At 36.7% G+C, this 142,368-nt stretch overlaps 2 protein-coding genes across 10 annotated transcripts; one reads left to right on the forward strand and one right to left on the reverse strand.

The window, feature by feature from the left end:
* The first annotated feature begins 17,762 nt into the window (after positions 1 to 17,762).
* LNPK (lunapark, ER junction formation factor) lies at positions 17,763 to 117,206 on the forward strand. Of its 9 annotated transcripts, none has more exons than XR_009739926.1 (14): positions 19,250 to 19,391; positions 24,581 to 24,669; positions 26,261 to 26,302; positions 27,008 to 27,195; positions 45,456 to 45,514; positions 49,603 to 49,643; positions 60,746 to 60,829; positions 60,909 to 60,960; positions 89,666 to 89,878; positions 97,646 to 97,751; positions 99,323 to 99,393; positions 100,163 to 100,333; positions 100,969 to 101,184; positions 101,874 to 101,947. XR_009739926.1 is itself a non-coding variant. In XM_061434760.1 (14 exons), exons 2-14 carry the CDS (start codon positions 24,643 to 24,645, stop codon positions 107,863 to 107,865), a joined length of 1,146 nt encoding a protein of 381 aa, XP_061290744.1. In that variant the 5' UTR covers positions 19,250 to 19,391; positions 24,581 to 24,642; the 3' UTR covers positions 107,866 to 117,206. The 9 variants fall into 9 exon arrangements, 8 of the variants coding, with proteins under 8 accessions (XP_061290728.1, XP_061290744.1, XP_061290739.1 ...); XM_061434760.1 differs by lacking the exon at positions 100,969 to 101,184 and adding an exon at positions 107,857 to 117,206 and having other exon boundaries at positions 101,874 to 101,956; XM_061434755.1 differs by lacking the exon at positions 100,969 to 101,184 and adding an exon at positions 102,663 to 107,926 and having other exon boundaries at positions 101,874 to 101,956.
* Positions 117,207 to 136,914: 19,708 nt separating this feature from the next.
* Positions 136,915 to 138,155, reverse strand: LOC133258320 (high mobility group protein B3-like). The gene has a single exon (XM_061434795.1). It carries the CDS (start codon positions 138,071 to 138,073, stop codon positions 137,465 to 137,467), a length of 609 nt encoding a protein of 202 aa, XP_061290779.1. The 5' UTR covers positions 138,074 to 138,155; the 3' UTR covers positions 136,915 to 137,464.
* Positions 138,156 to 142,368: the final 4,213 nt, after the last annotated feature.

Raw genomic sequence — 142,368 nt, forward strand, 5'->3', positions numbered from 1 at the left:
TAACCTATATGGGAAAGGAATCTAAAAAAGAGTGGATATATGTATAACTGATTCACTTTGCTGTATAACAGAAACTAAGACAGCATTATAAATCAACTACATTCTAATGAAAAGTTTTAAAAATTAAAAAGGATAGTGGTTTAATACCAACAGTGAAATGACATAGAATAGAGAAAAATGTTACTATTGACATTCCTTTATATTTATTTACATTGTTTTGCAACATTAGCAACAATGTAAAAATGCTATTTATGATATTGCATTGAATTTAAACTGTACTTATGTCACTCATCAATAATAATGTTAGAAGTTCCCTAAAGACAAGCTTTCATTAGAAGAGGGAATTTCTAAGTCTCAGAAGTTGACTTTTTTATTACTGAATAATATCACGGCTACAAAAGCAATTCAATAATCTTAGTGAAATTTCACATTTTTGCTACAATCCAAAGATATACTTTTGAATTCTTCCAGAAAAGGTGGGAAACCCCTTTAAATTCTAAGGTGTTTTAGTGTTTGTTTATTTATTTGTTTCTATGTATTTATTCATTTATTTTAATGGTAGCTGTTGTAAAGTTACAACTCAGTAGGAGTCTTTTCTTCATTAAAAGTAAAAAATCTAGTCATATTTGGAAAGAAATATTGACTGCTCTTAATGTAATGAGTTTTGAAAGTATGTGTTGCTCTTAAATACATAAAGTGATAATCTGCTGCTGCTGCTAAGTCGCTTCAGACGTGTCCGACTCTGTGCGACCCCATAGACGGCAGCCCACCAGGCTTCCCATCCCTGGGATTCTCCGGGCAAGAACACTGGAGTGGGTCGCCATTTCCTTACCTCCCTCATAGTTAGAAAACTACAAAATTACAATGAGAAACCATTTTAAAAAATTTAAGTATAGTTGACTTACAGTGTTATGAGATACCATTTTTATCACACACTGTGTTGGCCAGGTTTGGGGAGAAAGACATTTCTGGTGGGAATGTAACTTAGTACAACCTCAATGGAGGATAATTTGGCAATATCTATTGAAAGTATAGTTGTCTAGACCCTTTAGCCCAGCAGTTCTACTTCTAAATATTCTTTCTTACAGATGTACATGACATAGAAAGAAATGGCGCATGTAAACGATTATGGGCTTTTTTGTATTGCTTGTAACTGTTAAAAGATCAGAAGCAACCTAAATATTGATGATGAAGAATGCTACATCCTTTTAATTGAATATAACACAGCTATTAAAAAGACTGCCATTCTTAAGATATATGCTTAATAGTGTATAGGATGAACTAATCTTTGTGCCAAAAAAAAAAAAAAGAGTGAGTGAAATATATCCATATATTCACAAAAGATATCTGAACTAAGAACTGGCAATAGTGTTTGTTTCTAGGGAAGGGACCTGTAAGTGCTGAGAACAGGATAGGAGACAATTTTCACCTTATGCCCTTTTGCAACTTTTTTTTTTTAATTTAATTTTATTTTTAAACTTTACAATATTGTATTAGTTTTGCCAAATATTGAAATGAATCCGCCACAGGTATACCTGTGTTCCCCATCCTGAACCCTCCTCCCTCCTCCCTCCCCATACCCTCCCTCTGGGTCGTCCCAGTGTACCAGCCCCAAGCATCCAGTATCGTGCATCTTTTAATTTTGTATCATATGTGTGTGCTACCTATTCAAAAAATAAACAAAATTATTAAAAAAGAAAAATATTGTGAATAATTCATTTATTCTGAGTTTGAGGATTTGTTTACATTAACACAGAATTATCTTTAATTTCAAAGTGTAGAATTATGGCAATATCAAACTTTTTTAGACTCTGCTTGTACTTTCTATGTGGGCTATATTTATGGGTTATAATTACTATTTATAATATGAAAACCCACTTTGAAACAGTTTTAATATATTGCCATATATAAAGACCAACATTATTCATTTTTCCTTCATCCTTAAAGTATGAGGTCCTTGAAGCCAAGGATCTTGTACTCTTTCACCTAGAAAGATAAAACAAGACAAAATTACTTTGTAAAAAATTATTATTTTAATTATAAAAGTAAGATATGCCAGGCATATTTCAAATTTGGTGGTTATTTTAAAACTGACCTGAGCAAGGGCCGATTTACACGTTCACCCACAGTGTATGACAGTACACATCACAGAACTTATCTCAGGTAGACTATTTGACACGTTTCACTCCATCACCTCAGCACCCGAGTGCGAGCTCGGTCGCTTCAGTCTGCGACCCCATGGACCACTGCCTGCCAGGTTCCTCTGTTCATGGAATTCTCTAGGCAAGGATATTGGAGTGGGCTGTCATGCCCTTCTCCAATCACCTCAGAGAAATAAGGACAAATAAATAAATTTGGCTAAATAATTTAGATGGAAAATAAGAACAACTTACTGGTATAAAATAGAATTCCTAAAGGAAGCATAAGATCTCTGAAATACTCTGAAATGAGCCATTTTGCAAAAGGTTGAGAGTGAAATTTAAATAGCTTCAGTGTAGGAAAAAAATGGAGTAGATAATTCTAGAGTGAATTTATCTCTAATAGAAATTGATTTCCAAAACAGTAACCTACTTTTCAATAACACAAACGATATTTCTAGGATAAAAAAAAGATAATTTGCTCATAATTTGTTATGGAGGGTCAAAGTTTAATGCCAGAGAAATTAGTACTGGAGGTGTTGAAAGATGGCATGTGCAAAAACAGCTGAATATAAAAACAATAATTTAAATTTGCTATGAATTGTTATAAAAAAGTAATATTCTAAATTCTTTCATCAAGATTTGATCACCACTACCAATGCTAATCATATTGGAGCCTAAGGCACAGGAATAATATACAATATTTATTCCATTAAATTTTTTTTGACATTTTATTAATTACAGATTTTTTTTTTTTGCATTGATCTTAACAAGTATAAAGTTTATGTTGATTACTGAGTTTTTTGACACCTCCCTATAGTTTGGACTTGATGCAAATGCCTCATTCACTTCATCTAGTTCTTTTGATCACTCAAATAATAAAATAGTGTTAAAAGAAGAGAAAAAAATAATTTAAAGCCTCTCTTATGTACCATTTCCTCAATGTTCCCAATATTCTATGGAGAGATATTAAAATGAGAAAAAATAGAATTGATGAAATCCTAAATTTAAAAAATTTTTACAAGTGAGCAAGATATGTATATTTTCTCCATATTTTATATATGAAGAAATTGAGGCTCAAAGATGTTAGTACTTTGCTTTGGGCATACAAAAAAACATGTGGCTCAGCTAAGATTGAAACCGTTTTTCTGTCATTTACCAGAGCCCGAATTCTTTCCAATACACTGAGTTCTTTCTCAGGGAATTATTGACATTTGAATTAAGCCTCAAAAGAAGAGTAGGGATTTGCTAGGAGTAGAAAAAGAGACAAGACATTGCAGGCAGTTGGGAAAATTGTGGAGAAAGCCTGGAAGTAATGTCCAGAGGCAGATTTACCAAGAAACTAAGGAGGTTGATATGTCAAGACTCCTTGGAATAAAATGTTAATAAAGCTTCTTGATAGGAACTTTAGTGATGGTGCTCTCAAAATTACATATTTTTGCAAAATTTGCCCAAGTAAGATATTTTAACTCCAACCAGTGAAGATTGCAGTGTCTTTCCTTCTGACTTTCCTCCATTCAGTTCGGTTAAGCTGCTCAGTCGTGTCCAACTCTTTGCAACTCTGTGGACTGCCAGCATGCCAGGCTTCCCTGTCCATCACCAACTCCCTGAGCTTGCTCAAATTCATGTCCACTGAGTCAGTGATGGCTTCCAGCCATCTCATCCTATGTCATCCCCCTTTCCTCCTGCCTTCAATCCTTCCTAGCATCCAGGTCTTTTCTAATGAGTCAGCCCTTCATATCAGGTGGCCAAAGTATTGGAGCTTCAGCTTCAGCATCAGTCCTTCCAATGAGTATTCAGGATTGATTTCCTTTAGGGTTGACTGGCTGGATCTCCTTGAAGTGCAACAGACTCTCAAGAGTCTTCTCCAACACCACAGTTCAAAAGCATCAATTCTTTGGCACTCAGCATTCTTTAAGGTCCAACTCTCCCATCTATACATAACTATTGGAGAAACCAGAGCTTTGACTAGACAGACCTTTGTCAGTAATGTCTCTGCTTTTTAGTATGCTGTCTAGGTTGGTCATAACTTTTCTTCCAAGGAACAAGTGTCTTTTAATTTCATGGCTGCAGTCACCATCTGCAGTGATTTTGGAGGCCCCCCCCCCAATAAAGTCTGTCACTGTTTCCATTGTTTCCCCGTCTATTTGCCACAAAATGATCAGATAGGATGCCATGATCTTCATTTGTTGAATGTTGAGTTTTAAGCCAACTTTTTCACTCTTCTCTTTCACTTTCATCAAGATGCTCTTTAGTTTCTCTTTGTTTTCTGCCTAAGGGTCGTGTCATCTGCATATCTGAGGTTATTGATATTTCCCTCTGCTATCTTGATTCCAGCTTGTGCTTCATCCAGTCCAGCATTTCACATGATGTACTTTGTGTATAAGTTAAATAAGCAAGGTGACAATATTCAGCCTTGACATACTCCTTTCCCAATATGGAACTAGTTCGTTGTTCCATGTCCTGTTCTAACTGTTGCTTCTTGACTTGCATACAGGTTGCTAAGGAGGCAGGTCAGGTGGTCTGGTATTCCCATCTCTTAAAAATTTTTCCACAGTTTTTTTGTGATCCACATTGTCAAAGAATTTAGGGTAGTCAATGAAGCTGAAGTAGATGTTTTTCTGGAATTCTCTTGCTTTTTCTATGATCCATTGGATGTTGGCAATTTGATCTTTGGTTTCTCTGCCTTTCCTAAATCCAGCTTGAACATCTGGAACTTCACAGTTCACATACTGTTGAAGCCTGGCTTGGAGAATTTTGAGCATTACTTTGCTAACGTGTGAGATGACTGCAGTTGTCTGGTACTTTGAACATTCTTTGGCATTGCCTTGCTTTGGGATAGGATTGGAATGAAAACTGACTTTTTCCAGTCCTGTGGCCACTGCTGAGTTTTCCAAGTTTGCTGGCATATTGAGAGCAGCACTTTAACAGCATCATCTTTTAGGATTTGAAATAGTCCAATTGGAATTCCATCACCTCCACTAACTTTGTTCATGGTGATGCTTTCTAAGGCCCACCTGACTTCCCAGGATGTCTGGCCCTAGGTGAGTGATCACACCATCGTGGTTATCTGGGTCATGAAGATTTTTTTTGTATAGTTCTTCTGTGTTTTCTGTTTGTGGGATATATTTACATGTTTCACAGCCACTCCTGTGCTTATTGCTAACCATCTCAGGGTAAGAATAACCTCTCAGCATACTTCAGTTGCCCTTTCTGCCAACTCACTTGACCTGGTGATACGAAGGTGCAAAGGCCAGGGGCTTCTGCCAGATGAATGGTATCTGGATGATGGGAATGGCTTGTTAGGGGAGGAGAAACAAGGTTTGAAATGTATGGACTAGAAGACAGTTTGTGGAAAATTCTTTCAATCATCAGATGAGTAAAATTATGAGTTGAAAGTTGAATTTTCATTAAGAAAGTGTCCTTTTTAGAAGCCAAAAATTTAAACTGAAGACTCACAAAAGCGTCAAAATACCAAAAGATTTCTTATTATCTTGGAATACATGCTAAAAATGCCAAAATCATAAAGAAAAGGATGGATTCATTAGAGGCAAGAAAATATAGTGACAGTGGAAGAGATAAAGATTATGAGACTCAGGGCACTCCCAAAGAGGAAATGAAAAATCTGGAGAAACAGAAAATAATCAAGCAAAATACAATTTGTATAGTCAGCAAATGTTGGCAGCAGCTTCATGTTTATGACTTTATTGACTTTAATAAGAACTGTGGTTTTTTTTATTATGGCCCTATCGCTAAAATGTAATAATGTCACTCAGTATTTTAATTAAAGACAAATTCTCCTTCAAAATTGTGAGTCCAATAATATTTATATAGAATCAAACAGAACATAAAATGAGCAAGAGAGATGTTTCTCAAAAAGATAGTTTGAAAAAAGTTCTGAAGAGTCACACTCTTATGAGATTCTGGCTAGTTTATCCCAAGGCAAAAAGAGATGATAAATATTGTTTCATTTGTAAATTATTTTCAACAAGACAGACATTACTTACACTGGATGGTTTTTCAGACTAAATGAATTTATTGATAGCCCTCAAAAGCTGTGACTATTCTATGGAGCACAAGACAACTATCTTTTCTTAGATTACCCATAAATCAAAAACCAGCTGAGTAAGAACATTCCAAATTATTTTGAAGTGCTGAAACAGAAGTAGTTGAGGGTATTGCATTTTTAAGGGGACTTTCAGAGGTCATGATGAAATATAATCATTCATATAACAGAAATTTAATGGGAATCCTAGAAATAACTATTAAATTTAATTCATCTTTGCATGAGAACTTGGAAAAATGCCCAAAATTGGGGGGGGGAGTAACAGTTTACGAAGAATGAATAGAAGTAATGGGAAAATATATAATAGAAGGGTTAACAGATAAATAAACCAGAAACCAAATGTTACTCCATTTTTGTAGATTCTAGGCCAGATGTGTCTGACACTGATTAGTTGGCCATTGTTGTGCTCTACTGCTGTGATTGAAAATTCTATATATGGTTTTGACATTTTTCACCAACTGAAAACCAGCCTTTGGCTTTATTCAACAATGTGAAATAACTTTTGGAAATAGTAACCTGTGGTTGAAAACATTCATGGAGTATTGTCCGTCTAGACATAGGTGAGGAAAAGGGCTCCCAGCACTCTTTAAAGATATTAATAAGTATGCAGGATGTATACCACGTGCAGTTTATTCCTTTAATCTATAAGAGAAAAAGCTGCTTCCACAGTTGTTAACCATGTTGGCATTTTACAACAGCCATTTTCATTTCAGTTTCCTCTCATAAATGGAGTATTTTACATAAACATATCAACTTGGATTTAAAAAAAAGTCTAAGGGTAATACAATGGGTTATCCACTGTAAAGTTGCTCAAGCTTTGCAACACGGGTCAAGGAAATTTTATAGGCCCTAAAATACTTTTTTCAAAGATTTGGAAGGAAACCCCCACTACAAAAGTAAACCAAAAAGTTTATTCAAAAAATTGACACCCAGCAAATATATCACTATAACTGTAATGTAGAAAGACACTTTAAAATGTTTCTATAAGATATTTAAGAAATTGCAGTCACTATCTTTGAATTATATAAAGGGGACCATCTTTCTTCATCCTTAAATCTATTTATAAAAAACTGAGAAAAAATTCAGATAAAAATTAATGGAATATGAAACAAAAGTGGAAAAGGTAAGCAATTAAGCCAATAGAAATTATTCTGACATCAAGAAGTATTTGTAACAACAACAAAAAAGATTTGAAATCATCACCAAAGGCAGGAATTAACCAATGGAAGAGATATATTTCAAATAGAACTGATGAATAGGCTCTTGTATAGTTTGATCATGCACTTAATGAGAGGAAAGAATCATATGAACACAATAGAAAAGGATTTATAACTCTTTGATTTGACACAGAATGACTACATTGCAAAAAGTAATATAAAACTCGTAATATGCTATTGCAACAAAGACATCAAGAATGAGTAATAACTGTTATTGATTCAAAGACTATTTTTAATTAATTACTGCACAAAGAAATGTGAAAACTCTGACATTTTATGGTGTCTAGATGAAAAAAACTAGCAATCTGGTAGCACTTTTCCCACACTTGATAGCCATTCTTAAAATTTACATATTAACAGAAAGCTGAAATGTTTTCCTAAACAATCAATAATGCAAACCATTTAAATCAACAAAAGACTGGATTATCTTTCCACTCTTTATAGAAAATGATATTATAAAATTATTGTCACATAAAGAGTCAATGAGAAACTAGCAGGCTGAACTGATATGGTCAAATTATAAGCCTACTAAAGCCTATCTTTCTGCTGATTACATCTAAAAACACTAGATGAAATGCAAAAAAGCAGCTCTATGAGAACTTTGGAAAGTAAAGAAAAGCAGGCAGATTGGGGAAAGAAGTCAAAACCTGGGGAAGTGAGCTGTATGGCAGTGAATTTCCCATATTTTTGCCTTTTTCTTGCTCATGGTCTTAAGTGTAGGGTCCTGGTACAGCTGGCACATCAGTACTACAGACAGCTAAAACTCAGAGAAATCCTATCTTTCTGTCCATAAGACCAGAAAAGGGGATCCCTGTGGGCCAGAGAGTATGGGGGTAGCACTCTTTTCTCTCTCTTATTTTACTTCCTTTTTCGTTTGTGTCTTACAGAGGGCTGACCTATAGTGGAGTTGAAGCAGTGGGTTTCCTGTCTTTCTGTCCAGAAGAGTTGAGAAAGGGGAGCTGAGGGCCAGAGAAGGTAGGGAGCATTTCCATTTTTTTAAAACCTTTTTCCCCGCCCCCCAATGCCTTGCCCAGTGGGTCGCCCCAGTTGTGGGAAACTGGCAGCAAAATGGACATCTAGAAATCCAAGAGAAATCCCACCTTTCTGGCCAGAAGATCAGGAAACAAAGCTTCAGAGGGCTGGAGAATGGGAGGGAAATCCTGGAAGGGAGAAACTTAGGGAAGATGATTCCCCCAAATCTGTGATAAACCAGCATAATGCCAGCCAACATCACTGAATTGCACACGTTTGGGTGAGATGTATTATTACTCACAATACATCTGACACCAAATACGTGGTTTTCTTCCTTTCAAATGAACCAATTTTCCCACTCTCTGGACATCAACTGAGTGTCCTACCATTCAATTCAATTCTGACACTAATCATCAGAAATTAGCATCAGATGCCACAGGGTTAAGGGCTAGGTCCTGGAAGATTGGACTTCCACAATGACTCAGTGGTGAAGAAGCTGCCTGCAATGTAAGAGCCATGGGAAATGTGGGTTTGGAGGAGAGCATGGCAACCCACTCCAGTATTCTTGCCTGGAGACTCCCATAGAGAGAGGAGCCTGGCAGGCTACAGTCCATAGGGTCACAAGGAGCTGAACACAAGTGAAGCAACTTAGCATGCATGCACACCTGGATGATTGCCCTCCCTTCAGACCAGTCACAAAACTATTGGGTCCCCAGGATACCCATGCTTCTATCTGACAGCTACAAATCAGGGTTCCTACAACCTCCCTCCCTCAGGTTTAATAATTTGCTCAATCAACTCGTAGAACTAAGGAAAATATTTCACTCACTTGTACTAGTTTATTTCTGCTTTATGGCAGAAAGTGAAGAGGAACTAAAGAGCCTCTGGATGAAAGTGAAAGAGGAGAGTGAAAAAGCTGGCTTAAAATTCAACATTCAAAAAGCAAAGATCATGGCATCCGGTCCCATCACTTCATGGCAAATAGATGGGAAAACAGTGGAAACAGTGACAGGCTTTATTTTCTTGGGCTTCAAATCACTGCAGATGGTGACTGCAGCCATGAAATTAAAAGATGCTTGCTCCTTGGAAGAAAGGATATGACAAACCTAGACAGCATATTAAAAAGCAGAGACATTGCTTTGCCAACAAAGTTCTGTATAGTCAAAGCTATGGTTTTCCAGTAGTCATGTATGGATAGGAGAGTTGGACCATAAAAAAGGCTGAGTGCCAAAGAATTGATGCTTTTGAACTGTGGTGTTGGAGAAGACTCTTGAGTCTGCAAGGAGTCTCCAAGGACTCTTGGACTGCAAGGAGATCCAACCAGTCAATCCTAAAGGAAATCAATCCTGAATACTCATTGCAAGGACTGATGCTGAAGCTGAAACTACAATACTTTGGCCACCTGATGTGAAGGGTTGACTCATCAGAAAAGACTGATGCTGGGAAGGACTGAAGGCAGGAGGAGAAGGGGATGACAGAAGATGAGATGGCTGGATGCCATCACTGACTCAATGGACATGAGTTTGAGCAAGCTCCTGGAGATGGTGAAGGACAGGGAAACCTGGCGTGCTGCAGTCCATGGAGTCTCAAAAGAGTCAGACGTGACTGAATGACTGAACAACAACAACTGGTTTATTATAAAGGGATAGCCAAATGAGAGAAACGCATATAAGGCAAGGTATGGGAAAGGTGGGTGGTTTGGAGCTCCCACACCCTCTCCAGGTGTGCCCTCTTCCTAGTACCTCAATATGTTTACCAATCTGGAAGATCTCTCAACTCATAGGTCAGAGATTTTTATGAAGGTTTCATTATGTAAGCATGATTGATTAAACCTTGGCCATTGGTGATTAATTCAATCTCCAGCCATTATCCCTTCCCTGGAAATCGGGAGATGGGTCTGAAAGTTCTAAGCTTCTAATCAAGGTTTGTCTTTCTGGTGATCTGCTCCCATTCTGAAATTATCTAGGAGCCCCTCAGCCAAGAATCAGCTCATCAACATATCAAATGCATTCTTATTATATATGAGATTCCAAGGTTTTAGGAGTTCTATGACAAGAACCTGGAACAAAGCCCAAATGTATATTTTATATTTTACCATAGTGGGACCATATATTTACCATATATTTACCAAGTTATATAGCTAAGTCTTTGTAAATGGATCTACAAATCTCAAATCTCACACTAACTTTTAAGTGGTACATGAGAAAATAGAAAATAGCCTACAAATAAATTAAAAAAATTAATCAATCAATCAAAAGACCCCCCCAAACTAATATTGGGACCATGACCTACAGACAGTGAAGACAGAAGAAGAGATGAAACTTGTGTTCTTGAATGTAAATATGTTGATTGTATGCTACCTAGAGTTGGTCAAACTGTGAAATTTGAGGGTTCAGTGCTCTAGACTTCTGACACCAATCTATATTCACATTCAATAATTCACTCAAAGCATTCAGAACTCATTGACGATTATTATGCCTGTGGTTACAACTTATTATAGGATTCAAGATTTGAAAATCAATATCATTCATCATATTGACTCACTAAAGAAGAAAAACTATGTGATCATCTCAATAGATGCAGAAAAAGCATTTGACAAAATTCAACATTCAATCATACATTGAATATCAAACTATATTATCCCATCTATAACATTTGTATATATAAATAAAATTCCATACAAAAATGGAATTCCTACAAAAAATAAAGGATTGATTTGATTGGTAAACCTCTGAAATTAGGCAACTGGAAATCCTAACTATATAAACATTCAACAGCATGATAAATACTTTCTGCAAACGAAGAAGGGACTTCCTTAATATAATAAAAAGATTTACAAAATACTTACATCTAATATACTAAAATTGAAAGACTGAATGTTTCCCCTTAAGATTAGGAACAAAGCAAGGATGTCTGCTTTCACTACTTCTATTCAATATTGTACCATAGTACAAGAAAGCAAGAGAAACAAATGAAAAAAGCAGATTAGAAAGGAAGAAAAAAAAAACTCTGTCAAAACTGTGTGATTCTTCTACATAGAAAATACCAAGAAATTTATAAAAACCTCCTAGTACTAATAAACCATTTTAGAGAAGTCACAGGATAAAAGGTCAAAATATAAAAATCTTTTATTTCTACATATTGCCAACAAACATTTGGGAATCAAATTTTAAAACACAGTATCATTTAAAATAGTACCAAAGCCATAAAATACTTAGATATAAATCTAACAAAAATATGCAGGACATGTATGCTGAAAACTATAAAATAATGATGAAAGAAATCAAAGAATATCCAAATACAAAGAAATACTCTGTCTTTGGATTGGAAGACTCAGTATTGTTAATATGCCACTTTTCCTCAAGCTATTCTATGTATTCAATGCAATCCCAATAAAAACCAGAGCAAAGTTTTTCCTAGAAATTGATACATTTACTTAAAACTTTATATAGAACTAGGATAGCCAAAACGATTTTTAAAAAGAGCAAAGTTGGAGGACTCACACCACCTCATTTGTTTACTGTAAAGGTATGCGAAAAAAGTGAAAGTGTTAGTTGCTCAATGTGCTGGACTCTTTGGGACCCCATGGACTTTAGCCCGCCAGGCTCCTCTGTCCATGGAATTCTCCAGGCAAGAATACTGGAGTGGTAGCCATTCCCTTCTCCGGGAGATCTTTCCGAGGCAGGGATCAAACCCAGGTCTCCAGCATTGCAGGCAGATTCTTTACCACCAAGCCACTGTAAAGGTATAGTAAACTCATTAATAAAAAGACAAATAATGCCATTTAAAAATTGGCAAATGTTTTGAACAGATAATTTCCTGAGTATGACCTATTTGGATAATAAACAGAAAACTATAGAGCTGCTGTATCTATAAAGGTAGCACAGGGAGGTGGTTTGTGCTCTGCATACACTACACAGTCGCCTTTATCTTGGAGAGAAATATTGGGTCTGATATTAGTATTGCCATAGCATTCGGACTTTTCTAGAACATATGTATATGTTAAGAAAACTAGTGCTTTTGAATATATAGTCTAACACGAAGTTTCTTGTGCATTATAGCTCAAAAATATTAATAAGTTTTGAAGTTGTTCACAATTCAGCTGCACATAGAGTTGTATGGACTTTTATTTATATATACAAATGTTACAGATGGAATAATATGGTTTGAGCAAGAAGTCTGGTTTAGTGTCTACTGTTTGGGAAATTTAGCTCTTAACCTTTCTAAGAAATGAATTGTATAGTTAGGATTTCCAGTTGTCTGTTTTCAGAGTTCTGCCAAGCAAATCAATCCTACATTTTTTTCTCATGTATTTGCTCATGCCTCACAGCAGCAAGTCTTTTCTTCTATTTTTATCTTCAGTTTTTTCCCCTTCCTCATTTCTTAGAACTTTGTCTTTAATTTCTCACATCTTTTATTCTTCCTTCAAGCTTTTTTTTTTCAAATCCCTGGCATGTCCCAATTCTCTGTTTTTATAAGACATGTTTTTTTTTTCTTAAATGTATCCAGTCTCCCATTGGTGATCACTTGTAAATCATCATGACTCAGTATTTATCCTGTTAGCTACCACCTACACGTGTTTTACTAAGCTCAAGGCAGAAAATTTGTCTTCCATATTTTATGCTTTGTAAAACCCCATGTACTCTTATGACTCCTATTAAAAATAAATCTCAGTGTGAATTAGCTAAAGCTATATCTTCCTTGTTTTATGTGTAAGCTTTACATGCATACAAGAGAAGACTCAAGTTTCACCAGATCCCTGATTTGCCATGTGTACCCTCATTTTTCAGGAAGCATTAGAATGCCATCTTTTTTGGACTTACTGGACAGAAAGCCAATAATTTATTTTACCTTAGTTTATATATATTTTCCAGAACAAGCAAAGTTGTTTTTTTTTTTTTTCTTTTCAAGAAGGAAATGTTCCTTTTACAATAATTAGTTTAGACTTACATGGAATTATCTACATGCCAGGATACTTTGTATTCTAATTTTAAATTATGCCTTTCAGACACAATTGGTCTCTGGAATTATGCATTACTTATGATAATAGGAATCTTTAGCATTAGACTTGATGTCAATATTTATTTTCAGTTATTTCACAGCGATCTAGACTTTCTGTCGCCTCTCTTTTATTGAAACACGGGAAGCACATTTAGTGCTCATTTGCTTCTGGAGTGTGGGCTGGACTCATCTGAACGTAATATGAGCAAACACGCTGAGGAGCTGTGGTGCTCCTTTTGCGGCACCCTAAGCGCTTGGCTTTTGGTGCTGTGCTTTCCCTGACTTGCCGTCCCTTTCCTCCCAAGTACTGTCTATCTATCAAACATAGCTTCAGAGGCAGGTGTAAATACAGGTGCATTTTTAGTCTGAATTCTAAATGGTGAAGCAATCTCAGCTGCAGGTCTTGAGTAGTGTGACCTCTGTGGTTATCGTCCTACTTCAAGTGAAGGCTAACTTGATAAGCCACCAAGATTTCTGCTCAATAAGAAAGGTGCATATTAATTTTCTTTTGCTGCTGTAACACATTACCACAATGTTAGCATCTTGAAATAATACTCATTTATTATCTCACAGTTCTGTAGGTCAGGAATCCAGGCACGCTGCAGCTATTGTGCAGTAACAGCATGTGGTTAGCCTGGTGCAGGGCCCAGGCATGGCAGTATCTGCCACCTGTGTCCACCAAGGATGCACAGAACAGCCTCAGGCTAGTTTTAGAGTGGAGCCTGCTCACCTCCTGGTCCACACATGGGCCCTCCAACCCAAACACACCCTTCAAGGTGTAGTCCCTGGAGCCTGGATTCTCTGCTGCTGCTGCTGCTGCTGCTGCTGCTAAGTCGCTTCAGTTGTGTTCGACTCTGTGCGACCCCATAGACGGCAGCCCACTAGGCTCCCCCGTCCCTGGGATTCTCCAGGCAAGAACACTGGAGTGGGTAGCCATTTCCTTCTCCAATGCAGGAAAGTGAAAAGTGACAGTGAAGTGGCTCAGTCGTGTCCGACTCTTAGCGACCCCGTGGACTGCAGCCTTCCAGGCTCCTCCGTCCATGGGATTTTCCAGGCAAGAGTACTGGAGTGGGATGCCATTGCCTTCTCCACTGGATTCTCTAGAGCTCAGAGTACCTCTTTTACATCTGCAGAAGTCCTTCATAGCAGTACCTAGACTATCGTTTTATTGATTGATTGATCAGGGGATGGGAATCTCGGAGGGCCATCTTTAGAATTCTACCTACTATAAAGGTATGAAATTCATGTGATGAAAATGAAAAAATTTTTTGGAAAACACATGAGAATACCTGAACAAATGTGGAGTCATACCATAAGCCAGAAAGGGGAGGCTCATGTTGAAGGATATTATTCTCCCTGAAATTAATACCCACAATTAAAGAAATGTGAATAAAAACCTACAGCCACATGGATGAATCTTAAAGACGTAACTTTGGGTAAAAGAAATAAAGACATGAAAAAAAATTTATGATTCAATTTACATTGAGTTAAAAACCAGGCATGAAATATACTGTTTGAGTAATTAAGCAATAAAACTATAAAGAAAAGCAAGGAAGTCAATATTTTAATAATCATGATACTGTTTGTTAACTCTAGGTACTTGGGGGTTATAAAGGAAGGGGCACTTTGGGGCCTTTGGGGTGTTGGTAACATTCTACTTTTTGACTCAGTGTGGGTTACATGAGTGTTTTGGGTTATAGTCTTTAAGTAGTATACATCTGTTTGCTATATTACCCATTAAAAAAATAATTCTAATCTCTTTCCCCCCCTTACTTTCTGATTCTTCCTCTACATCTACAGTGCTTCATAGAGAAAAAGAGATGTTACAGTGAGACTACACAGAGAACAAGCAATTCAGTCTTTAAAAAACAAGATGCTTACAATGTATGTTCTTGAGAATTTGTTGAGAGTGAAACATAACATTCGAACCTATTTCCCTCTTAACCCTGGCCAGATTAGCTAAAAGAAACCTCTGAATTGGTAGGAGTATATGGAGCATAACACCCATAACACCTTCCCCAGTGAGGGAAGGACAGGGTTTGATGCGAGTGGTAGAAAAAGAGAGCACTGGAGTAGGCTGAGCACCATTTCAGTGGACAGGACAGGAGGCCTGGGCTAGGAGCCAGGGAAGCTGTTACAGCAGCCTGTCAGGGCTGCCTGCTGCCTACATTTGCATCATTCAACAAAGGACACCAGCTTTCCTCTAAACTGCCTGATGGAGCACGTAGGACACTTCTGTAAAGGATGGAGGGTGAAATCTTGGACTACCTGGTACTGCATCATCTTCCTTTCTCCCATCCTCCCATCCCTAGAGGGATGTGCTTTTAATAAGCACTTAGGGTAACTCTCATGCAGGTGGCTTCTGGCACTGGAGTACCACTTTCCAGAGAAACTCCCTGAGAGGAAGACTCACTGGTGGCACTTGTTAAAATTCAAAATTTGATGCCTCATACTAGAGAACTTTTTTTTTTAAATGAAGGCCCCAGGTAATTTGAAAGGAAGTTTGGCAAACAGCTTTAGAGACTTTTACTTTTTGTTTTCCCACAATACTTATATTTGCATTTTGAAAAAATAAGTACTTTGTGGAAAAGAACATATTACAAACCCGAACACTTTTTCTCTAACTCAGACTTCTCAGTGCTGCAGACCCATAGATCTGTTTATGTGACATCTCTCCTTGCAGTCATGAAAATATCTGAGACTCAGCCTGTTGAAATCAATTGAAATCACCATCTCCCCCCAAATCTGACTCTTTCAGTGTTCTCCACACCTCAGTGAACATTGCTTTCCATCCACTGTGCCTGCCAGATATCCTGTCATGACTCCTTCCTCTCCTTCAATCCCCATCCGTTCCTCTACTTTACCTAAATCCATTCTCTAGACCTATTTCACCTCCTAAATTGTTCCATTTTCCCCACTTTTCTCCATCTCCTTGTGCCCATCCCAATCCACTTGAACTACTTTGGTCCAAGACTGACCTTGTTCATATCTCCACACTGCAGCGGGAATAATCTTTTCCAAACACGGATCTGATCAGGTTAAATCCCTACCCCATTTTGTTCTCAGTATGGCCAAGCAAGTCCTGCTTAGTCTGGTCTCCCTGCACAGGGCTCTAGTCACAATGACTTCCTTTCAGACCCTTGGGCTTGCACTGTTCATTCCTGACAAAAGGCTGTACATATATTGTTCCCTCTGTTTTCTTTTCTCCTTTCTTCAGTTTCTCATCCTTCAGATCTGTATTCCAGGCGACCTCCTCAAGCATGCCTTACCTAACTTTTCTGACCAGATCAGTGACTGACTCTAAGCTCTCAGAGCACCTATCTCTTGCAACTTTCATTTATCTATCTAAATAAACGTGGCTCGCTTATTTGTTGAATTAGATCTTTACAAATTCCTTTGCCTAGAACAGTTTGTTTCCTTGCTCATCGTCTCTTTGCTTTTCACTTCCTTAGTATCTATTGCAGGACAATTTTTAGTATTAGTATTTACAGCTAAAACACACCTCTGGCTGTTCTTGCCTTAGCATTTTCCGATCTTTTGAACATTTGCCTCTACCACAACACTTATTTACCTTATATTGTGTTTTTTTTGTTGTTGTTATTGTTTTCTCAAAGGTTTCTCTCTCTAGTGTCAGTGGCTTTGCTGTTGCTGCTGCTAAGTCGCTTCAGTCGTGTCCGACTCTGTGCAACCCTATAGACAGCAGCCCACCAGGCTCCCCCATCCCTGGAATTCTCCAGGCAAGAGTACTGGAGTGGGGTGCCATTGCCTTCTCCGGTCAGTGGCTTTAGGGCAGCTATTTTACTTATCTCTGTATTCTCAGCACTTAACACATGGTCTTGTCTTCAATAAATATTTGTAATGACTGTTGGAGCCTTAGTTCAGCCATATAGTGCATATGCTGATCTTTCTGCTTCTAATATCTTCTCTCACTTTGCCTACAAACTCTTTACCACTTGATACAGAGGAGGCAGTGATATAGAGGAGGATAGCATTACTTTCAACAATATATCTATAATTTTTATTCAGTTCCTTTCTCTTTTCAGTTTCATTTGAAAACTGATAATTACCTTAAAAGGTTATTGGAAAGGTTAAAAAAGTTAATGATCTAATTAGTACTCCTCTGTCTCTGCCTGTCAGGTCAAATTTCTCCTGTTCTATATCAACTACCTAAGGTATTTTGTCTCAGGATTAGGTTTTTGGAATTTCTTGTACCCAGTTAGCTCTTTTGTTTTCCCCCACCTGTTTTTGTCCTCTTTTCAGTAAGTCTTGATGGATCAATTAAAACTAGAAAACAAATCATTAGCAAATAGAAAGTATCTCTTCCTTGTTCTCTTAGAGAGATTGTCCTGAGGTGAGGAGCTGTATTTGCAAAACTGCACAGGCCTTTCATTTATTTACTTTAAATACATACACATATCCAAATTCTTTTCCCATTTAGGTTGTTATATAATATTGAGCAGAGTTCCCTGTGCTATACATAGGTCCTTTTTGGTTATATATTTTAAATATAGCAGTGTGTACATGTCAGTCCCACACTGCCTAACCGTCTCTCCCCACTACCCTTCCCCTGTGGTAACCAAAAGTTCATTCTCTAAGTTGCCTTTTTTTTAAACTTTAAAATAAGAAAGGATGAAAAACAAAATGTTTAAATTTCCATACCAAAATAAGTGAAATGTTTCATTTTCTTTTAGATATGTAATGTGTCTTACCCAGAGCATAAGAAGAAACTTTGGTTTCCTTCCCTTCACATTTACAAATCTGTAACTAAACATTTTAGCAGTTAAGCAACTCTACAGTGAACTATCTGGTAGCTTCCAGTATAATAAATTATTCTTACCAACCAAATACTTTGCTTTCTTTTCATAATTTACCTGTTTGGTTGTCAAAGTTTAAACATAGCATAATACAACGATTATACTCTTTAAAATACCATGGGCACTTAAAATGTGTATATAACTGAACAAAATAGAAGTTCCATGAAAAATGTTTGAACACAGGCGTAAATCGTGACAAGAGCTTATGCTGAAGTTTCTCTATGCTTCTCCAACATTACCTTGTGTGATTCAAGTACTATTTGTTACTGAGACTTGTCACTCTCAGTTGACTAGTAAATTTAATGTGCTTTAGCCAACGTTTAAAATCTGAGGCAAATAAAACCTAGGTGATTTATTCGTGGGCCTAGTACCAAGACCTGCCAAGGAAGTGTTCTTAAGCGTTTTAAGATAGAAAACTCAGTTTATGTTGTTAAGCCACCGGTTTGAAAGCAACATCCTCGGGCAGTTGACGTTTACCACATAATGGTGAGGTAAGCGGCCCAGTCATCAAAGGACCCTTTTTCAAGTCCATGAGTCATAAGTCTCAAGCACTCCTGGAGTCCAGGCTGAATTTCTTCACTAGCTTGGTTGGGAACCCGTCTCTCCTAAGCTGTGTAGTTAACTGGCTCCGTTGCCGGCTGGATGACAGCTGATCCCGCACTCTTCAGGGCGGGCTCGTGTCCAGGTGCACCTATCTCCACCGTCAAACCCACTCCTCTCTCTCGCGGCGGTCTAGGGCCATCCGGACCAATTTCGGGGGTTTTCTTTAGCCAGTGAGACTTTGCAGAACAGGTTCCAAAAGAAAAGCAGGAGGCAGAGGAGGAGTAAGAAGTAATTATTGGTAAGAGTCAAAACAAATGACTCTCCACCTGTGAGACGCGACGACGAGCACCCCATTTGGCTGCAGAAGCCACAGGGATGCACAGACCGCCTCCCGCCAACCGTCTGCCTCTTCCCCCAACTGCCCACCCTCGTCACGGTCACGTGATGAGGGAGCGGCGCGCGCCGGCCACGGCGCTGATTGGCCGGCGGAGGGAGCGCGGGGTTTGATGGGAAGGAGTTGGCCGGGCCCATATCTCTGTCACTGGCTGGTGCTGTCCGCTCTGGAGGCGGACTGCGGGGTGGTGGCTGAAACTGGCAGAGGTGGACGCCAGCGCCGGGCTTTGCCCGTTTCTACTTGAAGGTAGAGGGTTCAAAATGAGGGTCATTGGGAAGGTTCGGCAGAAGGGAGGCGCGCTGAGCTTTTCCCTGGGAAATACGCTGCCGATTATCTCGCTTGCCTCTCCCAGGCGCCTCCGCCTTATGCCGAGTGGCCTACCAGTTCCGCGGCGGCGGCTAGTCGAGCTCCTGCCCGGCTGGGTGCTGACCCCTTCTCACCGCCTGATCCCCTTGGTTTCCCGGTCCAGTGGCTGGGATGGCTCTGGAGTGTTGGAGACCCCTTTTTGTCCCCGGAGGGGAGTTGGTTCCCCAGCCTTTTTTCAGAGATTCGAGGCGGGGGTGGTGGTGCGGTGGCTGGGTTGAGCGGCGCACCATCCCTTTGGCCCACCTCTCTGTCCGAGCGAAGGGTCAGAAGGTCCTACAGTAAGCCATCGCTCTGCGTGGGTTCTACCCTTGTCATCTTTTGCTGAGTTGTGCAGAGGCGTCGCGAGTGGGAGAGATCGGGAGGGACCGAAAACTGTCAGTGTCATACTGCTCGGCCCAGGCTTGTGGGCGTGGATTATGTGCTGCTTAGAGAAGCCTCTCTTCTGCCGTTGTACTTATTTGAGAGATGGTGGGGTGAAGGGAAGGGCGAGATTGCGTGGGTGTCATAGGCCTGGCAGAAGAAGAGCAACTCTAAACCGCATCAATAGTTTTAATTCCTGAATATTGTGTATGGGGATTAAGAGAAAGTTGGGATTGGTGCTCTCAGTTTTGCTGATGGTGCTCTCGCTGTACTAAGTAAAATCTATGACTCACTGAATTTTCCATTTTCCGTTTTTCCCAGTAGGCTTCTGGTTTGTGGTGCCCATTGTCGACTGTTTTCTCCTTTCTCTGTGGCCTGGGTGTCACTGTTGACAAAATTGTCACCACACAAAATTCAACAGCAGTTTGTGTGGTTGTGAGTAAGCTTCGTTTCAGGGATATGTTCAAACTGGCAAGGAATGCTAATTTCTTGTCCTCAGCAGCCCCCGTAGTTTAGTTTTAGGAGAATCAAGTTGATTTTGAACACATTTTTAAACGAGTGATGCATTTACAATTAGAATTTCAGTTTTTCTGTCATCTACTGGGATGAGCCCAATACTGTTAAAAACCTTGGTGTTCATATATTATTAACTTGAAAGAATATAAGGAAGATATGGCTTACAACAGGTATGATTTGTTATAGAAATCTTTCCAATCAAATAGTCATTTTTTTGAGTAGTATTTAGTTTAGAATGACTATTGACTTACCGTGAAGACTAGAACTTAATCATTAAATAATAAAAGTACACTTTTAGAAGTGTACTTCTTTTCAGTAATTTTATTTTTGAGCAATAAATGTGGTTTGGGATATTTCAGAATTGTCCTTTCAGTTAGGATATTTGGAAGTTAGAGTTCTAGAACAAACCCTTTTAATCTCAAGTTGAATAGTCCAGTGTGTTATAGAGGTTTCTATTGATGGTGACTGAATAGTTTTTACTTAAGTTTGGAACTTGATAAAACTAAACTTCCTTTGCTGTTAAAGGCCCTATAGGGTTATTTTAATGGAAGAGTTGTTAGAGTATTTTGCTTTATTTTTTATATTGGAGGAAACGAGAGCAATACACTTTCAGTTTAAAATGCAAACTAATTTTGTTTTCCAATTTTAAAATTATGAAACAGTTTCTTTATAAGAAAGTAGAAAGAAATGTGTTCCATATGAGAAGTACTGCTGTACTACATGTGTTTTCTGGTAATAGTAGTAATAAGTTCTATAGTTTATTATACACTTCATTATTTGTTGAACACTGTGCCAAATAATGTATGATTTCATTTAACTTATGCAACAATTATGTGAAGTGTATTTTCACGGCTAAACAAATGCTGAACTGAGGCTTAGAGAGTTTAGTTTATCCAAGATCACATAGCTAGTGTGTGGTTGAGTCATATTTTGAATCCAGACCTTTTTTATTGCCTTATTTCAATATGACTTGAAGTAAGCTGAAAATTTAAGAATAACATGTCTCAAGATTTTAAATTCTGACACCTAAACCTGAGTGTGAATAGCAGTTAGTAGAAAGCATTCGAATAATATGGTGGGCATTGTTATTTATTGAAAAACACATTAGATGCACCCAGCTCTTATGGTCATGTCAGGTCCCATTATATCAAAGTGGAAGGAGACTCTTTGTACATGTTCATAGAAGAGTTCTTAGAATAGGCCAGTTGAGATTGAACCATCTGTCCACTCAAGGGCAAGCAAATCGATTTATGCTTCAGAAAAAAATGCTAGTAGTTTGATTCTCATGTATTTTCCCTGTGTTGAAAGGAAGCAGAGATGGACTGGAGAAAGGCAACACCCACAGCAGTAAAAAAACAATTTGTGTTGAGAAATTAGGATGTGTCAGACACTGTTGTAAATCCTTTAGAATGCTTTTTAACATTTGAGAGGATTCTTATCTATCACTGTTTTGCAGATGAAGATAATGAGTAACTGAGAGGTTAAGTACTTCATTTGCCCAAGGTTTCATAGTAATGTTAATGTTTCATTAATACCAAAACAATTCTCAAGCAAATAATTGATGTGAAAGTTGGTATTAATTGTAGTATTATGCATATATTTCATATGACATGTATTTTAAAAGTGATATGCAGTAAACAAGTAGAAGTAGTACTGAAGACTTCTTGTACCAGTTCTGCCCCTGCCTGGAGGTACATGATTTTGGCACATCATTTAGCTTCTCTTCCGTATAGACTTAAGCATTCAAATTTAATCAAATAAAGGAATTGGGCTACATGATACACTGTACCAATCCTGGATCTTGTGTTTATAACTTTCCACTGCAGTAAGCCTGTTTACCAGATGTTTGAGAATGTCTGAGGTGCTTTTACGTACAAATAATTCAGTGTAATCTACAGAAAGATTTTATTTCTGATTTTGAGTTATTGGAAATAACTTGTTTATTTTTTTGGCCTTTTTTATTGAACTATAGATGATTTACAATATCATATAAATTGCAGGTATGTAACTTAGTGATTTACAATTTTTAAAGATTATTTTCGATTTATAGTTATAAAATGTTGGCTATATTCCCTTGCTGTACAATATATCCTTGTAACTTATTTGTTTTATACATAGTAGTTTGTACTTCTTAATCCCCTACCCCTAACTTGTTGCTTTTTAAAAAATCAAAAGTAAAATACTGTGTCTGGGTCTTCTATTAGTACTTACTGTCTTTGGGAAGTTAGTAAATTATTTCACTTCTGTAGCCTCAGTTTCCTCATTTGTAAAACAGATTGATAATAGTATCTAAATGACAAAATTTATGAAAAACATTTGTTTTATGGCTTGCTAGAAGATTGAGTACTAAGCGTTTAAGTATTATTGTCATTAATTTCAAATGTTAAAAAATCTAGTTTATGGTAGCTATAAACTTGGAGGCACATCACTCTTTCAAACCAGAATGTGTAGGTCAGTTGTATACAAATCACTGTCCTATACACTATGCATAGGTGGGATAATGTATACTTTGAAAGTATACAAGTTAAGTGGTTCATCTGAATCTTCCCTCCCCAGTCACGTGTCTTGGTGATTTTTAGCATATATGGTTTTAAGATCTATTTAATGTCTTAGCTTAGAAATTTTTAGTTTTATTCATTAAAGTTCCTGCGTTTCCTACAACCACATTTTAGAAATTTGAATACTGAGTTACTATTGAAAGATTAATAATAATATTTAGATTGCAACTTAAATGTGACTTTATAGCATTGATTACATTTATAAACTGCAGAAATTTTTAGGATAGATGATAGATATTTCTGTCCATAAAAGTCACTTTGTATGTTTTATAATTAGATTTTTTGTTACTTCTGTAACCAAGAAAGTTCAAGGTAGGCATGCCTTATGCTAATTCCAACCTAAAAATAGTATTTCAGAGTGTATGTACTTCCTTGGTACTGGCATTATTTTGTGATTACATTTATGGGTTTAAAAAAATGTAAGAATTATGGCCTAACTTTTTTGCATGGAAATGAAGCAGTTTTATATTGGTAGAATATAACTGTAACCTTGTAAAAATATGTAAGTTTGAAAATATAATTCAACTATTTGAATTTAAAAGAATTAAAAATTATATAATTATTGACTGGTAAATTGATTTAGGTTATAATATTGCTGATACATTTTTTAAATGTATGGTAATATTTAATATAGCTTCCCTTGTGGCTTAGTGATAATCTACCAGCAATTCAAGAGACCGCCTGCAACACAGGAGATGCCAGTTTGATCCCTGGGTTGGGAAGATCCTCTGGAGAAGGAAATGGCAACCTACTCCAGTATTCTTGCCTGGAGAATTGCATACATTTGAGACTCATAGAAAAACAACCAAAAGATGGGGATAGGAGATACAACTGCCTGACATGACACTTTAACTAACTTGAGGGACTCAAACAGAGTTTCAGAGAGAAATGCTTATTTGGGTGTTGACTGGTTCTGGACAGATCAGAAGTCTGAAGATAGAGTTCCTTTGGGTAATGTTTCTTCTGAGTTATTGGACAAATGACTTGATTTCTTTCTACTTAATTTTCTTATCTGTAAAATGGTAGTAATGAAGATTATCCTGTGAAAAGTGATACTACTATTAACTTTAATGTACAGAAAAGAAAATTATGGCTCAGAAACATTAAATGATATGCTCATTGTCACAGGTAGCCTTGTAACCCTTATTTTCTTACTCAGAATCCAGTTGACTTTCTATTATTGTAAAGTGATGTTATTTCTGAACATTGTAGAGCACCCCTAACTCCAAATAACTAGTTTAGTTGGGAGACAGCTAAATGATAGATACGGCTGTATTTAAGAATGTAGAATAAAAGTATAGCAGAACTTTTCTTGTAAGAACAACATAGAGGACCTACTTTAAGGAACAGAAAATTGCAAAGTGGTATAAATATACACTTTTAAAATGCCTTGCTACTTAAAAAGTCCTTCCAGCATTATTTTCACTTTTAAATATGTTCTGCCTTGAAAGAAAGATTTTTTAAAAGGTGGACTATCTGCAAGTCTATCTGAATTAAAATCTCACATAAGTGAAATCCAAGGAAATTAATATTTTATAGTATTTTATTTATTTTATAGTATTGCAGCATTTAAATTTTATAGTGAGTATGCTGTATATTTAACTTAAACTTTAAAAATAATTTCTTTATTTCTAGCTGTGAATTCCTTTGGACAACTGATGATATTTATTATTGTGCCCAGTTTTTACAAATGAAAAATGGGTGGATTATTTTCTCGATGGAGGGTAAGTTAGTTTTCTTTACAACAGTTCCTAGTCTAATGTAAAAGTGTCCCATCAAGTTATTTGTAAAGATCTTTGTGGTGTAAACTTGAGTAGTAGTTTAATATTATCCCTAACTCTATTTAATTTTTTTTTTCCTTCTTGTGAATTTGTTTTTTATTTGGACTTTAATGGTTATACTTGCTTTATAGGTGCCTCATGTCTCTGTTTAACAGGATTATTTCACTTTGACTTACGAATTATTTTTATTTCTCTCTTTATACCTTCATGTACAAATGATTATTTTTTATTGTTTTCATAGCACCTAAATTTCAGTCTTACTTGAAAGATAGTTGAAATTATTCTATGCAGTACTTAATGTTTTTATAGGTTGTATCTTTTTGCTTAAAGCTTATCACAAATATTTACTGAAGTGATACTAGATGTACTTTTAGGAATTACTAGGTTAAACACAATTAAAAATAGAGTTTTATTTTATTGGCTAAGTCTTTAAATTTAGGGTTATAAAATATATTGGTAAATGCTCTTCTTTAAAATAAGGGAAGGTGATGTAGTCTAGGACAAACTGCTTATTTTTTTTACTCCTTTTTACCGTAGTAACGGAATCTAGCAGTACTTGATATACAGTTTAGTTTTTGAACTATTGCTGGAACTGCTTTGCTTTGGATTGACGTTTTATTGATACTGTCCACCCCACCCCCCTTTAAAATCTGATAATTGAATTTATCTGTTCTTCCTTTATCTTTCTTGTTAGGTTGAACCATATGAAATTACCAGTCTTCAACAGTTCTGACTCCATAAACAGCAATTTCATATGGTTTAATCTAATATTAACAATTCCTGTGGGTGCTGCAATGAATTGATTATCATTACCCTGTTAGATGGTTGAGTATATAATTAGTAATTATTTTTTCAAGTGTTATGTGAGCCATTTTGGCTGATTTTTATTCTAGGTGATATAAAAAATGTCTCTGAAAAACAAGCTCTGTTGTAATGAAGTATTCTTAGATGCCCTTTAAAAATCTGATCTTCAGAAAAGTACTTTAGGAATTCAGAATGAAGGTAGCTTATTGATTTTTGACCCCCAGCATCCTAAGTGAACTTATAGCAATAGTAGATCAGAACATCTTTAGTTTTGAATTTTTAAATAGAATTTATAGTTATAATAATTTAATATAATTATTTAGAATTAATAATTTATAATAATAATATAATTCTTTTGAATAATCATATCTAAGAAAATTTTCCTTAAAGGAAAATTTAAAAGAATTATCTCTCAATAATTTCTAAGTATGTTTGATTGGGGTTAACGAGAGTAAAAATTGAGCTACAGAGTTGAAAGTACTTTTGGGCCTAAAAATAAGTTAAATAGGAGCATCTTATTTCTTTAGTCTTGTGTAACTTTGTTTATACTTATAATTTTTATTTAAATCTAAATCTCATTTGTAAATAAACAGGAATACATATTACTTGATAATATTGAAAAAACTTAGTTTTGGATTAAAACGTTCTTTTATGATTAAAAAAGTCAAAGTGTTTCCAAGTTAGTGATAACAAGCTTTAATGCTGTCTCCTATTTCTGTTTATATAACAGACGAAACCTTCAACTGTAGAGGTTCTGGAAAATATAGATAAGGTATGTTCTTTGGCTCTGGGGTGTTATCTAAATATTATTTTAGTATATATTACTTTGGAGACTAGATCTGGTATGGGAATTTAGAGGTGATATACAGTAAGCCTGAGAACGTTCATGTTAAAGTCCAAAGTCTTATCAGTGACTTAAGAACTCTGTGTCAAGTAATAGTGTAAATCAATGTTACACCATCATAGATAAGTAGATTATAAAATAGTCTGAAACTATTTATATCAGCTTGCAAACTTCACAGCTTTTTACAGTTTCTATCATAAAAAATACTTATTCCTTGGAAATATTGAGAATGATGAATAGATTGAGGGAATCTAGTATGGATCACTGTTTCAATTTTTATTAATCCTTTTTATAGTCACTTTTTGTTTGGCCTTATACAAAGAGAGTTACTACTTGTTTGTTTTAACAAATACTGAATATTGGTGCCAATTTTATACCTCTTGAGCTTTGCTAGTTTGATAGGTTATCAAATATTATTTTTAAATATCTTCCATAAAAAGATTTGTCAAATCATTATAGGCATTTTAATATATTTTAAACTTCATTTTTAATTGTCTTTTCATATTATGTTCTGTTTCAAATATCAAGGTATTATATTTCATTGAATTTTAAGGGTTGTTTCTCTGTAACTTCTCTATCATGTTAAATTTTTTTTAAACAGTTTACTTTCTTTATGAATTTTTCTCTTCACAGGAAATTCAAGCATTGGAAGAATTTAGGGAAAAAAATCAGAGATTACAAAAATTATGGGTTGGAAGATTAATTCTGTACTCTTCAGTCCTCTATCTATTTACATGTTTAATTGTATACTTATGGTATCTTCCGGATGAACTTACAGCAAGACTTGCCATGACACTCCCATTTTTTGCTTTCCCGTTAATGTAAGTAAAATATTCTTTTTGTTGACTTTTCTTCTTTCTGACTAGATAGTTTTAATATAGTCAGTTTCTTTTTATTATGAAATATAGTACTGTTGCAGATTGAATAAATTTCCTTTTTTTTGCAGTTTGAAAACTGTTTCTTTAAAAAAGTAGAACAGTTGTTCTAAACTTTTATTTACAGTCCAGTGTACTTGAGGAATATGACCCAGTGACATTTGTAATAATGGTTCTATATGGTAATCTTTTTGTGATTCTCTAATAGATGGTCATGCTTCCTAAGAGTATTGGGCATGGAGTGGGCATTTCTGATTGTGGGTAATGGTAAGTGAGGGAATGCTTATAAAACAAAAAGAACAATTGCTCCAGTGATTCTGAATGTATTCCATTCTCCTGCTGTTCCCCTCTTTTTAGTAACTGCTATAAAGCAATTGACTCTTATTATAGAAATATTTTGTAATATAGTACTTTACAGGAGATGAGTCATGATTGAAAATTTTGACAGAAAGTTGAGTGAAAAATTTGTTCAGTCAGCAAATGTTTATAGGTACCAATTGTGTAGATGTTGGATTATTGTGGTGTATGGTACACAAAAACACTACACCTTTGTCCATAGATCTTAGACTGCATACATTAACTTAAGTATAATGAGTATTATGAGAGTGTCAAATGGTCTGGGAGCATTTGACAGGATCCCTAACACAGTCTGGAGTGGAGGTGGGGGTCAGAGAGGTGGAGGTGGGGGTCAGTCCTTTGTTTTCTTTATTACTGCTGCCACAAATTTAGTGATTTAAAGTAATACCATTTATTATATCACAGAAGTAAGTCAGAAGTCCAGGTAGTTTGGACTTTTTGCTTAGGGTCTTACAGGTTTAAATCAGTTATCAGCTGGCCTGGAGTCTCTGGTGGGAAGAATCTGCTTCTAGGCCCAAACGAGGTGTTGCCTGACTTCTGCTCTCTCTGCCTCTGATTTCCTATTTTGCCCTTGATTGGGAGAAACTTCTGCTTAATGGCTTAGCTGGTTATATTAGATCCACCAGGATAATCCACGTTAATCTTCCTATCTTAAAATCAATTGAGTAATAATTATATCTGCAAAGCCCCTTCATCAGTTCAGTTCAGTTCAGCTCAGTCCAGTTCAGTTGCTCAGTCATGTCCGACTCTTTGCGACCCCATGAATCACAGCACGCCAGGCCTCCCTGTACATCACCAACTCCCGGAGTTCACTCAGACTCACGTCCATTGAGTCAGCCATCTCATCCTCTGTCATCCCCTTCTCCTCCTGCCCCCAATCCCTCCCAGCATCAGAGTCTTTTCCAATGAGTCAACTGTTCGCATGAAGTGGCCAAAGTACTGGAGTTTCAGCTTTAGCATCATTCCTTCCAAAGAAATCCCAGGGCTGATCTCCTTCAGAATGGACTGGTTGGATCTCCTTGCAGTCCAAGGGACTCTCAAGAGTCTTCTCCAACACCACAGTTCAAAAGCATCAATTCTTCGGCGCTCAGCCTTCTTCACAGTCCAACTGTCACATCCATACATGACCACTGGAAAAACCGTAGCCTTGACTAGATGGACCTTTGTTGGCAAAGTAATGTCTCTGCTTTTGAATATGCTATCTAGGTTGGTCATAACTTTCCTTCCAAAGAGTAAGCGTCTTTTAATTTCATGGCTGCAGTCACCATCTGCAGTGATTTTGGAGCCCCCCAAAATAAAGTCTGACACTGTTTCCACTGTTTCCCCATCCCCATTTCCCATGAAGTGATGGGACCGGATGCCATGCTCTTCATTTTCTGAATGTTGAGCTTTAAGCCAACTTTTTCACTCTCCTCTTTCACTTTCATCAAGAGGCTTTTTAGTTCCTCTTCACTTTCTGCCATAAGGGTGATGTCATCTGCATATCTGAGGTTATTGATATTTCTCCCGGCAATCTTGATTCCAGCTTGTGCTTCTTCCAGTCCAGCGTTTCTCATGATGTACTCTGCATAGAAGTTAAATAAGCAGGATGACAATATACAGCCTTGACGTACTCCGTTTCCTATTTGGAACCAGTCTGTTGTTCCGTGTCCAGTTCTAACTGTTGCTTCCTGACCTGCATACAGATTTCTCAAGAGGCAGGTCAGGTGGTCTGCCCCTTCATAGCAGTACCTAGATAACTGTTTGTATAACCAGAGAATGGAAATGTTGGAGAGAGAGGGTGGTTATCTTGGAATTCTGCCTACCATAGCCTTCCTGAGGAAGTGATGTTTGAATTTGAGATCTGAAGGTTGAATATGTGTAGCAAGGGTTGTGTGATATGGTAGGTAGTGTAGCAGGCAGAAGGAATGGCATGTGTGAAGACGCCAAGGGAAGATAGAGCATGTAGGTTTAAAGAAGTGAAAGAAAGCCGAAGACTGGATTATGGAGAAAAATCTGGATAGTTAGGCGAAGGATATTTCTTGTGGGCCTTATAGTCCATGATAAGGATTTTAGCTTTTAATCTAAGAATAGTGGGCAGCCACTGAAGACTTTTAAGAAGTATGACATGATTGTATTGTTATCTTGAAAATACCACTGAGGCTACAGCATGGAGAGTAAATTAGAAGGGAGTAAGAAGGAAGGAATGATGCTAAAGCTGAAACTCCAGTACTTTGGCCACCTCATGCAAAGAGTTGACTCATTGGAAAAGACTGTGATGCTGGAAGGGATTGGGGGCAGGAGGAAAATGGGACGCCAGAGGATAAGATGGCTGGATGGTATCACCGACTCGATGGACATGAGTTTGAGTGAACTCTGGGAGTTGGTGATGGACAGGGAGGCCTGGTGTGCTGCGATTCATGGGGTCGCAAAGAGTCTGACACGACTGAGCCACTGAACTGAACTAAACTGAAGAATGAATCTGGAGCAGCAAGATAAAAGGTTATTGTAGCTGTCCGAGAGAGACATAGTGGTAATTTGCACTTGAATGGTGGTAGGAGCATTGAAGAGGAACAGATGGTCTGAATGAAGTGGATGGGTTGAAGAGATTTAGGAGGTAGAATTGAGGTAATATGGAGAGGTTCTTCGTGATTGGTTGGATATGGGGTTGGGGGGGTGAATTGCATCAAGGATAAAATTGAAGTTCATAGCTTGGGAAATTTGGCTGATGGTAGTGTCATTCATCTGAATAAGCAACAACATGAGAGCGAGCAGGTAGTTGACCCACTGAGACCGAAATACTTGTGTTCTATCCAGATAGAGCTGCCAAGTAGGATGGTTAAGTATGACTATGAAGTTCAGGAGAGAAATTTAAATAGAAGGTACAAATTTAGGATTTGGAAGTATATAAATATTAGTCAAAGCCATCATTTGTCTGTTCAGTAAATATTGAGTACCTGCAGTGTATTAGGTTTGGAGCTAGCCCCCAGCAATAAGATCTTTGTCGTCATGGAGCTTGCATTCTGTTGGGGTTGGACAGACAAAAAATGAGAGACAAGTAAACAAACAAAGTTAATTTAGAGAAAGATAAGTGCAATGAGGGAAATAAACAGGTGATGTGATAGAGAGAAGTAGGATACTTCAGGATGGTCCAGAAGGCCTCTTTTGAGGACCTGGTATTTGAAGTGAGAACTAAAGTATGAGAGAGAACCAGTATGGAAACAGTTGGAGTATATGGAAGATTATTTATATATACAATGTAGAATAGCATGTATACCCACAGAGAGATATAGGAAAGGATTATCCTCAAAATAATAATGGTAATTTTCTCTAGGCTTTGGAATTTTAAGTAGTCATTTCTTTCCATTTGCTTTTTTGGTGTTATTTGAATTTTTAATATCAATGTATTCTTCAAATTAAAAACACAATTCCAGAAGATCTTTCCAAAAGAAAATGCACAGGCTGTGAAGTATGAGAGAGTATTACTTAGGCGAGAATCAAAAACATAGGTATATCTGGAATGTGTGAGGAGAGGATGAGCAATGGAGAGGAAGAGCAATACAAGGTGAGCTTGCACAGTCTAGGTCATGGAGATCACAGAGAGGAGTCTGAATTTCATTTTGGGTGAAATGGTAAATGTGTAAAGGTTTTAGTAGAAAATGGCATGATGATATCTAAGTTAAGATCATATGTGCTGTCGTAGGGAGATGGAGTAAGAGGAGGCCAAGAGTAGAAACCAGGAGATCAGCTCAGAGGCTGTTATAGAAGTTTAATTTAAAAATGAAGGTGGATTGGACTTCCCAGTGACAGTAGAGATGAACAATGATTTGGAAATATTTTGGAAGTGAAACTGAGACAACTTGATGGGAAGAAATGGAAGGTAAGGGAAAAGGAGGAATCAGGGTGATAACAAGTTTTTTGCTTTGACATTTGGTGGGTAGGATCTTTTTCTTTGGGACTTCTATAGTAAACATCTTTGGTTTAGTCTTTAGGAACTCCTGGAGCTGATACAATTTTAACTGTGTGTGTAGGTTAAAGAGCCAAAAATCGAGTGCATGCATATTACAAAATAATTGTTTCTGCCATTTAAAAGTTTTTTCTTCTCTTTTGAAATCTATTGGAATGCTTCTTAACCCCACATGTAGTCACAGATTTCATAATGCTGAGCTTCTTTCCCTTGTTTCCTTCCTATTTTTTTCCCTTTAAATGAAGAGAGAAAAATTTAGAAAGTGAGTAAGTGGAAATATTAGTTGATTTAAGTGTCTTTATATACTTAAACTTCACTTGACATCCATTTCCATATAAAAATTGATTTTCTGCTTATAAAAGATTTTTTATCTAGTTGTAAAAGAACGCCTGGCAGGGAACTCTACTGTGTTAATTCCAGTGCCTATCCATAGATTGTCATCAGCTATTTTGACTCAGAAGACTTTTTTTTTTTTCCCAAATAAATCATACACTGTTTTTAAAAGTAAAAAATACTTAGTTTCTTTAAAAATGTTTGTTATTTCTTCCATTTGATCTTTCCACTCTTTGAGTATGAAACTTTGTTATCCTTACTGTGTCCTTTTGCTTGTTCTGCATCAGCTACATCTAGTATTTCTTGGCATGTTACACTTCAGAGCTATTTCTCACTCTCTCATTCACATCTGTGACCTGGTTCTCTGCTGCAGTTTCTATTTCAGTGTGCTCGTCACTTTTGGAAGCATAGCCCAGTTATCCAACAAAGAATAGAATTGTCCTTCTGATTGATGACAGTCAAAAAAGCATGAAATAAAATACAGCAACCTGAGAGTGAATGTGGTAAATAGAAAGAAGACTCACCACAGGACATTTTCTTTTGAGTGTAATGTGAGCTGTTGCCCAAGCTTACCCCTGGACTTTTTTTCTTTGGAAACTTCTTTTTTTTTTTTTGAGGTTTTTTTCCTTTGGAAACTTTTTTTTTGAGGTCTTAACCAGGTTTTGCTTAAAGAAATGGAGGCAGAAGAAGCAATAAAATGCATTGCTTCACTCTCATCACTGTCTACATTGATTGTAAAGTTTAGACATCTACCTAATAACTATAAGAAGTGACTGCTGCCTCTGCATTCCAAGTTTCCCAAATGCTTTTACTGGCAGAGAAGTTATAGATTTTGGACTGAGCATATATTGCCTAATCATAACTATTCCCCAATTATCTTTTATTATAGAATATTTTATTATGTCTTCTTTTTAGGATGTAATATGGAGGGACTTGGTGAGATTCCAATCTATTGTTTTTCTGCTTTTCAGATATGATAATATATTTATATTTCTCTGATCTCTTTAACTGTTACTAAAACTGAAATTAAGGTGAACTGATTTTATAGGAATTATTAAGACTGCGTGCTCCATAGTGAGGGAAGGTTTGGGTTACAGTTAAATTTTTATATTTCTACATTTTGCTGGCTGATACATGCATTACCTTGGGAGCTGGCTCATTTTTTGAGTGAACAACCGTAAAGTTCATCTCTATCCTTAACTAACTCTTTGAGCAACCTTATAAATTTTTATTTCTGGATACCTTATTCTTACTAGTTAAACCTTTCTAGAAATTCCATTCAAAAGATCATTTCAGAGACCAATTAGCATAAAATGTTGACTTCCCCATAGGATTTAACCATGTTTTCTTTCCCTGTATGTGTGTTTTCCTCTTAAAATGAATTTATGAAGGGGAGAATTTAAGCAAAGTAACTGAGGAAGGTGGTTTTGTGCTGTTTGCTATGTTTTCTTAGTTTTCTGCTTGAAAGCTGTTTGAGGATAGAGCTTTGATCTTATACAATTTTTATGCCTCTTTCCCACTTTATCTTCTCCCAACAGCTTGTGATATATATTTCCTCAATCCATCTAGATAGCTAACAGACATAATTTGTAGCCTTTTGAGGAAAGTTAAAAGTTTGTTTCATGAACTCTAATAATAAAGTATCGAGTATAATAAAGTTCAGTTCAGTTCAGTCGCTCAGTCGTGACTATTTGCGACCCCATGGACTGCAGTACACCAGGCCTCCCTGTCTATCACAAACTCCCAGAGCTTACTGAAACTCATGTCCATTGAGTTGGTGATGCCATCCAGCCATCTCATCCTCTTTTGTCCCCTTCTCCTCCTGCCCTCAATCTTTCCCAGCATCAGGGTCTTTTCCAATGAATCAGTTCTTCACATCAGGTGGCCAAAGTATTGGAGTTTCAGCTTCAGCATCAGTCTTTCCAATGAATATTCAGGACTGATTTCCTTTAGGATGGACTGGTTGGATCTCCTTGCAGTGAAAGGGACTCTCAAGTTTTCTCCAACACCACAGTTCAAAAGCATCAATTCTTCGGCACTCAGCTTTCATTATAGTCCAACTCTTACATCCATATATGACTACTGGAAAAACCATAGCTTTGACTAGACAGACCTTTGTTGGTAAAGTAATGTCTCTGCTTTTTAATATGCTGTCTAGGTTGGCCATAGCTTTTCTTCCAAGGAGCAAGCGTCTCTTTAATTTCATGGCTGTAGTCACCATCTGCAGTGATTTTGGAGCCCGCAGAAATAAAGTCTGTCAGTGTTTCCATTGTTTCCCCATCTATTTCCCATGAAGTGATGGGACCAGATGCCATGATCTTAGTTTTCTGAATGTTGAGTTTTAAGCCAACTTTTCCACTCTCCTGTTTCACTTTTATCAAGAGGCTCTTTAGTTCTTCTTTGCTTTCTGCCATAAGGGTGGTGTCATCTGCATATCTGAGGTTATTGATATTTCTCCCGGCAGTCTTTATTCCAGCTTGTGCTTCATCCAGTCCAGCATTTCTCATGATGTACTCTGCATAGAAGTTAAATAAGCAGGGTGACCATATATAGCATTGATGTACTCCTTTCCCGATTTGGAACCAGTCTGTTCCATATCCAGCTCTAACTATTGCTTCTTGACCTGCATACAGATTTCTCAGAGGCCAGGTCAGGTGGTCCGGTATTCCCATCTCTTTAAGAATTTTCCACAGTTTGTTATGATCCACACAGTCAAAGGCTTTGGCATAGTCAATATAATAAAGTATCTCTCATCAACTATAGTTGTAAAGAAGAAGGTATCTGAACACCTCTTGATATTTACTCAAGGAGACTACTTAGTTTTTGTAGGTAAGAAAATAATTTTGCAGGCATCCCTTTTATAATATTGATAGCTATTAAAACATAGATATTCACTTGATATAATTTTGTATTTAAAGAATTATGTACTGAGACATAATTAAGAGACAAATCCTATTCTTGGATAGGGAGATTCAGTATTGTAATGAGATTGGTTCTCCCTAAATTAATCTAAAAATGTGTAATCACAATAAAAATACTAAAAATCTTGGTACACTTATTCCATAATTTTTAATGGAAAAGTAAGCAAATAAAAATGTCTTGAAAAATCTAGAAAAGGAGCAGAGGTCTACCAGGCTTTAGATGTATTATAAAATTTCATTAAGTAAAAGTTTGGTCTAAATAGAGACACAGACCAAAGGAAGAGAGACACAAGAATCCAGAAATAAATCTCCAAAGGAATTTTTATTGCATATGGTTTTTATACATGATAAAGATAACATTTCAACTCATTGGGGGAAAATGGTATTGAGTTATATCTCCCTTTCCATTATAAAATAAAATTAAAAAAATAAAGCTTGTATATATGTATGGAATTTAGAAAGATGGTAACAATGACCCGATATATGAGATAGCAAAAGAGACACAGATATAAAGAACAGACTTTTGGACTCTGGGAGAAGTCGAGGGTGGGATGATTTGAGGGAATAGCATTGAAACATGTATATTACCATATGTGAAGTAGATGACCAGTTCAAGTTCGATGCATGAAGCAGGACACTCAAATCCAGGGCACTGGGACAACCCTGAGGGATGGGATGGGGAGGGAGGGGGGATACATGTACACCCATGGCTGATTCATGTCAATGTATGGCAAAAATCACCACAATATTGTAATTAGTCTCCAATTAGTTAATTGAAAAAATAATTCTACTCAACATTGTTTAATAAAATATTTTCTTAAAAAAATAAAGCTTGTTCATTATACCAATATAAATTATTTTTGTTTGAATGTGAAAATAACTCTTGCTAAACCCTTTGATGATTAAATAAACTGACAAAATAGTCAACATAGTTATAAATATTGAGATCTGTATTTTTTCACTTTTAGCTTTATATATTGCTAAGTCTCATCTTAAAACATTTCAATAAATTGGATGGGTTTTGTGCAGTTGTTAGAAAGAAAGCACTTAAATTTGGCAAAAAGGACCAAATAAGTAAAAACTCCTTTGTATATGATTATTGCTAAAAAATCATCAGAGATTTATGGAATGTTAATCCTTCAGTAAAAATGAGGAAGGTTTATGTTGTTTGAGTTTTAGACATTCTGCTGCATTTTAATGTTTATCATTTTTAAATTCAGTACAGTAAAAACACTTACTATGAAGGATTTAAAATGTTTACTGAATCTAAGGTGTAGTTCTGTTTTATTGAAACTCCAATTTTTCATGTTAGAGCACCTTTATAAATTTACAGTGCAAGTCACTGATAATATTCAACAGAAATTCATTCTGACTTACTTTTCAAATAACATCAGATTCATTCAGAAAGGAACAACAGAAATAATTTAATGAATATGAGTTAAGGGATTTTAGTATGTCTTAGTATTACTATCTTAGAACTGATTGTGTATATGAACTTAACTGATTTTCTGTACTAGTTTTGTATTCAACCATAATAATTGTCTTATTGTTTCTTTTTAAAATTTTACTTTTTGACCCTTTTTATTTTGTATTAGGGTGTAGCCTACTAACAATATTGTGATAGTTTCAGGTGAACAGTTTCTAATAAATATTTTAGTTGATTCTTTGAGAGTTTACAAGTATGCAATCTTATTATTTGTAAATAGCAATAATTTTACCACCTCCTTTTAGATTTTTTGACTCTTTTCAGAATATTCCCCCCTCTTTCGTAATTGTGTTGGCTAATACTTGCAGGACAGTGTTAACTTACAGAGAAGATAGTTGTCATCCTTGACTTGTTCTTTGGGAATGCTTCTAATTTCCCCATTGGGCATTATTCTGACTTTTGGTTTGAGACATATATTTTATGTTAAGGAATTTTCTAGCTTTCTGTATTTTGTTTAGCTTTTTTTAAGAAAGATTATTGAATTTTGTTAAATGCTATTTCATCATCTATGGAGATAGCCAGATAATTTTTCATCTTACACCTCTTTATATGATAGATCATATTAAATATTGAATTCAAATGCTAAAATGTTGATTTCTAGGAAAATTTCTACTTTCTTAGTTGCAGTCATTTTGTAAAAAATTAGAAAGCTTTTCTTTCTTTTTAAATGGTCTGTAACAGTTTAAATAGTACTGGCAGTATTTGTCCTTTACAGGTTTAGTAGTATTCCATTTGAAATCTTTTGGGCTTTGTGTTTTTTAATAGCAGCTAGCTCTTAACAACTTTTAAAATTCAATGGTAGTTAATTTTTTAGGCTTTCTCTCTCTTCCAAGGTTACTTTTGTTAATCATTCTGCAGTTTTAAAATATATTTGCAGTGTTGTAATAGTAGTAATCACTGTCTCTAATTGATTTTTAAAATCTTCCTTGTAGCTATGATTGCTGCTTCCTTATTGTTTCTTATTTTGTATATTTGTAATTCTTTTTTGATTGAATTGTTTTTATTAGCTGTTTTATTCCAAAGAACCAGATTAAAAAAATGACTTCTTTTTATTAATTATTTTTTCATGCTTAGGTTTACTTTATTCTTGTTACTCAAAATTAATGCTTTAATATATTTATTTTCATTCTTATTTCTTAACACAATACATGGTGCATATATTTGAGGCCATGGTATTTTCTGACTGTTTTAGTTTTATCCCACAGGACTTAATATGTGGTGATGTGTATTTACTTTGGTTATTTTAAGACATCATTGCATTTTTTTATAAGTTTTTATAATTTAAGGGTTATTTCTAGATGGCAGGGTGTATTTGTATGTTTGGTTTTTTGGCTTAGTTATTATTGGCAGTTTTTTTTTTTACAATAATAAAATATATTTATCAGTTTTCACAATCAATAGTTGAAAAATAAAAGATAGTCATAGTTGCAAGCCATAATGGGAACATGATTAATCTAACAGTATAAAATAATTACATACAATTTGGAAGATCAAGCAGAGTGATGTAAGTGAAAGTGCATACATGCACATGTTTTCATCCACCCAGCCAATCTGTGTCTTTCTGTTGATACATATAATCCATTTACAATTAAGGTAATTATTGATCTGTATGATCCTGTTACCATTTTCTTAATTGTTTTGGATTTATTTTCTGTAGGTCTTTTGCTTCTCTTGCGTTTCCTGCCTAGAGAAGTTCCTTTAGCATTTGTTGTGAAGCTGGTTTGGTGGTGCTGAATTCTCATAACTTTTGCTTGTCTGGAAAGCTTTTGATTTCTCCATCAAATCTAAAGGAGACTCTTGCTGGGTAGAGTATTCTTGGTTGTAGGTTCTTCCCTTTCATTGCTTTACATATGTTGTGCCATTCCCTTCTGGCTTGTTTCTGTTGAGAAATCAGCTGATAGCCTGATAGGAGTTCCCTTTTATGTTATTTGTCATTTCCCCCTTGTTGCTTTTAATATTTTATCTTTGTCTTTAACTTTTGTCAGTTTGTTTACTGTATGCCTTAATGTGTTCCTCCTTGGGTTTATCCTGCCTGAACTCTGCTTCCTGAACTTGGTTGACTATTTCCTTTCACATGTTAGGGAAGTTTTCAGCTATTATCTCTTCGAATATTTTCTCAGGTCCTTTCTTTCTTCTCTTTCTGGGATCCCTATAATGTGAATGTTGATGTGTTTAATGTTGTCCCCTAGGACTTCACTGGTTGCTCAGCTGGTAAAGAATCTGCCTGCAATGTGGGAGAGCTGGGTTCGATCCCTGGGTTGGGAAGATCCCCTGGAAGAAGGCAAAGGCTACCCACTCCAGTATTTTGGCCTAGAGAATTCCATGGACATGGAGTCACAAAGAATTGGACACAGCTGAGTGACTTTCACTTTCAGAGATCTCTTAGGCTGTCTTCATTTCTTTTCATTCTTTTTTCTATATTGTGTTCTGCAACAGTAATTTCCACCATTCTGTCCTCCAGGTCATTTATCTGTTCTTCTGCTTCAGTTATTCTGCTATTGATTCCTTGCAACCCACTCCAGTATTCTTGCCTGGAAAATCCCATGGATGGAGAAGCCTGGCAGGCTACAGTCCATGGGATTGCAAAGAGTCAGACACGACTGAGCGACTTCACTTCTCTTCAATATACTATTCATCTTTGTTTGTTTGCTCTTTAGTTCTTGTAGGTCTTTGGTAAACATTTATTGCATCTTCTCCATTGTTTTCCCAAGCTCCTGGATCATTTTCACTGTCATTATTCTGAATTCTTTTTCTGGAAGGTTGCCTATCTCTACTTCATTTAATTGTTTTTCTGGGGTTTTGTCCTTTCATCTAGGAGATAACTTTCTGCTTTTTCATCATGGTTAGTTTTCTATAATTGGTTTTTGTTTTAGCTGCTGTGGAACTGTGCTTCTTCCTTCTGCCCTCTGATGGATGAGGCTAAGAGGCTTATGTTAGCTTCCTGATGGGAGGGACTGGCAATGGGAAAAACTGGGTCTTGCTCTGGTGGGCAGGACCTTGCTCAGTAAAGCTTTAATTAAATTATCTACTGATGAGTGGGGTTGCACTCCCTCCCTGCTAGTTGTTTGGCCTGAGGCGACCCAGCCCTGGTGTCTAGAGAACTTATGCCAAGAAGGACCTTCCTGGCCTGCTGCTGCCAGTGTCCCTGCGGTAAGTTCCTGCCGACCCAGGCCTCCACAGGAGACCCTTCAGCACGAGCAGGTAGTTCAGTCTCCTGTGGGATTTCTGCTCCTTTCCTCTGGGTCTTGGTACATGCAGAATTTTGTTTGTGCTTTTCAAGACTGGAGTCTCTCTTTCTCCCAGTCCAATAGAAGTCCTATAATCAAATCCCACTGGCCTTCAAGGCCAGATTTCTTGGGGATTCCCAGTCCCTTTGTCAGATCCCCAGGCTGTGCAGCCTAACATGGGGTTCAGAACCTTCACAACAGTGGGAAAGCTTCTTTGGTATTACAGTTCCCCAGTCCGTGGGTCACCCACCCAGTGGGTGTGGGGTTTGGTTTCATTGATGGTGCTGCTCCACTCCCACTGTCTTGCTGTGGCTTCTTCGTCTTTGGACGTGGGGTATCTGTTTTTTTGGTGAGTTCCAGTGTCCTCCTGTCGATGGTTGTTCAACAGTTAGTTGCTGTTTTGGTGCTTTTGCAGGAGGAGATGAGCACACATGCTTCTACTCTGCCATTTTGAACCAAGACCCTATTTCTAGTTTTAATGTATTTCTTTCAGAGAATGTTGTTTAATAATATTTCTACTTCTTTGATCTTATTGAGACTTTTTGGTGGCATGCTGTTTGGTTACTTGCTGTGTTTCATGAATACCTGAAGATAGTGTTTTTTTCCCACATACACAGAGTTTGATAGTATCAGTGAAAATGACCTTGCTGTGTTATATAGGTCTTCTGTATCCTAGTAACAATGTACTTTTACTTCTTGCTATATTTCCTTTAGTTTTCCTTTATATGAGTGTTGATACTTTTCTATTTGATGAGTAGATATTCCTAAACTGAAAGCACATCCTTTAAAAAATACTTTTTACTTTGAAATAACCACAGATTCATAGAAAATTGGAAAAAACAGATATACAAGCATGTCCTATTTCTCCTTCACCTAGCTTCTCCAGTGGTTACATCTTGCATGACTATAGTTAAATAACACAGCTGGATATCGTTATTGGTTCAATTCATAGAGCCTATTCAGATTTCACTAGTTTTGCATATGCTCATTTGTGTGTATGTATTTTATATTTGTTTAGTTTTATCATATGTGTAGCTTCATATAACTATCCCACAATTTAGATCCAGAATTGTGCAGAGTTCCTTTTTGCTTCCCCTTTATAGTCATAACAGCTCTCTTCCACCTGCCCCATTCCTAACCCCTGCCACCCCAATCTGTTTTCCATCTCTATAATTTTATTTCAAGAATATTATAAAATCGGATCACATACTATATAACCTTTTGGAATTGGCTTTTTAAACTCCGCATATTCTTGAGATCTATCCAAAATGTTATATTCTTGTGATCCATTCAAAATGTTAAGTATGACAATAATTCCTTTTTATTGCTGAGTAGTATTTCATGGCATTAATGTAGCACAGTTTGTTAGTCATATTCTTGTTGAAGGACATTTGGATGTTTTCCAGTTTTTGGCTCTCACAAATGAGACTTCCATGAATATATGTGTACAGGTTTTTGTCTGAATGTAAGTTTTCATTTCTCTGGTGTATATACCTGAGTGTAATGTCAGAGCCACATGTAAATACATGTTTACTTTTATAAGAAATTGCTGAACTTTTTTTCAGAGTGTGTGTGTATTCAGTCGCTCAGTTGTGTCCGACTCTCTGAGACTCCATAGACTGTAGCCTGCCAGGTTCCTCTGTCCATGGAATTCTTCAGGCAAGGATACTGAAGTGAATTGCCATTCCCTTCTCCAGGGGATCTTCCCAACCCAGGGACTGAATCTGGGTTTCCTGCACTGCAGGCAGATTCTTTTCCATCTGAGCCACAGGCTTTTTTTTTTTTTTTCAGAGTAGAGGTACCTTTTTACACTCCCACTGTTATGTTTAAGTGGTCTAGTTTCTCTGCATCCTTGCCAGCGTTTACTGTTTTCTAATTTGATCATTCTGATAGGTGTGGATTGATAGATCACTGTGGTTTTAACTTACATTTCCCTGATGGCTGTGATGTTGAACATATTTTCATGAGTTTATTTTCGATTTGTATCATCTTCTCAGTGAAATTTCTATTCATGTTTGCTGTCTGATTTTCTAATTGAATTATTAGTCTTTTTGCTGTTGAGTTTTGAAAGTTCTTTATGTATTTTAGATAGAAGTTTTTTGTTGGATATATGGTTTTAAAATATTTTTTCCCAGTCTGTAGTTTGTCTTTTCATCCTTATAAATGGTTTTTCACAGAGCCAAATTTATTATTTACAATTTTCCTTTTATGGATTGTGCATTCGTTATCAAGAACCCCTCTGTAACAGACTCAGACTTAGGGAACGAGCTTATGTTTGACAGGGGGAAGGACGGGGGAAGGGATACCTCGGGAGTTTGGGATGGACATGTACACATTGCTGTGTTTAAAATGGATAACCAACAAGGACCCACTGTATAGCACATGGAACTCTGCTCAGTTTTATGTGGCAGCCTGGATGGTAAGGGTGGATTTGGGGAGAGTGGATATGTGTATGTGTATGGTGGAGTCCCTTCGCAGTTCACCTGAATGTATCACAATACTGTTAATGGCTATATCTCAATGCAAGATAAAAAGTTAAAAACAAAAAACTGCCCTGTAGCTGTAGGTCTTGAAAAATTTCTTCTTTATTTGCTCTGCTTTTTTCCTTCTAACATTTTACATTTAAGTTCATAATCCATTTTGAGCCTGTTTTTAAATATAAGATGTGAGGTTCCATTGAGATCCTGTCTGTTGCTTTCTTTCTTTGCCTGTGGATGCTCAGTTGCTTCAGCTGTATTTGTTGGAAAGAAACTTCATCCTTTTTAATGCTATAAAATAACCTTTTTCTAGTTTGAAGCTTTGTTTGATTGGGGGGGTAGTCTTGAATTTAATTTTGTGTCATATTATGATCAAACCTTATTTTGTGTGTATTTGCCTACTATATTTTTTGTCCATTGTTTAATTTTCAACCTTCAAAAAACTTAGTTTTAGGTGTCAGTTTACATTATAGGGTTGGTTTTTATTTTATGATCTAGTCTGAAAGTCTTTTTCTTTTGCTCTGGTGAGCTTAGTTCATTTACATTCATTTAAATGAAAGATGTTGGTCTAAGTTTTGAAACATAATTTTCTATTTTGATTTTGGTTTTTATAACTTACAAACAAAATCTATAGGTAGGTGGTATGTTTACTTTACTTTCGTCCAGTTATTTGTAAGAGGTTTATGTGAGAGTATAGAGGCAAGTCTTCCTACATTTTAGGCTATCTATAATTTTCCATATGATCCAGGGTTTAGTATGGTAGTTTGTTCAGCTTTTATTTGTCTCTGGCTAATAAGGTTAGGCAACTGTGTATAAAATTTTTCATAATTCAAAACTTCTCTGCCATGCTGCCATAGAAACAGAATATTCTTTGTAAATAGGGCATTTATGAGTGATTTCTCTTTAAGCCCTGATTTTTCTGTTTCACTGTTGGAACCAAACTGGGGAATTTCTGCCTGTAGCATGTGTATCTTGTTCTCACTGTAATAAACATGAGTTCTAACCTTTACACTTTGAGAAGTTTATCTTCCTGTCTTTTAGTGAGATAAGCAGTTTTCCTTCTCTGCTTTTATTCTTTTGAGCCCCAGCATGATCTCTATTGTTTTGGGGAGCCCATTCACATATTTTGAGAGATGAGTTTTAGCTTATCTTAATTTTATCAGAAAATGAATTTGTGTTTTTGTTTCCCTTCTGTTTGGATGATTTCCGAGAAGGGGCAAATGGAGACTATGCCACTATTCTCAAAGTATAGGAGTCAGTAGAAATATCCTTAATATCTTGACAAACAAGTTATTGTATTGTCATAAGTTATGTTTAATTATTGGGAGTGCAACATCTTTATTGGGATAACTAGAACACATATTCCAGAAGTACTTTAGTTCTTTTCCTAAATTTTATTTTAAAGAATTAGCTATTTAAAAGAATTTCATTTAACTTCTCTTTAAAAAATAGCTAACTGTATTATAGTCTGTCTTTTTAAGTCTTGAAGACTTGACAGTTAGAAATGTGTATTGTTTGACAGCTCCTTTTCTCTACCAGTTGTTCTGATAAAAACCAAAAGAAGAATTTGTTGTCCACAAAGGGGTATTAGTAAGTTTTATTATGAAGTAAGGGACTGTATTTTCATTCTTACAACTTTTACACTTTGAAAATTACATATACTTTTACAGATATCTACCATTTAAGAAAATTAATAGATTTCCTACAGAGTTTTAGTCTTTATCTCTGCAGTTCCTTCTCCTGTGTCCTGTTTTCTTCCTCTGTACTTTTTTTTTTCCCCACCCCCAAATCATCTCTCAGTTTGCTGCTGTTTCAGTGGATTTGCAGTGGGGAAATATTATGGGACTTTTCTACTCTTGTAGAATCTTTGAGGGTTGTGAGTTGTATGTTTAACCTTTTTTTTCATCTCCCTTCCCTGGATAAAGAAGGCCAGTGTCTTTTTTTTTTAGTACTAGGGTAGTTGTCCAAGTACTATGTAGGAATCTGCTGCTGGTTATTTTGGTGTTTTCATATCATAAAAATAAATTGTCATAATACAAAAAACATGTACTAGTTATCTGTTGCTATGTAACAAATTGCCCCAGAACTTTGTAGCTTAACAAATGTTTATTTTCTCTTTCAGTTCTTGAGGGGCAGAATGTGAGAGCAGCTTATTAGCTGGATGGTTCTGGCCCAGGGTCTTTTTTCATATAAAAATTGCAGTTAAGCTATTGGCTGGGGCTACAATCATCATCTCAAGGCTTAACTAAGGCTAGAGAATTTACTTCTGAGCTCACACATGTAGTTGTTGGCAGGACTCAGCTCCTTCCTGGCTGTTTGCCAGAGACCTCTGTTCTCATGAAATGGGCTTTTCTGTAGAGTTCCCTGAAGGTCTTCATGTCATAGCAGCTGGCTTCTCTCAGAGTGAGTAATCCAAGAGAGAAAGATAGCAAGCTGAAGAGGCCTGAGATGGAAACTGTGTATTTTTATAACCTAATCTTGAAGTGACATACTATCACTTCTGTCGTATGCTATTGGTCACACAGACCAACACTGGTGAGAGAGGGCTACACAAAGTTCAGAGTTGTGAATACCAGGAGACGGAGTTCACTGGTGGTGACCTTGAAGGCTGATTCCAGGAATAGCAATGATGTATTTCAGAGTGAAGAACTAGTTTTCATACTTATTATTTGAATTTACATATAGATACAATGTATTTCTTTTATAAAATGATAATGTTTGTATACTTATTCTGATATGTTCTATGGAGAAAGGAATTTGGTTTATTTACATTGAATTTAAGAGATGACCTGGGCAAGTCTGTGATGAGGATCATTCTTCGATTTTCTTTTAATTCTCTTAATATCATTTGATGTCTTACTAATGTAAAGCCTAAAGAATTACTCACAAAATTTATGAAAGGAGATGTTTAGCTGAATTTACTTGTCAATTATTTATTTGATTGTAATATTTTGTTTTTTCTCAAGATAGCTTATTTGGTAAAGTTCCCTCTAATATTTAATAACAGGGAAGGAGTATCAACTTACATTTGTATAATGCTCTGGATTTGTAAAATGTGTTTTTCCTAATGTATAGAAATAGATAAAGTTTTAGAGTTCATGTTTACCTAGTAAGAAGGAATTTTATAATTTGTTCGTAATCTTTTGGAGGATTCATAGATCCGTTTGAGAATGATAAGGGCAACGGTCCCTCCAGAGAAATGCACTTAGGTGCACAAAGGCAGTTTCACAATTTGGAGGGACCATCAGGAGGTCCATGAATTTTAGATTGAGAATTCCTCCTTTGAAAGCACAGGTAGATTTCTGGTGGCTTCTGAAAGGAGTGCTTTTTTATTTTCAAAATACAAAGGGAAACGTCTCTGACTGTAATTAGAAATGTGTATTTGTTTTCATTTAATGTGGCTTCTAATCCATGTCTCCTAATTATGGTTTTTGTTTCCGATTTTTGCTTCTTCTATAGCATCTGGAGCATAAGAACAGTGCTTATTTTCTTCTTTTCCAAGAGAACAGAAAGAAATAGTAAGTTTAATTTTGAAGTTTTTATAAATACATTTAAAAAACCCATCTTATATGGTGCATTGGTTTGTAATTGAATGACAGGTTATGAAATGGTATACTGAAATGACAGTGGTAAATATTGAGAAGTTGTTCACTTTAAAGCATAAGAAAGTTTATGAATGATAAAACTGGTTCTATTTTTCAGTTGTATTATTTCTGTCTTGTCCATTTAGAATTTTTTTTACTCAATACACAAAATAAGTCATTTCTTTAGGTGAAGAGAAATTATATTGGTTATCTTTTTAGAAAATTTATGTTATTAGGGAGTAAAATATAGTTAAACATCTTTTGATTTATTCTATTAGTTGCGTCTATTCCTTTCAGTCTCACAGTAGTGTGGAATGTATTATTACCAAAACACAAAGCATTGTACTTTTTATGCATTGACGGTATAATTATACTAAAAGAATACACATATATATTGACTACCATGTTAACTATTCATCATGATATTCCCAACACACAGAAAAGCAATGTTAGAAAAATTAGAACATTTAAAATGGGATATCTCATCATAGAAGAATTTCTTCATAAAAATAAAAAGTGAAAATGGAACTTCAAAGTAAGTTTCTCAGTGGCTTATTTCTGAAGTAAAGATAGCTATTTACCAGTTGTGAGTTAATTAAATTATGTAATTGCAGCAGATGAAAAACACGTATTTAGGGAAAATCCTTACTTGGCTAGTAGCCTTTTTAGCAAGAACAATTGGTTGAAGAGTTAAGAACACTGGAAGCAACATAGTTCCATTATGTTCATATATTCATATGGATGAATATGTTATATAACATTATGTCCATAATTCCAATATGTTCCTAAACATAGCAACATTTAAAAACAGGACAGATGATTTCAAGTGATTGTCAGTTGGCTCTTTTTTTTCTTTTTTGGCCACACTATTTGGCTTGTGGGATCAGTTCCCTGATCAGAGATTGAACCTGGACCATTGCAGTGAAAGTGCTGAGTCCTAACCACTGGACTGCTAGGAAATTCCCTGTCATTGGTTCTTGATGAGTTGACAGATGTTACTGATACAGCAAGAATTAGCCTCTGTAAACAGTCTGTGTAGAACATGCTGGGAGAGAATTTTTTTAAAGAAGTTGAAAAAGCACTAATTTAATACAACCTGAAATGGACTCTGCTGAGATTCATTTACAACTGTTGTGGTAAAAATATGTGTGAAGCAGAAAAAGGCTTAGTGGGTTAATTTACAAAGCTCATGAAACTGTGAGGTGTTTAAATTCCGTGGTTATTTACTCTGTTACTCAACAGCAGGTATCAATACTTGCAGAGCATATTTGAACCTGTCATGGGTTATTGAACTCATATAGTCAGTGGGGAACTTCATGTGCTCTCACAGACTTAATCATCATCAGTTATATGATCTTTCATCAGAAATAGAAGTGGGGGGACTTCCCTGGTAGCCCAGTGGTTAAGAATCTGCCTTGTAATGCAAGGGGTGCAGGTTCAATCCCTAGTTGGGAAACCAAGATCCCATTTGCCACGGAGCAATTAAGCCCATGCACTGCAACTACGAAGCCTGCAAGCCACAACTAGGGAGTCTGTGTGCCGCAAAAAAGGGTCCTGCATGATGCAGTGAAGATCCTGCGTGCCACAACTAAGACCTGACACAGTCAAATAAATAAAAGAAATAGAAGCAGTTGGATGGATTAGTAATAGTAGTAAAGTTTTATTATGATATTTTGAGCTCGACCAGGATCGAAATGTTTCTGAGGCAAACTGCCTTTAATCACTGTGAATGAACTGGGCTTTGGAAATTAGGTCTTGCAGACTTGATAATGGTTCTTAATGAACTCAGCCTAAGATTACAAGGTGAAACAGTCCTCATATGTGAAACCTATAGTGCTATAAAAGTGATTTAGAAAGCAAATAACAATTTAATGACAAAAAGTAATTTTTTAAAAAGTGCTATGAAAAGTTAAGAAGATCTCCATTCCCACACAGATTTGTAGCAGCTATATTATATGAGCTCAAACTGCAGTTCCAGCAGTGTTTTTCACACCTCATGCAAGTACAAAGGAAATTTCCGTATTTCAAAATCCATTTAACTGAAAGTGATTAATTTGCAGTGACATAATAAAGACAAATATCAAGAGAAGAATCTAAAGAATTTTATAAATGCCCTTCACACAGTGAATATGCTCAATTAAAATCATGTGGTTATCGATTGATTTAAATATTTAGCAGCACCTGTCTGTGTGAAAAAATTTTCAAAAATAAAATGTTTGAAATCTCATTACAGATAAACTAACAGATTGACTTTTGCAATCATTTTTGTTGGTAGGGGATACTAATTTTGAATCTCAATTAAGTGAAATGTTATCCCCCCACCTACCTCCTAAAATTTTTCTTTTCATTGGTAGACCTATGTTATGAACAATTGACCGCAATTATTATTATATTTGAATTTTGTCATTAAAAGTTTTGTGGGAATTCATTTACTCTTTTGCTTTAAAATTACCTACTTAATTTTGCCTTTTGGTCCATAAAGCCATTTGCTGTCTGGCCCTTTATAGAAAAAGTTTGCTGATCTCTGCATTAGAGGCTAAATATTTGGCTTGGTCTTATCTAAGTAAGGGCTTCCCTGGTGGCTCAGACCGTAAAGCGTCTGTCTGGAATGCAGGAGACCCAGGTTCAATCCCTGGGTCGGGAAGATCCCCTGGAGGAGAAATGGCAATCCATTCCAGTACTATTGCCTGGAAAATCCCATGGACAGAGGAGCCTGGTAGGCTACAGTCCATGGGGTTGCAAAGAGTTGGACACGACTGAGCAACTTCACTTTCGACTTCACTTTATCTAAGTAAAGATGATTGTTCTCTTTAAAGATGTCAGTAGTTTTTTTCTCCTTTCAGTAATAAGTCAGCTATAACATTAAAGACTACCTAATACATTTTGGAAAAAATATAGTAAAATCATCTTTTCAGAAGTTTATATTTCTTTGAATTTGTATGTAAATAATATTATTTGAATTGATATTTAGATGTTTGCTACTCCAAAACTTCAATGAAGAGATAATTTTGTAAGTAAATTTAATGAAAAATTAAGAACAATTATTTAAATTCTATTTGGTAAAATTTTTAAAAATTTATTTTTTGATTGAAGGATAATTGCTTTACAGAATTTTGTTGTTTTCTGTCAAACCTCAACCTAAAGCAGCCATAGCTATACGTATATCCCCTCCCTTTTGAACCTCCCTCCCATCTCCCTCCCCATCCCACCCCTCTAGATTGATACAGAACCCCTGTTTGAGTTTCCTGAGCCATACAGCAAATTCCCATTGGCTATCTATTTTACATATGGTGGTAAAATGTTTAAATCAAGTTTTAAGTCTCTTCTTTCTCCCTGGGATAGTATTCCTATTTATGCTAGTTCAATATTTCTAGAGAAAAACTAGAAACCTAAAATAAATTTGTAAAGCAGATACTGATGTTCATAAATTACATAAATTATATCCTTTGAAATAATTGTTTATGTTCTACCAATGCAACCTAACTAAGCATGCAAATCTTGGAAAAGTTTAATTTTTGAAAAGTAATTAGTATCATCTTCCTTTTCAAGTCCCTCCTCAGGTATAATACTGTAGGTTTGCAAAGGTTTTCTTTTTAGTGCTCATTTTCTTGAGATCAAATAGCTTAATAAAATGTTCTTTCCTTATAAATAAAAAGAACATTTTTATAACCAATGTATAAAAAGAGAATCAGTGAGTGGGATGTTGAAAGGAAGGAGAAATTATAGAAAGTAATGTTTCTGAAAATATTTAAAAATATATATTTTTTTACATTTGGAAAAAGTGTTTTATTCTATGTAAAGTCCATTTTTTCCCAGCTGAGCTTGTAGTATATAATATAGGCAAACATATAAAATATATGTGGGTAAAGATGAGGTAACTTGTTTGTACACATCAGTGAAAAATCCTAAAATGAGAATGTTTTCTTGCAGTTGCTTAATGTATATCATTTGACGTGATTTTTTTCTTGTATCTTGAGCATCTTAGTATCTGATTTAGTTTTGGTTTAAATCTTGTTTTCTAGATGAAGCATTGGATGATTTAAAATCCCAGAAGAAAAAAATAGTAAGTTAACTTTTATTTAAGTTAATTTGTATAAAGCTAATGAATTAAGGACTGAATAATTAATGTTTATATGCTGTAAGTAATGACTCTCCAAGGAACACGTATGCTTTTAAATAGCAATTTAATGGTGAAGCTAAATTATGAATATTTTTGCTAGTAAATAATGATTGACAGGAAAAAGTAGTTAGGTGGACTTACGAGATTCTCAGAGTCCATGTCAGTTGGAAGCTGAGAAGTTAGTAAATGAATCATTTTGGAGCACTAAATGAGGCAGAGGGGTAAAAAGGTGAATATCTAGGTTTATTATTAGGGCCAAAAAAGGACCAAACATCATGTCAGTTCTCAGATTTTTTTTGACATAATAAGGCTGAGAGAGAGGGGAATCAAGAGGATTGGCTATAAAAGAAATTTAACAATGAAAAAAGAAAAATAACCCTAAAGAAAAGGTGGGGGTGGGGAAGAGAATATTTCTTATTTGATTTCTTCCATTGTCATTCTATGTCATTGTCCATTCTATCAGCAGTTCTAATTACATGGGCATCTATTGTGGGGCCAGTTAAATGCATCCTTCAGATGGGTTGGAAAGACAAGGACCAAGAGAGAGGAAGGACTTCAGATATTTAGAGGTTGATATTTATTAGTTTTACTAAGTGAATTGAACTTGGTGTTTGACTTGAATTTATATATACTTTTTTCGCATAATTATTTTTGAAATATAAAAATGATAGTTGACAGGAGTATCATGTTATATGGAAACTTATTTAATGATATTTAATCATATGCAAAATCAGTTTAATGTAATTTAGTCTAACGTCCCAGCTGAGCTATTTAAAATCCTAAAACCCAATGCTATTAAAGTGCTGCATTCAATATGCCAGCAAATTTGGAAAACTCAGCAGAGGCCACAGGACTGGAAAAGGTTCATTTTCATTCCAATCCCAACAAGGACAGTGCCAAAGAATGTTCAAACTACCATACAGTTGCTCTTATTTCACATGCTAGCAAGATAATGCTCAAAATCCCTCAGGCTAGACTTCAGCAGTATGTGAACTGAGAACTTGCAGTTGTACAAGCTGGATTTAGAAAAGGCAGAAGAACCAGTGATCAAATTGGCAGCATCCGTTGGATCATAGAGAAAGCAAAGGAATTCTAGAAAAACATCTATTTCTGCTTTATTGACTCTGCTGAAGCCTTTGACTGTGTGGATCACAACAAACTGTGGAAAATTCTTAAAGAGATAGGAGTACCAGATCACTTTACCTGCCTCCTGAGAAACCTGTATGCAGGTCAAGAAGTGACAGTTAGAACTGACTGGTTCAGAATTGGGAAAGGAGTATGACAAGGCTGTATATTGTCACCCTCCTTATTTAACTTATATGCAGAGTACACAATGTGAAATGCTGGGCTGGATAAATCAGAAGCTGGAATCAAGATTGCTAGGAGAAATATCAGCAGCATCAGATATGCAGGTGATACCACTCTAATGGCAGAAGTTTAAGAAGAACTAAAGACCGTCTTGATGAGGATGAAAGAGGAGAGTAAAAAGGTGGCTTGAAACTCAACATTAAAAAAAGTTAAGATCATGGCATCTGGCCGCATCACTTCATGGCAAATAAAAGGGGAGAAAGAGGAAGCAGTAACAAATTTTATATTCTTGAGCTCCAAAATCACTGCGGATGGTGACTTCAGCCATGAAATTAAAAAATACTTGCTCCTTGGAAGAAAAGCGGTGACAAACCTAGATAGCCTGTTAAGGAGCAGAGACATCACTTTGTTGACAAAGGTCAGTGTAGTCAAAGCTATGGTTTTTCCAGTAGTCACGTACTGATGTGAGAGTTGGACCAGAAAGAAGGCTAAACACTGAAGAATTGATGCTTTCAAACTGTTGCTGAAGAAGACTCTTGAGAGTCCCTTAAACTGCAAGGAGAGCAAACCAGTCAATTCTAAAGTATATCAACCCTAAATATTCATTGAAAGGACTGAGGCTGAAGCCGAAGCTCCAATACTTTGGCCACCTGATACGAAGAACTGACTTATTGGAAAAGACCCTAATTGAGGGAAAGATTGAAGGCAAAAGGAGAAGAGAGAGGGTGTCAGAGGAGAACATGGTTGGATGACATCACTGGCTCAATGGACATGAATTTGAGCAAACTCAGGTAGATAGTGGATAACAGAGGAGCCTGGTGTCCTATAGTCCATGGAGTGGCAAAGAGTCAGACACTACTTAGCGACTGAACAACAACAACAATGTAATAAGTAACAATTATGGATGAAACTAATAAAAGTTATGAAGGTTAAGGTTAATGTTAAAAATTGTTCTGTGAATTGATAAGAAAAGACAACACTAGTCAAGGGATTTACGTACCTGAAAAATAAAGAAGCTTTAATTTTGAAAGGATTCCTTAATCTTTTTTTGTTTGATGTCTCTCAGTGTTCTGTGAGGTATTTATCAAAATTGCATTGACATTTTTGATGGTCCTAAATTGAGTTGTAAACATATTCCCATTGTATCTTATTATATTTCTGGCATTTTGCATGTTATGGAACAGCCAGAAGTTCAAAATGAGGAAATGCCAACGATTCTCAATAATATAGAAGTTGTGATATGATTGGTTTGCTGATGTGATGAAGAATATCTGATAGTGTTGATGAAAGCCAAGCCCTACTTGTACCAAAATGGAGAAATACTGATTAACATAGAAAAGGCAAAGAGGAAGACAAAAGAAAAAAGGAAAAAAGAAAGGTTCTAAGTGATGAGAAGCTGATTCAATGTCAGTGGAATTACATGACCAGAAAACAGAATCTTAGAGAACACATGATTGGGGAAAAATTATCAGTAGAGGAACAGAACAGACTTAGAAAATTCTACGAGAGAGCAAACTAAGCTATTTACTTCTTAAATAACCCTTGATGGAATCGCAAAATAGAAAATGTGCATCTAGGTCTGCCAGTTGGGAAATTCAGTTAAAAGTTCAGTTGTTTTGTATGTATAAATGGTTTATGAGGCATCAGTATTACAGAATAGTTCAGAATGGCATTTCTCTTGCAGTATGATTAGAGAAAAATAAGTTGGCTGCACTCTAAGGGAACACAGTTTACGTTAAATTGATTGTTAGAGGTTACAGTACTGTTGCTATTGGGAACTAGTCCCTTGTCTTTAATGCTCAAGCCCTCACCAGAGCTGCTTTGTTTCAGAAGTACTTTATATTTTGTTTAGAACAATGGGTGTTAAAGGGTGAATTTGTAAGGAGCACAGTGTTAGCTAATGATTGTACTGGTAATGAGAGGAGAAAGAAGGGACATTGCTTTTCAGCAAAAACAAAATGTAACCATATGTTTTACCCTACATTTATAGCTTTAAATATACTGACATGACAAATACCTATTAGTTTAAAACTACTCAACTCTTAACTCTTTCATTAAAAAAATTAATATAAATTGTATTTACTACTTGACATTTTATTGAAGGTGGTTTTCTCAGGGATGCATCTCTTTAATCTAGATAGATCTGTAATGTAATTTGTAATATGTGAAAGTGTAATTTGTAATAGTAAACATGAATTATCAATTGATTAAAAATTACTTAGAAAGGAAAATGAGTAAGAACAATCTTTTAAAACAATGTTTTAAATCTAAGGACTTAATCTAAGTATTTACTTACTAAAATAAAGCTAGGAATTAATCTTTAGTTACCTAAAAACTCTCCCAAGTCTAGATGTGAACATTTTGCCACTCACATATTTTGTGGTCTTTTTTTTTTTTTAACTTTTAGTTTAAAAAAAAAATCACTGTTCAACAGATAATCCGTCTGTATCCATGAGCATTCCATTAAAACAGTTCAAAGTCAAAATCCAGCAAAACATGAGTCAAAATGACCTCTTTAAGTGGCTTCATGAAAATTCTGTGCTTTTTTCTGAGTAGAACAGGTATTTCTGTGTGGTAAGTCCTTCCTGGCATTTCTCAGGCAATTTATATTTTTCCAAGTCCTGAGGAGAATCGTTTGAGAAATTGGGAACATGGGAAGAAGTATTATAATTCTCTGAGAATTAAAACTTAACAATCACTACAAATGTTACTGGTTCAAAAGAATCCACTGCCAATTGAAAGCAGGAGCAAAAGCGGCTGACATGCTGAGCTGTAGGTTAATGTGGACGTTTCAGGTGACAGGACAGAGCACATAGAAGTGGCACAGTCTACTTAGTCTTGCTTTTGTGGCCATGTTACAAGTATGTTATGGGCCTTGTCTCTTACAATAGTGAGTTATTCTTACAAATAAATGTTAGTAAGTTTATTTATTGTTTTTTAAGGACTTCTTTTGCTTCCAAAGTTTATTTCATGGAATGTCACTCACAGTATACTGTAGTATACTCTGCACAGAATCCTGTACAAAGTGACATTCCATGAAATAAATTTTGGAAGCAAAAGAAGTCCTTAAATTGACAATTTTAGCATATGATTCTGTGTGGGGCTATTAACCTCACTAGAAGTTTCAAATGTTACATTTTTATATTACCCAGTAATATTTGCTGGCATTTTCCAGTGTTTGAATATTCACTATAGGCTACATATCTTTGTAAATACTTTAACAGAAGAAATACAGAGAGAGAAGTTAGTGTTATTGTGAAATATGCCTATGTGAAATCAAAAAATAATTTAAAATCTGAATTATTAAAAAAAATATTGATTTCAACAGCAAAACTAAAATCAGGATAAGCAGACAATATTTTCTGGTTCAAAATTGGAAAAGAAGTATGTCAAGGCTGTATATTGTCACCCTGCTTTTTTAGCTCATATGCAGAGTACATCATGTGAAATGAGGCTGGATGAAGCTCAACCTGGAATCACGATTGCCAGAAGAAATATAAATAACCTCAGATAGGCAGATGACACCCACCCTAATGGCAGAAAGCAAAGAGGAACTGAAGAGCCTCTTGATGAAGGTGACAGAGGAGAGTGAAAAAACTGGCTTAAAACTCGACATTCAAAAAATGAAGATCATGGCAACTGGTCTCATCACTTCATGGCAAATAGATCGGGAAACAATGGAAACAGTGAGAGACTTTATTTTTTTGGGCTCCAAAATCACTGTGGTTGGTGACTGCAGCCATGAAATTAAAAGATGCTTGCTCCTTGAAATATAAGCTATGACATACCTAGAAATGTATTAAAAAGCAGAGACATCAGTTTGCTGACAAAGATGCATATAGTCAAAGGTATGATTTTTCTAGTAGTCATGTATGGATGTGAGAGTTGTACCATAAAGAAGGATGAATGTGGAAGAATTGACACTTTTGAACTGTGGTGCTGGAGAAGACTCTTTAGAGCTCCTTGGACAGCAAGGAGATCAAATCAGTTAATCCTAAAGGAAATCAACCCGGAATATTCATTGGCAGGACTGATGTTGAAGCTGAAGTTCCAATACTTTGGCCATCTGATGAGAAGAGCCGACTCATTGGAAAGGACCCTGATGCTGGGAAAGATTGAAGGCAGGAGGAGAAGAGGATGACAGAGGATGAGATAGTTGGATGGTGTCACTGATTCAGTGGCCATTAGTTTGAGCAAACTCTGGGAGATGATGAAGGACAGAATCCTGGCATGCTTCAGTCCATGGAGTTGCAAAGAGTTGGACATGCCTGAAAGACTGAACAACAACAGCAAGACATTATTTTATCATTTTAAAAATATGTGTTTAAATGTGAAACATGTACCCTAAAGCTGTGAATTGAAGATGCTTTGGGGCACACTCTTTAATAATTTGACCAAAGTCAATGCAAAACAAAAGACGTTTTTAAAGAAAATGTTATGTGTTTATTTTCTGCTGCACTGAGTCTTCCTTGCTGTGTGTGCGCTTTCTCTAGTTGCAGTGAGCAGGGGCTGCTCTTCATTGTAGTGTGTGGGCTTCTGGTTGCAGTAGCTTCTCTTGTTGTGTAGTGTGGGCTCTTGGGCATGCAGTCTTCAGTAGCTGCAGTTTGTGGGCTTCATTGGTCGTGGTGCTTCGGCTTAGTTGCTCTGTAGCATGTGGGATCGTCCCAGACCAGGGGTCAAACTGGTGTCCCCTGCATTGGCAGGAGGATTCTTAACAAATGGAGCACCAGGGAAGTCCAAAACACATTTTTCTCTTTTAAAAAATTTTATTTTTTAATATATTTTTGGCTGCGTTGGGTCTTTGTTGCTGTGCGGGCTTTTCTCTAGTTATGGCAAGCGGGGGCTGCTCTCTAGTTGCAGTATGCAGGCTTCTCATTGCAGTGGCTTCTCTTGTTACGGAGCATGGGCTGTAAGGCATGTGGGCTCAGTAGATGTGGCTCCTGGACTCTAGAACACAGCCTCAGTAGTTGTAGTACATGGTCTTAGTTGCTCTGAGGCATGTGGGATCTTCCCGACTCAGGGATTGAATCTGTGTCTCCTGCATTGGTAGATGGATTCTTTACCACTGAGCCACCAGGGAAACCTCAAAAGACATTTTTCTACGTGTGGAATATTCATTAAGAAACAAGCATCAAGAATATTGGATAGGGCAATTAATGCTTTGTGTGTTTTAAAATTTTATTTCAAGAATTATAATTTAAATATTATAGAATTATCTCTCAAAATAAAAAAAATTGACATTTATTTTGTGTTAGTGTTCCCTTCTTTTAGTGTTCTCTGATGAAATTCTGTATCAGGTAGAAATAAATTTATATGTTCTCAAAATATATAAGCTTGGCAAAATAATGTTGATTCGTAATAAATAAGCAATCTTGTGTTTATTTTTCTCTTTTTTATATTGTTTATTTAAATTTTTGGCTGTGCTGGGTCTTTGTTGCTGCACAGGCTTTTTTCTAGTTGTAGCAAATGGAGGCTACTCTTTACTTGCAGTACACAGGCTTCTCATTGCTGTGGCTTCTCTCGTTGAGGAGCGCAGGCTCAGGCTTTAGTATTTGTGGTACATGGGCTCAGTAGTTGCAGCTCCCGGCTCTATAGCACAGGTTCAGTTCTTATGGTGCACGGGCTTAGCTACCCCGTGGCATGTGGAAGCTTCCTGGACCAGGAATCAAACCTGTATCTCCTGCATTGGTAGGTGGATTCTTTACCACAGAGCATCAGGGATGGGGAAACAGTTACAGACTATTCTTTTGGGCTCCAAAATCACTGCAGATGGTGACTGCAGCCACGAAATTAAAAGATGCTTGCTCCTTGGAAGAAAAACTATGACCAACCTAGACAGCATATTAAAAAGCAGAAACATTACTTTGCCAACAAAGGTCAAAGCTATGGTTTTCCCATTGGTCATGTATGAATGTGAGAGTTGGATGATAAAGAAAGCTGAGCACCAAAGAATTGATGCTTTTGAACTGCGGTGTTGGAGAAGACTCTTGAGAGTCCATTGGACAACAAGGAGATCCAACCAGTCCATCCTAAAGGAAATCAGTCCTGAATATTCATTTGAAGACTGATGCTGAAGCTGAAACTCCAATACTTTGGCTACCTGATGTGAAGAGCTGACTCATTTGAAAAGACCCTGATGCTGGGAAAGATTGAAGGCAGGAGGAGAAGGGGACAACAGAGGATGAGATGGTTGCATGGCATCACCGACTTAATGGACATGAGTTTGAGTAAACTCCTGGAGTTGGTGATGGACAGAGAGGCCTGGCGTGCTGCAGTCCATGGGGTCGCACAGAGTCGAACACGACTGAGCAACTGAACTGAACCAGGGACTCCCTCTCTATATTAAATAAAAAACTCTGCAACTTTCAGTATAATCATATCACAGGAAAGCAATCCATTCTTTGTTACATCATTCATTATTATTTAAAGTATGTAAAATATTTTGAAGAATACAGAGTAATTTATAATTTTGGGTATTCTGAGAATTCAATTTCTCATTCCTGAGTCCTGGTATTAATATGTTGGGACTTGAAAACGTGTTTGAAACCTTGTTACAGATCCACTCTGAAAAATTGACGTAATCTCTGAAGATTGTGTGTTTTGTGTTAGGTGCTATTGTAGACTCTCCTATATTATTTAAATTGCACAACAGTGTTATGAGAAAATAGTATTATATCTTCAGCTTTACAAAAGAAGAAACTGGGGCTAACAGATTTGCTTAAAGTCTTTCTATAGCTAATTAAGAATGGAAATGTACTTTGAACCTAGATCTTTTCTCATGCTGTGGTTTCAAGTTTGTATTCTTCCCACTGATCAGATGTCTCTCTATATGAAACAGATTATTTGCTTAAAATGTAGTAGGAATAAATGTGTTAATTAAGCTATTACAAAAAAAAAGATTTTTGATGTGAAGAGCTGACTCATTTGAAAAGATCCTGATGCTGAAAAGATCCTGATGCTGGGAAAGATCGAGGGCAGGAGGAGAAGGGGACAACAGAGGATGAGATGGTTGGATGGCATCACTGACTCGATGGACACGGGTTTGGGTAAACTCTGGGAGTTGGTGATGGACAGGGAGGCCTGGTGTGCTGCAGTTCATGGGGTCGCAAAGAGTCAGACACGACTGAGCGACTGAACTGAAATGCAAAAGAGAATGGGTTTGTATTTTTTGCTTTTTAGAATGATTTTAAGATACTTTAATGTACATAGGCATAAGCATGAATATTTGCTGAATGATGTACTAGGAGCAACAATCGTTTGTTAAAGTGGCATTTTAGTTTTTAGTTTTGTGTATTGTTTTAAAGATCACAGTTGTAACTAATCTTCTTTTTAAACCTAGCTGTAGTCTTACTCTAGAATTGTGCTGTGCAAATCAGCCACTAGACCCATGTAGCTTTTAAAATTTATGTTATTTGGAGTAGGATAAAGAGGCTTCCTAGGTGGACAAGGCAATGGCACCCCATTCCAGTACTCTTGCCTGGAAAATCCCATGGACAGAGGAGCCTGGTAGGCTGTTACAGTCCATGGGGTCGCTAAGAGTCGGACACGGCTGAGCGACTTCACTTTCACTTTTTGCTTTCATGCATTGGGGAAGGAAATGGCAACCCACTCCAGTGCTCTTGCCTGGAGAATCCCAGGGGGAGCCTGGTGGGCTTCTGTCTATGGGGTTGCACAGAGTTGGACACGACTGAAGCGACTCAGCAGCAGCAGTAGCAGCAGGTGGTCCTAGTGGTGAAGAACCCACCTGCCAGTGCAGGAGATGCTGAAGATGCAGGTTCTGTCCCTGGTGAGGAAGAAGATCCCCTGGAGGAGGAAATGGCAACCCACTGCAGTACTCTTGCTGGAGAATCCCATGGATAGAGGAGCCTGGCAGGCTGCAGTACAAGGGGTCCCAAAGAATTGGACATGACTGGGTGACTGAGTACAAAGTAGAATAAAAGCTACAGTTGAATTCCTTAGTTGTACAAGCAATATTTTAAGTGATCATTTATCACATATAGTATTGTAGCTATTGTATTGTGTACATATAAACCACTTTCATTATTACATATAATTCTGTTGTTATAACAGTGGTCTGGACTATCAAAAATCAATTTGTAAAGGTCAGGGATTCAGTTCTTTGCTATTTCATGTAGATTATGTTCATTTGGGCATAGATCATGTCTTGCCTTCTGTCCCCATTCCCAGTTTTTCCCCAGCCCTAAAGAAGTAATGTTCGGAGAAGGCAATGGCACCCTACTCCAGTACTTCTGCCTGGAGAATCCCATGGACGGAGGAGCCTGGTAGGCTGCAGTCCATCGGGTGGCTACGGACACGACTGAGCGACTTCATTTTCACTTTTCACTTTCATGCATTGGAGAAGGAAATGGCAACCCACTCCATTGTTCTTGCCTGAAGAATCCCAGGGACAGGGGAGCCTGGTGGGCTGCCGTCTATGGGGTCGCACAGAGTCAGACACAACTGAAGCGACTTAGCATTAGCAAAGAAGTAATGTTACAAACATTTTCTTTACATCAGAAATTTAGATGTGCTTGTTTTAAGACTTTATGATAATTTTGAAATAATTAGAAAAATGTTGTAGTTTCACTAAACCAAGATTAATAATAAATCATTCATCTAAGCACTTTTACTTCTTAAATATTATATTGAGTTTTTAATGAGAAATCTATTAACTACTATTGTGGCAGCATATTTTAGTTATAGTTTAACTTGGTAAATGTGCTCTGCTTTGCATTTTAAAATAAATGTCCTTTGTAATAAACATGACATTTAATGAATCTAAGTGGCTGTCAGTGGTCACTGAAAAGGAAAATTCCTCTTCAAGTTTTGCAAAAGAATTTTCATTCTGTATATTAGCTATCTGTCATAATTATGACTGTCTTGTATTAAAGTAAAACTTTTTCTGATATTGGGCTTTAACTGCTAAAATGATGCTTTACTAGTGATTACTTTTGAAATTAAACCCACATATTAAGCCATAAAGTGACTTGAGTGCATTGTAAATAAAATGCTATAATAATGAAGTGCTTTAAATATAGTCACTAGTGTGAGCATAGAACTCAGTAAAATTTTTTTACTTAAATTCTTACTGTGTTCTGTTTTTTACCTCTAAAGTTGTTTGAATCTAAGTAAAAAAGGGAGAGCTTCACCTTTTAAAGTCATTTGAGGAAATTCCATGAGAGAGCATGGCTGTTCTCCCAGTTACTGAGTTTTCACTGAATTTGCAGCAAGCTAATTGCTTCTGCTAATAAATAATCTAAAATCGATGCTGACAGCAGCTAATTGGCACAGAGATTTTATTTTGTAAAGCTCTTGGCTAACGACCTTCTTTAAATTAATAGCATTAAGTGCTATGAGGAAATAAATCTGAGGAATTGCCTGTCATTTGCTTGTCATGTCTAATAACTTCCAATAATGATGGCTGATAGATTTTTGCACATTCCATTATCGAAGTTGGTGCATGTAATTATTCTCCTCATTATACGTAAACAATTAGCAATATTTGGTATTTCCTTGTAGTAAAGCTGTTGAATACAAGTAGCATATTAGAGGTTAGAAGCCATTTTAAATTCTGAATTTTATTATTTGAATGTAGGAAGTCTTTCGTGCTATCTGGATGTATTATGTGCTATTTATTTTAAGCCTTGTACTTGAATACTTTTTGAATAGGACTTATAAAAATATGTAGTGTATGAATGTTTTAAAATGTGACAATTTGTGGAAATTTTTGTTTGCAGCTTGAAGAAGTCATGGAAAAAGAAACTTATAAAACAGCTAAATTAATTCTTGAAAGGTTTGATCCAGATTCAAAGAAAGCAAAGGTAAGGCTGTGATATCACCATTTTATTATAAATTGCCCATTATAGTAGGACACTGTAATAACATTACTGTATTTGATAGGAGTTTGAGCCACCGTCTGCTGGAGCAACTGTAACTCCAAGACCTGGACAAGGTAAATAAACTTTGTAGAAACTGCTGCTGCTGTTGGAAAGATCCCTGTTTACCCAAGTGAGTTCAAAAGTGTGATAGAGGTCTGAAAAAATGTAAAATGCTTTTATATTAATTTGTATTTGGTTATTTGAGATATGACTTAAAGTAGATGGCAGTAAGTTTATTTCATTTTTCATTAAAGATGTTATCTATTGAGATTAAATATATAATTGGTTACAGTCTTTTGAAATTTAAGTGATTTCACCAATATTTTATAATTCCCCCCCCTTTAAATAAGAGCCTCCTGGAATGTCTGCTATTATGAAAATTCCTACATTTTTCTGATTTATTTTTGAGGAAATTAAATGAAGATTTTTGTCAAATTTGAGTTTCTTCTAAAATAACACTTTTAGTTACGAAGAGGAAAATAATTTAGAAATGAGAAGAATATTGAATTACTGCTATATAATAGCATTAACTCTTTCTTTTTGAGGTTATATTGCCAGATTACTAGTGAAACCATTACTATTATATCATTAAATATTACGCAATTTAAAAAATATTATTAAGTGATTATATAAAGAATTCCCATGACTAGTGTGTGAAAAGATATTTTTGAGTTTGCACTGGCTTCCCTTTTTGTTCTCGTCTCTAGAATATAATAATACATAGATATACCTCAGAGATATTGCAGGTTTGGTTTCAGACCACCCCAAAAGTAAATATCGTAATAAAGTGAGTCACATGAATTTTTTGGTTTCCTGGTATATATTAAGGTTATGTTTACACCATAATGTAGTCTGTTTAAGTGTGCAATAGCAGTATGTCAAGAAAAAAATGTATATCCCTTAATTAAAAAATACTTTGTTGCTAAAAAATGCTAATCATCATCTGATAATGCAGAGTTGCCATAAACCTTCAATTTGTATAGTTTATTTTGTAAAAAAAAGAAAAGAAAAAACGAACTCAGTATACATAAAGCACAATAAAGTGAAACACCGTAAAATGAGGTATGTCTGTAGTTTGTAAGGCTTTTGTTGCAATACAGAATATACTGTATTTAATTTTTACTCTTATAAATCATCAGAATTGGAGCCTGGTTTATAAAGTTAGGGTGGTATTTAGAACTTTGAGAAGTCAGTACTTTTATTAATTTCCACAGTGACCAGGGGTATTAATAAGCCTTAATAGTTTTAGGTGTTCTAATTGGTGGAGGAATGTGGAAAGGATCTCATCTCTGCCATCTTTCATAAGTAGAATTCTGGTTAATAGAAATATTAGCCTGCTCTTTTGATGAATATAGAAGTTTATCAAAAGTTATGTTAAAGTTTAAAGATGATTAAAATAAATTAATCTTAGGGAATTCCCTGGTGGTCCAGTGGTTAGGACTCTGTACTTCCACTGCAGGGGGTATGGGTTCAGTCCCTGGCTGGGGAACTAAGATCCAGCAAGCTGCATGGCATGGCTGAAGAAAAGAAAATTATTTTACAGTGTAACACCTACTTTCATAATCAGTTTAAATATTTTTACAATTTATACTTCTTACTAGAAATTATAAAAAATATTGTGGCCTGCAGGTTTCTATACTTTTTACTTATATAACTATTAACTAACTTTACAAAAATACTTTTGAAATAACCTTCATGAATGTATTTTTAAAATGTGATATTTTGCAGAAAGCTGATGCTGTTACTTTAAGTCTATTTTCTCTCGTTATAAAAGAACATATGTATGACTTTCTTAAGCATTTATTAATAATTAGGCAGCATTAATTCATTTAAGAATCTGAACTTATCTTTCCTTAGAAACTTTTGAAACTCAAACTTTTTTTCTTATGATGTCATATCGTAACTGTAGAAAAACCGTCTCTGGTCTCTCTGATTTGGATTCCTGAAGCACTACTTTTGGATATTCTTTTAGGGAAAATTAACATTTAGCTATAATACAAATGAATTGTTCACTTAAAAAAAGGTATTAAATAACTCTTATGTGTAGACACCAGGGGGAATAAAGAGATGAATATAGTATGGCTTTTGACCTTAAGAAGCTTATAATCTATTTTTTAAAGTATTTTTTCTGGGGTACACTATTCTAGTATTTGTAACTTTATTCGTAACTTTATTAATATCTGTAGATATTAATTACTATTTGGAATTTTCCCCCCTATTTAAAAAAAATTATAAACTATATCTCAACTTTATTCCCCTTATTGAGAATTACAGTTTTCATGTTACTTTGATCTTGTTACTGTTATTTTGATAGGTGACTTAGTCATACATTTTATTTATGTTTAAGTTCTGTGTTTCTGTGAGTTTAAACTTGTCTTTATTTCTTTGCTTTAAACCATTGTTAGTCCCTCCCTCCCTTCCTTTTTTCCTCCCTCCCTCCCTCCCTGTTACTCTTTTCTCTTCCCTCCTCCTTTTTTTCGCTTTTGTTTCTTTCACCTATTTCTGAGCTTATATAATAGGAAAGGGGAAAAAGTACTAAAGGGTGTTTGTATGTACATTATGTGGCCCTTGAACAGATCTGCTCTCCAAACTGAATCTAATTGGGGTGTCCTTATTTTACTACCTTTCTTTAATGTTTACTAAACCAGAACTTAGATTCATGTATAATAGATAGCTTTCTCTCATTTTTTATTATTAGGTGTAAATGATACATATTATGGGCTTCCCAGGAGGCACTAGTGGTAAAGAACCTGCATGCCAGTGCAGGAGATGTAAGAGATGTGGGTTCAATTCTTGGGTCGGGAGGATCCCCTGGAGGAGGGCGTGGCAACTCACTGCAGTATTCTTGCCTGGAGAAGCCCATGGATAGAGAAGCCTGGTGGGCTATAATCCATAGGGTCGAAAAGAGTTGAACATGACTGAAATGACTTAACACAATGTATATTATACTAAGATTTATTATGAAATTTGTGAATAGTATTTTTTGATTTGTTTAGGTTTAGCACTAAAAGGAATATAGTATTTACTGACATAATACTAACCTGACTGCCAGCCTCCTACCCCCTTTTTATCTCTTGTGTTTATTTTTTAAAAAATTACTGAAGTATGGTTGACATACAGTATTGGTTTCAGGTGTACAACATAGTGATTCAACATTTATATGCATTAAAAATGCTCTCCTTGGAAACTATAGCAATCATCTGTCACCATACAAAGTTATTATATTATTGACTATATTCTTCATGCTGTACATTATATTATATCCTCAAAACTTATTATGTGACTGGATGGATGTTTGTACCTTTTAATCTCCTTCACCTATTTTGACCATTTGCCAACTCCCCATTTCTCTGGCAACTACCAGTTTGTTCTCTGTATCTGAGTCTGTTTCTGTTTTGTTTGTTTTGGTTTATAGGTATGACATATAAGTGAAATCATCTGGTTTTTACCTTTCTTTGCCTGACTTACTTCACTTACCAGAATAACCCATAGGTCCATTCATGTTGTTGCATATGGCAAGATTTCATTCTGTTTTATGGCTGAGTAGTAGTCCATTGTATACATAAATGTATACCATATTTTCTTTATCTATCTATGGGTGGACACTTAGTCTGCTTCCATATCTTGCTATTTGACATAATACTGCCATGAACATAGGTGTGCATATATCTTTTCAAATTAGTGTTTTTGTTTTCTTCAAATAGAAACCCAGGAGTGGAATTGCAGGATCGTCTGGTTGTTCTTTTTATTATTGGAGCAACCTTCATATTGTTTTCTATAGTGGCTGCACCAATTTATCCCACCAACATGAGAGGGTTCCTTTTTCTCTTTGGCAATGCTTTTTATTTGTTGTCTTTTTGGTAATAGCCATTTTGACATGTGTGAGGTGATACCTCATCGTGATTTTGATTTGCATTTCCCTGATAGTGACATTAAGCAACTTTTCATATTTCTGTTGGTCATCTGTGTGTTATCTTTGAAAAAATGTTTCTTCTGTTCCTCTGCCCATTTTTTAGTCAGATTGCTTGGTTTTTTGATATTGAGTCGTGTATATTATTTGTATATTTTGTATATTAGCCCTTTGTTGGATATATCACTTGCAAATATCTTTTCCCAATAAAAAGGTTGCCTTTTTCTTTTGTTGTTGTTTTTCTTTGCTATGCAAAAGTTTTTAGTTTTATAAGTCCTGTTTGTTTATTCTTGCTTTTGTTTCCCTTGGCTGAGGAGATAGATACAAAAAGATATACTGTTGTCAGGATTTATTGCCTATGTTTTCTTACAGGGGTTTTATATTTTTAGTCTTTAATCGATTTTGAGTTTATTTTTGTATATGGTATAAGAAAGTGGTCTAGTTTGATTCTTTTGCGTTTAACTGTCCAATTTTCCCAACACTATTTATTGAAGAGACTTTCACCACTTGATATTTTTGCCTCCTTTGTCATAGATTAATTGACTCTAATCATGGCTTATTCCTGAGCTTTGTTCCATTCCATTGATCTATGTGACTGCTTTTGTGAGCACTGCACTATTTTGATTAGTATGTGTGCATGCATGCTGAGTCACTTCGTTGTGTCTGGCTCTTTGTGACTCCATGGACTTCAGCCTGTCAGTCTCCTCTGTCCATAGGATTTTCCAGGCAAGAATACTAGAGTGGGTTGCCATTTCCTCCTCCAAGAGATCTTCCCAACCCAGAGACTGAACCCGTGTCTCTTGCATTGGCATGCGTGCTAAGTTGCTTCAATTGTGTCTGAGTGTTTGCTACCTCATGGACTGTAGCCCATCAGGCTCCTCTGTCCATGGGATTCTGCAGGTAGGAATACTGGTGTGGGTTGCCATGCCCTCCTCCAGGGGATCGTCCTGACCCAGGGATCAAACCCATGTCTCTTATGTCTCCTGCATTGGCAGGTGGATTCTTTACCACTAGTGCCGTCTGGGAAGCTCTTTGATTATTATAGCTCTGTAGTATAATTTGAACTCTGGGAGTATGCTAACTCTCTTTGTTCTTCTTTGCCTATTTGGAGTCTTTTGTGGTTCCATATCAATTTTAGGATTATTTTTTCTAGTTTTGTGTAAAATGCCATTGATATTTTGATAGAGATTGCATTGAATTTGTAGATGGCTTTTTGTAGTATGGACATTTTGAGTGTTAATTCTTCCAACCCATGAGCATGGTATATCTTTCCTTTTATTTGTTTCATTATCAATTTTTTTCATTAGTATTTTACAGTTTTTAGAGTACAGGTCTTTCACCTTCTTACTTAAATTTATTCCTAGTTATTTTATTCTTTTTGATGCAGTTATAAATGTGATTGTTTTCTTAATTTTTTTCCTTTCTGATAGTACATTATTAGTGTATAGAAATGAAACAGACTTCCATATATTAAATTTGTATTCTTCAACTTTATTGAATTCATAAGTTGGCTTGAAAGTTTTTTTGTGATGTCTTTAGGGTTTTGTATATTTAATATCATGTTCTCTGCAAATAGTGACAGTTTTATTTCTTCTCTTCCAATTTGGATTCTTTTTCTTGTCTGATGGCTGTGGCTGGGACTTCCAATACATGTTGAGTAAATGTGGTGACAGTGGGTATTTTTGTCTCTTTCCCAATCTTAGAGGAAAAGGTTTCAGCTTTCTCTGCTGAGTCTTAGCTGTGGGTTTGTCATCAGTTCAGTTTAGTCACTCAGTAGTGTCTGACTCTTTGCAACCCCATGGACTGCAGGATGCCAGGCCTCCCTGTCCATCACCAGTTCCTGGAGTTTACTCAAACTCATGTCCATTGAGTCAGTGATGCCATCCAACCATCTCATCCCCTGTCATCCCCTTCTCCTCCCGCCTTCAATCTTTCCCAACATCAGGGTCTTTTCCATTGAGTCAGTTCTTCACATCAGATGGCCAAAGTATTGGCATTTCAGCTTCCACATCAGTCCTTCCAGTGAATACCAGGACTGATTTCCTTTAGGATTGACTGGTTGGATCTCCTTGCAGCCCAACGGACTCTTAAGAGTCTTCTCCAACATCGCAGTTCAAAAGCATCAATTCTTCAGCACTCAGCTTTCTGTACAGTCCTACTCTCACATCCATACATGACTACTGGAAAAATCAGAGCTTTGACTAGGTGGACCTTTTTTGGCAAAGTAATGTTTCTGCTTTTTAATATGCTGTGTAGTTTGGCATAACTTTTCTTCCAAGGAGCAAGAGTCTTTTAATTTCATGGTTGCAGTCACTATCTGCAGTGATTTTGAAGCCCCCCAAAATTAAGTCATCACTGTTTCCACTATTTCCCCATCTATTTGCCATGAAGTGATGGGACCAGACCATGATGTTAGTTTTCTGAATGTTGAGTTTTAAGCTAACTTTTTCACTCTCCTCTTTCACGTTCATCAAGAGGGTCTTTAGTTCTTCTTCGCTTTCTGGCATAAGAGTGGTGTTATCTGCATATCTGAGGTTTTTGATATTTCTCCCAGCAGTCTTGATTCCAGCTTATTCTTCATCCAGCCCAGAATTTCTCATGATGTACTCCGCATGTAAGTTAAATAAGCAGAGTGTCATATATGGACTTTATTATATTGAGGTATATTTCCACCATACCCATTTTGTTGAGAGTTTTTATCATAAATGGATGTTGGATTTTGTCAAATGCTTTTTCTACATATATTGAGATAATCATGATTTTTATCTTTTTATCTTTTGTCTTGTTAACATGGTGTATAACATTAATTGATTTTTGGATATTGAACCATCCTTGCATCCTTGGGATAAACCCCACTTGATTGTGGTGTATGATCCTTTTAATGTATTGTTCAATTTGGTTTGCTAGTATTTTATTGAAGATTTTTGCATCTTTGTTTATCCAGGAGTATTGGCTTATAATATTTTTATAGTGTTTATCTGATTTTGGTATAAGTGTAAAGGGAACACTGTTGGAATGAATTTGGGAGTGATCCTTCTTTTTTGGGGATAGTTTGAGAAGGATAGGTATTTACTCTTCTTTAAATGTTTGATAGAATTCTCTGTGAAGCCATTTGGTCCTGGACTTTTGTTGGGGTTTTGTTTGATTACCAATTCAGTTTCATTATTGATAACTATAGTCTGTTCGTATTTGCTGTTTCTTCATGATTCAGTCTTGGGAGAGTGCATGTTTCTGGGAGTTCATCCGTTTCTCCTGCTTTGTGCATTTTGTGGTGGTGGTAGTGGGTTAGTTGCTAAGTTGTGTCTGACTCTCGCAACCCCATGAACTGTAGTTTGCCATGTTCCTCTGTTCATGGGATTTTCCAAGCAAGAATACTGGAGTGGGTTGCCATTTCCTTCTCTAGGACATATTCCCAACCTAGGGAACGAACCCGGGTCTTCTACATTCCAGGTGGTCTCCTGCATTGCAGATGGAATCTTTACCAACTGAGCCACCAGGGAAGCCTTTGTGCATTTTATTGGCTTATAATTATTCATAGTAATCTTTTATGATTCTTTCTGTGGTGTTTTGGTTGTGTTGACTGTAACTTCTTTTATTATCTGCTTTTGTTTATTTGGGTCCTGTCTTTTTTTCTTGATGGGTCTGGCTAAAGTTTTATCAATTTTGTTTATCTTTTCAAAGAATCAGTTTTTAGTTTCACCGATCTTTATTATTTTTTAGTTTCTGTTTCATTTATTTCTGCTCTGATCTTTTTTAGTTTCTTCCTTCTGCTAACTTTGGGGTTTTGTTTATTCTTTTTTTCCCCCAGTTTCTTTAGGTGTAATGTTAAATGGTTTGCTTGAGGTTTTTCTTATTTCTTAAGTAGGCTTGTATCATTGTAAACTTAGCTGTTAGAACTGCTTTTGCTGTGCCCCATAGATTTGATATGTTTATCAAACATATCAAGGTATGTTTATCTCAAGGTATTTTTTAATTTCCCCTTTGATTTCTTTGTTGACCAGTTTGTTGTTTAGTAGCATATTGCTTAGCCTCCGTGTGTTTGTATTTTTCTATTTTTTTCTTGTAATTGTTTTCTAGTCTTATACTGTTGTGGTCAGAAAAGATGCTTGATATAATTTCAGTCTTCTTAATTTATTGGGACTTGTTTTGTGGCCAAGCATGTGATCTTGGAGAATGTTCAATGTGCAATTGAAAAGAATGTATTCTGCTGCTTTTGGATGGAATGCTTAGTGTATTTATATATAAAGTCTTTCTGGTATAATGTGTCATGTAAGACCAATGTTTTAAATTGATTTTTGTCTGGCTATTCTATCTATTGATGTAAATGGGGCATTAAAGTTCCCTATTATTATTGTGTTATTGTCTCTCCTTTTATGTCTGTTAATATTTGCTTTATATTTTTAGATGCTTTTATGTTGGTCACATAGATAATTTACAAGTGATATGATTTGTTAGATTCATCCGTTTATCCTTGTGTAATGCCCTTTGTTTCTTGTTACAATTTTTGCTTTAAAGTCTGGTTTTTTCTCATGTAAGTCTTGTTGACCCAGCTTTCTTTTTATTTCCATTTGTATGGAATATGTTTTCCTATTCCTCTGCTTTACATCTATAAGTATCTTTAAATTTGAAGTGTCTTGTAGACAGTTTATGTATGGGTCTTGATATTGTAATCCCTTCAGCCATCCATTGTCTTTTGATTACAGTATTTTTGTCCATTTATATATAAGTATTGCCATTTTGTTATTTGTTTCTGGTGTTTTTGTAGTTCTTCTCTGTTTCTTCTTCTCTTGAGATTTTATGGTTGTCTTTAGCATTATGTTTGGATTCTTTTTTTGTTCTGTGTGTGTATTTTGTACTTTTATTTGTTTCTGTATATGTATTATATATTGCTGTCTGTTTTAAGTGATGATCTTGTTTAAGTTCAAATGCTTTCTCAAAGCCCTTCATTTTTACCCCCCACGTCATATTTTATGTTTTTGATGTCATATTTCACATTTTTAATTTTGTGTATCCCTTAACTACTTATTGTAGATAAGATGATTTTACTACTTTTGCCTTTCATCCTTTCTACTAGCTTTATAAGTGACTGATCCACTTCCTCCACTATATATTTGCCATTACAAGTGAGACTTTTCCTTCATAATTTTCTTATTTCTAGTTTTTTTTTTTTTCTTTTCCTCCTGAGAAGTGGCTTTAACTTTTCTTGTCAGTTCAGTCACTCAGTCGTGTCTGACTCTGCAATTCCATGGACTGCAGCACGCCAGGCTTCGCTGTCCATCACAAACTCCCAGAGCTTGCTCAAACTCATATCCATTGCGTCGGTGATGCCATCCAACTGTCTCATCCTCTGTCATCCCCTTCTCCTGCTTTCGATCTCCTTCCCAGCTCAGGGTCTTTTCAAATGAGTCAGCTCTTTGCATCAGGTGGCCAAAGTATTGGAGTTTCAGCTTCAGCATCAGTCCTTCCAGTGAATATTCAGGACTGATTTCCATTAGGATAGACTGGTTGGATCTCCTTGCAGTCCAACGGACTCTCAAGAGTCTTATCCAACACCATAGTTCAAAAGTATCAGTTCTCTGGCACTCAACTTTCTTTATTGTCCAACTCTCACATCCATACATGACCACTGGAAAAACCATAGCTTTGACTGGATGGACCTTTGTTGGAAAAGTAATGTCTCTGCTTTTTAATATGCTGTCTAGGTTGGTCATAGCTTTTCTTCCAAGGGGCAAGAGTCTTTTAATTTCATGGCTGCAGTCACCATCTGCAGTGATTTTGGAGCCCAAGTAAATAAAATCTTTCACTGTTTCTCTTGTTTCCCCATCTCCTTGCCATGAAGTGATGAGACCAGATGCTGTGATCTTAGTTTTCTGAATGTTGAGCCAACTTTTCACTCTCCTCTTTCACATTCATCAAGAGACTCTTTAGTTTTTTGCTTTCTACCATAAGAGTAGTGTCATCTGTGTATCTGAGGTTATTGCTATTTCTCCTGGCAATCTTGATTCCAGCTTGTGCTTCATCCAGCCCAGCATTTCGCATGATGTACTCTGCATGTAAGTTAAATAAGCAGGGTGACAGTATACAACCTTGACGTACTCCTTCCCCGATTTGGAACCCGTCTGTTGTTCCATGTCTGGTTCTAACTGGTGCTTCTTGATCTGCATACAGGTTGCTCAGGAGACAGTTCAGGTGGTCTGGTATTCCCATCTCTTTAAGAATTTTCCCCAGTTTGTTGTGTTCCACACAGTCAAAGGCTTTGGCGTAGTCAATAAAGCAGAAGTAGATGTTTTTCTGGAATCCTCTTGCTTTTTCAATGATCCAGTGGATGTTGGGAATTTGATCTCTGGTTCCTCTGCCTTTTCTGAATCCAGCTTGAACATCTGGAAGTTCATGGTTCACGTACTGTTGAATCCTGGCTTGAAGAATTTTGAGCATTACTTTGGTAGTGTGCGAGAGGAGTGCAATTGTGTGGTAATTTGAGCATTCTTTGGCATTGCCTTTCTTTGGGATTGAAACTGACCAAATTCCTTTCACTTCTTTGAGAATGAAAACTGACCTTTTCCAGTCCTGTGGCCACTGATGAGTTTTCCAAATTTGCTGGCATATTGAGTGCAACACTTTCACAGCATCATCTTTTATGATTTGAAATAGCTCAACTGGAATTCCATCACCTCCACTAGCTTTGTTGGTAGTGATGATTCCTAAGGCCCACTTGACTTTGCATTCTAGGATATTTGGCTCTAGGTGGATGATCACACCATTCTGGTTACCTGGGTCATGAGGATTTTTTTTTGTATAGTTCTTCTGTGTAATCTGTCACCTCTTCTTAATATCTTCTTCTTCTGTTAGGTCCATACCATTTCTGTCCTCTATTATACCCATCTTTGCATAAAATGTTCCCTTGGTAACTAACTCTAATTTTCTTGAAGAGATCTCTAGTCATTCCCATTCTATTGTTTTCCTCTATTTCTTTGCATTGATCACTGAGGAAGGCTTTCTTACCTTGCCTTGCTATTCTTTGGAACTCTGCCTTCAAATGTGTATATCTTTCCTTTTCTCTTTTGTTTTAGCTTCTCTTCTTTTCTCAGCTACGTTAAGGCCTCCTCAGACAACCATTTTGCCTTTTTGTGTTTCTTTTTCTTGGGGATGGTCTTGATCTCTGCCTCCTATATAGTGTCACGAACCTCTGTCCATAGTTCTTCAGGGACTCTGTCTATCAGATCTAATCTCTTGAATCTATTTCTTACTTCCAGTGTATAGTTGTAAGGGATTTGATTTAGGTCATACGTGAATAGTATAGTGGTTTTCCCCACTTTCTTTAATTTCAGTCTGACTTTTGCAATACCTTCTTGATCTGATCCACAATCAGCTCCTGGTCTCATTTTTGCTGGCCAAATAGAGCTTCTCCATCTTTGGCTGCAAAGAATATAATCAATCTGATTTTGGTATTGACCATCTGGTGATGGTCACGTGTAGAGTCTTCTCTTGTGTTGTTGGAAGAGGGTGTTTGCTAAGACCAGTGCGTTTTCTTGGCAAAACTCTGTTAGCCTTTGCCCTGCTTCATTTTGTACTGCAAAGCCAAATTTGCCCATTACTCCAGGTATCTCTTGTCTTCCTACTTTTGCATTCCAGTCCCCTATAATGAAAAGACATCTTTTTTGGGTGTTAGTTCTAGAAGGTCTTGTAGGTCTTCATAGAACTGTTCAGCTTCAGCTTCTTCAGCATTACTGGTTGGAGCATAGAGTTGGATTACTGTAATATTGAATGGTTTGCCTTGGAAATGAACAGAGATCATTTAGTCATTTTTGAAATTGCACCCAAGGACTGCATTTCGGATTCTTGTTGACTATGAGGGTACTCCATTTCTTCTAAGGGATTCTTGCCCACAGTAGTAGATATAATGGTCGTCTGAGTTAAATTCTCCCATTCCAGTCCATTTTAGTTCTCTGATTCATCAAATTTTGATGTTCACTCTTAGCATCTTCTGTTGACCACTTCCAATTTACCTTGATTCATGGACCTAACATTTCAGGTTCCTATGCAATATTGTTCTTTACAGCATTGGACTTTTTTCCATCACCAGGGACATACACAACTGGGTGTTGTTTTCTCTTTGGCTCCGTCTCTTCATTCTTTCTGGTGTTATTCTCCACTCTTCTCCAGTAGCATATTGGGCACGTACTGACTTGGGGAGTTCATCTTTCCGTGTCCTGTCCTTTTCCCTTTTCATACTGCTAATGGTGTTCTCAAGGCAAGAATACTGAAGTGGTTTGCCATTGCCTTCTCTAGTGGACCAACAAAAAGTTGAAGGAGTTCACTACCATTAAACCAACCTTACAAGAAAAGTTCATACTGTTCATGGGGTTCTCAATACTGTAGTAGTCTTGCCTCAAGAACCCCATGAACAGTATGAACTTTTCTTATAAGGTTGGTTTAATGGTAGTGATCTCCTCCAGCTTTTTGTTGTCTGTAAAACTCTATCTCTCCTTCAATTCTGAATGATAACCTTGCTGGGTAGTTTTCTTGATTGAAGTTTCTTTTTTTCCCTCCATTACTTTGAATATATTGTGCCACTCTTCTGACCTCCCAAGTTTCTGCTGAAGAATTAGCCAATAGTCTTATGGGTAACTAGTTGTTTTTCTCCTCTTGCTTTTAAGATTTTCTCTTTATCTTTTGACATTTTAAATATAATGTGTCTTGGTGTGGACCTCACTGGGTTTATTTTCTTTGGGACTGTCTGTTCTTCCAGGACCTGGATATTTGTTTCCTTCCTCACACTGGGGAAGTTTTAGGCCGTTATTTCTTCGAATAACTTCTCTACCCTTTGTCTGTCTCTCTTCTTTCTGGAATTCCTGTAATGTGAATGTTAGTGCACTTACTTGATGTTGTCCCCCAGGTCCCTTACCAGTGGTCCCCAGTGTTTTTGGCCCTTGGGATTGGTGCAGAAGACAGTTTTTTCATGGACTGGGGAGGAGAGGTGGTTTCAGGATGATTCAAACACATTACACTTATTGTACACTTTCTTTCTTTTATTATTACATCAGCTCCACCTCACATCACATTAGATCCCAAAGGTTTGAGACCCCCTGCCTTAAACTATTCTCATTTTTCTGAGTTCTTTATCTTTTTTTCTGTTCAGCATGGGTGGTTTCCACTTCTGTGTCTTTCAGATAACCAGTCTGTTCTTCTGTATCATCTAATCTCCCATTGATTCCCTCTAGTATGTTTTCCATTTGGGTTATTGTACTTCAGCTCTGATTTTTAAGCATATTTTCTGTCTCTGTGAAGTTCTCATTGGGGTCATCCATTGTTATTCTGAGTTTGGTGAGTATCTTTATAATTATTACCTTCAATTCTTTATCAGATAGTTTATTTCCATTTCATTTAGTCATTTTTCTAAGAGTATCTTGTTCTTTCACTTGGATCATTTTCATTTAGCCTAATTCTCTGTTTGTTTCTTTGTGTTAGGTGGGCCCATTACATTTCTTGATCCTGGAGAAGTGGTCTTATGTAGGAGGTGTCCAGGTGCATGCTTGCTTCTGTCCATCAGAAGATGCTTCAGGGGTGTACCTTTTTGGACTATATGCACCTTTCTATTGTAGGACCAACCGATATGGGTTTGCTCGTATGTGGAGCTGGCCCCTGGGCCCAGGTAGCTGAGATGACCTGCTTCATGTTATTACCAGGGGTACATTGGTGGACAATGCAGCCTCTTCACATCTGGCTCAGAGGCCTGCTGCCATGCAATTTCTGTTAGCACACTGGTAGGTGGGGCAGGCCCCTGGTGTTAATAAGCTCAAGAGAGGATTCCAAAATACCTGCAACTTCTAGTGTCATCAAGGTAATATGAGATCACAAAAGTGGCTGCTGACAGTGTCTCAGTACTCAGGGGGAGTCCCAGCAGAATATTTCTTAAGATCAGCAGACAGGTCTGACCCTGGCGTCTTTCACACTGCTGCCTTGTGCTTAATTTCAGATTGTGTGTGTGTTTTTCCTGCACCTTTAAAGAGCTATGTCTCAGTTTCCTACACCCTTCTGGCTCTCCCAAATGTGAGCCCTGTTGATTTTCAAAGTCAGGCATTTTGGGGGCTTATCATGGTACGGGACTCATGGGCTGGGGAGCCCAATGTGCAGATTGGACTCCTCAGTCCTTGGGGAGGACGTCTATAGTTGTGATTTTCCTCCCCACTGTGGGTTGCCACACTGGGGTTGTGGGGTGGGTCCTGAATAGACTGTGTCTCTGCCCCTCCTACCTGCTTTTTTGTGGCTTCTTTATATCTTAGTTATGGGAAATCTTTTCTTCTTGTCTTCTGGTCATTCTCAGAGATGGTTGCTCTCTAAGTAGTTGTAATTTTGGTGTGCCTGTGGGAGGAGGTGAGCTCATGCTTATCCTACTCTGTAGTCTTGATATAGGCCCTCTTCCCCCTTTTTAGTAGATTGAATCTTTTTGAACATTTTTAGATTTACAGAAAATTTACAAAGCAATAGCTTTGTAAAGAGTTCCCATATACCTTTGCACTGCCTTCTCCTTATTATTAATGTCTTACATTAATGTAGTACATTTGTTAAAATTGATGGACCAGTAACAAAATTGATGAACCAGTAATTCACTATTATTAACCTAAAGTCCATGGTTTATAATAATTTCCTTAGTTTTTCCCTAATGTTCTTTCTCTGTTACAGGATCTCATCCAGGATCTCACATATATTTAGTTGTTATGTTTATTAGGTTTCATTTGGCTGTGCCAGTTTCTTGGACTTTTCTTTGGTTTTGATAATCTTAACTGTTTGACCCTGACTCTTTTTTAATAAGGAATTTTAATCAGTGAGTACTTAATCTTAGAAAATCAGTATTGTCATTTGATACGAAGTTATTGATTTGGCCAAAAACTTCCATAATATCTTATGGAAATGAACATGTTGGCCAATCTAATATAAATGACAAAAAAATAGGTATATGTGTATATATGTGTGTGTGCTCAGTTGCTCAGCTCTCTGTGGCTCATTGACTGTAAGCCACTAGGCTCCTCTGTCCATGAAATTTTCCAGGCAAGAATACTGGAGTGGGTTGCCATTTCCTACTCCAAGGGATCCTCTCAAGCCAGGGATTGAACCCATATCTCTTGCATCTCCTGCATTGGCAGGCGGATTCTTTACCACTGTGCCACCTGGGGAGCCCGTGTGTATATATACACATATATGTATTAAGTAGAGTTATATGGTTACTAGATGTGCAGCATTTATTTTAGTTCTATAGAAAAAATGGACTGAGAAATGGAAGAATTTTATATCCTTACTGGATTAAAAAGTAATGAAGTTTGGATTTAGTGAAAAACTGAATTCACTATAGTGCGGATTCCTGAATAGCTTCTCTAGGATAAATTAATATAGATATTTGGGGCTAGTGAAAAATTTCTTTTTAAAGTTTTAATTGGTATAGGGGAATAAATTTGACCTGTATGTGCTAATCTGATTTTTTGTTGTTGTTGTTTTGTTTTAAAACAAATGTTTAGTGAGTATGTACTGCCAGGCATTGTTTTAGGCCCTGAGTTCATAGTAGTGAACAAAAGATAGTAAAAAAAAAATCACCTTTTATGCATTTGGTGAGGGTAGACAATTTTATCAATTTATTTGTATAATGTTGGAGGAAAATGATAAAAGGATAATGCATAGGTAGTGTCTCGAGTGAGAATGGGGTTTTAATGTTACATAGGGCTGTCAGGGAATGCCACATTGAGGAGGTAACATTTGATCAAAGTTATGAAAGGGTTTCCCTAGTGGCTCAGATGGTAAAGAATATGCCAGCAATGTGGGAGACCTGGGTTTAATCCCTGGGTCAGGAAGATCCCCTGGAGAAGGAACTGGCAACCCACTCTGGTATTATTGCCTAGAGAATCCCATGGACAGAGAATCCTGGCGGACTGCAGTCCATGGGGTTGCAAAGAGTCAGACATGAATGAGTAGCTAACACACATACACACATGAAAGAGGTGAGGGGATGAGTCATGCGGATACCTGAGGGAAGTTACATTCCAGACACAGGGATCGTTAAGTGCAAAAATTGAATACAAAGCATGCCTGGATTACTCTAGAAATAGCATGGAGGCCAATATGGCTGGGACTGGGTTGAACAATTGGGACAATAGTAAGAGAGGCAATAAAAGAGGCAGCAAAGGATCGTGTCATGTGGGATCTTGTAGAATGCAGACCATTGCAAGAACTTCAGTTTTTAGTTTTAAAAATTTTTTTTTTTGTCTTTTGTTTTGAACTGAGGATTGACATGATTTAAATTATATTTTAAAAGAAAGGTGATTATGTTGGGGGTGCAAAGGAAACAAAAGTGGAGTGCAGTTACCTGGGAAAGCATTGATGTGACCTGAACCTTTTAGTATCATAGGAGTGGTTTAAGATTCTGCATATATTTTAAAGTTAGAACCCAAAAGAACTCCTGATGGATTGGGTATGGTTGGGGTCAGAGAGAAGTCAGAGATAACTTCCAGGATTTTGGCCTGAGTAACTGGTAAGCTTTTACTAAGATGGTAAGTAAGTAAGTAAGTAAGTGTTAGCCGCCCAGTTGTGCCCTACTCTTTGCGACCCCATGTACTGCAGCCCACCAGGCTCTTCTGTCCATGAGATATTCCAGGCAACGATACTGGAGTGGGTTGCCATTTCCTTCTCCAGGGGATCTTCCTGACCCAGGGATCGAACCCAGGTTTCCTGCACTGCAGGCAGATTCTTTACCAACTGAGCTACAAGGGAAGCCCCACTGAGATGGTAGAAGTTACAAAAGAAGCACTTTTTGAATGGGGGTTGAGATGAGGTGATGAAGAACAGGGTTTGATTTTGGATATGTATCTTTGAGATGCCTATTAGACAGGTGTCCAAGTAGGGATTCTAAGGAAGTAGTTGAATATGAATCTGGCAAACAGAAATTATCTGGATTAGAGGTACAAATTTGGGTGTCATCAGTTTGTGGATTGTATTAAAACCATGAAACTAGATGAAGTTATCAAGGATGTAAATGTGGAGAAAGAAGAGAAAGGACCAAGGCCACCCTTGGGTACTCTAACATTAAGATATTTGGAGTAATGAAGAAGAACCAGAAAAAGAGACTGAGAAATGGTCAGTGAGATAGGAAACCCAAAAGTATGTGGTGTCCTGAACACTAATTGAAGAGTTTCTAGGTAGTGATCATTTGTGATAAATACTGCTGCCAAATAAGTTGAAGATCTAGAATTGGCCATTGATTTTAGCAATTTTGAGGAACTTGATGACCTAGAAAAGAACAGTTTTGGTGGAGGAATGGATTCATTAGAGTAGATTTAAGAAAGTAAGAGAGTAGAGAAGTTGTAAACAATGAGAAGAGACAATTCTTTTGAGTAAAGAGACTTGAAAAACATGGGTAGCTGGAGCATTTTGTATGGATGTATATATGTATGTATGGGTGAACATGATGTGTGGAAGAAATGATAGCATGTTTATGTGCTACTTGGAATGGCCTAGAAGACATAGATGATTGATTTTGGAGAGAGTGCGACGGTTGGTGGAGAACCGTCCATGAGGAGACAAGAAGGAATGGGATTTAGTGTACAAGTGTGGAGTGGGCTCTTGATAGGAGTGTGCTCACTTCATCTGTATTAGGAAGGCAGACAGAGAACTTAGGCAGTTATAGGTAGGTGATTGGAATTGTTTTCTGATTGTGTTTATTTTCTCAATGAGAGTGAGGATGAGGAAGATGTTGAGGGACCTGAAGAGAAGGAATAAAATAATTCTCAGAATGTAGGAATACCAGGGGACATTTATGTCCACTTTAAAGTTAATAGTTACGTATTTAAAGAATAGTTGTCTGAATGTTTTCCAGTTGAGTTTAGCTGTGTGAGTGCAGGCTTGGAGTAGGCAGAGAGTTGATTTTAAGCAGGGTTGGGCTTTAGTGTAATGGATTATCAAAGGGCAAGGAGATGAAGTTGTATGCAAGGAGGTAATTATAGAATCTGAGATGATCATAAAGGAAATGATATAACAGGGGGATGATGGACAGTCAAAAGCTATTGGTAGTATTATTAATAATACAGGGGTTTGCAGTCTTCAGTCTGCAAATCTGGGCCAAGATCTGTTTTCTGTGGTGCTTGAGCTTAGAGTTACACATTTTTAAGTGTTCCAAGGGACTTCCCTGGCCATTGAGTGGTTAAGACTCTGTGCTCCCAATGCAGGGTGCACGGGTTTAATCCCTGGTTGAGGAAAGGAACTAAGATCCCCATGCCATACACCAAAAAAAAAAAAAAAAGTTCCAGAAAAACCAAAACAAAACACAGAATTAAGAATATGCAACAGAATTCCATATGTTATCTACAAAGTCTTAAATATTCACTATGTGATCTTTTACCTAAAAAAGTTTGCTGACCTCTTTAATAATTAATGGATTATAGATCCCCTTATTCTGGAAGAGATGGGAACACCAGACCACCTGATCTGCTTCCTGAGAAATTTGTATGCAGGTCAGGAGGCAACAGTTAGAACAGGACATGGAACAACAGACTGGTTCCAAATTGGGAAAGGAGAACGTCAAGGCTGTATATTGTCACCCTGCTTATTTAACTTCTATGCAGAGTACATCATGAGAAATGCTGGACTGGATGAAGCACGAGCTGGAATCAAGATTGCCCGGGAGGAATATAAATAACCTCAGATATGCAGATGACACCACCCTTATGGCAGAAAGCGAAGAAGAACTAAAGAGCCTCTTGATGAAAGTGAAAAAGGAGAGTGAAAAAGTTGACTTAAAGCTCAACATTCAGAAAACTAAGATCATGGCATCCGGTTCCATCACTTCATGGCACTTTCATGGGGAAACAGTGGAAATAGTGGCTGACTTTATTTTCTTGGGCTCCAAAATCACTGCAGATTATGACTGCAACCATGAAATTAAAAGACTCTTGCTCCTTGGAAGAAAAGTTATGACCAACCTAGACAGCATATTAAAAAAGCAGAGACATCACTATGCCAACAAAGGTCCATCTAGTCAAGGTTCTGGTTTTTCCAGTATTCATGTATGGATGTGAGAGTTGGACTATAAAGAAAGCTGAGCACTGAATAATTGATGCTTTTGAACTGGTGTTCGAGAAGACTCTTGAGACTCCCTTGGACTGCAAGGAGATCCAACCAGTCAATCCTAAAAAATCAGTCCTGAATATCCATTGGAAGGACTGATGCTGAAGCTGAAACTCCAGTACTTTGGCCACCTGATGAGAAGAACTGACTCATTTGAAAAGACCCTGATGGTTGGAAAGATTGAAGGTGGGAGGAGAAGGGGACGACAGAGGAGGAGATGGTTGTACGGCATCACTGACTTGATGAGTTTGAGTAAACTCCAGGAGTTGGTGATGGACAGGGAAGCCTGGCGTGCTGCAGTCCATGGGGTCGAAAAGAGTCTGACATGGCTGAGCGACTGAACTGAACTGAACTGAACTGAGATCCCCTTGGAATTAAAAGAGTCATAGAGGAAGGAAGTAGGAAATGTAAGTGTGATTTGAGAGTGGGATGCTTGAACTTGATGGCAAGGTTCTAGAACTAGGTTATGACCGTAACAGTGAATGACTGAAGTAGGAAGGCTGATAAGATTTTTGGAGAATGTCATCTGATAGCTGAAAATAAACCCGTAACAGATCCTCTTATATTTGTTTTAAAAGGAAGGCACTCATACATTCTCTTTTACCTTTGTATATAACCCTGCATCTCTACTAGTTAATAAATAATAACTAGTTAATAAATAAGTTAATAAAAGGAAGGTCAGTCAGAAGTCAAAATCGTGCCACAGCTAAGTTTGAAATCAAAAAGTTTTGAAAAAAAATTGAATGGTTCTGGCAAATGGATTACAACTTATTTAAATAGGTTTTTACAGTTTACTCGTGTTCCATGGCATATATGGAAGATTAAAGTAGAAATCATTAATCTTTTTTGCTTTTGTTAGCAAACCCAATGATATTTCATATTTTGAGGTTTCAGGGGACGTACATTTGATTAACAAAATCTGGGAAGACATAAAATAGCAAATTCACTTTTTTGGGTGTTCTTACATGTTATAGCTGTGCTTTTATTTATTGTATTATAAACCACTCCACAGCTTAGTGGCTTACACAATGGACATGGCTTTGGGTGGACTCCGGCAGTTGGTGATGGACAGGGAGGCCTGGTGTAATGTGGTTCATAGGGTCGCAAAGAGTCGGACACGACTGAGCGACTGGACTGAACTGAAAACAACATTTATTTGTTTTGCTCATGAATTTACAATTTTGACAGAGTTTGGTAGAAATATCTCGTCTCTACCCAACATGGGTTGGAACTACCTGATTGGGGATGGAGGAACTACTACCAGGATGGCTTACTCACATGATTGACAAGTTGGTGCTGGCCATTGGTTCCTCTCCACATGGATCTCTTTAGTGGAGCCACTTGTACTTTCCTAATATGGTGGCTGGATTCTAAGAGCAAGCTGCCCAAGAGACAGAAAGTAGTTTTGAAAACTAGAACCTGTATTCTCTTGGTCAAACAGCAGTAGTACAGATTCAAGGGAGGAGACATAGACATTCTCTTTCTTCCATTTTAATGGAGGCAACTCAAATAATTTTGGACTTTTATTTTAAAAATGCCACATATACCTTAATACAGGTAACAAAGGCATTTCTACCCCTATTCATTTTTCAGTGTTTATCTTAAATGCCACTATTACCACAAAACCTTTCTTCAGCCCATCTTTGAGTTTAATATCCTCCTTCCTGAACCCTCCATAGTACCTTGTTAGTTCCTTTTTTTGTGGCACTTACCTTGAGTTAGTGTAATTTGTAATTTTGTATTATTTTTGCTTGCCACTTTTATACACAACTCTGACTCCCATTCTGAAGTGTCTTACTCATAGTGGTTGCTTAATAAATGTGTTGTTAAAGGAAATAAAAGGAAACTTTTTTTTAAAGAACTCACAAATTTTGTTTGAATGTTATAAAAAATGTGACTAACCAAATGAGACCTTGATGAACTGCAAGGTGCAGGTTGATTAACGTTGAGAGATAAGAGAGAACTAGAAATAAATTATCAAGGTGATGAAGAAAAATAAATGTTTAGATAAATTGAAAGTACATTTTGCTTTATAGTTCTTTAAAAAGCAGAGCAACAAAAAAGTGAACTCAACTAAATGTTGGCATGTCATATGTACTATTAGAAAATAATATTTGAGAATGTTTGAAAAAGAAAGCTTTTTTGTATGGTCTCCTGAAATTAGGCTGAAATTCTCAATGTAGCAGGCAACAAATAGGACATGACTGAGCAACTAACACTTTTACTTTGACTCTGTATGTAAGTTACATAAGCAGCATGACAATATACAGCCTTGACATACTCCTTTCCTGATTTTGAACCAGTCCGTTGTTCCATGTCCGGTTGCTTCTTGACCTGCATAGAAGTTTCTCAGGAGGCAAGTAGGGTGGTCTGGAATTGCCATCTCTTTCAGAATTTTCCAGTTTGCTGTTACCAACACAAAGGCTTTAGCATAGTTAATGAGGCAGAAGTAGATGTTTTTCTGGAATTCCCTTGCTTTCTCTATGATCTAATGGATGTTAGCAATTTGGTCTCTGGTTCTTCTGCCTTTTCTAAATCTAGCCGGTATATTTTAAAGTTCTAAGTTCATGTACTGTTGAACTCTAGCTTGAAGGAATGGCACCCCACTCCAGTACTCTTGCCTGGAGAATCCCATGGACAGAGGAGCCTGGTACGCTGCAGTCCATGGGATCGCTAAGAGTCAGACAGGACTGAGGGACTTCACTTTCACTTTTCACTTTCATGCATTGGAGAAGGAAATGGCAACCCACTCCAATGTTCTTGCCTGGAGAATCCCAGGGACGGGGGAGCCTGGTGGGCTTCCATTTATGGGATCGCACAGAGTCGGACACGACTGAAGCGACTTAGCAGCAGCAGCAGCAGCAGCAGCGTGTGAAAGGAGTGCAATTGTGCAGTAGCTTGAACATTCTTTGGCATTGCCCTTCTTTGGAATTGGAATAAAAACAGGTTGTACAAGCTACCGCACAATTGATGCTTTTGAATGCGGTGTTGGAGAAGACTCTTTTGAGAGTCCCTTGGACTGCAGGGAGATCAAGCCAGTCAATCCTAAAGGAAGTCAACCCTGAGTATTCATTTGGAAGGACTGATACTGAAGCTGAAGCTCCAGTACTTTGGCCACCTGATGAGAAGAGCTGACTCATTGGAAAGACCCTGATGCTGGGAAAGATTGAAGGCAGGAGGAGAAGGGGATGACAGAGGATGAAATGGTTGGATGGCATCACTGACTTAATGGACATGAGTTTGAGCAAACTTCAGGAGATGGTGAAGGATAGGGAAGCCTGGCATGCTGCAGTCCATGGGATCACAAAGAGTCAGACAGGACTTAGGGACTGAATAACAGCAGCAACAAAGGGGTAATTATGAAAAGATTTTGTGTGCAACATTACAGAGCTTGGGACTTTATTTTAGATGTAACATGGAAAGCCACTGGAGGCTTTGTGTTTTAGAAACAACAGCCTTTTTGTTTGTTTTTGTTTTTTTTTTTTTTGTAACATGGATAATGGATTCCAGAATGCCAGGCTGAACACATGGAGATGAATTAGAATACCAGCTAATATAGGTAAAAGATAAGGGCCTGCACTAGATAGATTATTGCAACAATGTTGGAAGAGATTTAAGAGAGAATTCAGCCTTGAGTAATTGACAGGACTTGATGGTGATTAGATTTGAAAAGTGTGGAGTGGAAGGAGGAGTAAAGGTTTTTGGCTTGGGCAGCTGTTTAGATGTTAGTATTTTAAGCAAGATAAGGAACATTAAGAATTGAAGTAGATTTGTGTCAAAGATAATGAATTTGCTTTTGTATCTGTTAAGTGGGAGTTAAATCCAGGTAATATAAGGTATAGATAATTATTTCAAGTGGAGCTTAGAAAAAAGTTGAATTTATAGATACAGATTAGGAGTCATTGGGAAGTATAAGTGATATTTATTGAAACTATGCAATCAAGTGAAATTTTCTCTCCAGGGAGAGAAAATGGAGTAAGAAAACCTGCAAGAACATTAGCATTTAAGGGTAGATGGAGAAAGAGCATCCCAGGAAAAAAAAAAGATCAGAATTAAAAGTAGAACTAAATTGACATCTAGAAAGTTGAAGCATAAGTAGGGATGATACCCACTGTCATATTCTGTAAAGGGTCAAATGGATGAAGAGAAATGAGTCCATTGAACCTGACAGGATATATAACAGAGTGAGGGTATCTGCCATAAAACCTTGGATTTGAATCCTGGCTCCATCTCTTATTATACTGTAAGACTTTTGGGAAGGTACTTGACTTCTGAGCTTTGGTTTCTTTTGAAAACAGGATAGGAGTTTTCACAAAAAGTTGGTCTGAGTACTGTATGAAATTAGTAAATGCAAGTAAAATGCCTCATATAGTTCCTAGCAAATAGTAGGGATTTGATAAAATATATATATAATAACAGAAATCCCATGGACAGAGGAGCCTGGCAGACTGTAGTCAATGGGATCACAAGAGTTGGACACGACTTAGTGACGAAACCATTGCCACCATGTATAATAACAGTAATGGTGACGTTATAAGTTGGTAACCAAAGCAATAGTACTTCTAGTGGTAGGTGATACTTTGGTAGCTAAGGAGGAGGACAAAAACCATACTGCATTGGGTTGAAGAATGAACTGTTAGGAAAGTTTTTCTTCTTTTCTTTTTTCCCTTAAAGCTTTGCCTATATGGGAAGAAAAAGGTTATGGAGTCATTTTTGTTAATAAAAGGCGATTGACATATTGAGAAAACAAATCGGATAGAAAAGTAGGGCAGAAGCCGAATTTAAAGGAGCTTAGTATGAGTAGGTGGAGAAGGCAATGGCACCCTACTCCAGTACTCCTGCCTGGAAAATCCCATGGATGGAGGAGCCTGGAAGGCTGCAGTCCATGGGGTCGCTGAGGGTCGGACACGACTGAGTGACTTCACTTTCACTTTTCACTTTCCTGCATTGGAGAAGGAAATGGCAACCCACTCCAGTGTTCTTGCCTGGAGAATCCCAGGGAGGAGGGAGCCTGGTGGGCTGTTGTGTAAGGGGTCGCACAGAGTCGGACAAGACTGTAGTGACTTAGCAGCTTAGCAGTATGGTAGGATGTGAAGAAGATGATACAGTGAATGCAGACTTTAGATCATTTAGAAAGTAAAAGGAGGAAATATCAGATGTATGATATTTATTATTTTATTTAAAGGAATCATATCAATTTAAACAAAAGAGACCTGAATTTCTATAAATTCAAAAATAGAAACTCTCCTGAAAATATATCTCTGTGTTCCACCTAACTGCATCTCATGGTCACATTTATAAAGAACCAAATTCCCCTAAATTTGAGTGTCCACATCTGCATATGCTAATCATTCATAGACTTAAAGACCTTTTTCTGTTCATTGCTAAAATCCTAGTCAATGAAATTTCTTCGTATGACGCTTAGGACTGAACACGATAGTTCAGAAAGCCTTTAAACCAGTATTAGGGAAAATATGAGGATTGTCTTTGCAGTTCTGCCAACACTCTTTTAAAGAAATCTGAAACCCAGCGTGGATAAAAGACTTTTAGTTCACATAAGGAAATGGTGGTATCAGCTAGGATGAAAATATAGGCCCCTAACTGTTGTATGATGTTTTTGCTACTACAGCTTAATACCAAAACAAAGACAAAACCTTCTACCTGTATGTATAAGGAATCATTATTTAAAAATCTGATAAGGGATAATTATTGGTATTATAGAACATTCATCTCAAGAAGTATTTAATAGCAAGCTAGAGTAATAGATTTAAGTTTTATATAATGCATTTAAACAAGTTCACAAATAACTCTAGGAAAACATTTAATTTGCAAACTAATATCTATATTTTGTTTTAATAATTACTTTAGAAATTCTAGATTGCTCAGCTTTAGATTTATTGTACAAGCTGGAACCTTTAAATGTATACCACTTCTAATAGTTATTACTTATTAAGTACTTTTCTTATGCTCTGGCTAAGCTCTTTGTGTTGATTTATCTCATTTATTCTTTATAACAACTGTAAGAGGTAAGTATTCTCATTATGAGGAAACTGAACTGAGAGATGTCATCAACTTGGAAAAGCCTTCCTACACAGCTAATAAACAGGGTGGAGCTAAAATTTACGGAGAAGGCAATGGCACCCCACTCCAGTACTCTTGCCTGGAAAATCCCATGGGCGGAGGGGCCTGGTAGGCTGCAGGCCATGGGGTCGCTAAGAGTCAGAAACAACTGAGCGACTTCACTTTCACTTTTCACTTTCTTGCATTGGAGAAGGAGATGGCAACCCACTCCAGTGTTCTTGCCTGGAGAATCCCAGGGACAGGGGAGCCTGGTGGGCTGCCGTCTATGGGGTTGCACAGAGTTGGACACTACTGAAGCGACTTAGCAGCAGCAGCAGCTAAAATTTAAATCCAAACAATTTGATTCCAGAATTTATGTTTTTAACAGCTATTCTGTATCATTACTTTAAACTTTGTTTTCTTCCTTTTGTTTATCATAAAATAGTAGTTTTTGATCTCATTTTGATTCTATTTGATTCATTTTGAATTTAAAATTGGGCTTTCCAAGGGGTGCTAGTGGTAAAGAACCTGCCTGCTAATGCAGGAAACATTAAGAGATGCTGGTTCAATCCCTGGTTCAGGAAGATCCCCTGGAGGAGGGCATGGCAACCCACTCCAATATTCTTACCTAGAGAATCCCATGGACAGTGGGGCCTAGCAGGCTACAGTCCATAGGGTCTCAGAGAGTCGGACATGGCTGAAGCGAATGTCCTCATACTTAGTGTGATTTTTATTGAATTATTGATTGGTCATTGATAAGGATATCCTCTAGTCAAGAGGTGACTTTATGGGATAGTCCTTGTACCTAACAAGACTTATGTAGAGTGCTTGGAAAATGTTGTTAGGGGATGGTATTTTACGTTTGAATGTGGGAAATGTTCAATATATCCAATATGACTATTTTGTTGAGTGAGAAAAACTTTTTAAGAGATTTAATAATACAAAGCATTTGTAAATGGCACATAGCTAAAAGTAGATAAATCTTAGCTATTTTTCATTGAGACTACCAGAATATTTTATAGTACTTTACCAAATATAGATTTGGTATTGTATTGCTAGCTGTTTTCAACCATAGTCATTGTAACTCTTTGTTACCTTCTTTTCCTTTGTAAATACTGAAACTATGTTTTCTCCCTTTCCTGACTCTCTTATATCAGTTTTCCCTTTTGTCTGCCTAGTTTTAGATATAGAAATAATATGAAGCCAAGTCTCTTTTATGGAATGCTGGATATGGTGTTCCTTTTAGTTATAGACCTTACCTTTCAGTAGCATATGAGTGACGTTAAAAGTGTGCTTTAGTTAGTTTTCGCTGGGTAAATGCACGCTCAGAGGAAACGGTCTCAAATCTTTGTTCAAAAAGTTAAAGACTAAGGTAGTCTAATAAATGTTAAGCATTTATCTGGAAGAAAAATACATTTTTGAGTTGAAAGTGAAGTGAAAGTCGCATAGTCGTATCCTACTCTTTGTGATGCCATGGACTGTATCCTGCCCAGCTCCTCTGTCCATGGAATTCTCCAGGCAAGGATACCCTCCTCCAGGGAATTTTCCCGACCCAGGGATGGAAGCTGGGTCTCCTGTATTGCAGGCAGATTCTTTACCAACTGAGCCACTAGGGAAGCCCTTTGGAGTTACGTTTTACCTAAAAATCTGCTAAAGAAATAATTTAAAATGTTGATGCCTTGTTTTTTAAATTAATTCCAGTAATCAGATCCTTATATGATTTCACTGATTTCAGTACCTTTTGTAGAATTTAATGGCTTTCCTAATGTGTAACCATCTTTTAAGAAGTTCCTTGTGAATAAAAGATAATTAAGTGACCAGTTAATTTGCTGGAATTAATTAGGATATAATTAATCTAGGTAAAATTCAAAATTTTCTATAAACTGTAAGGAAAATAGCCAAATATAAGGACATATCCATTTATATAGTGATGACATGCTTGTAATTTATTATCGCAGTGGCTAGGTTAGAGACTCGGAGAAGGCAATGGCACCCTACTCCAGTAGTCTTGCCTGGAAAATCCCATGGACCGAGGAGCCTGGTGGGCTTCAGTCCATGGGGTCTCTAAGAGTCGGACATGACTGAGCGACTTCCCTTTCACTTTTCACTTTCATGTATTGGGGAAGGAAATGGCAACCCACTCCAGTGTTCCTGCCTGGAGAATCCCAGGGACGGGGGAGCTTCCATCTGTGGGATCGCACAGAGTCGGACATGACTGTAGTGACTTAGCAGCTTAGCAGCAGGTTAGAGACTAAATTAACAACCAATGGAAAATTTGTTGGTCCCAGTAATTACAGCTAAATGGTGATTTGAAAATACTTAATTGTATGAAAGCACTGTCATCTGAAATCTGTATTCAATAAATGTGATCTGTCAACTTACAGACATTATCTTATTTAATTCTTTTAACAATTCTGAGTTAGGATATTATTATCCTAATTTTGCAAATAAATAGAGGCTTAACAAAGTTAACCCATCTGGGGTCATGGAGCTGTAGCTGGGATTCTAACCAAACCTTTTTGACCGCAGGACCCAGGTTCTTAATAGTTGAAGAGGTTGTAGTAAACTGAAATCTGGTGCTCAAGTTGTGATTGCAATGAGCTGTTTATGAAAATCTTTGTCAAATGGAGTCCAAATCTAAAGTATTTTGCTTCTGAAATGGCATTTTTTACCAATCATGCCAATTAAAATTTATTAATAACTTCTTTAGCTTTAGCTTACCATTTCAGGATTTGTAATAACTTAAGGTGATATGTAGAATTACAAAGTTAGAGGTGCATCTTTATTTGAGATCGTACCGTCAACATTCAAGTAAGATATTGGTGAGAATGGAGAATGACAGGATTGAATTTTATGTTACTGAGTACAGAGGGGGATCATGAAACTTTCTGTAAAGGAACAGATAGTAAGTATAGTGAATGACTTTGAGAGCCATATGGTCTCTAGTGTGTTTACTCAAACTCTTCTAAAACAGCCATAGACAATATGTAAAGAACTGTGTTGTTGTGTTTCAGTGAAAAACTACAAAAACAGGCGGTAGCCTGGATTTGACTCATTTACCAACTTCATGTAATTTCTGCATCAAAAAGATACAATTTGTTATTCTAATGTATTGTTTGTGCAGAGTGAAAGTTTTCCTCTGTTGAATGTATTGACCAAAAAAAATTTACCCCAAAAGATAGTAGTATAAAGGAGAATAGAAATGGTACCTTTCTTCAGCATTTCTATGACTACTTAGATTAATTACTTCATAAATTACATGACAATTCCATATATACTTATTAGCTCATTTCTTAGCATTACCATTTTTTATCTTGAAAAAACAATTCTGCAGTTTTCACTGATTCTGATAAACTTTATCATAACTTGGGAGGGATTGATTATAAAAAGATATGCATAATTGGGTGATTTTATTTTATTTTATTTGAATTTATTTTGAAAAATAGTATCAGTAGGTAGACTTAGATCAAGACTTACGTAAATATATACATGTAGTTGAATTTTAGGTTCAGAAATGGAGTACTCTGTAGTTAGTTTTCAGTGTTACATTGTACAGATTTCTTATTTACAAGCAGTTTGACCTTGTAGATGATTTCTAGTGCTGCAAAGCTTTATTGAATGTAAAAAGTCACTTGTGATATTGACTGATGGTGGTATGCTCAATGTTAAACCTAATAAATACTTTTTATTCTTATTTTCAGAGATTCGTCAGCGAACTGCCGCTCAAAGAAACCTTTCTCCAACACCAGCAGGCTCCAGCCAAGGCCCTCCTCTGCAAATTCCAGTTTCTCCTGGACCACCAAAGGACACTTCAGCCCCTGGTGGACCCCCAGAAAGAACTGTTACTCCAGCCTTATCATCAAATATGTTACCAAGACGTTTTGGATCCCCTGCTACTTCAGTGCCTGGAATGGGTAAACAGAGCACTTAATGTTATTTACAGTTTATATTGTTTTCTCTGGTTACCAATAAAACGGGCCATTTTCAGACAGTATGGAAATGGCATTTCATTTGGAAATAGCAGAGCAGTTATCTGATTAAGCAGGAGTTCCATATTCAATTAGCCATAACTCTTTACAGCTGGCACCTTGTGATACTGAAACCTATTTCTTGAGCTCATTTAACTGTTATGGCTTCTTTGTTTAAATGGCAATAAAACTTTGTAGTATTCTGTAGTCAACAGTGTAGCATATCTTTATATTCAGCTTTAGAATGGCTCCAGATTTATATAAAATGAGGATAGAAGAGAACATTTTGGGAATGTATTCATGCTTTTTGCTAAACCCTTCATATATATTTTTAAACTTGACAGATTAACATTTCAGGAAGAATATTCATGTACTGTAGTGTGTAATGCTACTAATGTTAATGTGAGCTTGGTAGATTTTTTCTTTTTTTAAGCCGTAGAGCCTCAATATTTTCTGCCAGATACTTTAACATAAAGTCCTATTGAATTAACATACTGCCTTTACTACTATTTCATCTCTTTGGATTCTCCTTTTTCAGTTTTGTAGATCTCTAGGGGAAGATCCCATTTTAGGAGTGTAATAGATTATATTACCCTGCAGCTTTCTTTTGGAGTATGATTGGGACATGAAAGTCTTCTTCTTCAGCAGATCACATTATTGTATGTAGAGTCCCATGTCAGATTCTTAAATATGATAATAAATTATTTATTTTAGGATATTTAATTTTAATTTAGATTAATTTCATATTTCATGACTAATTACATATAATTTATGACTTTGAGCCTCGTCAGAAGTTGATATTAGATATTCAGGGCATTTACATAGTCTTACTAAAATCAGTAAGCAATCTAAATGTTACTAATACAGTAGATTTTTTCCCCCTCCTTTTTCTTTGAAAACAGCATAAGATTTTAGAAAACTAAAAAACTATTAATTTATAAATATATTATGAAAGCTAACTACAAATGAAATGAATACAAATCATAACTTTTAATTGTTGATTATTGAAAAAATACTTTTAAACTTAACATATAATGATGTCACTCAGGGCAATTGTATATTTTGTGAAATTGAGTAAATTGGTTGAAAATTTTTCATCTTTCAGTTGTTACTGGTTGATTTGAGATACCCATGACTTGTAAAGCTCTTAATTGTTTAATGGAAGAACTAATTTTGTAAGAATGTATTTTGTATATCTATTTTTAAAGAAATTAGAGTTTATCAACTTATACAGAGTAATAAAAACTATATAATAGCACACGTAAGAACAGGGTTTCAGTAGCCTACCATTTCATGATCATGTAAACATAATATATTTTACTAAAGTTTTTAATTAGTTTCTGTGTAAAAGACTTTGTATTTAAGTTGTACATTGCCAAAAATGTGAGTGAGCTAAGTGATTTCTTATAGAGAAGATTAATAATTCATTTTTTCATTATGCCATATTTGTGAAAGAGAATCAATTTAATGTGTATTACCACAGGGCTCCCATATGTTTGAAAATTAATAACCAGCAGGTACTTGATAATTTGCCAAGCTGTGTAAAAATGACCAATATTCCTACAATGATTGCTCTTGATGTTTGTATTAATTACTGTTACCCGTAACAGCATGAATACAAAGATGTGTTATTTTAAAAGTTATTAATATGCAAGGGAGTTAAGATATTTTTATGAAATCTGTTGTTTTATTTATCCAGATTCCCTTATGGACATTTTCATTTTAAGTAGGTAGAAGTAGAATACTCCAGCAAAAGTTAAGCTGGCTTAAATGTTTTCAGAATTTAATTTGGCGTACTTATTTAAGTTGAAAGTTTGATAATGAGGGATGACACTTAATGTCTGCATTCAAGTTTATTTTTTGATGCTAGTGATTGAATGTTAAGTATGACTGTACTTAACATTAGCCAAAGAAATACCAATAGCCAATGAGATATGAAAAATGCACTTGATTCCTAATACTGAAAACTTATTTTAGAACCTAATTTCATTTACTAGCTATAATTCTATATCATTCCCCCCTTTTTAAGATGGTAACAGCCTTAAGATTTGTGACTATTTACAATGCAAATCTCTTATCTTTTAGAATAGTAATATCATATTGCTGCCCTAAAGTCATTTTTTAATGCTTTAAAGGTTTTGTCACAGTCATTTTGAAGACCTTTAATCCATGTATTGCAGGGCTTGTTTCAACAAGACCTCATTTTGTTTGGAAGTCTTCTACAAGGTCTCCATGTAAACGTCCATTGCTGCCTATCTTACTTTTATCTGGCCTTGATTTACAAAGGCAAACATCACATCTTGTTTATTTTATTCTCTAACTTTCTTCTCAGTGCCTTCTGTGTAGTCTCTAATTTTAGAATATCTCCTGCAAACAGTTCTGTTTCAGTTTTCAGAGATTGTGGAGTTACAATTCATAATTTTGAATGTGTAACTTTATTTTTGTTACTGTTTTTATATAATGTAATATTAACTAAATTCTAAGTTATTCCTCTACTCCTGACTCTCCATTCATCATCTCTGATACTGGCTAATTTATTATAGGAATACAATGTATCTCTCCATTTATTTAGATCTTCTCTAGTTTCTCTTAGCAATGTTTTGCAGTGTTCATAGCTTTTGTACCTTTTTTGATTAAATGTACATCTGATTATTTCATGTTTTTATCCTAGTTTAAATACTTTATTAACTGTTTCCATTGTTCACTGGTAATGTAACAGAAATTGATTTTTGTATAGTGATCTTATATCCTGTAATATTGCTAAAGTCACTGGTTCTTATAACTTTTATATAGATTCCATAATATATCCTAAACAGGCTTCAGATTGTTGGTGACTAAATACAATTCTACTTCTTCCTTTTAAATGTAGATTCCTTTCATTTCTTTTTCTTGCCTTATTACACTAGCTAGAATTTTCAGTGCAGTGTTAAATAGAAGTGGTGAGAGCAGACATCCTTGTCTTATTGCTGATCTTAGGAGGAAAGCATTTACCTTTTTACCATTCAACTCAGTGTAAGCTATAGGTTTTTTTTTTTTTTTAAATAGATAGCCTCTATCAGATTGAGAAATACCCTTCCATTCCTAGTTAGCTGAAGGTTTTTATCAGTAACAGATGATGAATTTTTTCAAATCTTTTTTTTACATCTATTGAGATGCTCTTATAGGGTTTTAGTTTAGTTATATATTTTTTTAATATCACTATTTCATATGGTGAAATACATTGATTGATTTTTTTTTTTTTAACATTGACTTTTTTTTAGACATTAAACCACTGTGCTTTCCTGAAGTAAATTTGACTTGGTCATGATGTTTTAATTTTTATATATATTATTGGGTTCAGTTTGTTAAAATTTTATTAGAAATGTGTACATCAATTTTCCTTAAAGATACTGGTCTGTTTTGTTTTTACTTTTTGTTTTTTTTTCTTGTAATTTTGTTTTATCTGTTTTCTTTATTTGTTTTCTTGTAATTTTTTTGGTTTTCTTGTAATTTTTTTGGTCTGGTTTTGGTATAAGAGTATTGCTGGCCTCAGTATGAGAAAGCGTTTTCTTGTCTTTAGTTTTATGGACAAGTTTGTATAGAATTGGTATTATTTCTTAGTAATAAATTTAAATGTTACAGGTTGAAGTGGCTAGGCCTGGTGTTTTCTTTGCTGAAGGTTTTTTCTTTTTTTAAAAAAAATTCAACTTTTTTAAAGAAAAAGAAACTACAGACCAATATCCTTATAAATATAGATGCAAAAATTCTTAACAAAATTCTAGCAAGTTGAAGTTTCTGTTTCTTGTTGAGTAAGTTTTGGTAGTTTGGTAGTCTTGAGGAATTTGTTTCTCCTAACTTACAGAATTTATTGGCATAAAGTTATTCATAATATACCCTTATTATTCTATGAATATCTTTACTATCTGGATTTATGTCATTTCTCTCATTGTTAATATTTTATATCTTTCCTTTTTATCCTGATTAGTCTGAGTAGAGCTTTATCAGTTTGGTCTTCTCAAAGAACTAGCTTTTCTCTATTATTCTAGTATATTTTTATTAATTTCCACTCTGATCTTTATTATTTCATTTATTCTGTTTACTTTGGGTTTCATTTGCTCTTTCCTTTTAGGTTCTTAAGGTAGAAACTGAATTCATGGATTTTAGATCTATCCTCGTTTGTAGGTGTTTAGCAGTATAGGTGTTTAGTGTTATAAATTTTCCTCAAAGTATTGTTTTAGTTGCATATCATACATTTGATATGTTGGTTTTTTGTTCTCACTGAGTTAAAAATACTTTCTAATTTCTTTATCTTTAAAGCTTGGATTATTTATATATTACTGAGTCTTCAAATATTTGAGTATTTTCCTGATGTCTTTTTGTTGCTTATTTCTAGTTTAATTCTGTTGTGGTCAGAAAACATACTTTGTATTATTGAATCTTCTTGAATGTATTGAGATTTATGTTTCAGACTATCATTTGTCTTGGTATATGCTTTGTGTTCACTTGGAAAGAATATATGTTTTGTTCCTGCTGGGTAGAATGGCTGTAAATGTTGATTGCATCAAGTTGGTTAAGTAGATAGTATTACATATCATTAATGATTTTTTGTCTGTTTATTCTGTCAGTGCTTGAGAGAATGCTGTTGAAATCTCCAGCTATAATTGTGTATTTATTTCTTTTTGTATTTCTTTTAGTTTTTGCATAGTGAGTTTTGAAACTCTGTTATAATGCACATACATCATAGGTTTAGGATTATTATGTCCTCTTGATGAATTGACTCCTTGTCATTATGAAATTACACTTTTATCCCTGTTTATATTCTTTGCTCTAGAATCTACTTTGATTGCTATTAATACAGGTGCTCTAGGTTTCTTTTGAATAGTGTTAGCGTATTTATGTAGTTTTCCCTGTCATTTACCTTTGGTCTGTTTGTGTTTTTATATTTAAAATGGATTTTTTGTAAGCAACATCTGTTGGGTCTTGCTTTTTTATCCGTTCTGACAATCTTTGCCTTATAGTGAGGATGCTCAGGCCACTTACATTTAATGTAATGATTGGTATGTTTTAGTTTGAGTTTAAATCTTTTATTGTGCTAGTTTTCTATTTGTCCCATTTGTTCTGCTACCTCTCTTGTTTTCTGCCTCTTGTGGGTTGAGTATCTTTTATGATTGCTTTTAATCATTTTTTTTGTTGTTGCCTTGTTAGCTATAGTGCTTTTTTTTTGTTATTTTAGTGGGTACTTTAGACTTTGCAGTATGTATCATTAATTTATCACAGTTCATCTCAAATGGTATGACACCAGTTCTCATACAGATTAAGAATCAAACTACAGTATACTTAATGTTTCTCTCCCCTTGGCCTTTGTGGTATTGTTTTCATACATTTTACTTATACATGTGTTATAAACCCCACAAGGAATTGCAGATATCCTCCGCATTTTGAAAGTTCACTTTACACCACTTTGCTTTTATGAAAGACCTACATTAGTGCCTGTTTACACTAATTGAAAGAATCGGAAGAAGGTTTTCGCTTTTACAAAAAAAGATGAAAAGCGAAAATAGCGTTCAGCATTTGTTTTGCAGCGAGCCGTTGTAGAGGCAGCGTGCATCCTGAGCAGCAAGAGTGGCACCACCAAGCTCCTTTCCTGGGAACTACACTCAGCATCTCATCAGCAAGCCGCCATAGCTTTGAACTTTGTCTGTGAGCATCTGTGCTTTGTCTCAATTTATTTTGTGCATCCGTTAGCAAGATGTGTCCCAAGGTAATTGCTTCTTCACTTTATGCCATTTTGGCTTACGAAAGCTTTCATGGGAACTTTTGGATAGCAAGGGAAACCTGTATTACTTTTTCTTTGAGCCATCAATTGTTTTTTAAAGCGGTATAAATAATGTTTTATATATTTACCCACATGGTAACCATTTCAGGTACTCTTTCTTTTGTGTGATCCAGCTTTCTGTCTGGTGTCATTTTCCTTCTACGTGAAGGATTTCTTTTAACATTTCTTGTAGTACAGTTCTGTTAGTGGTGAATTCTTTCAGTTTTGTATGTCTGAAAAAAGTCTTCATTTTGCCTTCATTTTTAAAAGATGTCTTCACTAATACAGATAATTTCGCTAATTTGATAGTTTTTCTTTCAGAACTTTAAAGATAGTGTTTCATTGTCTTCTCGCGTGCTTATTTTCTAATGAATAATCTGTCATTCTTATCGTTGTTTCTCTGTACTAATGTATCTTTTTCTGACTGCTTTTAAGATTTTCTGTCACTGGTTTTAAGAAGGTTGATTATGCTGTATCTTGGTGCAAAATTATTTCTTGTGCTTAGGGTTTGTTGATATTCTTGGGTCTGTATGTTTTCAGTTTTCCAGGTTTTGAAAATTTTTGTGCATTATTTTTTTGAGTCAATTTTTTTTCCTCTCCTCTTCTGAACTCCAATTATACATATACTAGATGCTTGAGGTTGTTACATAGCTCACTGATTTGTTCATTTAAAAGTCTTTTTAGTCTTTGTGTTTCACTTTGCATGGCTTCTATTGCTGTCTTCAGATTTACTAATTCTTCTGTAATGTCCAAACTGCTGTTCATTTCATCTGTGAATTTTAAAATCTAAGACATTTTAGATTTCATCTGTAGAGGTTCAATTTGGATCTTTTATAAATTTTTTTCATGTCTCTGCTTAACATATTACAGTTTTTGTCTAGATTCTCAAGCCTAAGGAATATAGTCATAATAAGTGTTTTAATATGTTTGTCTCTTAATGCTATCATCTCCATCATTTCTGGGTCACTTTTGATTGATTCTTCTCATTATAGGTTTTATTTTCTTGCCAATTTGCATGACTAATAATTTTTTATCTAATGTCAGACATTGTAAATTTTGCCTTATTGGGTACAGGATATTTTAAAATTACGGTACAAGGCCTCTCTGAATATTTACCCAGTGACCTGTGAGTTATGAAGTTTTCCATCCTGGCTGGTGGGAACATGTGATATTTTTGGCCCCATGTGAGCACTGGTACCTTTAGTATTTTGGGGGCAGTTCTTTCTTTGTCCTCAGGTAGTTTTTCTCATTTGCATCCTGGGCAGATCTTTGGTGTTCTGGCTCTCGGCATTCTCTCCTCTCTGTTCCCAGTGAATTCAACCTGTCTTGGCCTCTCCAGCGTTCCAGCTTTATCTCTTCAACTCAGGGAGACTAATGAACTTCACCGGGATTTACTCTGCCTGAATTGCTACCTGGAAAACTCTCCAGGCAATAAATTGGGGCAGTTGTAGGGCTCATCTTATTTACTTTATGTGTTTCAGGGATCTTTATCCTACATTACTTGATATCCAGTGTCTCTAAAACCATTGCATAATATATTTTACATGGTATTTTAGTTGTCTTAAGTGGGAGATTAAATCTGACTCTGATTACTGTATTATGGTACACAGTGGAAGTCTCCTAGTTTGTTATTGCATAAACTTTTAAGAGTCTGAGCATTTAAAAAATTAATTTGTACAGAACTCAACATAGTTTTATTCCGTAATAGATTATGTTTCTGGTTCTAATATAGCACATAGATAAATATATTTTTGTAGTATAGTGTTTTTAATGAAAATTTGAATACAGAGATGATAGTATCATTTTTATTTTGTTAAAATCATTAAAAAACTCTTAAAGAGCATAAGTAGTTCTTGGCAACTGAATTGAAATTTAGATGTATTTTACACATATAAATTTTGTGTATATTTATTTACTAGGTCTTCATCCTCCTGGTCCACCTTTAGCAAGACCCATTCTGCCTCGAGAACGAGGTGCTCTGGATAGAATTGTTGAATATTTAGTTGGTGATGGTCCACAGAACAGGTAATGTTTACTAGGGTGTAGCTAAATGAAAATGAAGAAAGTTTATTGGTCAGAGTGGGTGTGTATGTGTGTGTGTACACACATGTGCTGCTGCTGCTGCTGCTAAGTCACTTCAGTTGTGTCCAACTCTGCGACCCCATAGACGGCAGCCCACCAGGCTCCCCTGTCCCTGGGATTCTCCAGGCAAGAACACTTAAGTGGGTTGCCATTTCCTTCTCCAATGCATGAAAGTGAAAAGTGAAAGTGAAGTCACTCAGTCGGGTCCGACCCTCAGCGACCCCATGGACTGCAGCCTACCAGGCTCCTCTGCCCATGGGATTTTCCAGGCAAGAGTACTGGAGTGGGGTGCCATTGCCTTCTCCAGCACACATGTGCACATGCACTAAATGTTCTATGATTTTGTAGTTGTTTCCTGATTTTAGAACATAATGCAGTATTTTATGGCCCTGCAAAAGAGTACATACTCAGTTATTTTTCAGTAGTAGATTATCTAGATAAAGTATTTGGATAAAATATTTTAAAACATATTATATATAACAAAAAAATATTGTAACTGGTATGTTATAACGCTGCTATAACATTATTTTTAGAGAATTTGAATCATTTTGTTGAATCTTTTGAATTTGAAGAGTTTGTAAATAGTGAAAAGTTGGTAGGTATAAGAAATGGAGTTTTATAGATGTGAGTACTGGACTTAATGATAGTGAAAATTTTAATAACAGTGAGGACAGTTTCATGTATTTGACACTTAGAGTTCCAAAGTGCTTCTCCAGTTATTTTAATTGATCCTTATAATAACTCTAGGATTATAAGGATGATATGAGCAGAACAATTGTCATAGTATAGACTTTTAAGTAATTCTTAGGGTATTGTAAGAATAGATATTTGACAAGGTTATTGGTTAATATTATTGTCTTAATAAAGAGACTAGAATTTAATGTTAATGTGAAAAATTATACGTTCTTCAAAACAGATAGGATGTTGTTTGATAGGGCCAGGTATTTATTAAGTATTTACTCAGAGAACAGAAAGGGTATATAAATAGAAAATGTGGAAGATGTTTAAGTATAACTGGGATAGCTAAGAAATCATGATATACAGAAATTAACCTTTGGACTGGACTAAACCAAATTAAATTCATTTCTTTACTACAAGACTTCACAGCGGTTTTAATAATACTCATTTGTGAATCTGTAAGAGGCTTCATCTTTTCCACTCTTTATCTGACCACAGATTTGGGGTCTGTCATCCCCAGGAATATGTGTTAGGAAACATTAAAATTTAAGTGTTCTGTTATCAAATACATTTCTGCTTACTAAGAAAATTTTATTTGACTGCTTCTTAGTTTATTTTTAATTTGATATATAATATTTTAAAATAATTAAAAATTTGACTGTTGTCATAAAGAGTGTTGTTTATTGTTTACAAAGTAATATCTATTATGGCACATCTAGCTACATTAAATGCTATGTAATCTAACTGTGTACTTTAGCTGTGATGGCTAAAGTAGCTTCTCCCACTTGTTTTGTCTGCATTTGTAACTACTCTGTTCATTTTTCCTTTTGCTGTAGGTACGCCCTTATATGTCAGCAGTGTTTTTCTCACAATGGCATGGCTTTGAAAGAAGAATTTGAGTACATTGGTAAGAATTATTTGGCAGTTAGATTTTAAATATTTTACTCTTAAATATTTCATTCTGTGCCAATTGCCATGTAATGCCATTTTGTTTTAGGTATTGCTCTGTATATGTTGTTCAGGCATATTATAGAATACACAGCAAAGCAGAAAAGACAACTCAGATTTTTTCTTCATACAGTGTACAACTTCTAGGCTAGCTGTTCTTAAACTTTCACTGTGCATCAGAATTAGCCTGAAGAGCTTTTAAACATTGTGATGCCCAGGTTCCACCTACAAATAATCTGCTTTAGTTGATCTGAGGTGGGGCCTAGGCATCAGCATTTTTTTAAGCTCTTCAGAATATTTTCATGTGCAGCTACTATTTAAAAGCATTGAACTAAATTAATCATGCTTCTCAAATATATATAACATGCAACATTTTGGGGGGCAGATGAGTAAAGTTCTGGCTTTTAAGATACCTCATGGTGACTAGAAGTGTAATTTCTGTAATACATTTAGATCATTATTATTGTTTTGCTATTGGTTAACCTGCTATGTAACTTATTATCTTTTCTGCTTTAAATTGGTATTATAATTCTAATAATAATTTTTAAATATGCTTTAAAATAAACTTTGGTTAGAACACCTGCCATAATATTATTATAACCATGTGTAATTTCACAATGAATAAATGGCTTTTGAAAGATTCTTTGTAAAATTAACCTTGAGGGTTACTTGATTAGTCCTTAAAGTTTATTTGGTTTATGGTTTTATTTTTTTTTAATTCTCTACAGCTTTTCGTTGTGCCTACTGTTTTTTCTTGAATCCTGCTAGAAAAACCAGACCCCAGGCTCCAAGACTTCCAGAATTTAGTTTTGAAAAGAGGCAGGCATTGGAAGTCTCAAATACAGTTGGTTCCTTGCCCTCAGAAAGTGTAATTTCATCAGAGAACCAGATCAATGAAGGTATGAATATGTTAATTTAGAAGTTTTGTCTCTTGATAATGTTTGCTTTCAACAATAAAAGCATAATTGTTTTAGACAAGAATGGATCAGATTTTTCAGCATGCATATTATCAGGTATTGCTCTGATATTATGGCCTCCTATGCAGTTGATTTGATGTGTTTGAGTTTTAAAATATATATTGTGTTAAGCAGGATCTAGAAATAGCTTGGTAAATATTATTTATGGAGTTATCTTTTTAATTAACTGTTGGGAGATTTAACTAGTAATACATGGAATTGCTTTTCAATTTATGTAAATGAAGCAGATTTAAGACAATTATGAAGCCACTACTCATAAGGGTCAGTTTCTTATAATAATTGTAGTTAACACTGATAAATATAGGTTTGTGCCTTAGCATTTCTATGACTACAAGTTACTCGAAAGCAGGAAACTCTGAAGTTGAAAAGTCAGCCTTACATTCTTTGGATGACTATATTGACAGGACTGGTGTTCCTTTGAAACAGACAATTTATCAAGGTCCATAGGATTTAATATTGCTGATTAATGCCTTTGTTGTAAAACAAACTTATTTTAAAGAAATGGAAGTTATGAGGATTCATTGAGTTTTAGAACTTATCTTTCAGTTCTGTTTTAGGAATTCCTGAGGAAGTTTCATGGAAAGATGAGATGGAAGATCTGACTATTAATTGCCAACTATTTCTTGTTATTAATGTTGGGTGAGGAACTATTTGTTAAGCAGCTCTGAATTATGAAGATTGCTAAAGTTATGACACAGTCCCTGATATTTTGGTGCTTCACCCCGTACAGAAAAAAAAAATCCACATGGGAAGTTTCGTTCACATAGTTTAAGGTAGCAGTCAGTATTCATTCTTTTAACTTCTAGAAGTTATCATTTACATATATTTGATTTCTTTATAAAATCACTGAGTAGTGGAAAAAGTGCTTTAACTGAGAATAATATACAAGGCAGTGTATTTTCACGTATCTGAAGTTTGGTATGAGAATTTGACTATGTTTGTTTGTTTTTTTAACTTTGAAGAATGAACCTAAAATATGTGTGTTGACTTGGGCTTGGCTTTTGTCTTACTAACAAATATCAAAATGAATTTGAATACAGATAGCCATGACAAAGAGGTCTGTGTACTTGAACGCTGAATCTTTGTATTTGTCTTCTCCATGTCTGCAACGTCAACTCCAAACACAATGTCAGACTTTTATCTTTTGCTTAAGTCATGCTCTGAGCTGCATGCTGTCACAGGCAAATCATCTGCCTTGCCATTGCCGCCTCTTGGAACTGAAAATTAAAGAATTCCAACCTGAAGATGCCTAGAGGAAAAATTGGAGTCCCTGCCATGAGTAACTTTGCTTATGAAAGCTAAAGTGAATATTTGAAAGCCAATAGTTGGGACAAAAAAAGAAAAAACAGCCAACAAAATAGATATCTTGATAATGAGTCCCATGCTTTTATCTTCTACTAAGGTCAAGATGCAAAGTTAGCAAACCACACCCAGCTATACCTTTCCTTCTCATCTAATCTAGGAGGAGCAATACCCCAGATGTCTCATTTTCTGTCAGAAACCTCCGGAATGAAGTCTAACTGGCTCAAACTCAACCCTAATAAGGTAACGTTAATAGGTGAAGACATTGAGGCAGGGTATGATAGCTCCACAATGCTAGAAACTGAAGGAACAATTCCATTTGGTTAAGATAGTCACTATAGTAGTAACTTCTTCATTCTTCTTTTTGGATTCATCAAAATGGCTATTATGAGCATCGTTTTACTTCTTTGGTTTGTCAGAAGACAAAATTTTTTCCAAGACTCCTGTCTCTCAACACTGTGATATACGGTTATCAATTTCAAGCTGGATTCCATTAGTAAATGGTGGAAAGTATTTCTGATGAAGAGATAAAGCTGCATTTATTTAAACACTGGTGGCGTACCTTTATGATTAAATTGAACTGTGAAGTAAGGAGCATATCATCTCAATCAGCTACTCCCTCTGTTGACAGCCAGAGTGATGAAGGGCTTAGATTGCTGATTTCTACACTTCTGTGTAGAAAAATTACACAAAACTTAGGGTCTGAAAGAAAAACTTTCCTGTTTCAATTTTTATATATTTTTAAAAGTATTGAACCAGCTTCTTGAGATTGTGTTACTGAATTTACAGATGGAACCAAAAGGTAACTTTCTTTCGTCTTAATGTTTTTTCAAAGAATAGTTCATAACCATTTATGTGAATCTAGAATTAATACAAGAAATCCTTTTTTCAATTTATGATGCAAGACTTTAAATTTTATCTTCATTCTACTGGAATATTTTGCATTTAGGGTGAGGCATAAGGCTTTTGAAATTTTTGGACCACTCTTGGAACAACACATGAAACCTTGGAAAGTTTTCATCAAAGAAGGAGCGCTAGAAGAAAGAAATTCTTCCTGTTAACTGCTCATTTGAATTCCTAAAATTTTTTCTAAAACTGTGTACACGGATGTTTTGGTAATAAAACATTAGAGAAAACAAAAAAATTAAGATTGTCACTTTATTCTAAGAGCATGCTAGATATGGTATGTCAAAGTAATGAGCTGGTTTTTAGTTTCTTTGGTTTCTTTTATTGTGAAATGAATAGTACAGTAATATTTGAGTGTCTGCTAAGCCATGTTAAAGTCAGTTTATCAGTTTTTCTTCTTTTTAAAATGTGTTTTTCAAAATAATTGATTCATAGTATTCTTTTTGTTAGATGTGATAATAATTAGAGTACAAGGTTACTACACTATTAATATTCCAGTATAGTGATTTGGAGTTAGCATGTTTAAAAAATGTTAATATTGTTTTTGTTGTTCAGTTATATTTAGTTAGATCTTATGTAATTCTTTTAGTAGAATATAGCTTTATTCACTGGAAATAACTTACTAGTAATAAAACTCATGGCATCTACTTAGTACTATCAAAAATAGCAAGTACAATTTATATAAGGTGAAATTTATCTTGATAATCCGATTTTTGCTCTTCCCTTTCTTTTGTTTCAACAATAATACTGTTACCATTAGGTTATGTTGAACTAAGGAAAGTTCTGTTTTTAGTTTTGCTTATTAGGTGCTTTAGGAAATTGTGCTATTTGATAATGTAGATTTTATTGAATTCTATGTATCAGATCAGAAAAACTTATGTCTTTATTTTTAGCTATGTATAGCTTACTCAAGATGTAAACTTGCCTATATTATGTTTTTTTCATGCTTGTTTTAGACATAGAGATCTTTTAGCCTGTTGGTTTCCTTTTCTGAAACACCTTCATCTAATAGTTTTACATTATTGCTTAATAATGACATTCTAATGACTCTTCTAATGGATTTGTTAACAAATGGTAAATAATTACACAACATCTTTATGTTTAAAATGAGCTATTTTCTCATAGGTGGTTATCATTTATTTGAATTTTATTCATTGAGCCAGTAAGTTGCATTTTGGGATGAAATTTGTGTCTTTGGTCCTTGAATATAAGTTGGCTGTTTTTCTTAAGGCAGAAGAATCTTTAAAAAACTTGAAAATCTGTGAGTTAAAGACAAATTGTCCATTTTAATTTAACAAATTTCCTTTGGGTGAGTTTTATAGTCTGTACATATAGTAGGTACTGATATGTTAGCAAGGCAAAATTTTTTTAAAGTTATTGTAAAAAGGAGTAAGAAGTAAGAATCTAAATCACCAAAATATTAGGAGTTTTGGAATACATAATATAAATAGACTCATGTATTTTGCTGCAGAAATTATGTGTTTCTTTTGGAGATGTATGAAATTGTTTTGTTAACTATTCTTTAATTTTTTTAGAGAATTATCCTTTCAAGAGCTAGAATAAAAACCTAAATGGACGGTGGTCTTCTTAAATGTTTTTGCATGTTTGTGGTTTATAGGTGAGGCAGTGGCAGTGTTCATTATACAGTTACATTCAGTTTTATGAGGTTGAGCTATCTAGCTGAATTGAAGCTTTACCCAAACAACCAGAAGCCAGTTGTTACAGTTTGGTGGGAAAAGCTTTTTTCTCAAGAATATTGGGGTAGGAGAATAGAAGGGGAAGGAGTCAGGTAAGGAACAAATCCCATGGATCATTTTTGTTTTATCACATTGTGATAGATTGTTTTCTTGGCATTACAGATGTCAAAGGTGATTTAAAAAATTTTCCTACAGATGGAATTAGGTCATTCGAGTAACCTTGTATTAATTTTAGTCTTAAACTGGTGCTGCACAGGGAAGAGTAGACCTGTTTAATTAGTGTGAACATGAAATATGGTTTCTCTTTTGGTATTTTATGCCCAAATATTGACATCTACTGTAATGAATTTTATACCACCAACTATTATATATAAACTACAGCTTCACAGAAGAAATTTACTGTTTTCTTCTGTGGCAAATGATACTCTCCTGCAGAAATAAAGTAAGTACTTTTGGAATATATTTAATTATCTTTTTATAAAGTTCTGTGGTTTAGTTATTAAACTGGTATGTAATTAAATTTCTGTTAATCTTGTGCATCTAGTTCACTTGAAGCTTGTAGTGATGACCTCTCACAAAAAGACACTGACATACATACACTGAATATCTATGTTGTTTAGACTAGCTGATATCTGCATTATAGGTATCATGACACGTACCAAATTTTTGTAACATTAACTGCTATTAATATTACTTTTCTACAGATTAACCTGGGGGAAGAAAAGTAGTCATTTAATACGCTTTTTGTTCTCAAACCCTTTTCATCATTTCACCATTTTTTAGTCTTCTGTATATTTTCTGAAATACAATATAGTATTGATGAGCAGGTTTTGTGTATAATGCTATTTTCTAGTTATGAAAATAATTGACTTTTGTAGAATTCACGTGTATATCTTAGAATTCACCTCTATATACGTTAACAAAATTAAGTATTATAATTTTTCTCTTTGTATTAACTGCTTCTTTAAGATTCCAGAATTTTAAAATTTGTATTGTATTTGACTGGCGATGTGTCTATTTCTGAAAATAATTACATCACAAAGCTTTAATATGATAAATCATAAACTTTGATACCTCTCCTGTTTAATACTGAGTTAATCTATCAAAACAGATAACAAACTATGTGGGCCCATGTTCACTGAAGCATGCTTATTGATGAGTTGAGTCCTGAGTTCTGAGCTTTTTGTTTTTTCATTTCGTGTAACTTTATTGGAGGTTTTACTAAATCATAACCACTTGTAAAATTCTTGGCAAGTAAGTATTGCTCTATGGCCAGAGAGTTGTAGAAAACAGTGACTCTTAAAATTCTACCCTGGATAAATTCTGTGAAGGTAGAATTACAAATGGTTATTGACTTCCCTTGTGGCTCAGCTGGTAAAGAATCCACCTGCTATGCAGGAGACCTGGGTTCAATCCCTGGGTTGGGAAGATCCCCTGGAGAAGGGAAGGGTTATCCACTCCAGTATTCTGGCCTGGAAAATTCCATGGACTGTATAGTCCACGGGGTCGCAAAGAGTTGGACATGACTGAGTGACTTTCACTTATTGACTCCTGAAGTGTTCCACTGAACAGTTTGCTTGCCCTTGTAGCAGAAATGGTCTGTACATGTCCATAGAGTTTCATTTCACTTTCTGCTTTTCCTTTGACCACTGGATATAACACAACTTTGTATAACATGACTCGACCTCCTGCTTTTCAACTTTGGATTTTTGTAAGATTCCAAGTGGTGACAGTGCCATTTTATGTTCCTTTTACAATAAAAATAGCATTTTTGTGACATGTGAACATTCCTCATCTTTTTGTGAGCATATGAAGTTTCCATACAGTAAACCTCGTTAACTTAGATGTCCCTAGCTATGCAATTTTGGCTTTTTGTTCTATATATAAAAAGAGAGAAAGAGATTGTGATTAATTCCATAAACTAGAGTCGAAAATATCTTTAAAAATAAGTTAAAAAATTATTTTCAAATCCACCTAGAGTATGTGATATAATTTATATTTATTAAAACTGATATGATAAAACCATGAATTTATAAAACCTCCATGTAAGCATATTTTCTTTAAAAAGTATTAATTTTGTTATCAAAATACTGGCATTTATTATATGCTAAGTTGCTTTGGTTGTATCCGACTCTTTGCAGCTCTATGGTCTATAGCCCGCCTGACTCCTCTGTCCATGGGGTTCTCCAGCAAGAATACTGGAGTGGGTTACTATTCTACAAGGAACAAAACTAGAACTTTTTACTAGTGTAAACTGGCCTGTCCTCCAGATTTTTGAATCAGTAGCATTTGTAATATATTATAAGGGATCATCTGTGAGGGTATGAAAATGTCCTTATTTGCTTTGCTGATGTAGTTTAACCGTATTTCTCCTAGCAGTAATATTAGTTGCTATTTATTATTACAGAAACAAAACACAGAAACACCTCAAAGTTAGGTGTTTATCTTTGATTTGGAAATTGAGTGGCCCAAAACTCTGCTCCTGTCATTTCCTTCCCTTTCCTATTCTTTAAACTTTGAAGAATTAAAGTTATTATTATTAAATTATTATTAAGAGATATGAGTTTAATGACACTCAAAAGAGAGTTTGAAGGGAGTAAACTTTCAGATTAGGAACCAATGCCTTTACTTGGCCTCTGCTAATGGAGACAGAGGCAAAAGACTCTTCCCTTTCGCTCCCTAGCATTCAAGGTATGTAGCATATTCTGACCCAGAGGTTTAAATCCCAAGGACTTGTCTTGCACAGGGATGAAGGAAGACTTGTCTTGTCTTTGGAAAAGGTGGATCCAGACCCCCACAGTCATGGATAATAGAGATGTAAATCAGTGTGGGAAATCACACTTCCTAAACACACATATGCACCCTACAAAGGTACACATTTACTCATTGGTCACAGTGTTGCCTGGACGCAAGAGACACTAGTTCCTTCAGGACACATAATCTGGGAGTTAGTGCATTTGCTGTTTTTCCTGGGCTGTTGTCTTATAATACATAATTCTATTTTAATTTTGATATATTCAGACATTCAGCTTTCAAATCCATCTTTAGGAAAGTTCTTAAGTATTATGATAGTTCATTTATTTTGTGAACGATGGGGCTTTAGGTAAAATTATGTTTATGGGTATGTTTCCCCCAAATTGTTTTTTCCTTCATTCATACCATTTCATATATGGTATGCTCTAGGGATAGGCTTCCAAAGTGGCTCAGTGGTAAAGAATCTGCCTGCCAATGCAGGAGACATGGGTTTGATCCCTGGGTTGGGAATATCCCCTGGAGAAGGGCATGGCAACCCACTCCAGTATTCTTGCTTGGAAGATCCTGTGAACAGAAGAGCCTGGTGAGATCCAGGGATTGCAAAAGAGTCAACATGACTTAGCAACTGAGTATGCATGCATGATGTACTTAAGTACATTAAAAAGATATATTTTAAGGATAATGTTAGACTATTCTTCTGTTTCTTAGTTTCTTTGCACATGCTTATCTTATTTAGTAGTTATTAACATTAACTATTCCTGAAGTTTTTACTCTTTATCTTTTCAGAATCTTTAGAAGAACAAGATGTTCTAGATAATAGTACAGAACAGACAGATGACAAAATACCAGATACAGAGCAGACAAACCCAGTGATTGAACAAGCATCTGGCATAGAGGAACCAGAGGAGAAACAAGAAGAGACCGAGAATGAAGAAACCTCAATGAATGAAGACAAGTCAGCAGTTCCCAGAGCTAGTGCTGTTCCTAATCCTGAACTAAGTGGAGAATCTTTGACAATGTAGTAAATACTTCCATGTGCCTTCAACTGGATATTTTTAGTCTTGCTGATGTCAGTTATTGCTTTTTTAGGTGGTACTTTCTTTTTTTCCGCCCCCCCAAAGACATGCTTGGTTTCGTTTGAATTTCAAATTGCCTAGCTATTTCAATATGTCAGACTTACGTCTACTGGCTATTAAAATTAAAAGCAAATGGTGTCAGTAAAGTAAAATCCTTTTGAATGTACAGAAACCCACACTGTTCAGACAATGTTTAGGTATTTTTTTCTGTTCTAAAAGTAAACAAATATAATAGAAGTTTTGTTTTCTTCTTGTGACCTGTAAATACATTTGGCATAGGAAGAACTTTGGTTAGGAATAAGTTCTAATGGCATTTGTTTTATTTTTTATTTTATTTTATTTTTATTTTTTATGTATGGCATTTGTTTTAAGGAATGAAACTCAATTAAGATTTTTAATACTTCATTATTAAAATGGATAGAATTTTAACTCTTGTGATATTTGCCAGGGGGTAAAAATCTATTTAGGCATTTACATTAAGAGATGTGAAAGTTATTACAGTAATAATATAGGCATTTGTGTGAATTCTCAGTAAGAATGCAGTCGAACAGTCAAGTGCAGTGTTACTTTTGATGTCTCTTATTTTGCAGCTGGGCCAGAGGTACCTGATGTATATAATTAGCTTATGTTTACATATTAACATATAGGAAATATCTCTGCACTTGACTGTACTTGAATTTTGAACATTATTTATATTTGTAAAATAATGCTATTATAAGTGAATTTTGTGCTCGTATGTGTATTTTGTTAAGGAAAATAAAGATGATCTGGAAGCAATTTCTTTTTGTTAAATATCTAGACTTCTTCAGACAATAGCTTGGTAGATGACTTAGCTACCTGAAAAGTCTTAGTAGGAAGAGCTCACGATTCAGTAAATCTATAAATTATGCTGAGAAAAAATTATGATCTTTTTATTCAAATTTGTTACCTTTCAAGTTCAGAGAATTAGTGACATTTAGAGGTTCTAATCTGAGGTTAGATTTTTCTGATTCAGGAAAACCTTAGGCCATTTGTAGTTTTTAATTTTGAGAGACATAGTTTTGTGAGAATAGGCAGTTAATTACTAGTAGTTCATTGGATTTAATATGTGTATTAAGGACTAACTGGCAATTTTTTCGACCCAGAATAGTAATTCTTGTTATCTTTTCTATTTTCTTTTTATCTATTACTAAGAAAAAACTATCAAGTTATGCCAAAGGAAGGAATATACAGGAATGGTGTATATGGCAAGTATTTCTAAGTTATATATGGTTTGTTAAAAATTAAATAAAATAACCATTTATTATCATTTAAAAATTCATCTTTATGATTTAATACCTTATATCTGATAGGTTTTTTAAAGGAACCCAAATCTGTTAATAGTCTGAGAGTTTTCAAGATTATAGGATTGGGCTTGAATTCTAGCTCTGCAGTCTTGGGCAAGTCACCTGACCTCACTGAGGTCATGTTTTTTCACCTTTAAAATTGGAAGAATACCTACTTTTTGGAGTATGAGGACAATAAAAAGTAATTAATGTAGTGGGCCTAGCTGACTGTCTGATAGTAGATATTAAGTGGTAGCATTTTATACTCTTGATATCTTTGTGAAATGTGGAAGAGGTCTGAATTCTCCTTCTTGCAGATAAGGAAATGAAAAAACAACATGAAATATAATTTGGCATCAAGCCAAAGTTTTCTGTATAGGTTTTCTTTATCTTATACATGTATATAAATGCATAGATTAAGGCAATAGGAACCTGAAACTGTGGCATATAATAATACTACAGAATATAGTCTCCTTTTTCCCTTTTTTGATGAAGCCCATCAGTTTTTTTGGTGTGTGTATTATTGGCCCATAACACTTTAGTAACACTTTGCTGAGTCTTCTTGTTATAAAACATTCAAATTCTGAAAAATGAGTAATCTCAGAGAAATACAATTTAGTGATAGAATTAAGTAGATATCAGAAGTATCTATGGAAGAAGGTTAAAATAGGTGAATTAATGTAACAGGTAACATGCTGTAATCATGTAGTACCTATTAAAATAGAAACGTTTCTTCTGATATTATAATAAACAGTTAATGGTTGAAGAGTGGTATAGTGTCCTATTTCTGATTATTAAGACTAGTATAAATGAGGAAAAGCAAACTAATCAGTGCTGTGAGCTAGAGTAACCTTCGCTTCCCTACTTACTAATGCTCAACAGGTCATCATGTAAACTTCTCACTATGCCCTTAGCATAATCTACAAACATGTCTGGCTTTTCTCTCTGTCTCTCTTCCATCATTATGCTGAAGCCTTAGGGTGTCTTTCAATTCTCTGACTAAGCTAAACCCTTTCCCACCTTAGGTCTCAGTTTAAATGTTCTTTCCTCAGAGAGATGCCCTCCCAAGCTCTGTATCTAAAGCTGGTCTCTGCCTTTTACTCAATCCTGTCATGTTATTATAATCTATGAGTATTTTATCTGTTTATTAGTTTACTGAATTTCTTCAAGACTTAAGAGTCTTTGTGTGCAAGGTTCTGTCTTATTTACCTTTGTATCTCCAGAGCCTGGTACAGTGTTTGACACATTTATTATTTATTAGGTGAATGAATAACTTTGTTGCTAAATTCAGCAAAAACTCAGTTCTTACCTAATTCCATTGACACTCTTGGGTGCTCCCTTTAGTTTGAAACTTTTTTTCTTTTGGCTTTTGAGTTCTCCCACTATTGTTCTCTTACTCCTCTGCTCCTTTTCTCTCAGTGTCCTCTGCAGGTTTCCCTTCCTCTGCCCATCATTTACATGTTGGTGTTTCACCTTTCTACCTTGTCAGCATTTCTTCACTCTGTGTATTCTCTCTCTAAAGGCTCTCATCAACCCCCATGGACTTAATTACATCTGTCTCTCTCATTCTCAGATCTTCAGCCTTGATCTCTTTCCTTCACTTTAGAGTGATAGATATACCTGCCTACTGGAATGACTGTCTCTCCCAATCAATTTATTAAATAGTGAACACTATTTTCTCCTTCAAAACCTTCAAAAAGTTTCTATGTTTCAGTTTAATTTCTGTGCTTCTCATCTTATCAATAGTGCTACTGTGCAAGCTAGAAACTAGAGTTTGTCCACTCATTCCTTTCCCCTTTTTCCTGTACCTTAACTGTCATTTTCTGTTTCCTAAGCATCTTCCTGTTATATTCTCATTTCTCCATCCCATTAACCTTACATTAATGATAGTAAACATTTGCATTCTTACTATGTACCAAGCACCATGCTAACTGTTGTTTAAGTATTATTTGTTCCTTGGCAACAACCCTGTGAGGATTTTTTTCTCTGGGTTATAGATAGGAAAACATGTATAGAGAGTAAGCAACTGGATAAGTGAAAAATCTGAGACTTGAATGCAGGCAAATAACTTCAGGTGGCTCAGACCATAAAGAATCAGGCTGCAATGCAAGAAACCATGTTCAATCCTTGGGTCAGGAAAATTCCCTGGAGAAGAGAATGGCTACCCACTCCAGTATTCTTGTCTGGAGAATCCCATGGATGGAGCAGCCAGGTGGGCTACAGTCCATGGGGTCGCAAAGAGTCAGACACAACTGAGCAATTAACACATACACACACATATGACTTTAGAAGTCTTACTTCTTATTACTGTTGTACTGCCTTCTAATTCAGGCCTCCTTCATCTCAAAACTGTTTCTTAACTGGTTTCCTTGTCTCCAGTCTTGTCCATGGCTATCTATTCTGTCTACTTCAGCCTGAAAGAGTTTTCATAACTGGAAAACAAATCATGTCATACCATTGCTTAAACCCTTTAATTATTCCTCACTGTTCTTAGAATGAGGTCCAAAGTTACCCATACGGCTTACAAAGCCTGTGTAACTTTGCTCCTAGTTTCTTCTGGCGTTTCTCACTACAGCTGCTGCCACTGTTTTTCTGCCCCTGTACCCCCACACTTTCAGTATAGCTATACTGTTATCTCTGTTTGCAAATGCAGTGTTTTTTCCTAATCCCCTGCTCTTCCTCTGCCTGGGATATTTTCCCACTTGCACAGACAGGAGGACACTCAGTTGTTGGATTCAAGTGACATAGTTCCAGTCAGAATCCAAGTTTAGAAATCTTGCTAATTATTAAGCTATGCTCTTTATTTTTGTACTTGGTCTTTCTCACTACCAGGCAAGAATACAGGAGTGGGTAGCCATTCCCTTCTCCAGGGGATCTTTCCAAACCAGGGATCAAATCTGGGTCTCCAGCATCGCAGGCATATTCTTTATTGTCTGAGCCACTGGGGAAGCCCAGTGCATTGGACACACAATCACTATTGTTTGCTGAACATAACTGAATCTGAAGAGCTATCTTTTCATGTAGTGAGGGGAGAGGTTCTAATTATATAATGATTTTCATTAAACATTATATGCTGGGTGTTAGAAATACTAAATGTCTTACATGAAGTCATGGGGAGAGTTAGCGCCTAAGCAAGTCAGAACTCGAATCTCAGCTCTTAATGTAGGATGCTTTATATTAAACCACTGTTTTTATACTGCCAATAATTATTGGTGTTAGAGTTTATGTATTTAAAATATGTAACATGTTTATTTCTATTTCCAGCTGACAGTAACTACTTAACTATCTTAAAACTTCTTTTCTTATTTTTTCCTTTATTTTACCTTATAGTATTACTCTACAATAATGCCTGTTGGACTGCGCTCAAATCAGTTAGTGGAAGGGTCAAAGAATGAGGATAATTTGTGGAATTATAGCAATTTTGAGACAATTATGGATACAGATCTGCTTTAGAAAATTGAAAGAAAATAATGTGGTGTCATTATCTAGTATAACATCAATTCATTGTAAGAATTATAGAAGAGATTTACATATAGTTTATGAACTCTTAGAGCTATTAAAATAATAAAAGTATTTACATGAAGACAGACTAAGACAGAGATGATTGTGAATTGATGATCTGCCAAATCTTACAGTTTGTAATTTGACTTGTTTTAGAATTATTAAAGACCTAAATGTATTGACTCTACCAAATTAGTGTATTGTCACCCTGGTTATTTAACTTATATGCAGAGTGTATCATGTGAAACGCTGGGCTAGATGAACCACAGGCTGGAATCAAGATTTCTGGGAGAAATACCAATAACGTCAAATATGCAGATGACACCAGCCTCATGGCAGAAAATGAAGAGGAACTAAAGAGCCTCTTGATGAAAGTGAAAGAGTGAAAAAGCTGGCTTCAAACTCAACATTCAAAAAAGAGATCATGGCATCTGATGATGTCACTTCATGGCAAATAGAGGGGAAAAAATGGAAACTGACAGACTTCATTTTCTTGGGCTCCAAAATCACTGCAGATGGTGACTGCAGCCATGAAATTAAAAGATGCTTGCTCATTGGAAGAATGGCCAACCTAGACAGCATATTAAAAAGCAGAGACATTACTTTGCCAACAAAGGTCCATCTGGTCCAAAGCTCTGGTTTTTCCAGAAGTCATGTATGGATGGGAGAGTTGCACTATAAAGAAGGAAGGCTGAGTGCCAGAGAGTTGATTTTTTTTTTGAACTGTGGTGTTGGAGAAGACTCATGAGAGTCAGTTGGATTGCAAGGAGATCAAACCAGTAAATTCTAAAGGAAATTGTTCCGAATATTCATTGGAAGGACTGATGGTGAAGCTGAAACTCCAATACTTTGGCCACCCAATGCAAAGAGCCGCCTCATTGGAAAAGATCCTGATGCTGAGAAAGATTGAAGGCAGGAAGAGAAGGCGATGACAGAGGATGAGATGATTGGATAGCATCACCGACTCGATGGACATGAGTTTGAGCACACTCTGGGAGATAATGAAAGACAGGGAAGCCTGGTGTGCTGCAGTCCATGGGATTGCAGAAAGTTGGACACAACAGAGCGACTGAACACCACCACCAAATTAGTAAAGCAATAAAACAAAGAGTTTTTGTTGTGAACTGCAAACAATAAACTTAGTTTTAAATAGTTCATTGCTAGAGCTTCAGTTTCTGTCTCAGTGAAACCCAGTTGAGATAATCACACAGTAACATGGTCAGAGATAAAGAGGAACAGCTGCTAGAAAAAAGACAGGAACCCTAGTCAGTCCTCCTCATAGTCACTTGGTCAGTTGACTTTATTATGCACACACAGAAAAACAGAAGCAAATGAGACTGGTTAAGTGTGCTGGTGACCTTCTTTAAGGTGATTTATATCCACAGATTCAGGCTCTGAGTTTAGACTGATAAACTTATAAATATAGAAAAGTACATTTATTAGAATATAACCATAAGAATACAAATAAAGTGAATTAAAATTATTAATGAGTACAGAATTTTTATCAATCCATAAACTATTTGTATCAGCCTAATTTCTTTCCTCCTTGGAAACTAATCTACATTTTCTACTTTAATACTATTTTAAAATGCCTTTAAAAATTATTTATTAGATAGTAGGTGTCCCCCCAGTTACCTTTATCAGTTTACCTTTGTATGAAACTTATATTGCATTCGATTTCCTATTCTTTTTCCTCCAAAGCTCCTGTTATATGTAGTTTAATTTATACTACTCATGGGTTTTAGGAAAAAAAAATACTATCCACTTTCATACCTCTATATTACTTGATGTTTTTTAAAACCTAGATTTTCTGTTTTATGCATTTTTCTCTTTTTTAAAAAAATATTTGTGCCTTCCTTTTTTTTTTTTTTTTTTGGCAGCAAAATTGATAGAATCTGGAAGCACTCTGAGAAGATTAAAAAAAGTTCTCAAAATCTCCCTCATAAATTAGTTTAAGTTCTTATTCCAGGATTATATGAGAACGGGCCAAATTTTCAACTGCCAAAGACGTTTACCAGATCCCTGGCACCTGATTTAGGAAAACTGGGAAAAATTTATTTTTGTGAAAATAAGTATTTCTATCTTAAGTCTGGTTTTGAAGGATGAAGAAAGTGGGGAATTAAATGAACATTTTTTTTTGAATACCTGTTCTTGGTCAGGCCCTGTGCCCTGGATACTTTCATATACATTCTCATATAGTCTCACACAGCCATGTGAGGGGCTGGAATCCTGTCAAGCAGGGATTAAATGAATTCCCCAAGATTACTTAATTTATGGATAGTAAATGGAATTGAAACCTAGGATCTCTAAGTTCTGTCCTTTTCACTACCTATGAGTTTTCTCCTCCTCTGTTGGCTGAAAGAAATAGACTCAGGCTCTTGGGTTTCTCATTTTTGTGATAACTCAATTGTTACTTCTTCAGGGCAGTCTTCTCTTAACCTAACACTTGTCAGACTTTCCACTCTGACGTACCCTCCTCTTGAAATTCTTTCATAATATTATCTTTTGCACCAGACTATGAACTCGTTGAAGTCAAGGCCATATCTGGTTTTGCTTATTATATTCCCAGTGCCTGGTGTATAGAAGAGACAATAAATTATCTGTTGAATAGTAGTATGCATGAACCTACCCATATGCACAATGGGAAATACTACTATAGTCTTTAGTGCAGATTTTATAGTGTGAAGGAGTTTGCAAACCTCAAATTATTTGAATTATTGAGAAGGGAAAGGGCCAGAAAGTTTGTTCCTCACAACTTAGGAAAATTTCAACTGATGCTTTTGTCTTTTTTTTTTTCTTTTTTTAAAGTCCATTGTCCACATTGCTGTTGGAGTGTTCTAAAACACAAATTTCAAAAATTATTGTCAGGCTCACTTGTGTCTGGCTACCTCCTTGGGTGGCTTGTAAGCATGCCCTTCTTTTCTGGCCTTGTCTCCTACTGTTCTCCCTCGCCTTCTGACCACACTTCTGAGAGATGCCTCGCACTGATCTTCCATGATGCTACTCCTGTCAACTCTCATTTCCTGAAGAGCTAACTCTGTAATCCGAGTGACTTCCTCAACCTCCCTAAGCAGTTACTTGCTTTTTGTTCCTGTTGTTCTTTATACACCATGTAGAACTTGTAATCTCCGGACCTCTTGTTTATTGTCTGCCTCCCTCGTTTGATTGTTAACACAGAAAAAAGGCCATGTTGCTCAGTCTTGTATTTCTCACTTTTGCATTCCTCCAACAGAACAGCACAGATTAAAACAAAACTGAAAGCTGGCATGGTGTCAGCTACCTGTCCGTTTAGAGAATGGATTCCTGTGATAGACCTGAGTTGATCAGCACTAGTGGTTGGTATGCTACTTCTATCTGTAACTCCTACAAATACAGGAATTGGGGATACAAAGTGAGAAGGAGTAGCTCAAGATATGAGAAAATGGGAACTGTATGAGCACCTTGAGGATGGGGAGGATTCATTTGTTTTGAATTCTTAATGTCTGAGATAGATGCTTAATAACTGTGAATGAACCAAGCTGAAGATGGCCTAAGAGCTGGTGTGCTGAGGGGCACCACAGGGTCAGAGCTCTTCCTTGATTCACGTGAGTCTGTTATTTGGGTATGATTTCTAAATTGTATCTGTAATTTGGGTTCTTTAGAAAATTTCCATTCTTGAAGATCCCTACTCTCCCCACCCTCGATCCCATATTTTAATTACCTATGGAATGGTGTTTTTAAAAAATCTCATTTTTATGTTTATTTTCTCATTTCTGACCATTTAATGTTGCAACTGACATTAAGTTAGAATTTTCTGGATTAAGCTGCTGGTTTTGGACATTGTATCTGTTGGAGCCCAGACACAAAAACATCTTAAAATTGAGTACTTTTCCTCAAAAAATCATTAAACATGAGGTATACTGTACATGGCAAATGTAATTCAAACTTGCTTAGTGTGTTATAGTTTATGAATTATAGTCAGCTATTTTTTTCTGAAAATGAGAAAGGCTACTTGTGCCTTAATGTCTATAGCAAGAATTATAAAGGCTTTGCCTACCTGCCAAGAGTTGACGTATTTTATTAAATTATAAGTAGTAGGGTTTAAAAAAAAACCTTTCCTAGGAATAGATGAAATCAAATTTTGGAATGAATTTGTATTCTCAATTATGAGTCTTCATACAGCCAAAGAATACATGACTTTTCAGAATAGGATGTTGTGAATTTTATAAAATGAACTGAGTATTGACTGAAATAAAATTTATACGCTTGAAACATGTTTTGGGTGGATGTTGTAGACTCTTTTCAACACGATTTTTTTCTTTTGGTTTTTAAAGACCTGGATTCTTTTTGATGTTTGTATGATCTTTCTTCAACAGGGCAATCTCCTGTAGTTGGGCTTGATGAAAGTAAATGGTATTTTATTTGTTTAATACAGCCACAGTCCTTACTGAAGAGTGGGGATTTTTCCTTTCCTGCTGCCATTTCCCCCCTACCCCCACCCTCCACCCTGCCACACCTCCTCCCCTCCCCCAACCAGCAAATGCAGGGGCAGCAGCTGTTCAGGTTTTAATAGATTCTGATAAGACCAATTTATCCTAGCAAACAATTGTTAGCAATAGTTTGAAGCAAGCATGAATGTTCAGCACTCCTTTTAGAATAGGATGGCACAAGACTACTAAATTGTGAGTCAGGACAGTAGTGCTGTGAGCTTCGAGTGGGCAGAGGAAAAGGGGAGCAGATGACTTCCCTTCTAAGGAAGAAGCAGAATTCTGGACTGCCTTGTGCAGATGAGTAACAAGAGGTATGTGGCTGACACTTCTGTTTTCAACAGTGCCTCCTCCAGTAGACATGTAAACAATTCAATTTGTGCATTATAGGTTTTATTGCCTTTAAAGTGATTTATGTCCTTATCTCTGCATTATTGCCCACAAGATACTGCCCTCTGTCAGAAGGGCTGTGCTATCTAATTTTTTAGACCTTTGTCTTCATTAGTACAGCAATTTTAGCTTGTGATCATTGTACTAGCCCTCACTGATAAGCTAAGACACTGCAAGATTCATGGTACTGACATCTAACCTTGCCACTGGCTTCTTGACCCTTCTACTTCCGAAACATAGGTTCATTTTTTTTTTTTTTTAAACCCAAGGTAGAACTCCATCTATTTTTCACACACATTGTGGGCAGTTTAAAGGTTGGTCAGAATCAAATATTGTGCTTTCAAATTTGATAATTTATGAGTACAGAAGGATGACCTTTGATACATGGTTATACATCAACATGACATGAGCAGTAAATGCAGCAATTACCTTTACCTCATTGAAATGGTACTTTAGTTTTCATCTTCAGAGCAATTACTGCAAAAACAAAAAAATGCATTTAAGTTCTCATAACAGTTGCAAAATAAGTATCTTTGGAAACAGTCCTAATTTATGAACGTATTTTCAATATGAGTTTGGTGTTCATAGGATGAAATATAGTTCACTTATCAAAAGATCTTGACATGATAATGTTAGGCAGGTTTCTGTAAATCTACTTCGTGTTTTATAAATATGTGATTTTTCAAAAGGATTAAATGCAAGAGGTGTATACAAGAGGTGTACCATTTGTGTTTTGAAACATTGAAGTCTGTGCCCGGTGGTCATCTAAAGGAGTATTTAATGGTGATAAGGATCTTTATGATATGATCATACACAGCTGCATGTAGCTTCTACCACTATTTATGGGATTGTTGCCCCAGTGTGTTAATTTAAATATTTATTTCTCCATTAATGAGTGCCTCCAGTGTGTCAGGCACTGGAGATGTAGAATGAGTGTGACATGGACCCTACTCTCAGGGAGTTCATTGTCTACTCAGTGGTTAATCTAATAGGTCAGTTCTATCTTAAGTCCCAAGATAAAGAAGCAGTAAGTTGACTTAGTAAGTCCTAAGTGAAGTATTCATAGGACTTAAAAAGTTAGGAGACCAGGTTTGCATTTTGACTCAGCCAATTTCCAGTAGTATGACCTTGTGGGGAAGTTAGGTAATCTCTCTAAACCTTGGTTTCCTTGACTATTGAGAAATGATATGTAATGCATGGAACTGCTGTGAAAATTAAATAGGGAATGTGGACTAGAATGGGAAACTTCTTTGTCTACTTCCCATCCTTTCTTTATCTCCTCCTACACCTCTCATCCGGTTTACTGTTTCTCTATAAATTCCTCTCTTTCTGGTATAGAGGTTGTTAACAAGGATCCAGGGAGTCCAAGGGCCTCTGGAAATTTTCTACAGGATTTTATGTGTGTATGTGCACATTTTTCTAGGAAAAGAATACATAACTTTCATCTAATTTTCAAAGGGGATCACAAGTCAGTAAAGCAGGAATGCTGCAGCTCTCTTCTAAGAGAATAGCTAAGTACCAAAGATACTAGTTAACATCAATGTTTAATAATATTAAAAACAACAATTGAATCTCAAGATCCTTTTCTTTGGGCATTAAAGAACCCATCAAATTACCCCCATGGCCAGAAGCTATACGTGAGGTACAAAGCAGCAGTGCCACAGCAGTGGCAAAATTAGTATAAAAATGGAACTGAAGTTCAGTGTGTGAGTCTTGCATGTTTTTAGATTGCTGATAGCTTTATCAGTGATCACTTTTAGACATGAGAATTGCTTAAAACTCATCAGGTTAGTGAGATTGCATTTTGAAAATAAGATAGGGGTATTGTAAGGAATCACAAGGTATCTTACTGGTTTTGATGTTATAAGTAAAGTTTCACCATCCTACCCCAAACACCTACTTGTTGCCTCCCCTCAACCCAGGAACTTCCTACTCATGAAATGATGTCATAAAATTAGCTTTTCACCAATACTTGTCTGTCTCCTTCTCTTGGTTTTTAATACAGGAAATGTAAGTGCAATGATCAAAATTTTAAAAGCTATTTCACTGCATTCTATCACTGTAACACATTAACTGCTTTCTCTTCCTTAGGTTCCCTTTCACTCTTTAGATCTTTTAGCTTATGTATGTGTTTTATAAATTGATAGAAACACAGTTGCATTCTTTATTGTTTTTTGTCTGTGCTGGGTATTCACAGCCTTTTCTCGTTGCGGTGAGCAGGGGCTACTCTCTAGTCGCCATGCACTGGCTTCTCATTGCAGTGGCCTTCCTTCTTGTGGAGCATGGGCTCTAGGGCGCACAGGCTTCAGTAGTTGTGGCTCCTGGGCTCCAGAGCATAGTCTCAGTAATTGTGGCACACGAGCTTAGTTGCTTTGTGGCATTTGGGATCTTCCTGGATGGATAAGGGAAGGAACCTGTGTCTCCTGCATTGGCAGGTGGATTCTTTACCACTGAGCCACCAGGGAAGCATCCCCCGCCCTGTCCCCGTGCAGTTGTATTCTTAAACCAAACTGTGAGCAAGAGGCTCTCTGTGGTGTTCAACTTGTTCCTGTAGCTTTTCTCACATGAACTGTTATGAAAATCTTGAGTCAATTATTGACCATTCCATAGCACCTGAAGCCATGGGCATTTGGTCACTGGGAAGAGGTTTGAACCCTTAAACCTTTACAGGCCATTGAACAGCTGTCAAGTGGTAATGAGTTTTTCCTTTACACTCAAGCAAAAGTAGGCCGAAGGCTTGAATGCATGGTTTTACTCCTTTCCCTATCGTCTCTGCTTACATTTCTCCTTCAGAATGTACCTTAAGTTTGAGTTTGTACATTTGCTTTGTAGGTCTAAACCTATTGCATTTTCAAGTGAGTTTCATCCCAGAGTTAATTATGACAGTGAAAAAAAGTAGATGGTCAAAATGTTCAGGAGTGGGCAAGTTTTTAAATAATGCATTTAAATATTTTTGAAGTATTTTTAATAATGAAAGAAAATACTCAAGATTTGATATTAAGAGAAACATGGATATAAAGTTACAGGTGTATATACAGTCTGGTCTCATATACAAGTATATGAAAATAAAACTAAATATAGATCTATCTATAAATAGATACAGATGTATGAGAGGGAGGGGTTTATACAAATATAACAAATTTTAACTAATCATATTGGGTTATAGTATGTGTTACTCTGTTTTTTCATCTTTTCCCCCAGACTTTCCCAAACAATATCAAGAATGTGCATTACTTTTAGAAAGTCTAATTTTTAAATTAAAAATCTAGAGTAATGAGATCCAACAAATCACTGTGTTACAGAAAGATTTTTAATTCAAGTTAATAGTTCTGTTATTCCAAAATTCAGAACATTTTTGTATGTGCAAATTCTGGGGAAACAGTTCATTTTCAGAAAAGGCAGAGAAAAAAGTGAGTTTATCTGGGCAGTAAAAATATAGAGACCTCTGTTGTTACTTTGGAATAAAGAATAGAAATGAACGTTTTATAAAAAATATGGAGTTAGAAATTAGGAAGGAATCTGAGAAACTTAGATTTTTTTTCTTTCAGCAGCTTGAATAAAGTGCTCTCCACCTATGTAGAATGGTTTGGAAGCCCTGGTACATCTACATACTTTCTCCTCCTTCCTTTATTTGCACAAAGCCATACACAGCTCATTAATTCCTTTAATTAAGAGGAATGAATCAAAGGTTTTTGTCTTCTAATAAGTAGTTGCTTTATTTTTATGTAATATGACACCATAATCTTTAGTCTTCCCTTAATATATTTCTTTGGAAATCTAACAAGTTATGGAGACTGCTTCTTATGGATGGGTTCTGATAAACATATAGAAATAATCACAAACACAGAATACAGTGATGTATCTTAGTGCAGATTGCTCTAGAATCGTCATATGATAGCAGTTATAGCAAAATCTGACTCAAGCTTCCCAAATTGAGAATTTGTGGCAATTTGTGAGAGAGATGAATGAATTTCATGATTTAGAGAATTAGGTAAATTTATAATATATTTAGAGCTTTGTAGAAATATTTACTTTTTTGGGTAGTTATTTTAAATGTCCATTTATGTACAGCAGTGTACCTGGAGGCCCCTCTGATGTGCTGGTTTTCTACTAGGGAAACTGTAATTGACTGAAAGTTTAATATATACCCAACCTGCTATAAGACATCTTATATATACAGTGTAATTTGATCCTTAGAAGAATTCTTTGAAATAGAAATTATTTATCCTCATTCTTTAGATAAGGAAATTGAGGTTCCCGGAAATTCAGTAATGCATCAAAGGTCACACAGCTGATAAGTGGGAAACACAGGATTTGAACCTAGGTTGATCCATAAATGAACCTTCCCTGGTGGCTCATAGGCTAAAGAGTTTGCCTGCAGTGTGGAAGACCGGGGTTCGATCCCTGGGTCAGGAAGGTCTCCTGGATAAGGAAATGGCAACCCACTCCAGTATCCTTGTCTGGAAAATTCCATGGACAGAGGAGCCTGGCAGGCTATAGTCCATGCGGTCACAAAGAGTCAGACACGACTGAGTGACTTCACTTGATCCACAAATGTTTCACTATATTGCACTACTTCCAGTCTTACCTATTTGTTCAAATTTACTTTTTACTAGCAATATTCTCTTTATCTTGTATACATTAAAGCGATTAAAATATCCTGTAAAAATGTTCCATAGTAATACTCTGAGGGAATCTTGAAGAGTTCTTTTGGTAAGATGAACACTCCTTGGGTTGCCCACATTTTGTGAAACAGTACTGGAGATGTTACTATTATTTTAGAAGCTAAAAATATGATACTGCTTGCTGGCTCCTCCTCTGCTTAGTTAGGGGCAGTATGCATTGTTTCCGCTTTCACTGTTAGCTCTCTTTTGTGCTACCATACAGAGTTGAGTTGATTCATGACAAAAGCATGTACATAAATTACCTTTCTATTCTTGGTGATATGTGAATTTCTACAACCAACATTCAAATTCTTTGATTCTGGTGCCATTTAAAAAATTGTCTTCCCATTGAGATTTTTACTGAAAGCACTGAGAAATATTAAAAAAAGATGTCTTATCAAAATCTTTTCCTGAGTACATGTCAGATGCTTGTTTGATTTATACAAAGGATGAATATTTCTTCCTGGATCTCACTATCACTGAGGGACTAATTGTCTCTTTACATACCTTCAACTCTCACTTAGAAGGTACTTGGCAAACAGTATGTGCTTCATGAGTATTTGCTGAACTGGAATTCTTTCTTAGCAGGCACTGTGCCTCTGATATAGATGATCTTATCAGCTCTGAAATTTAATATTTTTGAAATGAAGAAACCTTGATTTTGAATTTCTTTGTGCCTCTAGGTCTTCAAATGATGCCAGGAGGGAAGGATATGGACTGCTGCTGTTCACAGCTCCCACACCTTGGATTTTACCTAGAGGTCTAGGCGTTGATGACCAGCTACCTTTCTCTGTTTAACCTTTGGTTACATGTACTGGCCTCACGAAGGACCTCATACTAGTCAGCTACCTTTCTAGGCCCTTTCCCCTTCCATCCTCTCCCTTCCTTCTTCTGTGATCATCCTTTGCTGACCTGCATCCCCAGGACTTTGCATGTCCTTCTATTGAATTTGGGGTATCAGCTTTCCCCCAGTCCTTTATGGATTTTGCATGTAGTTTCCATGACTCTGATTCTTACGTGTAATTCATGCACTGTGATGTTCCTATTCACAAAGAATAGGAACAAACTTCTACTAACACATACTGCTGTTAGACATTATCACCAGATGTTTGGGAAGGCAGGTAAGGAAGTAGTTCTGGGCTGTAAGACTCAGGCCCTCCCAGGAGAGTTAGGAGGAAGTGGGACGTCCTGTTGCTTCCAGTCACTTTAACAGGCTCGGCCTCTCTTGATGTTTCCCAGGAGTAGTCTGAGGCCACCTCCATCAGCTTTCACAGGATGTGACATCTCTCCTAGCAGCCTAGGGAGTGCTGGTTTTCACGCTATATTCCACAAACCCCCTAGACTCCACAAGTCCTGTCATTCCTCAAACATTTGACTTGTCTTTAATGTGGATCTGTAGTAACTTTAAAAAATGTATACACAATGTATTTAACAATTTTTAACACTGAAGGCCACTAATTTGTGTTCTCAGTGATGGATTGATTTCATAATACATAAATGTAAATTAGAATTTATAAAATAAATTCATTTGTAACAGATATTGGCAGTCTCTGTGGGCAGCCTTTATTCTCACTCCATGCTGTTCAGACATGAGCCCTATACTTCTCTCAGATTGCGGCCCCTCTCATCTCTCCTCTGGGTTACTTGTAACAGGCACTCATTCACTCTCCTCACAATCCATTCCTAGCAGCAGCCAAAGTAAGCCTATTAGGAGGGTGTGATGACTCCTCTACTCAAAAACTTTCCCGTATTTTCCCATCCTTTTGTTCCAGGTGGCACTAGTGGTGAAGAACCTGCCTGCCAATGCAGGAGTTTGATCCCTGGGTTGGCAAGATCCCATGGAGGCGGGGATGGCAACCCACTCCAGTATTCTTGCCTGGAGAATCCCATGGACAGAGGAGCCTAGCAGGGTACATAGGGTTGCGATCGAAGCGACTTAGCATGCATGTTATTGTTTTGTTTTTTAATTGAGATATAATTGACACATAGCATTGTATAAGTTTAAGATGTACAATGTGTTGATTTGAAATAATAATTATAAATTATAAAATGATTACCACTATACTATTAGCTACTTTTCCATCCTATCAAATGGTTACCATTTCTTTCTGTGGTGAGAAAGTTAAGATCTACCCTCTTAGCAATGTTCTAGCATATGACGCAGCATCATTAGCTACAATCACCATGCTGTGTATTAGATCCCCCAAATTGTTTATCTGTCTCTGGAAGTTTGTAACCTTTGACCATTATCTCCCCATTTCTCCCACCATCCCCAAACCCTGATAACAACCACTCTACTCTATTTCTCTGAGTTTGTCTTTTTAAGACTGTCTATATAAGTGATCGGAGAAGGCAATGGCACCCCACTCCAGTACTCTTGCCTGGAAAATCCCATGGACGGAGGAGCCTGGTAGGCTGCAGTCCATGAGGTCACTAACAGTTGGACATGACTGAGTGACTTCACTCTGACTTTTTACTTTAATGCATTGGGGAAGGAAATGGCAACCCACTCCAGTATTCTTGCCTGGAGAATCCCAGGGACGGGGGAGCCTGGTGGGCTGCCGTCTATGGGGTCGCACAGAGTTGGACATGACTGAAGCGACTTAGCATCAGCAGCATATAAGTGATGTCAAACAGTATTTGGCTTTCTCTGGCTTATTTCACTTAGAACAGTGCCCTCAGGGTCCATTCATGTTGTTGTAAAGGGCAGGATTTCTTCCCATTTATGGGTGGATGATATTTCATTGTGTATATAACACATCATCTTTGTCCATTCATCTGTGACAGGCATTTAGGTCCATAGTTTAGGTTCACAGTTCCCCATATTACCTAGAGTAAAAGCCCAAGACATTGCAATGGCTTATAAAGTCCTACACTACCTACCCTCACCCCCTGCTTGATGTTCCTATTCTAATTATCCCATCTCTCTTTGGCTTTGCTGTCCTCCTTGGTCTTCCTCCAACATGCCAGCCATACTCCTGCCCCAGAGCCGTTTTTTCTTAATGGTCCTTCTGTTTTAAACATTTTTGCTTAGCTGGACACTCCAACCCCAGGTCTTTACGCAAATACCAACCTGCCTTGCCTAACCTGACAACACCTTCTTTAAAATATCCCTCCATTCCCTTTCCTGCTTTTTTCTTATATTAAAATTGTCTAAAACTTCTCTATTGTCATTAACATTCAATAGGAGTATTATCACCATCTAATGTACTATATATTTGGCATCTTCATTTTGCAATTCTTCCCCCTATAGAAAGTAATCCATGTTGCCAGAAATTTCTGAATGTTTTTGTTCCCTCCAATATTCCCTGTAGATAGTAGTTGGTAGTTATCAATAAATATTTGTGTTCTCTAGGAATAATCCACGAGCCCCAGAACGTTAGTAAATAACTAGATTTTTCTGGGAATTTTGCAGGGGGAGATGGACAAGATGGTTTATGTCCAAGGGGGAGATTCTCCTTTCAATTACTCCTTTCCTGAGAATAGAGACCAAATTGTTTTGACTTGAGAGATGCTCTCCCTGGATATCACTATAAATAGATGCTTTTTAGGTCAGTACAACATATAATCAAGCAGATTAAGTGATAATATTTATGAGGATCTGAGAGTGAGATGTGCCATAATGCACAAGTCAACTGGATTTTGGAGGAAAAAGGATTTATAAAAATTCTTTTTAACATTATCTCAAATGCAATGATCTAGATAAGCTAAATAAGTATTTTTCCTCTATTTTTCCTAACCCCCAACCACCAGCTACCTCCCTCCTCATCTCCATCCCCGTCCCCCAGCTGATGAAGTAAAGCCAAACTTATTGTCCAAATGGTGGATTACCTAAGGCATTTGCTTTTACCTCATGACTTTTCCTGGAGAAGGAAATGGCAACCCACTCCACTATTCTTGCCTAGAGAATCCTTTGGACACGAGTCTGGTGGGCTGCTGTCCATGGGGTTGTGCAGAGTTGGACACGACTGAATCGAGTTAGTAGTAGCAGCAGCAGCAGCATGCCTTTTCTGTTCCCCACCTGGAATGGCAATATGAAAACAATTAAGGTAATTAACATTATTACTTACGGTAAAAATTTGGGTGGGGAAGAAAACAAGTATTGACTAAAAGGAAATTTGAAGGGTCTGCATGGATTGTCTCTCCATGTATTTTGTTAGCACATATAATTGATAGCAATATTAAGGCATTAAAAATATTATTTACTTCCTGGTTTGCATTATTAGCTCACATGTATTTCATTAACACACATGAGCAAGAGTGATACATAGCAACAAGTGAGCTTTCTTTACCAGCCATTGTGCAAGTTAGCATGTGGCTATTTTAAAGGCTGATCTACTAGTATATGTAAATGTAAACACCTCTGTGTGCTATGGTGACATCTTTAAGTAATTGAAAGCTCAGCGTGAAAGTTGTGTCCAGCCTAAAGACCGCTCTCAGTTAAAAGGTTAATCCTGTTAATAGTTAAATAGGCTGCCCTCTAAGACACATCTCAGAGAAGAGAATTTATTAGGTATAATCTCATTGGGTATGCAAGGTAAATAACCTCATTAAAACTAAAATGTGAAGGAGATGCAGTACTATTCAAATAGGGCAAAAAGGGGCCAACAAGGTAAAACAGAAAGCAGTTATGGAAAGTCAACCACTGCTTTTATTTTGTGTTTCATATTTTGTGCTGAATAAGCAGATTAAAACGGTGAACTGCCTAGCATCAAGAAGAGCCTAAAGGAAAAAGGCGTGGATAAATTCTTTTGGTGAAAAAGCAACAGATTAGAGCATAGCCTGTTGGGCATGCATTAGCTGAATAATCTCAAAGAGTGGAAATGCTCGTTTCCACAAGTGTTCTTCAAAGGGCTATAAATGAAGTGATCCTTCCTGGATCTAAAACCCTAATAGACCTTGAACACTTGTTTTCCCAAAGCATGGGTACCCTTGATGGATGACTTGACTAACTGTCTTTTTATTTGACTAAGCTCCCTTGTTATGTTGGAATTTCAAGATCATTATTTCTCAATGAAAAATTCCTCTTCCACGTAAGGTACTGAGCAACGCCCTAGAACTAGAATATCTCTCAGTTGTGTCTGACTCTTTGCAGCCCCATGGACTGTAGCTGCCAGGTTCCTCTGCCCATGGAATTTTCCAGGCAAGAATACTGAAGAGGGGTGCCGTTTCCTACTCCAGGGCATCTTCCTGACCCAGGGATTGAAACTGCATCTCTTGCATCTCCTGCATTGGCAGGTGGATTCTTTACCACTTGCACCACCTGGGAAACCCTTTGGTCTCCTACCTATCAGTATCTACATTTATTGTCATCTACATCTATTTCATCTGTTTTGTTGTTTTTAGTTGCTCAGTCATATCTGACTCTTTTACACCATGGACTAGCCCTCGGGGCTCTGTGGGATTTCCCATGGAGAAATTTCCCAGGAGTGGTCCATGGGATTTCCCAGGCAAGAATACTGGAGTGGGTTGCCATTTCCTTCTCCAGGGGGTCTTTCTGACCCAGGGATTGAACCCGTATCTCCTACATTGGCAGGTGGATTCTTTACCACTGAGCCACCAGGGAAGCCCTATTGTAGTTTACCTACAGTTTTTCCAGGGGAATCTGTAGTGGTTCTAAAATAGAAATTAGCTTTTATGCAACTGGTATTTAGGACAATGAGGCCAGTATAACTCAGAAGTTATGTTGGTCATACATGATTTCCCTCAGATTACTAATATTTTGCATCACTAAACAATAGCAGCTGAATGCAGCAAGTTAGAAGAACATAGAATATAGAAAGTAAAAGTGTTAGTTGCTCAACTGTGTCTGACTCTTTGTGACCCCGTGGACTGTAGTCTGCCAGGCTCTTCTCTCCATGGAAATCTCCAAGGCAAGTATACTGGAGTGGGGAGCCATTCCTTTCTCTAGGGGATCTTCTCAACCCAAGGATCTAACAGTGGTCTCTTGCACTGCAGGCAGATTCTTTACCATCTGAGCCACCAGAAAGCCCCATAGAAATAGGACCTACAGCCAAACTATGTTGAAAAGAAGACCAACCTGTGAACAGCTCGGCTATGTGCTTTGTCTTCGAAGTGCTGAGTGTGTGGTTCTCTCTGATCCTTGCGTATTTTGCTCTTGTCTCCTCAAATAAGCAGCCTCTGTCTTCTATTTGATCCCTTCTAGCAAGCTGTCTAGTTTCTCTCTCTCTTTTATTGTGGTAAAAAATATATATCTTTTTTTTAAAAGAGGTAAAAATTCCTGTATTTACAGTGGTCTTTTAGGAAGTTAACTTGAGCTTTAAAAAAACTGAAAATATTTTTATTAGGTTTATTCTTTGTGTTGGTATTTTTATTACAAAGTTGCTTAAATTTGGAGTGGTTTGCTACTACTATTTTCTCTATAAATCCTGTGACTTTGCAGAATGAAACTATCTTTTGAAACACATATATCTCTTATAGCAGTTGCTGCTGCTGCTAAGTCGCTTCAGTCGTGTCCAACTCTGTGGGACCCCATAGACGGCAGCCCACCAGGCTCCCCCATCCCTGGGATTCTCCAGGCAAGAACACTGGAGTGAGTTGCCATTTCCTTCTCCAATGCATTAAAGTGAAAAAGTGAAAGTGAAGTCGTTCAGTCATGTCCAACTCTTAGCAACCCCATGAACTGCAGCCTACCAGGCTCCTCCGTCCATGGGAATTTCCAGGCAACAGTACTAGAGTGGGGTGCCATTTCTTTCTCCACTCTTATAGCAGAAGAGCCTGTATTTCATTTTCTTAGTGCATGTTGCATGGATGTCATAACTAATCATGTTCAGAACTTGTCCTAGGAAGCTACACTAAGGTTGGAGCAGGATCATCTATAAAGAACACAACAGGAAGAAGTTCCAAGATCAGCCAGGGGACTTGCTGAAGCTTTTTTTTTTTTTAATATATTTATTTTTAAATTGAAGGCTAATTGCTTTACAGAATTGTGTTGGTTTCTGCCAAACATCAACATGAATCTTGCTGAAGTTTTGTGGGTTCACAAGTGTCAAAGTTCGGAAGCCTCACAATTATCACTCTTGGTGCAATGTTCTTATTCCTCTGGCCTCTCCTACTTCCAATGAATCAGTTCAGCTGCTCAGTCATGTGTGACTCTTTGCAACCCCATGGACTGCAGCATGGCAGGCCTACCTTCATCACCAACTCCTGGAGTTTACTCAAACTCATGTCCACTGAGTCAGTGATGCCATCAAACCATCTCATCCTCTGTCGTCCCCTTCTCCTCCTGCCCCCAATCTTTCCCAGCATCAAGGTCTTTTCCAGTGAGTTAACTCTTCTCATGAGGTGGCCACAGTATTAGAGTTTCAGCTTCAGCATCAGTACTTCCAATAAATATTCAGGACTGGCTTCCTTTAGGATGGACTGGATGTATCTCCTTGCTGTCCAAGGGACTCTCAAGAGTCTTCTCCAACACCACAGTTCAAAAGCAGCAATTCTTTAGCGCTCAGGTTTCTTCACAGTCCAACTCTCACATCCATACATGACTACTGGAAAAACCATAGCCTTGACTAGACGGACCTTTGTTGGCAAAGAAATGTCTCTGCTTTTTAATATGCTGTCTAGGTTGTTCATAACTTTTCTTCCAAGGAGCAAGCATCTTTTAATTTCAGGGTTGCAGTCACCATCTGCAGTGACTTTGGAGCCCCCAAAATAAAGTCTGCCACTGTTTCCAGTGTTTCCCCATCTATTTGCCATAAAGTGATGGGACTAAATGCCATGCTCTTAGTTTTCTGAATGTCGAGTTTTAAGCTAACTTTTTCACTATCCTCTTTCACTTTCATCAAGAGGCTCTTTTGTTCTTCTTTGTTTTCTGCCGTAAGGGTGGTGTCATCTGCATATCTGAGGTTATTGCTATTTCTCCTGGCAATCTTGATTCCAGCTTGTGCTTCATCCAGCCCAGCGTTTCTCATGATATACTCTGCATATAAGTTAAATAAGCAGGGTGACAATATACAGCCTTGACGTACTCCTTTCCCTATTTGGAACCAGTCTGTTGTTCCATGTCCAGTTCTAACTGTTGCTTCCTGACCTGCATACAGATTTCTCAGGAGGCAGGTAAGGTGGTTTGGTATTCACATCTCTTTAAGAATTTTCCACAGTATGTTGTGATCCGCACAAAGGCTTTGGCATAGTCAAAATAGAAATAGATGTTTTTCTGGAACTCTCTTGCTTTTTCGATGATCCAGCGGATGTTGGCAATTTGATCTCTGGTTCCTCTGCCTTTGCTAAATCTAGCTTAGATTCTGGAAGTTCATAGTTCACGTACTGTTGAAGCCTGGCTTGGAGAATTTTGAGCATTACTTTGCTAGCATGTGAGATGAGTGCTGTGAAAGTGCTACACTCAATATGCCAGCAAATTTGGAAAACTCAGCAGTGGCCACAGGACTGGAAAAGGTCATTTTTCATTCCAATCCCAAAGAAAGGCAATGCCAAAGAATGCTCAAACTACTGCACAATTGCACTCATCTCTCAAAGAGTTGGACACAACTGAGGGACTGAACTGAACTGAACTGACACTTACAGGTGACTTCTCTGAACTTTCCTGCAACCAGTAAAAATGTTTTTTGGTGTCAAGAATATAGTTTGCTTAACACGCAATGAAGCTCTTTTCTAAACCCTTTTCAGTTACAAAATAATTCTGTGTTTTCCAAGTGGGATTTTTATTTCCATCTCCCCGCCCCCAGCCCTCCCCTGCACTCAGGCCTCTTGCTCTGTCCTGTGATGTGTTCACTCATTACTAACTGGGCAGGTCACATGGACATGATCTCATGGATGCTATTTCAGTTCAGTAAGCATATATTGAACACCTAATGGCACCCCACTCCAGTGCTCTTGCTTGGAAAATCCCATGGACGGAGGAGCCTGTTGGGCTGCAATCCATGGGGTCACTAAGAGTCAGACACGACTGAGCGACTTCACTTTCACTTTCATGCATTGGAGAAGGAAATGGCAACTCACTCCAGTGTTCTTGCCTGGAGAATCCCAGGGACGGGGGAGCCTGGTGGGCTGCCGTCTATGGAGTCGCACAGAGACGGACACGACTGAAGTGACTTAGCATAGCATAGCATATGACATGCAGGGCATTCTGCTAAGGAGTTTCTGTTAAGTCTCCCAGATCAGAAATTGGTATCTTAGAGACCTTCTAAAAGGCAATTCCTTAACCCAAGACAGCAACCAGATGAAATAGGGCCTCAAGTATTCCTAAAACATCTCCTTAAATCTCTTCAGGGACCCACCCTGGTATTTTCCTGGATGACCTATTTGCTATAGTGTCTGCAAACAAGCTAGGAGCCAAGAAAAGTGGGGAGTGATGGGCATCCATACTTCAGAAGCTATTCCTTTATTCAATAACTGGTTTCATCCATGACATTAATTTAATGATTTGTGTGTGCTGGGCAGGTATATGTTCAATTATTCCACAAAGGACCATGAAAATTTCAGTGTCCCAACAACTAAAATTCTCTGTGTTGCAAAGCCACCAAGCTGGCCTGGAATAATGAAATTCCCATGAAATTGAATTGATCCTCAAATTATTGCTTAAATGATGAGACAGTAGAACTTGAGGGAATATTAATGCTAATGAGAGTTCTTCAGCGAATGCTATGAGACCAGTTGCAAAGTGGATTAGGCATACTATGAAAAAAGCCATTATGCTCATCTTTTCATAGATGCATGATTTGTTTTACTCTTAAAACATTTGAGGTTTAAAGTTTTTATACCATGCTCTATGAATAGAAGTGTAATGAGGTTGAAAACCAAAATAGTACTCACCACTATTAGAAAAAGAAAAAGAAAGAAGCTCTGGTTGAATGCTGCCCATTTGAATCCCGTTTTCTAAAAATCTAATTTTTTTATTACTTGTCTCATTAACCCCAAGATTTAGAAAATTGAATGGTGTCCGAGTAAAATGAGTGACAGTGTGAAATATTTTTAAAGGGCCCGTCTTTCTGTTGATCTTCTGTTAAACATTTTAAAATTAAAATGTTCTTACATGATAAAACTATTTGGATATGTAAGTGATTTATCCCAAAGTTTGAATCCACCTGTCTTAAATGTATACTGAGCTTTTATTTATGCTTTGAAAATATAGTAGATAAAAAGCATAAGTGTTTCTGATATTATGTTTTGTCATCTCCAGCGAAGAAGATTGAAATCTTGAGAAACAATTTTCTGAAGAAATGAAATCGTATGTCCTCCTGAACCCTTGGGGGAAAATAGCCTCTCTGTTTGCTCAGAATATGAAACAGTAAAACAGTGCAAGTAAAACAGACAGCCATGCCATGCGTGTCACATTTCCATTTGTATTGTTTGAAATGATGTTTTAAAAAGATTTTCTGGGGTTTTATTTATTTATTTAAGAAGTAACTGGTACAAATAATATTTGCACAATCTCGCTGGTGTAAGAATTTCCAAATCAAATGTATTTATTTTCTGGGACCAGAAGGGATTGGTTTGTAACCCTTGTGATCTACGACTAAGCAGAGAACATGTAGAAAAAGTTTCGAAAGTGCTCTATAGTAGTAACATTTCTGAAAAGATAAAGAGAAGCTTCCAACATCCTTGTCTCCTAGACTGTTAGGGGAGTCCTCAGTAGACTCAGTGACCTCACAGGGTAGGCAGAAAGAATAACTTACAGAGGAAGGAAACTTTTTAAAAAGGCAAAAAATGAAAAAAAAATTTAACTGCTATGCTTCTCAAAGAGAAGATTATCACATTTAGAGGGAATAATTTAGAGTGAAGAATTGTCCTTTCTCATCCCTCAAAGTCATAAATGTCCCCCTTGGGCCTGATGATAATCTAGATAATTCAGTACAGTTGAGGCTGGAATGGAAGATTCTGTAAAAGTCTAAAGTAATATTTTTTGCTTTTTAAACAAGTTAACATAATACATCCAAACACTTCTGGGGACACATCCCTTGTTATCAGATCTTGGACTTAGGGGGAGGAGATGTTCTTCTCCTTATAAATTTAAAAGATTAAAAAATTTTACTTTGCAGTTAAACTGTATTATAAAATTATAACAGTATGTAACTGAGGAAGATCACTTGTCAGAAGTGGTTTGTCAATAATTAAAGAAGAAATCTATCTCCATATTTATATTCAAATATTATTTCTGGTGCCAAGTAGTTTTTTAAGCTGGGTCACTCACCTTAATCAACAATCTTGGCTCCAGATACTTTGATCATTCCGAAACTCCAGATCTACCTCCAGTGATTAATGTTTGGTACCATTAGGAATATTTAGAGGATAGGTGGTAAGCTGTGAAGGCCATCTCCCTAATGGAGTTCCAATGCTGAGTTGAGACAGCCTCGCAGACTAAGTGTGTGGTCCTAGGTTGATGGCTTTAAATGAAAAAGCACACATTTGGGCTTTATACTCTGGTATATTTATTTAAAAATCAGTTGCTTTACTGTGGAGTCATAACTTGTGTACCATTTGAGTTAGAAATGCATTTCCTCCAGATTCTTTGAGTGCTCAGAAAGCTGCCATGGTTTAAAGCACATAGGATCACTTAGCCCTAAAATTTCTGGCATCAGAGAGGGATGGTCTCAATAAGAGTATTTGAAGTTGAACCACTTACCAACATGAACTAAATTATCTGTTGCCAATCACTACCTTTAGAAAAGGGTCCCCACTCACACATTTCCTCCTATTGTGTGTATGTCAATGATATTTTACATAGTGACAGCAGCCCTTGTTTGCCAGTTGTTTATAAAGGGTTTCTGAGTATTTTTATGTAAATTAATTCTTTATGCTTGTGTTAGTAAGTTTTTGATTGCAAGTGGTAGAACTCCAGCTGGTTTGAGAAAGAGGGGAATGTTTTGGAAGGTTATAGGTTTATCTTACATGACTTAAATTCAGTTGGGGAGCTTTGTGGCTAGACCTTAGGGACAACAGCATCTAGACATTCAAATGCCCTCAGAGCTCCTGCTCTCTCCAACTCTCAAACGTGTTTCTTTCTGACTGTTGGTTTCACCCTCCACTGCTGTTGAGCAATGTCTTCCATGTGGCTGAGAACACATGGCTGATGCCAAGTCTTGTATCTCATAGCTCCTGCCATTAGATTTACCAACTGTCACTTCTCAGTTTTAGTTCAGTCAAGACCACAGATAGGCACACCTCTAGATCCATCAGTTCAGTTCAGTTCAGTTCGGTCGCTCAGTCGTATCCGACTCTTTGTGACCCCATGAATCACAGCACGCCAGGCCTCCCTGTCCATCACCAACTCCTGGAGTTCACTCAAATTCATGTCCTTTGAGTCGGTGATGCCATCCAGCCATCTCATCCTCTGTCATCCCCTTCTTCTCCTGCCCCCAGTCCCTCCCAACATCAGGGTCTTTTCCAATGAGTCAACTCTTTGCATGAGGTGGCAAAAGTATTGGAGTTTCAGCTTCAGCATCAGTCCTTCCAATGAACACCAGGACTGATCTCCTTTAGGATGGACTGGTTGGATCTCCTTGCAGTCCAAGGGACTCTCAAGAGTCTTCTCCAACATCACAGTTCAAAAGCATCAATTCTTCGGCACTCAGCTTTCTTCACAGTCCAACTCTGTGAAAAACCATAGCCTTGACTAGACAGAACTTTGTTGGCAAAGTAATATCTCTGCTTTTCAATATGCTGTCTAGGTTGATCATAACTTTCCTTCCAAGGAGTAAGTGTCTTTTAATTTCATGGCTGCAATCACTATCTGCAGTGATTTTGGAGCCCCCAAAAAATAAAGTCTGACACTGTTTCCCCATCTATTTCCCATGTAGTGATGGGACCAGAGGCCATGATCTTAGTTTTCTGAATGTTGCATCAGTGGAGACCAAACGTCTCATGTAAGAACATGGCAGTCCCCACTAGGTAGCGGTGGGGAGAGAAGCTCTCTAGACAAGGGAAGAAAATATGATAGCAGTCCATCACAATTTCCAACCAGAAATAGAAGAGCCCTAAGGACAGAGGTGGTAGTATGTTGAGTAGAATGTCTTAAGGGCTCAATGCATGTTCAAGGATGGCTGCTTTCCAGATAACTTTTAGGGCTTGAAAATACAGCTGTTCAAACTGTAGAATTGGTTAGAGCAAATCTCCCACATTTCCTTGACCTCACCACATGGGTTATCTGTGGTGACACTGCAGTTAAGCATGTGGGCTCTGGAGCCAGACATCCTGAGTTGAAATCCTCCCTTCTGGCTCTGTGCCCATGGGCAAGTTACTTATCCCCTGTATCTCAATTTCCTCATCTGTTAAATGGAGTTAGGACCTTCATCAGAGGCATATCTAAAAATTCAATGAGGTTTTAATACCTGTACCTGACAAACGTAAGGAGTTAGATGTTGTTACTCTTCTCCTCACAGTTACATAATTAGAAAGAGAAACTACAGGAAAAAATGTCTGTGTGTCTGGATATGCTGTTCTTTCTGCTGGGATGGCCTTTTCCCTGCTCTCCTAACGTGCCAATCTCTAACAAAGCCAGAGCTTCAGCTTCTTTCTTCTGGTTGCTCAAAACATACTAAAGGCAGAAAACACAGACACACTGCTGTGGGCTGTGGGGTTGCTGATGCTGCTCTTCCTATGTCCCAGGGGGATCTTTGAGAGTATGTACTGTGTTTGTTTCATTTACATATTTTAGAGGTTAGCAGATGACAGAAGACAAGTTTTTGGTAGGATGACTAAAAACATGCACATTTCAATTTTCTCTCATTGGCATTGCCTCTGCCATTCTACTTGGCATTTCTTCCTTCAATTCTTGTTTTGTTGAAATCCTATCAACACTTCAAATTGCAGTTCAAATGCTGTATTTAGAATCAGGCATTCTCTGAACAGGCCAGGTCTCTGCAATCTCTTAATACACCTTCCTCCCCAGTCACTTAGCACTTTTGTGTATCCAGCATGTTGGTTTGCCTGAAAACAAAGAAGCCTTAGAAGTTTTATTCTTATAGTTGCCTAAGAAAATTATTTAGTCAAACAAATGTAACTTTTTGCTTATGTGTAGACCATATGTAATCAGTTCTGACTTTAAAAATATCAGTTTAATATATTTTTAAATATAGCTCTGTGTCTAGTAACCAGGAAAGAGTCCTTTTATTTCCTGAATTCTTTTTTTTTTTAATGTAATACTGTTTATTTAACTTCAAAAACATTTCAACATTCTAAACATACAAAAAAAATAACAGAACATTGCAGATCGTATTTAGTACAGAAGATTCTTGAACTTTCACTGGTGCAGTGGCTCTTGGCTTTGCTGACAATGAACAGTTCTACAGTTTGTTTTTTAAAAAAAAAAAAGCCAGTTTAAAACTACCGCACTTCAACTAAAAAGGATCCAAAACACTTCTCATGCCTGCTGACCTCCCCCCACTCCCTCCACAGCTAAGAATGGCAGTGGGATGCTATGTCGCTATATACAAAAACAAGACAACCTGAAGCTAAATGGATGCCCACTGCAGTGTCCACAGGTCCAGCCCCACAGTGCACACCCTGAGCTACAGCCCCTCTGGAAGGCATTGCCCCCACAGCCTCCACACCAAGCAAGGAGCATCAAGAGTGTGTCTCGGTTGCTTTGTTCTTTTTACAAACTATAGATATGTACAGTTGAAAACTCGGGATTTCTAGCCAATGACCATAGAATTAACACACCACCTTACAAATTAAAAAAAAAATGCCAGAAACATCTTTAAATGCCTTGTCACACCAACAGCAAAGTGCACAGAGTGAGGAGAACACGAGAGCCTTTTTATTTTAAAAATGTTTGGAAATATGTACAACTTTGATACAGTTTCCAGGTGCTCCAGACACCCATGGCCACTTAACGTAAACCACTGACAATTGCTAGAGCACTTTCAGAGACTAAGATATGATCATGATCCAATTGGGTAATTAAACCTAATAAGGGCAACAGACACATCTTGGGTGAGAGGTGTGTCAATCAAGGCGCTCCCTACTCTAAGGTATTCACAAGGAGACAGATCAACAGTTTTGTTTTTTTTTTTTTATTCATCCTCTTCCTCCTCCTCCTCCTCCTCCTCCTCCTCCTCCTCCTCCTCTTCGTCTTCCTCTTCCACCTTTTTCCGGGCAACTTTAGTAGCACCCTTGGCGCCATCAAACTTCCCTTTAGACTTATAGTCTGCGACATCCTTCTCATACTTCTCCTTCAGCTTCGCAGCCTTGTTGATATATGGCTGCTTCTCACTATCACTTAAGTTATTCCACATCTCGCCCAGCTTCTTTGCCACATCTCCAATAGAGATACCAGGGTTAGCAGACTTGATCCTCGGGCGGAATTCTGAGCAGAATAGGAAAAATCCAGACGGTGGTCTCTTGGGGGCATTAGGGTCCTTCTTCTTCTTGCTTCCCTTAGCTGGTCCATAATCCTTCATTTCCCGATCATAGCGCACTTTATCCGCCTTTGCCATTTCATCGAACTTCGACTTCTCTTTCCCGGACATGGTCTTCCACCTCTCAGAGCATTTCTTGGAAAATTCAGCAAAATTGACAGGGACCTCTGGGTTTTTCTCCTTATGTTCCTCTCTGCACGTCTGCACAAAGAAGGAATAAGCAGACATCTTGCCCTTTGGTTTCTTGGGATCACCTTTAGCCATCTTGACTGTATTGTTCGCTAGTCTGGGCAGCTCAGGGCACGACGCGCGGCTCAGCGCTCCACAGCCTCGCGCTAGCTGCCTCCACGAGAGCCGCCTGTTCCTGAATTCTTATACTTAATTTTAAAACATTTGTTTGCATTATTGGCAAAATTGAGCCTATTAAACTATTAATTTTATTATAAGATGAACTGGAAATTCTGATTTCATGATTCTATTAGATTTTAACTTAAATTGTTAAGGATAGAGAATCCAAATGATCTTAAGAAGCCAAAAGAAAATTGAAGACAGAAATATGTGGAATTCATGCTATTTCCTAGTAGGTGTCAGTGATAAGATTAAAAAGCGGTGAAGCTTTAATGGATAAAGACCAGTTGCCTATTTTGGAACCGAGGACAGCTGATGTCCTAGGTACCTTCATTGTGAGTGTGTGTGTGTGTGTGTGTGTATGTGTGTGCATTCAGTTGCTTCAGTCATGTCTGACTCTGCAACCCTGTGGACCATAGCCCACCATGCTCCACTGTCCATGGGATTTTCTGGGCAAGAATACTGCAGTGGGCTGCTATTTCCTCCTCCAGAGGATCTTCCTGACCCAGGGATCAAACCTGAACGTCCTGCATTGCAGGCAGATTCTTCACTGCTCGAGCCATCAAGGAAGGCCCTTCATTGTGAATAATCATAGACAAAAGTATTCACAATATCAAGTTGCATAAAAGTGCTTGTTTCCCTGTACACTTTTTATGATTCAGGTGGTCATTTTTTTTCCAGCAGGAGGTGCCATATGAGATGGATGTGGGCACAACTTGGAATTGTTTCTAGTTTCAGCTTGAGTCCCCTGTCCATGAACATAGAGGACATAATACCTATGTGGAGAGGATCTGAAGGCATGAGATCTGGAAGTGCACATCTGGGAGCCCCAGTGTTCATTGTTGGCAAACCTTTATTTTTCCACCCCACAAACAGTAAGTATTCATTCATGGAATATTTTATCTAGGTATGCATTAGTATTTAAAAAGAATGTGTTTTTAATACTTTAATGGTTACATAAAAACAGGAAAAAAGAACAAACAAAAAAAAAAGGTAGGGGAAGATTTTTCCTAGGCACTGCTGAAATTTTCCAGGATGATTAACTTAAAAAAACAAAACACAATACTTTAAGCCACTATTTCTATTGGCTGGCTTCTAAATAGGTCACCATGGCTCTGTCTTCAAAAGTGCAACAGAACAGGCTGAAACATTTTAAAAATGCACGCATGCTGTGTCAAATAACTTGCTAGACTGGTCTTTTTTCCCTGGTGACCTGATGGATTTCTAGAGATGATCCTTTCCTCTGATTACATCTCCTCTGTCTCAAGACTGTCTCAGCCTCTGTCTCAAGACTGTATCATCTGTTTTTCTCTTCCCAGTTTCCCCCTTCACTCTCCTGTCCCCTCCATTCAGCCCAGAAACTCAGGCTTTTGACATACCCAAAGAATCTTTCCTGCATCCTGCCTCTCTGACACTTACCTCATTCCCTCCTCTTCCCAGCCAAGTATCTGAAAAAGAAAATTTTATTCCTGATGCCTCCCCCTCCATTTAAACTCCAGAGTCTGGCTTCCACCTTGAGAATTTACTGCAAGTACCCTTGCAAAAGTCACAGGTGTTCAGTTAATGCCCCGCTCAATGTCCTTTCTCTGCTGCCCTACTGCTCTAGCACTGTTGACACTGGGCACTCCAACTGGTCCACCGGCAAGGTCACTTGCTCAGCATCATTGCTAGTTCCGGCTCCTTTTTCAGTCTTCTTCATTGGTTGTCCTTCTCCCACTCACCCCACCATTAGTGGCCGACATTGCTTTTGGTCCTCCTCTTGCTCTTTTCTGCTTTTTACTGGTGAACTCAGTCATCCCCATATTGTTAGCTATAGCATATACCCACATTCCAATGACCCCAAATTTTGTATTTCCAGAACTGAGATGGTCATAAATGATGTCTGATCCCATAACTTTTTATACAGAGTAGAGGTAACTTTTTAAAAGTTAGTGAGAAAGAGAAACAGTTGGGAAATAAAATGGAGTGAGGAATGAGGTGCTTATTACAAATACCTAAATACTTGCTAGAGGCAATATTTAAATAGTGTTTCCAATTTGACTCTGATCTTTCTTGCAGCTGCGGAGAAGAGAAAAAAAAATCTGATAAGCTATGTAATTCATGATATCTATAGGAAAAAACAAAACCAGTTTCTCCACACAGCTATTCCTTGTGCTAACACTGGAAAGATGTCTCAGGAAGAGGATCTTGGATAATACACTGACTGATATCTTTATACCTTTATCATAAATGAATATTCATTTTTCTTTTAAAAATGACATTTGCAGGATGGAGTGTGATGTGATTATCCAGTTTGAGCATCATTTATGGTACTGTTGTGAACCAGTCAGACTTTGATTCGGATCCACTGCAATTTGCGCTTTTCTTCCTGGACCTCCAGTGGGTTTTCCTAAAGTAGGGTAAATAGAGGTCATTTCTGTACATTGCACAAAGACGATCAGGAGCAGAATTTGCTAACTTTAAAATGTGCAATGGATAGGATAACTTCATTTATTAAATAATGTGTACAGGCTGGCTACCTAATTTAGGTGGAATGACTCATGCTTCTTGCCTTAGGAACAGTAGATGATAAAAGGAGTGGTTGAGTGCAGGGAGAAAGCAATATGGATGTACACTCTCGTTTTCCTTAAACAGCATGATGGACTATGTCCCTAAAATACCTGTCCTCAGCACAGGTGGGACACTATACCTTCCTGCTGGATACCAGCAGGGTTCTTCTGCTCTCCATGTCACCGCTCACTCTTGTCTCCTGTTCTTCATGAGCCAAGCGACAGAAGACCAGTCCTGGGTAACTGCCTGGTCCCTCTTGTGTTTCTTGTTCTTACATGCTTCATCCAGCTCCTGGCCTTTGTCCCAAAGCTGTCTACAGTTTTCACCAGCGCTGAGTTGGGGTACTCACTGGCATTGACTTCACCTGTCCAATTCCCCTCGTTTGCACCTGTGCTAACGTGGCCAGGCCCAGTTTTCACTGTGACACTGCCTGCCTTGTTTATTGATATCAGGAACTGGATCAGGATGTTCATATATCAGATGAATGACATGTTTGGTAGGAAAACAGTTACAAAATGAGAAATATATAGATTTAAAACCACATGTCAAATACATTGATATTTGTTCTTAATCTTTATTCACCAGGGAGCAGTGATTGAGGACCCAAGCAGCAGAATATTACCCCCTGAAAAACAAGGGTTCCAATTTTTGACTGGTTCAAATTTAATCCTCTGAAACTGTATGGCATCTTTCAGATTCCTGTAGAGTGCCTAACAGGCAGGCTGTTTGGGCAGGAGACCCAGAGTCTTGAAATTTCAGAAGAGGATATGCTGAAATCCAGGCCTCCCTCCTTCTGTGGAAATGTTCCTCCCTGTATATTGCAACACTCTTGCAACAGTCCTCTAGAAATGTCTCCTTTAGGCAACTCTGGTTTAGAGCTTCCTCATGTTTGTGATTTTCTTTGGAATCCTGTACTTCCACCTCTTTGGGACGCTTATTGTCTTGTATACAGGCAACTCATTTTTCTCTTGAATATTATTATCATCTATTAGAGTGGGGTTTGGTATTTTCAGCTCTGATGTCCTTTGCCTGGGACCTGCCAATTTACTGACTAGGTTCCAGCATGTAACTGAATCTCTACTACCAGCTGTGGAAACCTAATATGGAGACAGAGGATCCTTGGGGCACCATGCCTCATGCTCTCTAAATAGAATCTCCCTGTTGCACCAAATGTTCTGTGAGGCTTTGATAAAACATAAAACAGAAAACAAAACCAAACAGCATTCGTGACAAGAAGCCCTCGATCCCTGACAAGCCTTAGCTTGGCTTTGACAGAGCTCCTGAAACAGCCATCGTCCTTGAATTTGTTTCCGCGTAATGTTGTTTATAGCCTCTTCAGATAATTGCCACTAGTGACCCCGGCCCCAAGGTCAGCCAGCTTCTTCCTCCTAACTGGACTCTAACCTTTCCAACCTTTATGGCACAGAGGCAGTCACATAAGCTCTGCTTTAGCTTTCTGGGGATGATTCTGGAGTCTTTACCTAGACGAGCATTGGGAACCACATTGATGTCATTTCCCCAAACTGGGGACTGACCTCTGCACTTTCCTTAGTTCCTAAGGACTGGAGAGTTTATGCCCCCAGGTCTCCTCTGGGTGTTGGCCAGAAATATTATCACCATAATAAGAAACCCCTTTATTTGCTCCTTAAGCAAATGATCCT

This window comes from Bos javanicus, chromosome 2 (genome assembly GCF_032452875.1).
Source record: "Bos javanicus breed banteng chromosome 2, ARS-OSU_banteng_1.0, whole genome shotgun sequence".
Taxonomy (NCBI): domain Eukaryota; kingdom Metazoa; phylum Chordata; class Mammalia; order Artiodactyla; family Bovidae; genus Bos; species Bos javanicus.

Excerpts from the sequence above, each read along its gene's own strand:
- LNPK (XM_061434744.1), top strand. The coding sequence starts at position 24,643 with ATGGGTGGATTATTTTCTCGATGGAGG. Across the intron at positions 24,670-26,260 it reads GATTATTTTCTCGATGGAGG|ACGAAACCTTCAACTGTAGA; the intron begins GTAAGTTAGTTT and ends TTTATATAACAG. Across the intron at positions 60,830-60,908 it reads CAGATTCAAAGAAAGCAAAG|GAGTTTGAGCCACCGTCTGC; the intron begins GTAAGGCTGTGA and ends TGTATTTGATAG.
- LOC133258320 (XM_061434795.1), bottom strand. The coding sequence starts at position 138,073 with ATGGCTAAAGGTGATCCCAAGAAACCAAAGGGCAAGATGTCTGCTTAT.